Genomic DNA, 144,179 nt, shown 5'->3' with positions numbered 1-144,179 from the left:
TCGTTAACTTTAATAGTTTTCGAGTTTCGACTTGGTCCCATCTATTTTTAATTGACTTTTAACTATTTTCGGGATTACTTCGAAATCGGTTTAAGTGTGTGAAGTGGTTTTTGGATGTCTCTGTGAGTAGTTTAAATGGTTGTTCAATTGTCTTCTCCTGCTGGGGTCAGGGTCTCTTTTGTTGATCAGTGGCATGTACTGTATTATTCATGTTCTTGATGGCCCTGTAGGTTTTGGCGGGAACTGTCCTTCCGTAGGCCTATTGTCTTCATGTGGAATGACTGAGATGGTCCAGAAAATTCCCAGACAATCTGGCCTTTGCCAATACTCAAACTGTTTGTCCTACAGTGCCCATCCCAACTCCTTTGTCACAGCCTTCCACAGGCCTGGACATGCCTTTTTAAAATAGCCAAAATCCTGGGGTTTTGACTTTAAGCCCCTTTTGCCCCCATATTCTTTTAAACAGTCCAAAATCTCTCCTTTTCTTGGTTTGGGGGAATCTGTAGAATTTTGCGAGCCTTACAACAGCCAGCTGGTGGCGCCGTCCAAGGAGTATAAATACTCGGGCATGGGCCCAGCTTTCCAGGGACATTTTGTAAGACAGGAGCTAGTGAAGTACAACTAGACCTCCATGTTTTGAAACAAGTTGATTAAAGCCTTGCTTTCTGCTCAAACCAAGTGCGTAGTGAGTTTTATTACGTCACCCATGCTGATGGAGTAGATAGCAGGTGAGGTTGAGATGACAGAAGCAATCTGCCAATGGTGAGAGAGGTTGCTGCAATGAGATGACACTGGCTGGAGAGTTTTCTCCAAACACTTGCAGCCTGCAGAGAGCGCAATCTGTGTTCCAAAGGGAGAAATCAACAGCCTCTGTGCTTGGAAAGTGAACAGGTGTGAAGTGGGAGCTTTTATACAACATTTCAAGCTGTCACTCATCAGCTGATTCAATGGCCACTCAGCTTCCACCTCAGATTAACAGACGGGATCCAGGAGCAATGTAGAAGCCATGGGTGAGCTGTTAAAGTCAAAAGGTAAGGTTAAATTCACTCTTAAGGACTTGTCAACAAGCCAACAATTGTTTAAATTAGGTCCCCCGCCACTGCCAGTCAGGTCTGCTCAGCACTGGCAGACCCGATATTGGGAAAGCAAGTGTGCGATTTGACAGCGGGTTCCCAACCCGCCGCCAATCAAATCAAATTTCACTGCCAACCCTCCACCAATCCCATCTGCTGAGCACCAGCAACATTCTGGCCAGTGTTTCTTTAATGTATTAGAGTTTTTTTCCATTACTTGACTGAGATGATCTTCTACATCATTACACTCTCTGGGTTTATATTTTATATATTTCCCCCTTCCCTTTTTCTGATTGTATTGATAACACAGAGGGGAGATGAGGAGAATTATTTTTATGTACCGAGTAGTTATGATCTGAAATGCACTGCTTAAAAGGTTGATGGAAGAAGATTCAATAGTAACTTTCAAAAGGGAATTGAATATGTACATGGAAAAAGAAAATGTGCAGGGTTATGGGGAAAGAGCAGGGGAATAGGACTAATGGGATAGCTCTTTCAAAGAGCCAGCACAGGCACGATGGGCCAAATGGCCTCCTTCTATGCTGTGAGATTCTATGAGGTAGATTTTGATTTTGTGCAATAGTGTAAAAGAGGTGATAGCAAATAGGCAGCCTGTTTTACATCTCTTCCGATTTTTATTTCCATTGAAGTCAACGGGTTGCCTACTCGCTATCACTTGTTATACATTATTGCACAAAGTTAAAATCTACCCCTATGATTCTATGACTGTGCTGTCTCTCTGTAGCAATTTATGTTAGTTTTCCAGTTAATTCAGGGGTTTGAGTAAGTTGGGTCGATTCCCATGGTGTGCTGCCACCTAGTGGCTATTTGGTACCTAGCAACTGCAGTAAAAGTGCAGTAAAGTGCCGTAAAGCACAGTAAGTGCAGTAAAGTAAACTACAGATCAACGCAGCAACTCTTCACCCTCGGTTGTGTTCACGCCGTAGCACTATGGCGGTACCACTGGTTGTCCCTAACATTGAGACACACAATTCCCTCTAACTTAACCCTACTGTATGTACTCAACTTACTTGTATATGTATAACTTACCTGTTGGGGCCGTTGCCCCTTTAACTTACCTGTTCGGCCATTGCCCCTTTAAGAGGCGACCTAACGCGCTGATGTCACGCATCACGTGACGCACGCGCGCCGGCCGCCGGCCCGACTCGGTCTTCCAAGACGGCCGCCGGCACAGCCCGGCCTACCGCGACTTCGGCTGCATCGGCCAGCTGACGGGAGCGACGCGATCTTCCACCCCCGCGGCAAGCACCGGCACAGCCCGGCCTCGCAACCTCGGCCTCAACGGCCAGCCTCCGTACCGGGAGACGCACTGACGCAACGACGCGGTCACATGACGCCCAAAGCACGGGAACACACAGCAGAGCGTGATGACGTCATCACGCTCCCCACAGGACTGCGAACCCAGTCCTCGTGGAGTCCCCGCTGGAACAAGACCTATACCACGGTGCTCCTACAGCAGCACATGCTCCGGGAAGTTGTATTGTTCCCATGCCTGAGTCCTGGATATTATTTGTTTGTAAGTACTTGAGAATGTTATAGATGATTAGTGTACACTGTATGTTGCAGAAAATGTTTAGTTTGTAACTTTTCTCTGTAAGCAATCTTACACAGCTAGCCGTGAAGTGCTCGCTCTCTGTCTAGCTGGTTAACTAGTAGCTGTATTTTGATGTACTGTCTCCAGGGCTAATTTAAAGAGAATGCCTTCCAGTTTGCTAAATGTATATTCACAGTAAGCTGTGTTTCCACGTGTTTGGTAATTTACATGCCAAATGTACTGTGTTGCTCAGGCGTACCTAAATTTGTGTATGCATATCAGTTATGCGCTCGTATACTAATGTGTGCTTCCATTTCTGTGTTATATTTCAGTTTTACAATAAGAATCTCTCAGTAAAGCGTTACAAGAAAAGTCAAGCCTTGTGATTTTTATGGGAAGATATCAAGTTGTTAGCTATCTGTCTAGCTCTGCATAGGAAAGCGCTGCGAGGGCAGAAAAATGAGTGTCCACCTCTTATTGGAAGATAGGTGGCAGTTCAGAGAAGGTTCACTCGGTTGATTCCGGAGATGAGGGGGTTGGCTTATGAGGAAAGGTTGAGTAGGTTGGGCCTCTACTCATTGGAGTTCAGAAGAATGAGAGGCGATCTTATCGAAACATACAAGATTGTGAGGGGGCTTGATCGGGTGGATTCGGTGAGGATGTTTCCACTGATGGGTGAGACTAGAACTAGGGGGCATAATCTTAGAATAAGGGGCTGCCCTTTCAAAACTGAGATGAGGAGAAACTTCTTCACTCAGAGGGTAGTAAATCTATGGAATTTGCTACCCCAGAGAGCTGTGGAAGCTGCAACATTAAATAGATTTAAAACGGAGATAGACAGTTTCCTAGCAGATAAGGGAATTAGGGGTTTCGGGGAGCGGGCAGGGAAGTGGACGTGAGTCTAGGTTCGGATCAGCCATGATCCTATTGAAAGGTGGAGCAGGCCCGAGGGGCCATATGGCCTACTCCTGCTCCTACTTCTTATGTTCTTATGTCCACATCTAAAATGTTACCTGGCCAGTTCTCTCCGCAGATGCTGCCTGACCTGCTGTGTTTCTCCAGCATTTTCGCTGCGTAACCTGTTGTGTTTCAGATTTCCAGCATTTGCAGTTGTTTGCTTTTTGTTGGATCAGTCCATTACCCATAGCAATATTTGATGCCTGCTCTTATAGCAACATATCACCTTTTATATTACAGCAATCGCCTGCCCTCGCACTACCCCCTGCTGTGATGAAAAGCCTGTGTTTTAAAAACTTATATATTACAATCTTAATAATTCTTTAAGCTCAATATCTCTCCACCTACCTTTTTATGTGCCTATCTTTACAGTACAATGTCCTTGGTCCTGAAATCAGCATCATTGAGGGGAAAAGCTGGCTTTTCGAGAACACAATTTAAACTAATGCTGTCTACATTACTTTCTGTCTTTGTTAGAAATAAAAGTAGTGTAAAAACATACTGATATTCTTACACTTTACACTAGAATTGACAATAGGCTGGTATGACCAATGCTGAAACCAACCTGTTATGTTAGGTGCTTAATGATCCAGGTATAAAGTTACGGATCATTTTTGCTTCACCATCTCCCTACAATTTTCTCAACTCCTCTACTGAGCTCAGGGGTCAAGCAAAACATGTTGTTGTTGTACTTACACGTCACAAGCCCTTCATGTGGCCTCCGAGCCTTTGCAATATATACATAAATTTAGCTATCTATAAAATGCAGCAATGCAACTCCAAACGTTTTCTACTTTGAAAGGTGTCATCAGGCAATTTTTGACGGCAAGGCAGATATTCCTGACAACAATGTCCCTGTGGTCCCCTGGATTGTGACGTTGAGTTAGACGGCCGTGTGTTGTTGCTTTCAGCAAACTGTTTTGAGGCTGGAACCACTTCGATCGCTGCTTCAGCTCTAACATCGGAACATAGAAGATAGGAGCAGGAGTAGGCCATTCGGCCCCTCGTGCCTGTTCCGCCATTTAATGAGATCTTGGCTGATCATCCAAATTCAGTACCCTGTCCGTGCTTTCTCCCTATAGCCCTTGATCCCTTTAGCCTTAAGAAATATATCTAACTCCTTCTTGAATATATTTAATGAATTGGCCTCAACTGCCTTCTGTGGTAGAGAATTCTACAGGTTCACCACTCTCTGGGTGAAGAAATTCCTCCTCATCTCAGTCCTAAATGACTTACCCCTTATCTTTAGACTGTGACCCCTGGTTCTGGACTCCCCCGCCATCGGGAACATCCTTCCTGCATCTAGTCTGTCTAGTCCTGTTAGAATTTTATAAGTTTCAATGAGATCCCCTCTCATTCTTCTAAACTCTAGTGAATACAAGCCCAATCAACCCAATCTCTCTTCATACGTCATTCCTGCCATCACAGGTATCAGTCTGGTGAATCTTCGCTGCACTGCCTCCATGGCAAGAACATCCTTCCTCAGATAAGGCGACCAAAACTGCACACAATACTCAAGGTGTGGTCTCACCAAGGCCCTGTACAACTAACATTCAGCTCCTGTCGTTTTGAAGCATGCTTATTATTTAATTTCAAACTATTTACAGTGTGTGGCCCAATCTTGTGATGGAGTGATTATAACTGTACTAATTGATAGCTTGCAGGCACATGTCATGAATTACCCTCATGATCACAATGCTGCTTAACTGAACTCTAAGAAAAGGGAGGCGGGTTCGGAGAGTTTTCACTCTCTGCGATGGTTTCAACTCTCAACTGAGGATCAGTCATTCACGGAATTGTATATTATTGATCTGAAGGTAGAAATCTTAGCAATTTGAGCATCGACCATTTCTCTGGTTTTAAGGCTCACTTAAACTGGGCCTGAGCGAATCCTTCATATCACTGAATTAAGAGAAATCCAGAAAGTGGCAACGCGCCACTGAATGACCAAGGCTGTTCAGATTGTTTGTGGTCAGCAACTAGAGATTTGTGTGCCTGTAATAAACCAGACTGCTTCCAAGGAGTCAGGGTGGAGCCACAGTAAAACACCTTGCCTAGAAATTGGCCTGCGCAGCGGTGATTTTTTGGCTGGTAAGCAGTCCACTAAGTCCCCAATATGGCGGACAGAAAGCGCACGCGCACTTCCGGCCAAAAGTGCATCACGCGTCAAATTGGTAGAGGAGGTCGCGCTGCCAGCACACACCGACAACGTTCTAAGTGGAAATTAATATATGTAAATCTGGGTCCTGCGCGTCTTGCCCTGGCCTCCCGCTATGTCCCCCAACCCTTCTCATAGCGTGCACAATCATTCCAATCAACTGGCTACACATATATTGCGTGCTGCCCATATTGGTGGTAACTGGCACAGGTAGTCCACGCTCTGACCCCTACACACCCGCTCTTGGGCGCAATCAGATTTATAATGGCCCTGAACCTCTAACTCGAACCTTAGCATGGGCTAATATTCAGACACATCGGGCTGGATTTTGATACTGGGGCGGGCTGGGGTCGTGTAATCCGCATTTCGTGTTATCCACCCGATTCTAAATCGATGTGGGAAAATGATGTGATTTTAACTTAAGTGGGCAATTGAGTTCCAACATGTGGGAACCCATGGCCAATGAGTTTTTCCAATCTGAAAGTCGCCTCCGATGACGTCATCATTGCTGCTGCATTTAAAGTCTGCAACAAGCCTTGCTTCTTCTGCAGGCTGCCAACCTTTTGGCCTTTGCAGCGAGAGGCACCTGCAGGAAGAATGGCCAGCCAGACATCTAGGCCTGCACCCCACTTCGATGACGTTGCCCTGCAGGCTTTAGTTGAGGGAGCAAGAACACGTAAAGAGGTGCTCTTCCCTTCTTCAGGGAGGAAGAAGCCTCCCCAGCAAACCAAGGCTGTGTGGATCCAGGTGGCAGAGGAGGTCAACTCATTGTCAGTAACCCGCTTCAGTGCAGGAAAAGATTTCATGACCTTCTACGCACTGGAAAAGTGAGTATGAATTTCCCATCACCCTCAATCTGATCCCCATTGCCTCTCCTCACCAGCACTCAGCTTTAGCAATCTCTTCCTCCACATGCCACTTGACAATGACATCCATGCACCCTTACCCATTCCCTCTCTCTCTATGGTCACATTCACCTAACTATTCGACTATGCAGCCCTCACACTCCCTATCACTGTGATGCTATGAAAACAACTGACAACACACAGGGAGGGCCCTTGGTCTTGCCACCTCGCTCCATCTTTGTCTCCTTCTAAGCATCTATGCTATGGATTCTCTACACTCACTCCTTCATTCCCACTCAACCTCCACTTGTCTCCCTCATTGCAGGAAAAGAGAGCTCATAATAAAAGACAAAGAGCGAGGACTGGAGGAGGGCCACCCTCAGTAGTCCAGCTCACCCCCTGAGAGGATGCGGTCCTGGAGATTGTGGGAGTGGAGGACAATGCGCAAGTGGGGGACGGACAGACGGGTGCATCACAGCAAGCTGGTGACAGAATAGTTTTCCATCTCTCTCATTGACATTGCATGAGTCACTGATAATGATTCTGAAGCTCTAACAGATGGACTTATGATCATCTGCAATATGCAATGTGCATGTAACCTTGGCATCACAACTTTCCTTTACTCCCCCACAGGACCATTGCATTAAGCGCATCCTGCGCCAGCGCAGACACTCACACCTCGGTGGGACCTTCGGGACATAGTGCAGTGTTGTCACCTGGTGTATCACAGCTCACAAGTGAGCATCAGCAGATGGTGGAGAAACGGTCAGCAGTGGAGAGTCTTAGTCGGAGGGCGCAGGACTCTCCCAGCTCGGCTGAGCTGCATGTCGACCCTTTGCCTCTGGGTCCATCCACAAGATCAGCGGTGCTGGAACTCCAGGAACAGATGCAGGAGTCTCTGGCAGGTTTTGGCTCCAGGGTCGCTGCAAGTGTGGAGCGAATGGAGGAGTCCATAGCGAACATCAGCAGAGCCTTTGTGGAGTCATTGGCACATGAACGCATCACCATGGAAAGGATGGCAACCTCCATGGAGGTGATAAGTCGCCAGAGTGCAGAAAACATGGTGAGTGTTCTGAATAGAATGACATCTCTGGAGGAGCGATGGCCATCTATTGAACAGAGAAACCAAACCTTCATGGATGTCCTTCTGAGTAGGACTGCCAGTGCAGATAAGGGTCCCCATGGCACCCCTGATGTGCAGCAAGGTGCTCTCAAGCCACTTGCAAGCGCTGAGGGGGACCTGACCCATGAGAGGGAAGTTGGTGGCAGACATCAAGGAAGTGGGGGCTCCTCTCCAAGCGCTCACACTTCCATGCCACTGCAGAGCCCTTGGTCAGAACCCCACCAGAGTCCACACCCAACTGAGATCGGCGTCTCAACCGCTGCACAGCCGCAGGAGCAGCAGACTGTTGGCGAGCCCTCACAGGCTCGCAACCCCAGAGGATGCCCACCAAAGGTGTCGAGACAGGAACAGCAAGAAAGTGAGCAAGGGGCCGCCACATCTGCTGAAGCCACAGGGGAAGCACCACGTAGGAGCATGCGTAAGAGAACGATACTGCACAAATAGTCACAAGGGTAGTCACTTGGGTGAAATTTGATGTTTTATGTTAAAAAGCCATCAGATGATCACTGTAAATAAAAAATCTGATGGCTACTGCTGTAGTTGTGGCGTGTGTCATTTCGCGAATGAGAATTCCACATTGAGGGCTTAGGATTACTTGCAATTGTCAGTATGGTGGTCAAATCGCTAGGAATTCGCTGGTTCTTGGCCATTGTCAATGCTCAGGTAAGAAGCTGCGAGGCAAAAATGCTTGATTAGCTAGGCTAAGCAAATCTGGCCAAGATGAGTGCGTCCCTTGCATCCCGGGCAGCAATGTGGGCGCGCGCTGGTGCCTTCTGACCTGTGCAGCTTCAGGTGGGTGAGCAGCAGCTTGGTGCTCCTGTTGTTGCTGCTGATGTTGGTGCTGCTGTTGTTCATGGTTCTGCTGGTGCCACGGCTGGTCTTTGTCCTCATCTGATGTCCAGAAGGGAAGGAAATAAATGGCTCCCATGCTTCTGGTAGATGCCTCAGTTGAGGAAGCGCTGAGTGAAGGTGGCGAGAGGGGTTTCCCAGGAGGTCACACTGGAGATGGGTGTCAGGCTCCAAACTTCCACAGCTGTGGTTATGCCTTCTAAAAGTTTCCCCAGACCTGATACAACAAAGTCCTGCCACCTGCAAATGATGGCTGATCAAATATCCTCTTTAATGGTGGAGCTGCAGCTAAAAGTCACCTATCCAATTGTGCTACCGCCGGGTTTCACTGTTGTGTTTCAGAAAAGGTGTGCTTCACGTGGGAAAAGGGTTAACATCGCAAACGTTTTTCAAAATGGCATTATAGAGGCAATTTAGTGCTTGTTAAGGGCCTTAACGGCTAATCCCGCCTCTTGGAGGCGGGACGGAGACGGGATTTAATGAAAATTGCTTGGAGGTGGGATGGAGGCGGGGTTGGGCCCGCCCGCCAGTTTTTGCAATTTTAACACCCCACACGCCTCCAATCCCGCCTCAACGGCCCAATGAAAATCGAGCCCATCGAGTCTCACAAGTGACAGCATTGGCTAATCAATTATTGATTGGGGTGAGGAGGGGGAAGGAACTCTGCTCCTCAGACCATCCAATGCTTCTAGCTGAAAGAGGTCCATAAAATTAAGCCTTTTTTTCCACCGGATGGTGCAGGAGGCAACATGGGGACTTTTAAATAATTGGTGGGGGAAACCCATAACATTTTCTACATTAGTTCACCTTGCTCATGATTCACCTGTGAAGCAAATCTGCGATGGGCTGGACTCACTACTTGCTTTTTTTAAAATCCTGACATTTATTTCTCCCTGACATTGATCAAACATTTTCCATAGACTAATCAATTTTAAGGTTCTTTTGTATCAGGAGTCTTAAATTTTCTCTGCAGTTATCAAATTGAAAATATACGTATACAAAGTGCAAAACAACTAAAGGGGGAAAAATCTGTCCCGTTAGTGCCTCCCGTTAGCACCAGTAAATGGCGCTAAAGGGGCACTAGTGCATTATCGCTGGGGTGAGGTGAACCCAGCGCTACACGCCAAATCTGCCTCCCCCCGTAGCGCCGCCAGTAAGAGGTATCACCGGGAACATCAACATCATGTAGATCGTGACGTCAGTGCGTGTAGAACACACGAAATAACAACAGAAAATGCTGGAAAAACTCAGCAGGTCAGGCAACATCCGTGGAGAGAAATTTGAGTTGACGTTTTGGGTTGGACCCGCTGAGTTTTTCCAGCATTTTCTGTTGTTATTTCGGATTTCCAACATCTGCAGTATTTTGCTATCGTGTAGAACACACACTGACCGCCCAATTTGCAAAACTCATTCTCGCCACATACATCACCGCCTGGAGTAAACACTGACAGGGAGAGCTGGCATGCAGCATCAGGAAGCGGGCTCCAGGGACGTTATTTAAATGGATCATCAGTAATCACTCACGGCTGTCAGGTTAGTGCAGTTTCAGTGGTTATTTGTTAGTTTTACCCACTGCAACAGTTTTATTCAATAATTTCAAGGTTCCTTTGTATCAGGAGTCTGCTGGCAACTAAAAAGTAGCTACATTTATTCTTCAAAGATTCAAACTGCTACACTTGGTAACATTAATGGGGCAGTACTGGCACCTCACCCTCTAGGATCTATGGCGGAGGGAGCGTAGGCAGCAAGAAATATGGCAACATGTGTGCAAAGGGAGGAGAAGAGCCATCAGGCCTCTCATCAGGAGGCCTTACCCTCTGAGGGTATTCTGAGAGCACTTCTGCTACCTCCAATTAAGCGAGGAGCAGTGTATTAGAATGCTTCACTTCAGCAAGGAGGTGGTCACAGAACTCTGCCACCTCCTGCAACCAGACATCCAGCCTCAGACCAGGGCGACCATAGCTCTCCCAGTGGCAGTCAAGGTCACTGTGGCCCTCAATTTCTTTGCCAGCGTATCCTTCAGTTTGCAACAGGAGACATAGCTAACATCTCACAGTTCGCCATCCATCGCTGCATCCGGGAGGTCACTGAGGCTCTCTACAGTAGGAGAAGGGATTATATTTCCTTCCTCATCATCAGAGAGAAGCAGGATGAGTGAGCACACACAGCGAATCCTCACCGTCAGTGCCCGCTATCCTGGCAGCAGTCACAATGCCTTCATCCTGCGCCAGATAGGTGTGCCAGCACTCTTGCAGCCACCACGCTAAGCTCAAGGGTGGCTGCTCGGAGACAAGAGCTATCCGCTCTCCACCTGGCTCATGACTCCCCTCCACAACCCCAACACTCATGCCCAGCACTCATATAATGAGAGCCATGCTGCCACCAGGAACATCATCGAGCAGACCATTGACTTATTGAAGCAACGGTTCCGCTGCCTTGACCACTCAGGAGGAGCCCTCCAGTACTCGCCAGAGCGGGTGTCCCATTTCGTGGTGGTCTGCTGCCTGCTCCACAACTTGTGCATCATGAGGGTGCAGTCCTTGCCAGCAGGGATTGTGGGACCACCTCAGGAGGAGGATGAGGCAGAGGAGGATGAGGATGAGGAGGAGGATGAGGAGGAAGAGGAGGAGGAGGAGGAACTGGAGGGAGGGAGGAGGCAGCGAGACAATCGGCCTTCTGGACGGGCTGTCCATGACCAGCTCATCAGACTCTGATTCACATGAATGAAACCCCATATCCCCGTAGCTAACCACATCCCAATCATACAATCCCTGCCTCGTGGCATAGCACAGTATCCTCCTGGGCGCAAAGGTGAAATGAGAGAGACCACAAAATATTCCAAAGACCATTAATAAATTTATCTCTAAACATATCACACATATCACGTGAATTCTAATAACTAATGACCCTTGTGCCTTCCATAGTTGAATAGCTGTCATTGTGTGCAAGGTGTGAGATGTGGGTGTGAGTGTTGCCAGGTAGAGATTGTTGGTGGGTGAGTGCTGGGGATGTGGTTCTTTGGGCAGTGTGTGAAGCTTGTGTACTGATGGTGGTATGTAACATTTGTTGAAGCATTCACTCACCCTGATCACCTGATTGAGCTTGTTAGATTTCTTCCTGCACTGTGTGTGGGTCCTGGGGACCACAGTGCTGCCCAAGACATGCTGTGCTACCCCCCTCCACATGGTGTGGAAGACTTGTGGTGAGGGACTCCTGCCACCTGCCAGATAGAGCACCGCCCTCCGTCTCTCCACAGTGAACACCAATACCTCCAATGCTTGATCGCAGAATCTGCGGGCTCTCTCCCTGGGGCGTGGACCTGCCATGAGTGCAGCTGCTTCTGTCCTCCAGCTCCTTCTCCTTGTCCTGCTCCTGCTAGCTGAGGCAGCTGTGCAGCCAGCAATGCTGAGAATGAGGTGCTGCAGCATCAATGAACCTCCCCTTTAAGTTTTGAAAAAAGCCTGTGGCAATGATGAGTTGTGATTAGACTTCACCTGATATTGGTCCACCCTTTAAGTCTAACGCCAATGAGCTTGGTTTTAAGACTTGATTTCGGTCTCCAATCATTTTATTGAGCAGTGAGGACGAATTTTTCTTGCAGTCTAAAGCATTTGCGCCTGGTGCTAATTCTCAAACTTTTCTACTGACACCGCCCATTCCTTGACTATAATGAATTTCTAGCCCAAATTGTTTTACTATTTTGCCAAGTAGTATAGAAATACAGTGGGGATCAGTAACCTATATTGAGTGCCAAGTACTAAACCTGCTGGTTACATACTTATGGAGTTTGCATATATCCTGTTCATCTTTTTCCACACAACCTGTAAGGTCCCAAGTTCAATATTTCAACATATTAACGGCTTAAAATCTGTTTCTTTGACCAAGCATTTGGTCACCTGTCCTCACGTCTCCTTCTTTGGCTCAGTGTCAATTGGGTTTTACTACATTAAAGGCGCTATATAAATGCAGGTTGTTGTTGTGGGTAGCAATGGTTATGCTTCAGTTAATCTGAAGCCCGATATCCGTGACACCATTGCCCCTCTGTATAATGAATCATTCTTCCCTATGGTGCATTGCTGTGCTCTACAACCAGGCATTATTAATTTAAGTTGTGATGAACCTGACAGATAAGAATGGAGCCAAGTAGGTTCCAGCTTCAGGTCTAACATTATCCAAAATAATAATTATTTTCCTGCAAAGTATTTCCAGTGGGTAGTTCCTCCTGTCACTGGAGTGACTAAATGTGATGGTGGATGTTTCATTACTGCACGCGCTAAGTTCATAAACACAATGTGCCTTTCATTGTTTGTTCGACAATGGAAAGGGAGGGGTAGTTGGCAGGATTAGGAGTGTCAACAATTGATGAGGAGTGAAGGGTTTGATTTGGAGTCAAGTTAGAGATCATTTGTGGGAATTGACCTGCTGTCAAAATACAGCAGGAGAACACCCGTATGAATTCCAGGTACATAAATATTCAATTGACATCCCGTGGGCATCATTTATTCTTTGAGTTGGTTTGCTGGTTCAGTGGTTTTATTTGGAGCAGCGCAGCCCATAACTCCTCCAGCGGGAGTCTCTCACTGTAACTTTGGCGGAAACCCCAGGGAAATGGTGTCAACGGCCGCTGATGTCATTTTTTCGAGGTTTCCGTCGATCTTCCACCAAACTAATGGCAGGAGATCAGAGAGCCCCCGAGGAAATCCATGTTTAATAACCTGGACAAAAGCAAAATACTGCGGATGCTGGAAATCTGAAATCAAAACAGAAAATGCTGGAAATACTCAACAGGTCAGGCAGCATTTGTGGAGAGAGAAACAGAGTTAACGTTTCAGGCTGATGACCCTTCGTTAGAACTGGAAAAAGTTGGAGATGGAATAGGTTTTTAAGCAAGTGCATGGGCAGGGAAAGGGGGGAGGGGAGGAAAGAACAAAAGGGAAGGTCTGTGATAGGATGGAAGGCAGGAGTGATTAAGAGACAAAAGGGATGATGGTGCAAGGCAAAAGGAGGTGGTAATGGGACAAGTTAAGAAACAAAAGATGACTCTAGATGAAGTGTAAATGGCAATGGCAGAATGACAGCTGCCATGTGAGAGAGAGAGAGAAAAAAAATGGGGAAAAAAGATGGGGCAGAGGTTATGGTCTGAAATTGTTAAACTTGATAACCTGGTGTCCCCATTCTGGAACTGGTTTCAAATAGTTATGGACTGACAGTCTACATCAGATATAACATAGCGACTTATTTTCCGATCACTAAACTGCTGCTTTCCCAGCTGTAGCGACAATCAGCAACTAAACTTTTGATAAACTGTCATTTGAACAAAGTTCACAGGAAATCCAAATTTAGCCAGGCTGAGGCAAACCAGCTCACTCTAAAACAATGACGTGAATGCAACTTGTTTTGCAGTTTCAGTGCCAATTTCCTTCTTTATTCTCACTCCAGAGACTCGAGCACACAATCTAGGCTGGCACTTCAGTGCAGCACTGAGTGAATGCTGCACCGTCGGAGGCGCTGTCTTTCAGATTAAATGAAAAACCGAGCCTCTGTCCGTCCTTTCAGGTGGAAGTAAATAATCCCATGGCACGATTCAAGAGCAGAGGAGTTCTCCTGGTGTCTCGGCAAATATTTATCTCTCAACCATCGTCACTAAAACAGATGATCAGGTTATTACATATGATATACGGCACAGAAACAGATGCTATGGGGGTCTGTTGCCATGCTGGAGAGGTGCAGACTGGTTGGCTAATGTTCAGGATAGATAGCATTAGAACAAAAGCAAAATACTGCAGATGCTGGAAATCTGAAAGAAAAACAGAAAAAAACTGGAAATACTCAGCAGGTTAGGCAGCATCTCTGGAGAGAGAAACAGAGTCAATGTTTCAGGTCAATGACCCTTCGTCAGAACTGGAAAAAGTTAGAGATGTAATGGGTTTTAAGCAAGTGCAGAGGCAGGGAATGGGGGAGGGGAGGAAAGAACAAAAGTTACAATCTGTGATAGGGTAGAGGATGGAGTGGTTAAATGACAAAAGGGATGATGGTGCAAGGCAAAAAGGGATGGTAATAGGACAAATAAGGAAACAAAAGATGGATCTGGAGGAGCTGTAAATGGGAATATCAGAATCATTACCAACAGCTGCTGTCTGGAAAAAATGGGGGCAGTGGCGATGATCTGAAATTGTTGAACTCAATGTTGAGTCCGGAAGGCTGTAAAGTTCCTAATCAAAAAATGAGGTGCTGTTCCTTGAGCTTACGTTGAGCTTCACTGGAACATTCTAGGAGGCCGAAGACAGAGAGGTCAGAGTGAGAGTGGGGTGGAGAATTAAAGTGACAGGCGACCGGAAGCTCGGGGTCACGCTTGCGGTCTGAACGGAGGTGCTCTGCAAAGCGATCACACAATCTGCATTTGATCTCCCCAATGTAGAGGAGACCGCATCGTGAGCAGCGAATACAGTATACTAAATTGAAAGATGTACAAGTAAATCGCTGTTTCACCTGGAAGGAGTGTTTGGGTTCCTGGACAATGGGAGGGGAGGAGGTAAAAGGGCAGGTGTTGCATCTCCTGCGCTTGCACGGGTAGGTGCCGTGGGAAGGGGAGGGGGTGTTGGGGTGATTGGGAAGATGGACCAGGGTGTCGTGGAGGGAGCGGTCCCTTCGGAATGCTGAAAGGGGAGGGGAAGATGTGTTTGGTGGTGGCATCACGCTGGAGGTGGCGAAAATGGCAGGGGATGATCCATTGAATGTGGAGGCTGGTGGTGTGAAAGGTGAGGACAAGGGGAACTCTGTCGTGGTTCTGGGAGGTAGGGGCAGGGGTGAGAGAAGAAGTGCAGGAAATGAAACGGACATGGTCGAGAGCCCCGTCAACCACAGTGAAGGGGAATCTTCGGCTGAGGAAAAAAGAAGTCATATCGAAAGCATTGGTATAGAAATTGGCATTGTCAGAACAGATGCGACAGAGACGGAGAAACTGGGAGAATGGCATAGTGTTCTTACAGGAAGCGGGGTTGGAGGAAATGTAGTCAAGGTAACTGTGGGAGTCATTGGGCTTATAATGGATATTGGTCGATAGCCTAGCCCTAGAAATGGAGACAGAGAAGTCGAGCAAGGGAAGGGAAGAGTCGGAGATGTACCATGTGAAGGCGAGGGAAGGGTAAAAGTTGGAAGCAAATTTGATGAAATTTTCCAGTTTGGGGTGAGAGCTGGAAACAGCACCGATACAGTGGAAAGAGAGGTGAGGGAGGGGACCTGAGGAGGACTGGAAGAATGCTCCATATATCCCATGAAAAGGCAGGCATAGCTAGGACGCATACGGATTCCCAAAGGAACATTATATTTGAAGGAAGTGAGTGGAGTCAAAGGAGAAGTTGTTCAATGTGAGAACAATTTCAGCCAGGTGGTGAGGGTGGTGGTGGATGGGGACTGGTTGGGCCTCCGTTCAAGGAAGAAGCAGAGCGCCCTCCGGCTGTCCTGGTGGGTGATGGAGGTGTAGCGGGATTGGACACCCATGATGAAAAGTAGACCATTAGGCCAGGAAACTGGAAACTGTTAAAGTGGCTGAGGGCGACGGAAGAGTTGCAGATGTAGGTGGGCAAGGGGAGAAAAAAATAGAGTCGAGATAGGAAGAAATCAGTTCCATGGGGCTAGAAGAGGCTGAAACGATGGGTCTACCAGGGAAATCCTGTTTGTGATAGCATTAGCAAGTGTCCTTGGCCCAAACATCTTCAGCTGCTCTGTCAATGAACTTTTCTCCATCACAAGGTCAGGAATGGGGCTGATGATTCCACTATGTGCAGATCTATTCACAACTCTTGCAGTGATGGAGCAGCCCATGCCAGCTTACAGCAGGACCTACCTCATGCAGCCGCACCCCCACCTGGCCAGCCATGAAACAAACTCCATCAATAGCCCACAGTTTCCTGCCTCCCTATTTATTGTGCCAGCCACTGGGAATTGTTTTAACCCTAAATGGTCTTTGGATAATATTTTAATATATATTTAAAACATTTACAGCCTTTTTAAAGGTTAACATAATTTTTGCCCCTCCCCCCTCCTCCACCTTTAAGTGCTGCACTGTCAGAAGTGCCGTCTTTCACATGAGACGTTGAACCGAGGACCTTTCTGCTCTCTCAGGTGGACGTAAAAGATCCCAGGGCACTATTTCGAAGAAGAGCAGGGGAGACTGGGAAATTAATGGTGGGAAACATGGAGATGGCAAAAACACTGAACAATTATTTTGTATCAGTCTTTACAGTAGAGGACACTAAGAATATCCCAACACTGGACAAACAGGGGGCTCTAGGGGGGGAGGAACTAAATACAATTAAAATCACTAAGGAAGTGGTACTTAGTAAAATAATGGGACTCAAGGCGGATAAATCCCCTGGACCTGATGGCTTGCATCCTAGGGTCTTGAGGGAAGTAGCGGTAGGGATTGTGGATGCATTGGTAATAATTTTCCAAAACTCACTGGACTCAGCAAAGGTCCCGGCAGATTGGAAAACTGCTAATGTAACACCCTTATTTAAAAAGGGTAGTAGGCAGAAGGCTGGAAACTATAGACCTGTTAGCCTAACACCTGTGGTTGGTAAAATGTTAGAGTCCATTATTAAGGAGACAGTAACGGGACATTTGGATAAACATAATTTAATAGGACAAACTCAGCATGGTTTCATGAAGGGGAAGTCATGTTTAACAAATTTGCTTGAGTTTTTTGAGGAAGTAACATACAGGGTGGATAAAGGGGAACCAGTGGACGTAGTGTATTTAGACTTCCAAAAGGCATTTGACAAGGTGCCACACAAAAGATTATTGCTCAAGATAAAAAATCACGGGATTGGGGGTAATATTCTGGCGTGGGTGGAGGATTGGCTCTCTAACAGAAAGCAGAGAGTTGGGATAAATGGTTCGTTCTCAGATTGGCAACCAGTAACTAGTGGTGTTCCGCAGGGGTCAGTGCTGGGTCCCCAACTCTTTACAATCTATATTAACGATTTGGAAGAGGGGACCGAGTGTAACATATCAAAGTTTGCAGATGATACAAAGATGGGACGGAAAGTAGTGAGTGAGGAGGACATAAAAAACCTGCAAAGGGACATAGACAGGCTAAATAAGTGGGCAGAGATTTGGCAGATGGAATACAATACTGGAAAGTGTGAGGTTATGCACTTTGGCAGGAAAAATCATAGAGCAAGTTATTATCTTAATGGCAAGAAACTGGAAAGTACTGTAGTACAAAGGGATCTGGGGGTCCTGGTGCACGAAACTCAAAAAGTTAGTATGCAGGTGCAGCAAGTGATTAAGAAGGCCAATGGAATGTTGGCTTTTATTGCTAGGGGGTTGGAATATAAAAACAGGGAGGTATTGCTGCAGTTGTACAAGGTATTGGTGAGACCGCATCTGGAATACTGCATACAGTTTTGGTGTCCATACTTAAGAAAAGACATACTTGCTCTCGAGTCAGTACAAAGAAGGTTCACTCGGTTAATCCCGGGGATGAGGGGGTGGTCATATGAGGAGAGGTTGAGTAGATTGGGACTCTACTCATTGGAGTTCAGAAGAATGAGAGGCGATTTTATTGAAACATATAAGATTGTGAAGGGGCTTGATCGGGTGGATGCGGTGAGGATGTTCCCAATGATGGGTGAAATTAGAACTAGGGGGCATAATCTTAAAATAAGGGGCTGCTCATTCAAAACTGAGATGAGGAGAAACTTCTTCACTCAGAGGGTGGTAGGTTTGTGGAATTTGCTGCCCCAGAAAGCTGTGGAAGCTACATCATTAAATAAATTTAAAACAGAAATAGATAGTTTCCTAGAAGTAAAGGGAATTAAGGGTTACGGGGAGCGGGCAGGAAATTGGACATGAGTCTAGGTTCGGAATGGTCATGACCCTGTGGGTAGTGGAGTGGGCCCAGGGGCCGTGTAGCCTTGTTCTGCTCCTACTGTGTTCTAATTCTGTTAGATTTCAGGAGATGGTTTTATTCCTGTTCGTGGCTGGGGTGGAGATTGCCTTTACAGAAGGTAAGTACTGTAGAAAATATAGGGACAGAGTGATCTGCTGGAAGAATTTCGATCGCCTAGATGGGTCGGAGAGGAATTTCCCAGATTTTTTTCTCCCAAATTGGCCATTGGGTCTTTATCTGGTTTTTCGCCTCTCCCGGGAGATCACATGGGTTAGGTTGGATGCAGAGTGATAGAAGATTTGAGGTTAGGATCAGATCAGCCATGATCTTATTGAATGGTGGAGCAGGCTCGAGGGGCCGATTGGCCTACTCCTGCTCCTATTTCTTATGTTCTTATGTTCTTATGTTCTTATCTCTGGTGTCCTGGCCAATATTTATCCCTCAACCAACATAATAATGTGGCAAAGCCACCAACGGACTCCTGTACAAATGTATAACTGTCTTTAACAGAGTGCTACAGCAGCTATGTTTGTTTACTGCATGTAAATAGCCTTTCTGGATAAGTCCCAGAATCAACCCGATGACGTCATCACGTTGGTCACGTGATGCCCCGAACGGCGGGAAACGTGATGACGTCATGACGTCAGAGAGTGGATGTTCCCAGAGCAGACCTCGTGAAACCAACACCTGAAAAGACCTGTTTACTGTTGCTCCTGCATGCCTTTGTTTTGTTCTCTAGTTTTAATTAAACTTCGTTGATTTATCGAACTGACTCGACCTCAGTACTTTAGTTGGGGATCGGTCGATTCCTACAATAAAACAGATAATCTGGTCATTATCACATTGGTGACCCCGAAGCTTCGCGGATGATTTTCGTGGAGGATGCGCAGAACAAACGATGGATGTGAATGCAGCGACCTTGAAACTCCCTCAATTTTGGGAACAACAGGCAGCCTCCTGGTTCGTCCAAGCGGAGGCTCAGTTCCAGCTTCGGAACATCGTGCTGGATCAGACCCGTTATCTTTACGTGGTCTCTGCACTGGACAGCTCGATGGCTTCCCGAATCATCAGTCTGCTGGAGACCCCGCCCATGGATAACAAGTATGATACACTTAAGGCGCGACTTATGCAGGTATTCGGCCTCACGAAAGCGGAGCACGCGCGACGTTTGCTTACACTCCCCGGGTTAGGCGACGCTAAGCCGTCTGAGTTGATGAGCCAAATGCTCACACTCCTCGGGTCTGAACCGCAGTGTTTTCTGTTTCGGGAACTGTTCCTGAGCCAGCTCCCCAAGCAGGTGCAAGCAGCCCTCGCCAGGTCGGAGGCTACGGATGGTGTAGCGCTCGCGACCGAAGCCGACACCATTTATGCGGTGATGCAGTAGTACTGTGCCACCTCGAAGCGTTCCGCCCCGAAGAACCCCGCCTCGGCGTCTCCACCGACCGGCCTCTGCTACTACCATGCCCGTTTCGGTCCGAAAGCCAGGTGCTGCCGACCCCCATGTAGTTTCGTGCCAACTGCACCGAGAAAGCAGCAACACCGATTGCGAGAACGGAAGAACGACCCCGAGGTCGGTTTCGCATCTACGATGGCAGTTGGCGATTCCGGGAAATTGTTGTATATCACCGACTCCATTTCGGGCCGGCGGTTCCTGTGCGACACGGGCGCTCAGTGCAGCATCCTCCCCGCTTCGCTCCTCGACATCAGGTCAGGGAGGCGAGGTTCTCCACTCCAGGCCGCCAATGGCAGCGCTATTTGTACGTTCGGGAAGCGGCGGATCCAGGTGTGTTTCGGCGGGCAACTTTTCCACTGGGAGTTTATAACCGGCAAAATCGCACAGGCAATCCTTGGCGCTGATTTCTTCTGTACCAATGGCCTATTGGTTGATTTATGTAATCGTCGTCTGATTCACGCCACCATGTTTGCCTCCATCCCCTGTTTTCGGGGCTCAGGCGCACCCTACGCGGGTTCCTGCACCGAGCCGGCGCCCGACGACTTCACCCGCCTGCTTGGGGAATTTCCGGATCTCACTCGACCCACCTTCTCGGCAGCGATCGCTAAACATGGTGTTGAACACCACATCGCGACGACCGGCCCCCCGGTTTACGCCCGGGCTCGTCGACTGGAGGCCAGTAAACTCGAGGCCGTGAAGGCGGAGTTCGCCACCATGGAGCGGCTGGGAATCGTTCGCCAGTCAGATAGTCCCTGGTCGTCGCCGCTGCATATCGTACCAAAGCCCGGCGGTGGTTGGCGGCCCTGCGGCGCTTATCGGCACCTCAATGAGGTCACCGTACATCCAAGATTTCTCCGCTCATTTAGCAGGCAATTCGTTCTTCTCCAAAATCGACCTCGTCCGGGGGTACCATCAAGTGCCCGTCCACCCCCAAGATGTCCAGAAGACGGCGGTCATTACCCCGTTTGGACTTTTCGAATTCCTCCGAATGCCTTTCGGTCTCAAAAATGCGGCGCAGGCGTTCCAGCGCCTTATGGATTCGGTGCTGCAAGATCTCAAGTTTCTCATTGTGTATCTCGATGACATCCTCGTCGCCAGTGCTTCGAAAGAGGAACATCTACAACACCTGCGCCTCCTTTTTCGCCGCCTCCATCAGCATGGCCTTATTAATTAACCCGAATAAATGTCAATTCGGACTGAGGCTGATCGACTTTTTGGGCCATCGCATCACTGCAGCAGGGGCAGTGCCGCTCCGGTCGAAGGTGGCGGCCATCGCTGCTTTCCTGCGCCCACAATCCGTTAAAGCGCTCCAGGAGTTCCTCGGAATGGTAAACTTTTACCATCGGTTTGTCCCCCGAGCCGCGCAGCTAATGCGGCCGCTCTACGAGGCACTCCGAGGGAAGCCGGGGAAGGAACCTGTGGTTTGGACGCCGGAGAGGGATTGCGCTTTTGTGGACATGAAGGAGGCCCTCGCTAATGCGACGATGTTGGCGCACCCGCTGCCTGGCGCCACCATCGCGCTCACGACGTACGCTTCGGACTACGCCGTCGGCGCCGTGTAGGAGTAATGGGTCGACGGGACGTGGCAGCCACTGGTGTTTTTTAGTCGCCAGTTGCGTCGTAACGAGCGTAGCTACAGCACGTTCGACAGGGAGCTGTTGTCATTGTTTCTGGCCATCCGCCATTTTCGCTTTCTATTGGAAGGACGCCAATTCACCGCGTTCGTGGATCACAAGCCCCTGACGTTTGCCATGGCCAAGGCGACTGAGCCGTGGTCGGCTTGGCAGCAACGACAACTCACCTTTATTTCCGAGTTTACCACCGACATCCGGCACATGGCCAGCAAGGACAACGTGGTCGCCGATTGCCTCTCGCGTGCGACCGTCCAGGCCATCCAGCTGGGACTCGATTATTCGCTCATGGCTGCTGACCCAGTGGCTGATCCGGAAACGCAGGCTTTCCGCTCCGACTCGTCCTGCCTGCAGCCAGCGGATGTGCTTTTCCACTCGGCTGGCACCTCCTTGCTCTGCGATGTCTCCTTGGGGGACCCGCGCCTGATCATTCTGCTGTCCTGGCGCAGGAACGTGTTCGATACCATTCACGGGCTTGCGCACCCGGGCGTGTGGGCTTCACAAAAATTGCTAGCGTCCAAGTTCGTCTGGAGGGGAATGAGAAAAGATGTGCGCGACTGGGCCAACACCTGCGTCGTGTGCCAGAGGGCTAAGGTGCAGCGCCACGTCAAAGCTCCCGTCGCCGTATTCGAGGTACCGGAGCGGTGGTTCGATCATGTTCATGTCGACCTCGTGGGTCCACTGCCACCGTCACAAGGTTTCACACATCTTCTGACAATAGTCGACCGTACCACCAGGTGGCCGGAGGCCATTCCTTTGACGTCCACCACCTCCGCAGATGTCGCCCGGGCTTTTCTTTCATCCTGGGTTGCACGTTTCGGCGTTACGTCTGATATTTCGTCAGATCGCGGGCCGCAATTCTCGTCTGCTTTGTGGAATGCCGTGGCTTCGGGTTAGGGCACCAAGCTCCATCGGACCACGGCTTACCATCCGCAGGCCAACGGATTATGTGAACGATTTCATCGATCCTTGAAGGCGTCGCTGCGGGCCACCCTCCAAGGGACCGCATGGATGGACAAGCTGCCGTGGGTGATGCTCGGGTTACGCACAGCGCCTAAAGAGGACCTGCAGGCATCGGCCACGGAACTGGTTTATGGCCAGCCGCTCAGGGTGCCCGGCGAGTTTCTTCCGTCACCGACGCGTCCGTGGTCAGCGGCTGAACAGCTGGAGGCTCACCGGGCTGCAGCACACTCTTTCTGGCCCATTCCGACGTTGCAGCACGGGTTGCCCGCGTCACACGTTCCGCCGGAGCTTATGCGGGCTAAATTCGTTTTCGTCCGGCATGACGCCCACCGTAGTCCTCTCACGCCTCCATATACAGGCCCTTTCCAAGTACTGCAGGCGGGCGCCAAGAGTTTGTTAGTGGACGTCGGGGGTAAACCTGACCACGTTTCCGTGGAGCGCCTCAAAGCCGCACACCTGGACCTCGAGCAGCCGGTCGAGGCAGCGCAGCCGGCGCATCGTGGGCGGCCGCCCGTGGCTGCCGCACCTGACCCGACTGTTCCGCAGACCAGCTCATCGACTGCACAACCCATTCTTCTCTGGGAATATCGGAGTCGTTCGGACAGGCTTGTCCGACCTCCTCTGCGATTGACTTTTGAGATTAAAGACACTTCTGGGGGGGCGCACGTGGCAAAGCCACCAACGGGCTCCTGTACAAATGTATAACTGTCTTTAACAGAGTGCTACAGCACCTATGCTTGTTTACTGCATGTAAGTAGCCTTTCTGGATAAGTCCCAGAATCAACGCGATGACGTCATCATGTTGGTCACATGATGCCCCGAACGGTGGGAAACGTGATGACACCATGACGTCAGAGAGGGGAGGTTCCCAGAGCAGACCTCGTGAAACCAGCGCCTGAAAAGACCTGTTTACTGTTGCTCCTGCATGCCTTTGTTTTGTTCTCTAGTTTTAATTAAACTTCGTTGATTTATCGAACTGACTCGACCTCAGTACTTTAGTTGGGGATCGGTCGATTCCTACAATAAAACAGATAATCTGGTCATTATCACATTGCTGTTTGTGGGAGCTTGCTGTGCGCAAATTGGCTGCCGCATTTCCCACATTATAACAGTGACTGCACTCCAAAAAGTACTTCATTGGCTGTAACGTGCTTTGAGACGTCCGGTGGTTGTGAAAGGCGCGAAAGAAATGCAAGTCTTTCTTTCTTTCCAGCACCATGACATCATTGGCATAACCTCATCAGTGAAAATTAGTCGTGCCATATTATTATTAAAGGGCCAGAACAATCTTTCCAAAGTAAGATGCTGTCTCCAGCTGAGCTTTGCTTTTGTCATCTCCTCCTTTGTTAAAATATTTAACTAAAAGGAAAACACACCTCCTTGAATAAGTAGTCAATGTATTTGTTTACTGATGTAACTGCATCTTGTGTTAAACATGTAATTGTGGTTAAGCGGAAAAGTTGCTTCACTTTTAACTTCCTTTCTATGTAAATGACTCATTTATTTCACTCAACTGGCCAAAATGTCTGTTGGTTTGTAGACACCCTTTAATCACCTGACTAACCCTCTTTGCATATTGCTAGTTTCCCCCCCCCCACGAATGACTTGCTTTTAGGTTTGGCCTTCATAAATAAATGGGTCAAATGTGAAATAAAAACAGAAAATGCTGGAAATACTCAGCAGGTCAGGCAGCATCTGTGGAGTGAGAAACATTCAGGTCAATGACCTTTCATCAAAACTGGGTCAAATGTGAGTCTGAGGATGGGAGCAGGACTGGTAATGGAAGCCGAATTGAATTACGACAGGGGGAGAGGGAAGGACTGGGATGTAACTTTCTGAGGACTAGAATAAAGGCCTATAAGGACTGTAGTTGGCCTGCAGGCCACGTAGTGAGCATTCTAGCATGAGTGGTGTCAGACTATTTAATCATAGGTGGCATCACGTATAAAATTCTTAGAGGGCTTCACAGGGTAGATGCTGAGAGGCTGTTTCCCCTGGCTGGAGAGTCTAGAATTAGGGGTCATAGGGGGAGAAATTCATTATAGCCCAGGAATGGGCAGTAATTTTTGAAAAGTTTGAGAACTAGCGCTAGGCGCTAATGAATCATGCTGCATGCAAAATTGAGTCTCATCGCTCAAAGAAAGGATTGGAGCGCTAAATCAAGTGCTAATGGCCTAGCTCAGTGGCGCTACACTCAAAGCGCTAAGCAATATCAGGTGCAGTCTAATCACAAGTCATCATTGCCACAGGCTCTTTCCTGTTCTTAAAGGGGAGGTTCATTGATGCTGCAGAACCTCATTCTCAGCATAGCTGGCTGTGAACCTGTGTCAGCAAGCAGGAGCAGGTCAAGCCCAAGGAGCCGGATGACTCAAGCAGGTGTCATGATGGCAGATCCATGCCCAGGGAGAGAGCCCACAGATTTTCAGACAAGCATTGGAAGAGTTGGTGCCCACTGTGGAGAGACAGAGGGCAGTGCTCTACCTGACAAGTGGCAGGAGGCCCTCGCCGCAAGTCATCCGTGCCATGTGGAGGGAGGTAGCCCCACAGGTCTCAGGCAGCACTGTGGTACCCAGGACCCACACACAGTACAGGAAGAAATTTAACGACCTCAGTCGGGTGGTCAGGGTGAGTCACTGCCTCAACAAATATTACATACCACCGTCTGAACCACAGTCTGCATACACTGCCCAAAGCACCATATCCCCAGCTCTCACCCACCAACAATCTCTACCAACCAATGCACACAATGACAACTACTCAACTATGGCAGGCACTTCACCCAAACACATTGCTCCACACTCACTCACACACTTTCCTTTCTCTTGCAGGTCAAGGTGGCTCACAACAGGAGGGAGCAGGAGCGCACAGGCAGGTGACAAGCCGACACCCAACCACTGTCTGCGTTGGAAAATAGACTGCTGGAGATTATTGGGCGCCAGGTGGTAGGTGCCGTGACCACCAGCGAAGTTGACACTCTTGGGGACAACAACGGTATGCTCATCCCTACTCCTTCTTCTCACATCCCACTTCCCCCTCACCCCACAAGCCTTTTGCACTTCCCAGCTAATCATGCTGTGACGTAAGAAAACTACTAGGCACTTGGTATAAGCATTAAACAAAGCTTTAATCAACTGTTTTACAACATGGAGGTCTAGTTGTGTCCTTCAATAGTTCCTGTTAAGAATGTCATACGCAAGCTGGGCCCGTGCCCGAGTATTTATACTCTCCCTGGACAGCGCCACCCGTAGGCCGCTCAGTATTATTTCATAAGTCTTTCTTTCATGAATGACTGATTCATGTCACGCTGTGTGCATGCATTTCTCTCTTCCTGCCCCTCTCCCCTCACCTTAACCCGACTCTTGTGCCTTTTTGCTTACAGATAATGAGCAAGCACCTGAGCAGCCTGTGCCTGAGGGGGGCACCATTGAGAGCGAGGCGGGAGAAGAGGAGGAGGAAGAACACACTGCGTCACTGCATGTCTCACCTGCAGACACCAGCTCAGATACCGGCACTACGCGTACTTTCGAGGCTAGTATAGTAGTGGGATCTGCACAGGGTGATGCACCAGGAACGAGCGGGCTGCAGCAAGGCCAGGGGGAAAGGGTAGCTCGGGGGCCAGCTCCCTGGAGGGCGGGTTCGCGCGTGAGTTCTGCTGCACAGGACTCAGATGAGGCCCTTGATGGGGAGGTCTTTAGAAGAAGGGTGATGGGCATGAACACGGAGTTGATAGGTGCAATGGCAAGGATGCCTGAGAGCCTGTTGGTAATGGTAAGAAGCATGGAGGAGTCTGCCTCCAACATTGCACAAGGCTCTGCGCACACCATAGAACCCATCATTTCCAGTCTGCAAAGGATGGTTGACTCCCAGAGAGACCGTGGTGACCCAGACATGATGCCGCATGTGATGGGCGATCTGGCAGCTTCCATTGCAGCAGAGGCGGAAGTGACGCAATGTCTTAGTGCTGTAATGCAGTCTATGGTTGGTGTCATTCAATCTCAAACTGCTCTCATGCAGTCTCAGCTTGATGCCATACATGCTCTGATTGCTACCATCGTCGCTGGGCCTACCACCGTCGACCGGGGCTTTCACGGTGTCATAGAAACATAGAAGATAGGAGCAGGAGTAGGCCATTCAGCCCCTCGAGCCTGCTCCGCCATTCAATGAGATCATGGCCGATCATCCAAATTCAGTACCCTGTCCCTGTTTTCTCCCCATATCCATTGATCCCTTTAGCCTTAAGAAATATATCTAACTCCTTCTTGAATATATTTGATGAATTGGCCTCAACTGCCTTCTGTGGTAGAGAATTCCACAGGTTCACCACTCTCTGGGTGAAGAAATTCCTCCTCATCCCTGTCCTAAATGGCTTACCCCTTATTTTAGACTGTGACCCATGGTTCTGGACTCGCTGGCCATCGGGAACATCCTTCCTGCATCAAGTCTGTCTAGTCCTGTTAGAATTTTATAAGTTTCAATGAGATCCCCTCTCATTCTTCCAAACTCCAGCGAGTATAAGCCCAATCGACCCAATCTCTCATCGTTCGTCATTCCTGCCATCCCAGGTATCAGTCTGATGAATCTTTGCTGCACTCCTTCCATGGCAAGAACATCCTTCCTCAGATAAGGCGACCAAAACTGCACACAATGCCAAGGTGTGGTCTCACCAAGGCCCTGTACAACTGCAGCAAGACATCCTTGTTCCTGTACTCGAACCCTCTCGCTACGAAGGCCAACATACCATTTGCCTTCTTAACCACCTGCTGCATCTGCATGCTTACCTTCAGTGACTGGTGCACAAGGACACCCAGGTCTCGTTGCACTTCCCCTTCTCCCAATCTAATAATAATAATCTGCCTTCCTGTTTTTGCCACCAAAGTGGATAACCTCGCATTTATCCACATTATACTGCATCTGCTATGCATCTGCCCAATCCCCCAACCTGTCCAAATCATACTGGAGTTTCTCGGCATCCTCCTCATAGCACACACGCCCACCCAGCTTTGTGTCATCTGCAAATTTGGAGATATTACATCTAGTTCCCTCTTCTAGATCATTAATATATATTGTGAAATAGCTGGGGTCCGAGGACCGATCCCTGCGGTACCCCACTAGTCACTGCCCGCCACTCGGAAAAAGACCCGTTTATTCCAACTCTTTGCTTCCTGTCTGCCAACCAGTTCTCTATCCAAGTCAGTACCTTGCCCCCAATCCCATGTGCCTTAACTTTACATGCTAATCTCTTATGCGGGACCTTATCGAAAGCCTACTGAAAGTCCAAATACACCACCTCCACTGATTCTCCCTTATCTATTTTACTAGTTACATCCTCAAAAAATTCCAGTAGATAGCCAAGCACGATTTACCTTTTGTAAATCCATGTTGACTTTGTCCGATCCTGTCACTGTTTTCCAAGTGCTCTGCTGTTACATCTTTTATAATGGACTCTAGCATTTTCCCCACTACCAATGTCAGACTTACCGGTCTATAATTCCCCGTTTTCTCTCTACCACCTTTTTTGAATAGTGGGGTAACATTAGCTACCCTCCAATCCATGGGAACTGTTCCAGAGTCTATAGAATTTTGGAAGATGACCAGCAATGCATCTTTGCAGCAGGCCAGCAATCTGTGCTCCAACAGGTTGTTAGGGATGCTGAGGTGCTGCCCCGGGGGAGTGGCAGTGGGTCAGTGGAGCAGGAACCTGCTGTCCTCACTCAGGATGACAGCATTCCTGCTCCCACCACTGCCACTCCGCCATTGCCCTTGTCGCTGCCTGTTATCCAGCCAGACCAGACTGCTGCCGCCCATGCTGAGGTGGTGTAGTCTGCAGCCGGGCCTTCCAGGTCCAGAGCTGGTCAAGGGTGTCCAGCAAGTCCATCTGAAGTCTCTCGCAGGGACACTCAGCAGTCTTCCACCAGCCCTGCTACAGCCATTGGGCCAACACTTGATAGGAGCACTAGAGTAGGCAAAGGCACAATAACGAGAGGCACAAAGGGATTGCACGAGGGTGAATAGCTAATATTGCTTTTGTAAATATGTGTTAACTGATTCTTGATAAATGTTTTAATTCAGTTTGGATTATTTTGTGGTGTGTCTCATTTTAGCTTTGCGCTGAGAAATGGCCTGCGACAGGAATGGAATGATGGGGATGTGGTGAGCAACGGGGATCTGGGGTTTAATTTATTGGAACTGCAGTCTGATGAGGCGGTCACAGACTGCCATTCCAGAAGGCCAATTGAGTGGCTGCCTCCTCCTGAGGTGGTCCCGCAATCCCTGGTGACAATGGCTGGGCCCTCATGATGGCCAAATTTTAAAGCATCCAGCAGACGACGACGAAATGGGATCCCAGCTCAACCGAGTACTGGAGGGCTCTTACTGAGCGGTCAAGGCAGCGGAACTGTTGCTTGAGCACTCCGATGGTCTGCTCGATGATGTTCCTGGTGGCCACATGGCTCTCATTATATGAGTGCTGGGCAGGAGTCTTGGGGTTGCAGAGGGGAGTCATGAGCCAGGTGAAGAGCGGATAGCCCTTGTCTCTGACCAGCCAGCCGCGAGCTTGACATGGTGGCTGGAAGAATGATGGCACACCGGTTTGGCACAGGATGAAGGCATCATGGCTACTGCCAGGGTAGCAGGCATTCACATTGAGAATTTGCTGTCTGTGCTCGCACAGCAACTGCACATTAAGTGAATGGTAGCCTTTGCGGTTATGGAAGATGTCAGGATTATTATGCGGTGCCCGCAAAGCCATGTGGGTGCAGTCAATGGCGCCCTGCACCATGGGGAATCCCGCTAACCTGGCAAAGCCACATGCACGCTCGTCCTGCTTCTCTCTGGTGATGTGGAAGGAAATGTAGTCTCTTCTCCTACTCTAGGGAGCCTTTGTGACCTCCTGGATGCAGCAATGGACGGTGAACTGTGAAATGTTCGCTATGTCTCCTGTTGCAGACTTGAAGGATCTGCTGGCGAAGAAATTGAGGGCGACGGTGTCCTTGACTGCCACTGGGAGAGCCATGGTCGTCCTTGCTCTGAGGCTGAAGGTCTGGTTGCAGGAGGTGGCAGAGTTCTGTGACCACCTCCTATGTGAAACAGAACCCTCTAATACACTGCTCCTCGCTTAATTGAAGGTAGGAGAAGTGCTGTCGGAAGACCCTCGGCGGGTAAGGCCTCCTGTTGAGAGCCCTAATGGCCCTCCTCCCTCTGGGCACATGTTCCAGTCTTTCTCGCTGCCTGCGCTCCCTCCGCAATAGACCCTGGAGGGCAAGGTCAACTGCCAGTACAGCCCCCATTAATGTAATGTAACTAGCACTTTGATATGTTGTGAGAATAAATGTAACTAATTTTTATTGAATGGCAGAGCAGGCTCGATGGGCTGTCTGGCCGACTCCTGCTCCTATTTCTTATGTTCTTATCACAGGCAGGCACTCAAGTGCTGTCCTCACCTGACATGCAGTGGGGGCTGTTGGTGGGCAATCAGGAATCCTGTCTGATTTTTATTCTCCTCCCTAGCCCACGGACATTGAAACCGACTGTACGACCCCTACCACTGCTATCAGGTGATTGTTTGCACAAATCAACACCCACAGTGAAATGAGCAGTTGTGGGTAGGTAATCTAGATGTAACAGTACAAGGGAAATTAAAGGTAATGGTGTGGCGTACCGATCACAGAAAGGACACAATCCGCTTTTCGGTCCGTAGACTATAAATCAGGCGTCATGCCTTTAAGAAGGATCACACCTTTAAGAAACTCGATCTGCAACATAGTTAAGCCCAGAGCGGGGGAGGGGCAGTCGAAGCTGGGACTGATGAAAGGCAGTCGGACTTGGTGTAGTCTGACGCCATTTTTGTGTTCAACATGCAGTCTCAACAATTAAACGTTTTCTGTTGAACCTCTCCGAGTTCAGTATTTTTTGCTAGGAGTACGTAGACTCCTACATTGGTGACCCCGACGCTCAGGACGACTCCTAAGCGTAACCATGGCTGACACAAACGCAGTTTCTGTGAAGCTGCCGGAGTTCTGGGAGAACCTAGCCACTGCATGGTTCCTTCAAGCCGAATCGCAATTCCGACTCCGCGGCATCACCGCCAATGCAACGATGGACGACTACCTCCTCGCCTCCCTGGGCAGCTCCACAATCACGAAAGTCTGGACAACACTACAAAACCCTTCGGAGGAAGGCAAGTATGCACATCTCAAGGCCGCGCTCCTTAAAAAATTCACAGCCTCCCAATTCGTGCGCAACTGCCACCCCCTCGACCTTCCGGGCCTCGGTGACTCCACGCCGTCAGACTTGCTCTCACACATGCTTGCTCTGACCGACGAGAAACCGCCCGGCTCCCTCTTCCGCATGCTCTTTATCCGCCAACTACCTCCCAGCATCCGCCCGGCGATCGTGGCATCCAGTCTCACGGACCTCGAGGCCCTGGCCGACGAAGCCGATAAGCTCCTGTCCGCCGGCTCCAACCACGCCGTCACCCCCGACCTGGCCTCCGCAGCGTCGGCGCGCGCTCCACCCTCTATCGCACGGACACACAGCTCGGCCACGAGGCCCCCCAGGCCCCCACGTCCCCCAAGCCCTCCGACCCAGGGCTACTGCTACTTCCATACCCAGTTCGACGCACGGGCACGCCGCTGCAGCCATCCCTGCACGTTTCCAACCGCCCCCACACCGGCCTACATGATGGTCATGGGGCAAGCAGGCGCGCTGCTGTACGTTACGGACAGCGCCTCCAGACGCCGTTTCCTATGCGACACGGGCGCGCAGTGCAGCATCATCCCCGCGTCCGCCCTCGAGATCCAGCGAGGTGGCCACGGCCCTGCGCTGGCTGCCGCCAATGGCACCGACATCCGGACGTACGGCACCCGCACCATCACCATCGACCTCGCAGGCCGCCGCTACCACTGGGAGTTTATCACCGCCAAGGTGCTCTACCCGCTCCTCGGTGCGGATTTCCTGTGCTCCCACGGCCTGTTGGTCGACATGCCTCGGCGCCGTCTCGTGGACATGAACACCATGTCACCCATCCCGGGCGCCATGGCCCCCCCCAACCCGCCGAAATGGCGTGGCAGTGCCGCGCCCGCTCAACGGACGACTACTCAGCGCTCCTGGCTGAGTTCCCAGCCCTCACCAACCTGACCTTCTCCGTGAAAGTTGCTAAGCACGGGGTAGAACACTTCATCCCCACCACAGGCCCACCGGTGTATGCCCACGCCCGCAGGCTGGACCCGGCCAAGCTGGAGATCGCGCGGGCCGAGTTCGCCACAATGGAACAGCTCGGCATCATCCGCCGCTCCAACAGCCCCTGGGCCTCCCCACTCCACATCGTCACCAAACCCGACGGGGGATGGCACCACTGCGGGGACTACCGGCGCCTAAACGACGCCACCACGCCGGATCGGTACCCCATACCGCACATTCAAGACTTCTCGGCTAGACTGGCCGTCCGCTCAGTGTTCTCCAAAGTCGACCTGGTGCGCGGTTACCATCAGGTGCCAGATCACCCCACGGACGTTCCCAAGACGGCCATAATCACCCCTTTTGGGCTATTCGAGTTCCTCCGAATGCCCTTCGGCCTCAAAAACGCGGCCCAGGCCTTCCAGTGGCTCATGGACTCGGTCCTCCGGGACCTGAAGTTCCTCTTTGTCTACCTGGATGACATCCTGGTAGCTAGTTCCTCCAAGCAGGAACACATCGAGCACCTCTGCACCCTGTTCCAGTGGCTCAGTGAGCACGGGCTCATCAACAGCCCAGCCAAATGCCAATTCGGCCTCAGCAGGATCGAATTCCTCAGCCACCACATCACGCAGGACGGAGCCATTCCCCTGCCCGCCAAGGTGCAAGCCGTCCAGCAGTTCCCCCGGCCTACCACCATCAAAGGCCTCCAGGAGTTCTTGGGGATGATCAACTTTTACAATCGCTTCATTCCCGGAGCGGCCTCCCTATACGAAGCCCTCCGGGGTAAAAAAGACAGAATGGCGATCGAGTGGTCGGCGGACATGTTGACCGCTTTCGACTCGACCAAAAAGGCGCTCGCCGACGCCACCATGCTCGCTCACCCACAGCCCAATACCAGGGTAGCCCTCACCACGGACGCCTCCGACCACGCGGTCGGCGCCGTGTACGAACAGTGGGTCGACGGGGCCTGGCAACCGCTGGCCTTTTTCAGCCGCCAACTGCGCCCCCCGGAGGCCAAATACAGCGCCTTTGACCGCGAGCTCCTCGCACTGTACCTGGCAGTCCGCCATTTTAGATTTCTTCTGGAGGGCCGCCCCTTCACCGCGTTTGTCGACCACAAACCCCTGACATTCGCGATGGCAAAATCTGCGGACCCGTGGTCAGCCAGGCAACAACGCCAGCTCACCGCGGTGTCCGAATTCACCACGGACAACCGGCACGTCTCCGATCGAGACAATGTGGTGGCTGACTGCCTATCCCGCCCCGCCGTCCACGGCGCCCACCTGGCAGTGGACTATGCTCAACTGGCAGGGGAGCAACGCACCGACCCCGATCTGCTCTCCACGCCCACAACCCTCCCAGGGCTGTGATGTCGCCTGCGGCCCGTCCGCCATCATAGTCAAATGCGACACCTCCTTGGCGCAACCCCGCCCCGTAGTCCCGGCGTCCTGGCGAAAACGGGTGTTCGACATCGTCCACGACCTCTCACACCCCGGCACCCGCGCGTACATTAGACTAGTGGCCAACCGATTTGTCTGGCGCGGCCTGCGCAAAGATGTGCACGTCTGGTCCATATCCTGCATAGCTTGCCAGCATGCCAAAATCCACCAGCATGTCAAAGCCCCACTCGAGGAGTTCACCGTGCCAGAAAGAAGGTTTGACCACGTCCACATCGACCTCGTCGGCCCCCTGCCGCCATCACAAGGTCATACGCACCTGCTGACAATCGTGGACCGTACCACCCGCTGGCCCGAGGCCATTCCACTGATGTCCACCACCACCGCCGACATCGCGAGGGCGTTCATCGGTACCTGGGTCGCTCGGTTCGGCGTCCCCTCCGACATGACGTCAGATAGAGGCCCGCAGTTCACCTCTGATCTGTGGGGCGCCATCGCCCGAAACCTCGGGGTGGCCGTTCACCGCACCACGGCTTACCACCCCCAAGCCAACGGACTGTGCGAGCGATTCCACAGGTCCATGAAGGCGTCCCTTCGCACCAGCCTCGAGGACGAGGCTTGGATCGACCGCCTCCCGTGGGTGCTACTTGGTCAAGGAAGACCTGCAAGCCTCGGCGGCGGAACTCGTGTACGGCCAGCTGCTGCGCGTACCCGGAGAGTTCCTGCCCACCGCCACGACCCCCTGGTCGGCTGACCAGCAACGCCGCGCTTTCGCCAACCGAGCACAACAGTTCGCTCCGGTACCCACCGGTCGGCACGGCGAACCAGCAACCCGCGTACCACCTAGCGTGCACATGGCCAAATTTGTTTTCGTGCACCATGACGCCCACCGAGGACCTCTACGGCCCCCATACGACGGACCCTACAAGGTACTCCAGACGGGGAACAAGTTCTTCCTCCTCGAAGTGGGCGGCAGAACTGACAAGGTGTCGGTCGACCGGCTCAAGCTGGCGCACCTAGAGCCCGATGAACCCGTTCAAGTGGGCCAACCCCCACCGTGGGGCAGACCGCTTAAGGGCCCGACGCGTCCGACCACCCCGCTCCCGACACCAACCGCCAAGAGCCGTTCCGGCCGTGCCATCAAGCCGCCACGCCGGTTCGTACACTCCCTACTAGTGGATTCTGGGGGGAGCTGTGTGGCGGATCGATCACAGAAAGGACACAATCCGCTTTTCGGTCCGTAGACTATAAATCAGGCGTCATGCCTTTAAGAAGGATCACACCTTTAAGAAACTCAATCTGCAACATAGTTAAGCCCAGAGCGGGGGAGGGGCAGTCGAAGCTGGGACTGATGAAAGGCAGTCGGACTTGGTGTAGTCTGACGCCATTTTTGTGTTCAACATGCAGTCTCAACAATTAAACGTTTTCTGTTGAACCTCTCCGAGTTCAGTATTTTTTGCTAGGAGTACGTAGACTCCTACAATGGCACCAAATTTACTTGGGCCTTGAAACTGGTCTGCACAGCACTCGTTTTTTGGGTACTATTCGAACCACTAAGGCCCCAATATGGTGGGCAGGAAGCGATGCACATTTCCAGCCGGAACTGCGCTGCCGGCCATATTGGGTAAGGACAAAAACTATGCATCCTTTACCCACAGGGGACACATGAAGAAAGTGAGCCTAGGGATCACCTGCGAGGCCCAATCAGGAAGGGAAGTAACTTACCCGAATGTGGAGCTGGGAGGAGCAGGACTGCTCCTCCCGACCCCACATTAAAGGAACCGTACGCCACCGCTCCCTCCCTATCACCTCCACTCCCTCTATCACCACCGCTCCCTCCCTATCACCACCTCTTCCTCCCTATCACCTCGACTCCCGCCCATCACCTCGACTCCCGCCCCATCACCTCCACTCCCTCCCCATTACCACCACTCCCTCCCTATCACCTCCACTCCCGCCCCATCACCTCCACTCCCTCCCCATCACCTCCAATCCCTCCCCATCATCACCACTCCCTCCCCATCACCTCCACTCCCTCCCCATCACCTCCACTTCCGCCCCATCACCTCCACTCCCTCCCCATCACATCCACTCCCTCCCCATCACCTCTACTCCCTCCCCATCACCTCCACTCCCTCCCCATCACCTCCACTCCCTCCCCATCACCTCCACTCCCTCCCCATCACCTCCACTCCCTCCCCATCACATCCACTCCCTCCCCATCACCTCTACTCCCTCCCCATCACCTCCACTCCCTCCCCATCACCTCCACTCCTGCCCCATCACCTCCACTCTCTCCCCATCACCTACACTCCCTCCCCATCACCTCCACTCTCTCCCCATCACCTCCACACCCTCCCCATCACCTCCACTCCCTCCCCATCACCTCCACTCCCTCCCCATCACATCCACTCCCTCCCCATCACCTCCACTCCCGCCCCATCACGTCCACTTCCTCCCCATTACCACCACACCCTCCCCATCACCTCCACTCCCGCCCCATCACCTCCACTCCCTCCCCATCACCTCCACTCCCTCCCCATCACCTCCACTCACTCCCCATCACCTCCACTCCCTCCCCATCACCTCCACACCCTCCCCATCACCTCCACTCCCTCCCCATCACCTCCACTCCCTCCCCATCACCACCACACCCTCCCCATCACCTCCACTCCCTCCCCATCACCACCACACCCTCCCCATCACCTCCACTTCCTCCCCATTACCACCACACCCTCCCCATCACCTCCACTCCCTCCCCATCACCTCCACTCCCTCCCCATCACCTCCACTCCCTCCCCATCACCACCACACCCTCCCCATCACCTCCACTCCCTCCCCATCAGCTCCACTCTCTCCCCATCACCTCCACTCCCTCCCCATCACCTCCACTCCCTCCCCATCACCTCCACTCCCTCCCCATCACCACCAAACCCTCCCCATCACCTCCACTCCCTCCCCATCAGCTCCACTCCCTCCCCATCACCTCCACTCCCTCCCCATCACCTCCACTCCCGCCCCATCACCTCCACTCCCTCCCCATCACCTCCACTCCCTCCCCATCACCACCACACCCTCCCCATCACCTCCACTCCCTCCACATCAGCTCCACTCTCTCCCCATCACCTCCACTCCCTCCCCATCACCTCCACTCCCTCCCCATCACCTCCACTCCCCATCACCACCACACCCTCCCCATCACCTCCACTCCCTCCCCATCACCTCCACTCCCGCCCCATCATGTCCACTCCCTCCCCATTACCTCCACTCTACCCCCATCAACTCCACTCCCTCCCAATCACCACCGCTCCCTCCCTATCACTTCCACTCCCACCCCATAACCTCCACTCCCTCCCCATAACCTCCACTCTCTCCCCATCACCTCCACTCTCTCCCCATTATCTCCAGTCCCTCCCCATTACCACCGCTCCCTCCCCATCACCTTCACTCCCTCCCCATCACCTCCACTCTCTCCCTATCACCTCCACTCCCTCCCCATCACCTCCACTCCCTCCCCATAACCTCCACTCTCTCCCCATCACCTCCACTCTCTCCCCATCTTCTCCAGTCCCTCCCCATTACCACCGCTCCCTCCCCATCACCTCCACTCCCTCCCCATCACTTCCACTCGCTCCCCATCACCTCCAACCCCTCCCCATCACCTCCACTCCCTCCCCATCACCACCACACCCTCCCCATCACCTCTAATCCCGCCCCATCACCTCCACACCCACCCCATCACCTCCACTCCCTCCCCATCAGCTCCACTCCCTCCCCATCACCTCCACTCCCTCCCCATCACCTCCACTCCCGCCCCTTCACCTCCACTCCTGCCCCATCACGTCCACTCCCTCCCCATTACCTCCACTCTACCCCCATCACCTCCACTCCCTCCCAATCACCACCGCTCCCTCCCTATCACCTCCACTCCCACCCCATCACCTCCACTCCCGCCCCATCACCTCCACTCCCTCCCCATTACCTCCACTCTACCCCCATCACCTCCACTTCCTCCCAATCACCACCGCTCCCTCCCTATCACCTCCACTCCCTCCCCATCACCTCCACTCCCTCCCCATCACCACCACACCCTCCCCATCACCTCCACTCCCTCCCCATCAGCTCCACTCTCTCCCCATCACCTCCACTCCCTCCCCATCACCTCCACTCCCTCCCCATCACCTCCACTCCCTCCACATCACCACCACACCCTCCCCATCACCTCCACTCCCTCCCCATCAGCTCCACTCCCTCCCCATCACCTCCACTCCCTCCCCATCACCTCCACTCCCGCCCCATCACCTCCACTCCGTCCCCATCACCTCCACTCCCTCCCCATCACCACCACACCCTCCCCATCACCTCCACTCCCTCCCCATCAGCTCCACTCTCTCCCCATCACCTCCACTCCCTCCCCATCACCTCCACTCCCTCCCCATCACCTCCACTCCCTCCCCATCACCACCACACCCTCCCCATCACCTCCACTCCCTCCCCATCACCTCCACTCCCGCCCCATCATGTCCACTCCCTCCCCATTACCTCCACTCTACCCCATCACCTCCACTCCCTCCCAATCACCACCGCTCCCTCCCTATCACTTCCACTCCCACCTCATAAACTCCACTCCCTCCCCATAACCTCCACTCTCTCCCCATCACCTCCACTCTCTCCCCATTATCTCCAGTCCCTCCCCATTACCACCGCTCCCTCCCCATCACCTCCACTCCCTCCCCATCACCTCCACTCTCTCCCTATCACCTCCACTCCCTCCCCATCACCTCCACTCCCTCCCCATAACCTCCACTCTCTCCCCATCACCTCCACTCTCTCCCCACCTTCTCCAGTCCCTCCCCATTACCACCGCTCCCTCCCCATCACCTCCACTCCCTCCCCATCACTTCCACTCGCTCCCCATCACCTCCACCCCCTCCCCATCAACTCCACTCCCTCCCCATCACCACCACACCCTCCCCATCACATCTACTCCCGCCCCATCACCTCCACACCCTCCCCATCACCTCCACTCCCTCCCCATCAGCTCCACTCCCTCCCCATCACCTCCACTCCCTCCCCATCACCTCCACTCTACCCCCATCACCTCCACTCCCTCCCAATCACCACCGCTCCCTCCCTATCACCTCCACTCCCACCCCATCACCTCCACTCCCGCCCCATCACCTCCACTCCCTCCCCATTACCTCCACTCTACCCCCATCACCTCCACTCCCTCCCAATCACCACCGCTCCCTCCCTATCACCTCCACTCCCACCCCATCACCTCCACTCCCACCCCATCACATCCACTCCCTCCCCATTATCACCACTCTCTCCCCATCACCTCCACTCCCTCCCCATCACCTCCACTCCCTCCCCATCATCTCCACTCCTTCCCCATTACCACCGCTCCCTCCCCATCACCTCCACTCCATCCCCATCACCTCCACTCTCTCCCCATCACCTCCACTCTCTCCCCATCACCTCCACTCCCTCCCCATCACCTCCACTCCGTCCCCATCACCTCCACTCCCTCCCCATCACCTCCACTCCCACCTCATCACCTCCACTCCCTCCCCATCACCTCCACTCTCTCCCCATCACCTCCACTCCCTCCCAATCACCCCCACTCCCTCTGCAGCACCTCCACTCCCTCCTCATTACCACCACTCCCTCCCCATCACCTCCACTCTCTCCCCATCACCTCCACTCCCTCCCCATTATCACCACTCTCTGCCCATTACCAGCACTCATGCCCCATCACCTCCACTCCCTCCCCATCACCTCCACTCCCTCCCCATTATCACCACTCCCTCCACATCACCTCCACTCCCTCCCCATCACCTCCACTCCCTCCCCATCACCTCCACTCCCGCCCCTTCACCTCCACTCCCGCCCCATCATGTCCACTCCCTCCCCATTACCTCCACTCTACCCCATCACCTCCACTCCCTCCCAATCACCACCGCTCCCTCCCTATCACTTCCACTCCCACCCCATAACCTCCACTCGCGCCCCATCACCTCCACTCCCACCCCATCACCTCCACTCCCGCCCCATCACGTCCACTCCCTCCCCATTATCACCACTCCCTCCCCATTACCTCCACTCTACCCCCATCACCTCCACTCCCTCCCAATCACCACCGCTCCCTCCCTATCACTTCCACTCCCACCCCATAACCTCCACTCGCGCCCCATCACCTCCACTCCCTCCCCATCACCTCCACTCCCTCCCCATAACCTCCACTCTATCCCCATCACCTCCACTCTCTCCCCATTATCTCCAGTCCCTCCCCATTACCACCGCTCACTCCCCATCACCTCCACTCCCTCCCCATCACCTCCACACTCTCCCTATCACCTCCACTCCCTCCCCATCACCACCACTCCCTCCCCATAACCTCCACTCTCTCCCCATCACCTCCACTCTCTCCCCATCTTCTCCAGTCCCTCCCCATTACCACCGCCCCCTCCCCATCACCTCCAGTCCCTCCCCATCACCTCCACTCCCTCCCCATTATCACCACTCCCTCCACATCACCTCCACTCCCTCCCCATCACCTCCACTCCCTCCCCATCACCTCCACTCCCGCCCCTTCACCTCCACTCCCTCCCCATCATGTCCACTCCCTCCCCATTACCTCCACTCTACCCCCATCACCTCCACTCCCTCCCAATCACCACCGCTCCCTCCCTATCACTTCCACTCCCACCCCATAACCTCCACACGCGCCCATCACCTCCACTCCCACCCCATCACCTCCACTCCCGCCCCATCACGTCCACTCCCTCCCCATTATTACCACACTCTCCCCATTACCACCACTCTACCCCCATCACCTCCACTCCCTCCCCATCACCTCCACTCCCTCCCCATCACCTCCACTCCCTCCCCATCATCTCCACTCCTTCCCCATTACCATTGCTCCCTCCCCATCACCTCCACTCCCGCCCCATCACCTCCACTCCCTCCCCATCACCTCCACTCCCTCCCCATCACCTGCACTCCCTCCCCATCACCTCCACTCCCACCTCAGCCCCCCACTCCCTCCCCATCACCTCCACTCCCTCCCAATCACCTCCACTCCCTCCCATCACCTCCACTCCCACCTCATCAACCCCACTCTCTCCCCATCACATCCACTCTCTCCCCATCACCTCCACTCCCTCCCAATCACCCCCACTCCCTCCGCAGCACCTCCACTCCCTCCTCATTACCACCACTCCCTCCGCAGCACCTCCACTCCCTCCTCATTACCACCACTCCCTCCTCATTACCACCACTCCCTCCCCATCACCTCCACTCCCTCCCAATCACCTCCACTCCCTCCCCATTATCACCACTCCATCCACATCACCTCCACTCTCTCCCCATCACCTCCACTCTCTCCCCATCACCTCCACTCCCTCCCCATTACCACCACTCCCTCCCCATCACCTCCACTCCCTCCCCATCATCTCCACTCCCTCCCCATTACCACCGCTCCCTCCCCATCACCTCATCTCCCTCCCCATCACCTCCACTCCCTCCCCATCACCTCCACTCTCGCCCCATCACCTCCACTCTCTCCCCATCACCTCCACTCCCTCCCCATCACCTCCACTCCCTCCCTATCACCTCCACTCCCTCCCCATCACCTCCACTCCCTCCTCATCACCTCCACTCACGCCCCATCACCTCCACTCTCTCTCCATCACCTCCACTCTCTCCCTATCACCTCCACTCCCTCCCCATCACCTCCACTCCCTCCCCAGCACCTCCACTCCCTCCTCATTACCACCACTCCCTCCCCATCACCTCCACACCCTCCCCATTACCTCCACTCTCTCCCTATCACCTCCACTCCCTCCCCATCACCTCCACTCCCTCCCCATAACCTCCACTCTCTCCCCATCACCTCCACTCTCTCCCCATTATCTCCAGTCCCTCCCCATTACCACCGCTCCCTCCCCATCACCTCCACTCCCTCCCCATCACCTCCACTCTCTCCCTATCACCTCCACTCCCTCCCCATCACCTCCACTCCCTCCCCATAACCTCCACTCTCTCCCCATCACCTCCACTCTCTCCCCATCTTCTCCAGTCCCTCCCCATTACCACCGCCCCCTCCCCATCACCTCCAGTCCCTCCCCATCACGCCCACTCCCTCCCCATCACTTCCACTCGCTCCCCATCACCTCCACCCCCTCCCCATCACCTCCACTCCCTCCTTATCACCACCACACCCTCCCCATCACCTGTACTCCCGCCCCATCACCTCCACACCCTCCCCATCACCTCCACTCCCTCCCCATCAGCTCCACTCCCTCCCCATCACCTCCACTCCCTCCCCATCACCTCCACTCCCGCCCCTTCACCTCCACTCCTGCTCCATCACGTCCACTCCCTCCCCATTACCTCCACTCTACCCCATCACCTCCACTCCCTCCCAATCACCACCGCTCCCTCCCTATCACCTCCACTCCCACCCCATCACCTCCACACCCTCCCCATCACCACCACTCCCTCCCCATCAGCTCCACTCCCTCCCCATCACCTCCGCTCCCTCCCCATTACCACCACTCTCTCCCCATCACCTCCACTCCCTCCCCATCACCTCCACTCCCTCCTCATCACCTCCACTCCCTCCCCATCATCTCCACTCCTTCCCCATTACCACCGCTCCCTCCCCATCACCTCCACTCCCGCCCCATCACCTCCACTCCCTCCCCATCACCTCCACTCTCTCCCCATCACCTCCACTCTCTCCCCATCACCTCCACTCCCTCCCCATCACCTCCACTCCGTCCCCATCACCTCCACTCCCTCCCCATCACCTCCACTCCCACCTCATCACCTCCACCCCTTCCCCATCACCTCCACTCTCTCCCCATCACCTCCACTCCCTCCCAATCACCCCCACTCCCTCCGCAGCACCTCCACTCCCTCCTCATTACCACCACTCCCTCCACATCACCTCCACTCCCTCCCCATCACCTCCACTCCCTCCCCATTATCACCATTCTCTGCCTATTACCAGCACTCATGCCCCATCACCTCCACTCCCTCCCCATCACCTCCACTCCCTCCCCATTATCACCACTCCCTCCACATCACCTCCACTCTCTCCCCATCACCTCCACTCTCTCCCCATCACCTCCACTCACTCCCCATTACCACCACTCCCTCCACATCACCTCCACTCCCTCCCCATCATCTCCACTCCCTCCCCATTACCACCGCTCCCTCCCCATCACCTCATCTCCCTCCCCATCACCTCCACTCCCTCCCCATCACCTCCACTCTCGCCCGATCACCTCCACTCTCTCCCCATCACCTTCACTCCCTCCCCATCACCTCCACTCCCTCCCTATCACCTCCACTCCCTCCCCATCACCTCCACTCTCTCCCTATCACCTCCACTCCCTCCCCATCACCTCCGCTCCCTCCCCAGCACCTCCACTCCCTCCTCATTACCACCACTCCCTCCCCATCACCTCCACTCCCTCCCCATCACCTCCACTCTCTCCCTATCACCTCCACTCCCTCCCCATCACCTCCACTCCCTCCCCATAACCTCCACTCTCTCCCCATCACCTCCACTCTCTCCCCATCATCTCCAGTCCCTCCCCATTACCACTGCTCCCTCCCCATCACCTCCACTCCCTCCCCATCACCTCCACTCTCTCCCTATCACCTCCACTCCCTCCCCATCACCTCCACTCCCTCCCCATAACCTCCACTCTCTCCCCATCACCTCCACTCTCTCCCCATCTTCTCCAGTCCCGCCCCATTACAACCGCTCCCTCCCCATCACCACCGCTCCCTCCCCATCACCTCCAGTCCCTCCCCATCACCTCCACTCCCTCCCCATCACCTCCACTCTCTCCCCATCACCTCCACTCTCTCCCCATCACCTCCACCCCCTCCCCATTACCTCCACTCCCTCCCCATCACCTCCACTCCCGCCCCTTCACCTCCACTCCCGCCCTATCATGTCCAGTCCCTCCCCATTACCTCCACTCTACCCCATCACCTCCACTCCCTCCCAACCACCACCGCTCCCTCCCTATCACCTCCACTCCCACCCCATCACCTCCACTCCCACCCCATCACCTCCACTCCCTCCCCATTACCTCCACTCTACCCCCATCACCTCCGCTCCCTCGCCATCACCTCCACTCCCACCCCATCACCTCCACTCCCTCCCCATCAACTCCACTCCCTCCCCATTATCACCACTCCCTCCACATCACCTCCACTCTCTCCCCATCACCTCCACTCTCTCCCCCTCACCTCCACTCCCTCCCCATTACCACCACTCCCTCCCCATCACCTCCCCTCCCTCCCCATCATCTCCACTCCCTCCCCATTACCACCGCTCCCTCCCCATCACCTCATCTCCCTCCCCATCACCTCAACTCCCTCCCCATCACCTCCCCTCTCACCCCATCACCTCCACTCTCTCCCCATCACCTCCACTCCCTCCCCATCACCTCCACTCCCTCCCTATCACCTCCACTCCCTCCCCATCACCTCCACTCCCTCCTCATCACCTCCACTCACGCCCCATCACCTCTACTCTCTCCCCATCACCTCCACTCTCTCCCTATCACCTCCACTCCCTCCCCATCACCTCCACTCCCTCCCCATAACCTCCACTCTCTCCCCATCACCTCCACTCTCTCCCCATCATCTCCAGTCCCTCCCCATTACCACCGCTCCCTCCCCATCACCTCCACTCCCTCCCCATCACCTCCACTCTCTCCCTATCACCTCCACTCCCTCCCCATCACCTCCACTCCTTCCCCATAACCTCCACTCTCTCCCCATCACCTCCACTCTCTCCCCATCTTCTCCAGTCCCTCCCCATTACCGCCGCTCCCTCCCCATCACCTCCAGTCCCTCCCCATCACCTCCACTCCCTCCCCATCACCTCCACTCTCTCCCCATCACCTCCACTCTCTCCCCATCACCTCCACCCCCTCCCCATCACCTCCACTCCCTCCCTATCACCTCCACTCCCTCCCCATCACCTCCACTCCCCCCTCACCTCCACTCCCGCCCCAGCACCTCCACTCCCTCCCCATTACCACCAGTCTCTCTCCATCACCTCCACTCCCTCCCCAGCACTCTACTCCCTCCCCATCACCTCCACTCCCTCCCCATTACCTCCACTCTCTCCCCATCACCTCAACTCCCTCCCTATCACCTCCACTCCCTCACCATCACCTCCACTCCCTCCCCATCACCTCTGCTCCCTCCCCATTATGTCCACTCTGTCCCCATCACCTCCACTCCCTCCCCATCACCTCCACTCTCTCCCCATCACCTCCACTTCCTCCCTATCACCTCCACTCCCTCCCCATCCCTTCCACTCTCTCCCCATCACCTCCACTCCCTCCCCATCACCTCCACTCCCTCCCCATCACCTCCACTCCCTCCCCATCACCTCCACTCTCTCCCCATTACCTCCGCTCTCTCCCCATCACCTCCACTCTCTCCCCATCACTGCTGCGCCCGGCCCCAACACACTATCTTCCCCACTCCCAACCCCCGATCTCCCTCATTCTCGACCCCGGCCCTGATCCTCTCTGCTCCCCAAATATCTGGACCTCGATGTCTGGAGCGCAATGGGAGCAGGAGGTGGGTGGGGGTGGTAAAGTGAGTGCAAGAGATCTGGTGGGGGAACAAAATCAGGTGGGACCCAAAAATGTCAGGTCTCCACCCATGCGAGATTTGCAGAGAGTTTACGAGAGGCCCTGGCGGGGGGCAGAACAGCTGTCTGCTCCATAGAAGACCCCTGATGTCACAAGGAGGTGGGTCAGTAGGATGGCTTGCCCCACTGGAATTACAGCAGTCCCCGCCTCCACTCTGCCCAGCAATCTGGATGTTGGGAACAAGCCGGTTGTCTTTTGGGGCAGAAGTGTTACCCACTGGAGTCTCCAGGCCAGGGTCGTTGACCTGGAAGACCCCACAATTGCTTGTATTACAGTTTTGTGATTGCCCCTCTCACAAGGCAGCGTGTGGAATAGATTGCTTGCAGAGTGGTGCTGGTTGGGGTTTGCCAGTGACATCCTCATCCGGCAAAGCATCCTCGGTGCCCCCACCCCCGCCATCCATTCCCCGCTCCTCTGGTGAATGCCTCTGATGCTCATCACAAATACTTAAAGGCTGTGACCCCAGATACTCCGGTGGGTGGGGGGGTGGGTCGGGGTGAAGGTCAGCGGTGGAGCGGAATCGATGACAGTGCAACACGAAGGGATATTTTTGCGGCGTAACATCAGGAATAGTGCCGGCACACACATGGGCACTGTTAGAACTAATTTCTTCAGTTGAACCCATTGCACTCTAAGTTGATTGTTAATGACATCTTTGTGGTGATGTTCATGCTGCACTGCTTCAAATTCCACAGCAGATGTGCCCGTTGTTGTAAAGTATGTCCGCCAGGGATTTCCCTGGGGTTTTCTCCCACTCCGCTGCCGTAACTTCGATGGAAGCTCGGGCGGAAATCCTGCATCGCTGCTGGGCCTGGGACTGTCTTCACTTGATCTCCGCATATGTGCACTTTGTGGAATGAATCAACAACAACAATTTGTATTTATATAGCGCCTTTAACGTAGTAAAACATCCCAAGGCGCTTCACAGGAGTATGTTAAGACAAAAAATTTGACACCGAGCCGCATAAGGAGAAATTTAGGGCAGATGACCAAAAGCTTGGTCAAAGAAGTAGGTTTTAAGGAGTGAGAAGAGAGCCCACCACGAGGCCAGGGCACGAGAACGAGAGGCAGCAGGCCAAAAGCCAAACGAAAAGGGGCCAGAGCAAGAGAGCGATCACTATCGATGGGCCTACAATTATACACGGTTCTTCACCCCTTATCTGCGCACCAAATCAGGTCAGTTCTCTGTCTAACTTTTGGCGGGCTCGTCTAAATGAGTACAGTCATTTATTATAACGACTTCTGGGGTGGTTGTCTCCATGTTTTAATGGCTTCGATATCCTGGCTGTTTGTTATTTATGAAAACTTAATCGGGTTTCCTGGCTCGGCAGCTACCTGTGAGCTGTTACCGATTATGTATGCAAACAGGTTGATTGGGTCCGTTCTAACCTGATCTGTTCCAAAATGAAAAATGCATATTCGGTGTTTACCTAGCTGTCTGGCTTTACAAAGTCTCTTCACAGCTTTGTGCTTGTTAGGTTTCGTTTCAAGGCCTGCCATTTTGCAGGACCTTGCTTTTAAAATCCTGTCCGTTTTGATCACGAGGTTTCAGGAGCCATTTTGGGTACCCTTTATTTAATAACTTGTCGATAGGGTCCCTTTATCCATAACTTTTGGGGAATGTGGGAATTTTGAGAACCCTACACTCCCCCCTGTTGATACTAAACTCGCCTTAAGTATCATCCTGACAAAGTGAGCAAAATTTCCGACCCTCCATAGTCAATCTCCCCCTGAAATTACCTATCTAATGATACCCACGACACATGCATTTCCCATTCTGTAAAAATGTAATGTACATAAGCATATATAGAATAACTACAGTCATATATACACATCCAAGCATGGAGGGGGTCCAACACCCTTGCACCACTTGGTACACATACATCTTTATTAAACCAACATATCAAAAATCTTTATTAAAAACAACAAAATAACACAAAAAACAACAATCTATAATCAGAAACACAAAACTCAAATTCAAACAGGTTTATCTCCCTCCACCAAAACATAATGTTCCTTCCAGGTGCTTTGGTTTTGGAATTCTAGTATCTGACCTTTTCCCTTGCACTGAGTGCATACTAGGTATAATACTATCCCCAGCTGGAAAACTACGAGGATGTGGGAAGCCAGTCTAATCCACGAAGGGATCTCTATGTTTTCAAAAATGTCCCACCAGGGTGGAACCACAATATCCAATATTTTGGCCCCTATCTCTACTGTCTTCTGCTCCAGAGTGTAAAAATGTTTCTGTGAGACTATTACTGCTTTGAGTATTTTGGTAAGATGTTCTGGGAGAGGGGGGATTTCATAGCCGAAATGCACTACATACTTTTGCAGGTTGGTGAAATTCTCTTTTACAGTGTGGTGAACAGTGGAGGGTTCAGGAATGGGGACAATTCATTCCTGGGCCACTTGAATTTCTGCCTTGGGTTTAAAGCAGAAACTGCTGTCACTTTCTGGACACCAGCTATGCTGTCCATGCTGGTAGTGGGGCGCACCTGTGGTGACACAATATGTCCCACCTCCTATATATGCTACCTGTGGGGGAACATGGTCTTGTGCCATTACCTCCATGGTACAGTTTATAGGTTTTGCACCAACAGCTTTAAACCCACACTGTGGTTTTGAATAGGCGTTCAAGTGCTGGGGACACAGTATTATGTGTGCTCCCTGGCTCCGGCACCCTAAGAGGTCAGTACCTGTCATAGTGTGCTCCCACTTTATGACATAAGGTGGGACCGTTGTGAAACGGATGAGTGCACCCCCTTGAATGACTCCAATGTTCTCTACCCTGTATACTGGTGCGGGTCGGGCTGCCCTACCCATGACCAGCATTCTCACTACTATTCTCATGATCGTGCGGTTGGACCGCCCACACTCTACTGGGACTGGGTAGGCCTCAGAAGCTAGCTAGAGTTGAAATGGGCTTAATGCATTCTCAAATGGATGGAGGGCTGTGAGGTGTTTGTTGCTGATCCAGGAGGGGACTAAACCCTGTTTTAAATCCTCCAGATTACTGTGGCCCTCGCCCAGCAACCATGCCCCGTACAGCACGCACACCTCGTTCTGCGCAGCCTGATCTGAAGCATTTCTGTCCTCTCTTATGAGGGCATTTATGGTCTTTGCGTGCTTCTCCAGCTCAGCTATTATTTCCTTTAAATGGACCATCATACCTAGTCCTCATGCAACTCTGAGCCTACTACCTTGTTCTCATCCATCAAGATTTTCCTCAACTGAGTTTTTAAACCGTTTATCTGGGTCTGCAATTCTATGTCATCTAAACTGTTGATGACAGAGGACCCTGTGTTAAACGCAGTAAAAACATCATTCTAAGCTCCCCTTCTTTGTCTCCCCGTATTACCCAAAAACTCACAGTGTGTGGTGTACAGCTTGGTTTTGTCTACATTCGCAAAATCGAACTCGTAAAACTTCCTAAACATCTCCTTTAACAAGGCCTGGTATAGCTGTTCCGTCTCTTTGGGGCACCACTCCGGTAAATGTACCTCGGTGAGGTTTAAAATCACGGCGGCTACCGCGTAGTGTACCCCCTGGTATAACACCTGATCTGTAGGCACTAATACCAGTCCATTCCCTGGTCCCTTGGTGGTGGCGGGGCACCCCTCTCTGTGTGTCCTTGCTGCCTGAGTTGTGGGCAGGGGCTTTCGGGGGCGGGTCACAAGTTCAGTGGCATCCACTGGGATCGGGGAGTATGGGACCGCGCACGCCTTCAGGCTGGAATCCCACTCCACCCCCTCCCCAGCATCTTGCCATTGCCAGTGGAAAATGATGGATATGCCTGTGGGGCAGACCTTCTCTGACCCCCACATACAGACATAAATCCCCTGATCCGGTTCCCACCACTTGTCCCAGCACACACTCAATCCCCCGTGAGTCCCTGTAATTGTCCAATGGGTATTGCTTCCCAATCGTTCCCACCTGACTGCGGGTTTCCCATATTCTTGCTCAGTTTCCTGAGCCACCACCACCTATCCAAAGGAATCTGTCCCTTGCATGTTAAACATACACGTTTCCCTATGGTGACACTGACCCTTGTGGCAACGACCTGTACCCTGGGGCACAGGAGGGAGGCCTCCCCATACGTGAACCCGGTCTGGCTGGAGTACTGAGTCGAATTGGACCCCAACCACCCTGGCCACCTTCCCTCGTGGAAGTAAACGGCGAGCTCCTATGCATCCCGTTCGCCACTTCCATCGGTCACTATCGGTGCTCTATCTCTTGAACACCCATAGACGTGGGAGTCTTCCACGTCACCTCGCTTTCCAATGCTCATTCCTATCAGGGCAAGTAGGAGTACGCCCCCCTTCATCCTGGAATCCTTTCCTGCAAAGAGATACAAGAACATACAGCCAGGTCCCAAGGAGATTCTCTGGCTTGGGTGAAGCATAGTCGAGTCTTGCGACCTCGACTCAAATACAAACACTCTTAACAATACTACTACTTATTTAAAACTACCAATCCTTATTTAAACTTAAACTAAACACTCAAACTTAACAATACCAAAACTTAAAATTACTTAACTATGTACATCCGCCGCCCGTCTCTGGGCGGCCAGCCTAATCCCTGTTCGGGCTGCGGCACACTGCTCCCTTCGGTGTGGCCGCACTGTCCTGCACTTTCGGTCCCTTGCAGCCTGTGTCTGCTGGCTGGGTGATGCGCTATCAATTACTCATAAAAGACTGAGAGTTAAGAGAGTAACTAAAGGCTTTTATTAACAAAAGAATGAAGGTCTGACTCGAGTGGTCGACCGGTCCAGAATACAAAGGGGGCTGGGGAGCAGTCACCTTTATACTAGGACTTGTGGGAGGAGTCAGCCGAGGCATGTCCAGGCATGTACACAGTGGAATACAAACAGTGGTTTACCACACTGGGGACCTCTGCCCTTTGACTTACCCCTAACTCGGGAGGCTGCCCCTTTAAAATGGGGAGCCAGTGACCATGGTTTCCTTGGCTGGGGCGTCCGTTGGGACCTTCTGGGGACTTTGGCGGGTGGGGTTTTCTTGGCTGGTGGGCCTTTAACCCGAACCGCTGCCCCCTCCGGTGCTGGGGATCTTCTTCCTCAGGCTTTACCCCTCCTGAACCTGGGCTAGGGGCTGTTAACTCTTCGCAGCCTGTTGCTGCCGGCTGAGGGTCTCCGCCCCCAGGTCCCAAATCTGGGTCCGGGGCGGGGCCTTCACTCTCAGGTCCCTCCTCCTCTAAACCTGGGTCAGGGGCGGGGTCTTCGCGCTCGGGTCCCTCCTCATCTGAATCCCAGAAGAGTAGGGGAGTGTCCCAATCGGTGGGCGGGGATGGCTCCTCCCCTTAAACAAGCCACAGTGCCTGCCTGTGCAGTCTGTGAACTTGTTCCCGCTGCAGGCTGAGGATCTCTATCCTCAGACCCTACCCCAACTGACTGTTCTCTCTTTTCGGGTTTAAACAGTTTACACTGATTAATATGGAACCATTTGGTGCGCCGAGGCATCTTAACGGCGTATACCATGGGGCTTGCCTTGTCTACAATGCTGTAGGGCCCCATGTATAATGGTTCCAGACTCCCTATCTGAGCAAAATTCCTCACCATGACCTGATCCCCTATTTCCCACTCGTGGTGTTTTCGGGGTTCTAACAGCAATCGGTTGCTCCGATGCTGCTTTCCCATGTTCCCAGTCACCTGCCCGTGGACCTGCTTAAGGTGCTCGAAGAGGTTTCGGGCGAACCTGTCCCAGTTCACCTCCCTGAGCTGACCTTCTGTGAGCACAGGGGCTAGTACATGGGTGGGGGTCCGCATAACCCTGCCAGTCATCAGCTCGTGCGGGGAGTACCCCGTGCTTTTTGACTGGCTGGCCCGGATCCCCATCCGGGCCAATGGTAGGACCGCTGCCCATTTTCGAGGCGAGTCCACTGTCTCGTTCCTCAACCTTTCCTTTAAGGTCCTTTTTATTCTTTCCAGAATCTCTGATGACTGTGGGTTGTGGGCAACGGGCCACTTCCCCTCGATGCCGAGCAGCATAAGGGTATTCTGCATTACCTGCCCGGTAAAGTGACTCCCTTGGTCGGACTCCACATACTGTGGTAGCCCCCATCGCGAGAACACTTCCTGGACCAGGATCCTGGCTGTACCCAGAGCTGTGGCTGTTCTGCAGGGAGAGGCTTCTACCCATTTCGTGAACATATCTACCAGGACTAGGCAGTACTTATAGCCTCCCTGGGCGGTGGGCAGGGGCCCGATGTAGTTGACCTGTATCGACTGCCATGGTCCCTCTACCCTCCTGATGTGTCCCATAGGTACCTTCCTTTTGTGGGGGTCAGGGTTATTAGCAGCGCACACCAGATAGCCGGCGCAGAACTCGCGGACATCGTCCCTGAGTCCCGGCCACCATCCCGCCTGTTCCACCCGCTGCCAGGTGGTCTCAGGCCCGGGATGGCCCGCTCCTGGACCCTCATGGGCCAGTTGAAGGAATTCCCTCCAGTGCTGCTGCGGCACTACCCACTGTTCCCTCCTGAACAGCATGCCTTCTTTCACGGAGTGGGCTGCTGTTCCGTAAGGGCCCTCTACCCTTTTTCCCTCAGTCACTGCACTGAGGACTGCCTTGAGGACGGGGTCTTGGGTTTGGACCGTCTTAAGGTCTGGGGCTAACGCTACCCCTGCACTCCGTGGTGTCCCGTCCCTACCTCTGACTGCTGCCATGGGTCTGGACCCATATGGGTCCTAGAAAATGCCTGTGCGGGCACCCTCCTTGGCTAGCATGTCAGCCTGCTGGTTACCTCGACTACGGGATTCTGCGGAGGAATGGGCTTTCACCTTGTGGATGAAAACCTCCCCTTCTTCCCCCACTGCTGCCAGGATCTTATCCAGCAGGGGTTTTACTGTGAGGGGTCTCCCGTCAGCGGAGGTGTATCCGCGGCGGGACCAGATGGCCAGGTACTCCGTACACGAATTGCACGCAAACATGCTGGCCCAGTAATTCGGGTCCAAATGCGTGAGTACGGTCTGGGTACTCACGCATCTGGCTGGATGAAATGCCGGCGTTCAGGAAACACCGTGCATGCGGGGAACGCCGGCATTTCCAGTCCTCTGAACGAAGGGGTTCAGAAGCTGAACGCATGCGCTGTATCGGGCAGCGCGTGCGCCTTGGGATTCCTGTATTTTGAGAGAGATGCGCGTGTGTAAAGGCCTCCGATATTTACACACAGAAAAACCACACGTAAGTACTTAGTTTTTCAGGTAAGTGGTCTATTAATACAATTTAGAATTTTTTTTCCATAGATTTGTTATTTTTAAAGAATTTACAGTAAGGTAAGTTTAGTTTTAGCCCCGATTTTTTATAAAATTTTTTTTTTCAAATTTTAAAATTATTGTTTAAAATAGTTTTTCATAGTTATTTATGGTTAATTTCAGTAGTGCAATGTTTTTTTTAATTTTCTTTCAGGTTTAAGTAGTGTTTTGGGGCCAGGAGTTTTCATGAGTTTGACAGCTCTCACTGTCAAACTTATGAATGAACTGCCGCTGGGTCACGCACGCACAGCGCGGCAGGACCTCAAGCTGGCCAGTCACAGGAATGTCATTGCGGGCCAGATTTCAGATGTCGGCGCGCCGGGTAAGTCCACCTTGGGGCCTTGCACACGCGGCAATCACCCGAGCCGAATTACTGCCCCGCTGTCTGAGCAAATCGTGTATGGGGTGGGGAAGATTTCGGGGTGTGTAACAACGTACACTACCGTGGACAGTTCAGCCTGCTGGGCGCTCATGGTGCTGGGGAGCTTAATTGCCAGGGCAATGTTTGCCGCTGGGTCATAGCTCCGCACCCCGCGAGTCGCTCGCCAGCAGATACCGTGCTGGAGCCGTCCACATAGGTCTCGCGGCCTGTGGGGTGTATCCCGGCCCGTAAACCTATGTCCACTTCCCAAACCCCTTCGATGGAACACCGGTGGGCTGTTCGAGGATGTTAAGTCTGTGTGTTATAGTGATAATTACTACACAGACTACAAGAGTAAATTCAACAGGCCTTTACTGGTTGGAGGTAGGGACTATACTGAATACAATATTACTACACAGTGCTTATATACCGGTGTGGTCACCACCGGTATTACGTATACAGCAGCCAGAGAAAGTAGTACATCTCTTAAGGTGGAACAGGCTTAAGTTCTCTTAAGGTGGAACAGGTTACATACACCACAGAGGATATACCAGGTTGGCTGCGAGTTTTGGCTCGCAGAGACCCTTCACCTTTAGGTCCATCTGTGAGAGAAGCAGGGTCCAGCGAGCAATGCGGGCACTGCTCACGGTCCCATCCTTGATCCTCCCATCCAGGAGCATCTGGGTGGGTGTGTGATGGGTGAGGAGGGTGATGGGAGAGGTGCCTGTGAAGATCAGCGATCTTTTCATAGCCCAATGTGTGGCCAAGAGGTGCCACTCACAATTGGAGTAGCTCCTCTCCACATCCGTGAGTATCCTGCAGGAGCAAATCATCCACATACTGTACCAACTGTCTGGGTTGACTGAAACCCTTTAAACTGTTTGCCATGCACTGATGGAAAATGCTGGGGCTGTTGTGGAAGCCCTGAGGCAAGCAGTTCCACGTGTACTGTTGCTCTTTAAACGTAAAGGCAAACTTGTACTGATCCTCCCTCCTTAAAGGGATGGACCAAAACCCGTTGGAAATATCCAGCACCATGAAAGTGGTCGCGGATGCTGGGATACTTCCTATCAGGCCGGCAACTGCTGCTACCATGGGTGCACAGGCTGGGATGTTGCTGTTGAGCACCCGATAGTCCACTGTGGCCCTCCAGGAATTGTCCAGCTTTCTAACCGGCCACAGTGGAGAGTTTACGTGGGTGGCTATCGGTCTCAGAACCCCCTGCTGTACTAAAGAGAACATGGCTGCTTCCATGTCCGGCTCCGCTTCCCTGGGGAAGTTGTACTGTTTTTGTGGTCGGGCCATGGGGTCCCCGTCTGCGCTGACCTCAAACCCGTTGACCCTCCCGCAGTCGTGTTTGTGTGTGGCAAATGTGGCTAGGTGGACTCGCACAAATGCCTGGAACTCCTTCGGGGTATTACTGACCATGAGCTCGAGGTTATAACCCTCTTTGGGCTTCATGGTGCACAGGGTCCCCTTCCCTTCTTTCCCTGGGATGACTACCACTTTGCCATCCTTTCCTGCACTTGCCCCCATAGGCAATGATTTCTTAAATCGACCAGGATCCTGTGGCCTACAATAAAGTCGGCTCCCAGGACCCCTCTTCCACCCTCCACTTCCCACTTCATTAGGACACAGGTCCACTTCGAGCGGAGTGGTCCTAAACGAATGGCGAGCGGGATGGAAAACGAGCCGGCCTGTTCTCTGCCTGTGAATCCTGACAGACTGTATGGGACCCCGTTAGATAGAGGTGAGGTGGTGGGGTTAGCTGAATGGACCACGGTGCATGATGCCCCCGTGTCCAACAGATAGGTCCCCTTCACCTTTTCTACCTCCATTTCCACGAGGGGTCTTTTCCATTCATCGTACCGAAGGGAACACAGGTAAACAGGCTGCGCTGACTCTAGTCAGGGCTGTGGGTTGGATGGGGCTGATGAGGTCAGAGCACCGGTGGCGGCTGCTGCTCTCCCGTGGCCAGTCAATAAGGACCTCATGGTGTCCAAAAATGACTCGACCGCGGCGGGAGGGATTCCTGCCTCTGCCTTTTGGGCTGGGGCTGTGGAATTCTTTCCCTTGTTATCTTTCCAAGGGTTTTTGCACTCCTTCCTCCAGTGTCCGTCCTTCCCACACCCGTAACAATTCATCTTACTGCTAGAAGGGTTATTCCCTTCCTGATGCCACTCCTTCCTACCCTGTCCGGGTTTTACCTCATGCACCTTCCCCTTAGGTGGGTGTGCATCGGCTCCCCTACCGTTCTTATAGGCTAGGGTCAACTGTCTGATCACCGTAAGTTCGGTGGTCTGGGGATTTTTGGAGTCGAACCAGACTTCCGCCTTGGCCCGGACCTGTGGCAAGCTGTTTGCCACCAGGCAACGGAGCCAATGGGCCAGCTGATCCCGGTTCAGGAATGCCCGGTTAGGTGCCCCTGTACAGGCGCTCCTATAAACCGGCCATAACCTGTCCGAGAAAGCCTGCAGAGTTTCCCCTGTGAGCTGGACTGTCTTCTCCACACGGGAGAAAGGACTTCCCTCATTCATCCCCATGGCCTCCAGAACTTCATCCCTGAGCTCCTCATACCCTCTCTGCCCCTCCTTACACTCGTCAGAGAAGGATTGGAGGAGCCTACTCTCCAGGGAGAATAGCAGCATTTTGGCCTGCTCAGCACCATCGCAGTCGTTGACACTGGCTGCCTGCTCTACTTCCCTGAAGTGGATCGAGGGGTCCCCTTTTTCAGAGAGCTTTGGGATATGGCTCACCTTAGCCCTAAGCTGTTGAGTGCTATAGGGTAATACAAACTGGTTTTGGAGGGGTCCCTCATCCTCGCTATTGACAGGTAGGCTGAACCTCCAATGCCGGGCTGGGCACATCGGGCCTGGCTCCGGCCTCTCTTGCGGGGGTTGCTCCACCTCTGCTTCTACCCCTGACTCCACCCCACCTTGCCTCCAGACCTCGCTAAAATCTGGCGCTGCGGGTGGTAGTCGTGAGACCTCTTGTTCCTCATCCGGGTCACCCCTTGGCACTACCAGTGATGCCTGAACTGTCCTCCCCTCATTCCCTGTGAAATCCGCCTGGCCTGCCTTCGGGCTTATGAGGCACACCATGCCCTTTGCCTTCCTTAGGGCCAGGCTCAGATTCTCTATCTGTTCCTTGCAGGGGCCATGATCTGCATCTTCGAACCCCTGTTCGCTCGCTAGCTTTTAAGCTGCCTTTACTTCTTTTACCTTTTCCTCCTGCTCTCTTACTTGTCTCGCTAGGCGGGCGTTCTTTTCCCGTAACCTTAGCTCATTACCCTTTGCTTCGGTGACTTGGCACTGTAGGTATTCCAACCTGGCCTTATTAACTGTACCCTTTCCTGATTCAGGGCCTGTAATGCTATCAGTAACTCCTCTCCTGCTGGAGCTTTGTCCTGGATCTCCAGGGCTGACTCCTTTATCTCGGCTGCCTGTGTTGCAATGAGCCTGTCCAAAAGCTGGACCTGCTTCTTGAAGCACATCAGCCAGACTGCCTTCTCTCGGGATTTCTTGTGCTCCTTTCCTCCTGTCCACCGGATGCCCAGCCTTTAACAGAGTGGTGATGCACTTCTTTGTGATATTCACCTTGCTAAACACATAATCAGAAATCCTTTCCTCCATCATGGTTTGCTCGTCTGAACCATTGTCTACTGTAACGCACCCCTGTTGCCGGTGTCCTGCCGCGGTCGCCATTTCTGTAGGGGGTGGCGTGTGCCCAGTCAGCTCTGCCCCTGACTGTCCCTGAGCGGTTCGAATCGCTCCCACACCCCTGGGTTCTAGACACCGGACTTAGGTACAGGCGGCGATACAGAAAATCGAGTAGACAAGTGGCTTGGTACAAGAAAACCGTAATCTTTATTAAAGACAGAATACAACACAAACTTACTGAGAATTACTGATATATGTTACAGGCATAAACAATTACACTTATATGGGAATGGGGAACACACGGCACATCGAGGGAAAACAAATACATTAAAAATCCCCTTAACCTTATCCCACCTCCAATACCTAACTAGATTAAGTTATGAGGGGCCAGGAATTCATGCTCACCAATTCGAAACCTGTTGATTTAACTGGTGATGGGTTTTGAGGTTCACTCGCGTTGTCCTTTGGGGTTCGCCGTCGTCACGTGGTCACAGGGCGCGGTGATGGAGCTGTCCGAGTAAAGCAACCCTTCTTCTTCGTCAACGCCCTTGTTGATTCACGATGGGTCTTCTTCTTCTTCCTCGGGCGGTTTGGTTGCCGAGGGGTTTCGACAGTTGGGGCTCGGTCGGCGGTTTACACTGTTAAACTGATTTTACTACCCATCCTTCGAACGCCAGTTTATTCGTCATGGATGCTGCTATCCATGCTTCGAATGCCAATTTATTGTTGACTGTCCGAATTTTCTACCCAGGCTTTAAACGCTAATTTATTCTCAAAGGCTTTGAACGCCAACTTATTCTCACAAATGCCAGCTTATAACTAGGCTGTTTGTCTTGAGTTTACTGTCCATGCATCAAACGCCAATTTATTCTCACAAACACCAGCTTATAACTAATCCGTTTGTTCCCCAATGTGTCTTTCCACTGCCCTTCTCTGCCCTTATCGGTTTTACCGTATTCTTCGTCTCGTCTCGTCTCGTCTGCCTGTTTGCAGCCTGTGTGTCCTGTGTGTTTTCGAATTCGGGTCTCGTTCTCCTCCTGCTTTTAGCCCTCAGTGTAGTAATGGGCGTCCTTGGTGTTGAGCGGTGCGGGGAGCGAGAAGAGAGCCCGCCACGAGGCCAGGGCATGAGAACGAGAGGCAGCAGGCCAAAAGCCAAATGAAAAGGGGCCAGAGCAAGAGAGCGATTACTACCGATGGGCCTACAATTATACACGGTTCTTCACCCCTTATCTGCATGCCAAATCAGGTCAGTTCTTTGTCTAACTTTTGGCGGACTCGTCTAAACGATTACAGTCATTTATTATAACGACTTCTGGGGTGGTTGTCTCCTTGTTTTAATGGCTTCGATATCCTGGCTGTTTGTTATTTATGAAAACTTAATCGGGTTTCCTGGCTCGGCAGCTACCTGTGAGCTGTTACCGATTATGTATGCAAACAGGTTGATTGGGTCCATTCTAACCTGATCTGTTCCAAGATGAAAAATGCATATTCGGTGTTTACCTAGCTGTCTGGCTTTACAAAGTCTCTTCACAGCTTTGTGCTTGTTAGGTTTCGTTTCAGGGCCTGCCATTTTGCAGGACCTTGCTTTTAAAATCCTGTCCATTTGGGTCACGAGGTTTCAGAAGCCATTTTGGGTACCCTTTTTTAAATAACTTGTCAATAGGGTCCCTTTATCCATAACTTTTGGGGAATGTGGGAATTTTGAGAACCCTACAGTACTGCATGGGGCAGTCAATGCTCTTGGCAGTAGTTTGTAACAAAAGTTTTTAATAGATCTCTGCGTAGCTGTTATCAGACAAAGGAACTCAGATTCAGCCTGGACTGTAAGGGCTCATTATTTGAAGATTATCTCCTCTGGTTCTTGTTTTGTCCTTCATCCATATTGATGGCATTAAAACACAATCCATAATTCATCACTTTCCGCCAATTTTATCTTTTTATTCTGCAGCTTTCTGTTGTGAGCTGGGTTTAGCTCTTGGCAACGGAATCTCGTGTGGATTAGTAAGTGTTAGACATTCAAAAACACTCTACATAAAAACATAAGGGTGGAGAATACTATGGGTGATGTTACAAGCTCACAACAAATCCCTCTCTCTACTAATTTAATGGCGATGTTAACCCATTTAATGCATTAATGCCTCCATTAGAATGGAAGAGAAAACAATTTTGTACCAACTTGTTAAATGTTTATACAATTGAAAAACATGGGAAAGTGCAGGACCAGAAAAGACTAATCAGTCCCTGGAGCATAAACACTGGCATGGACCTGTTGGGCCAAATGGTCTGTTTCTATGCTGTAAATACTTTGCAATACTTTGTAATGCTTTGTAGTCCCTCTGGTTGATCACAAAAATAAAAACTTCACAATCACCCACTGTCTTAAAAATCTATCCAATTTTCTCAAATGTTTTTGCACTATCTACCTCCACTGCCTATCTTGGCTGCTCATTTCACATGTTCAGCATCCTCGGTGTGAAGTTAATCGAGAAACATCTTGCATTTGCATTGCCGGCCGTGCCTTTAGCCATCTAGGCCCCAAGCACGGAAATTCCCTCCCTAAACCTCTCCGCCTCTCTACCTCTCTCTCCTCCTTTAAGATGCTCCTTAAACCTACCTCTTTAACCAAGCTTTTGGTCATCTGTTCTGATGAGCCAGGTTTTGCTGGAGCGTGCCCCGTTAGTTAGACTTACAATTGCACATTTAGGATTTTAAATTTTTTGCCCACAAGTGTTGCTGGAAGTGTGAGCTGATAGCGGTGCGGCAAGGGCAACAGGGCATCTGGGAACTTGGTGAACAACAGGACCAACAATGTATCTCCTTAACCAATGAGATTAAAGGACTGAGAAATAAACAGAGGAAGGATTGAGAAGCAGGGTGAATTGAATGTTAAATCAGGTACAGAAAGAGAAATAACGAGAGGGAAAGAAAGACTGGATTAAGATAGAGAGAAAAAAAAAGAGACAGAAAGGAAAACTGGAAGGAATGAAATTCCTCACTTATAATTATTTACTTTCTGGGCAAGACAGGTTCATTAAAATGTGCTTACGCTGTTAATTATTAGACTTAACTTTCTGTGGTGAGTTTAATGGACAATTAATGTGCAAATGCAGCAAATTCATGAAAATCACAGGGAGGTTAAGCGCGAGATGGCATTTTCGTGAAGCTAACGGCAGAACGGCGCAGATCATCCAGCAACTTGTGGCGATTCGCAATTCACAGGGTATCTCTTCCTTGCCACAAGTTGTTGGGCGCTTTGCGCATTAATAACGCCGTGCGTCATTCAGACACCGTTGTTTTTCCAGCAAAATCTGTCCCAATATTTCCTTATGTGGCTCAGTGTCAAATTTTGTCCAATAACGCACCTGTAAAAAGCCTTGGGCTGTTTTACTATATTAATGGCACTATTTAAATGCAAGTGGCACTGGCAAAGCAGTATTTATTACCTATCCCTAAGTGGCCTGAAGCCATTAAAAGTCAACCACGTAGTTTGTGATTGGCGTGACATGTAGGCCAGACTGGGTAGGTGGCAGGTTCAGTTCCCTCAAGGGCCTCAGTGAACATGTTGGGTTTTTATTACACTCTGACTGCCCTCACGGTTACTTGTCTGGTCCTGGCCCAGATTTATTGAACTCAATAAATACTTCACGCACTTACCTACTACATCAGTACCTGCACTGAACCAGCCCCTGCTCTGTGCTGTAACATCCAGCTTCTGTATCTTTACTACCTCCATCACGCTTTATATTTCCTCTTCCTGGGTCTGCTCTGTTATAACCCCCCACCCCGTCTTATTAGTTTAACAACGACAACATTCATTTCACGTTTTAGAGGGACTGTTTCTGGTTGTTTGTACCCTCGCTCCCTACCTCCTCTTATCTCCCTGCTCTCCAGAAGGTGCAAACTCATGCTGGGTTAGAAAGGTGCCAGCTGTACTGTGTACTTCAGCAAAGTAGCCATTCTTCATTCAACCACGAGAGGCATCACAGAAAAGTCCTATTCTGTTCTATCAATAGATCCACTCATGCACTTTCCAGAAGAAGTCACTAGGTAACCCCTGGGACTGGGTAACCCCTGGGACTGGGTAACCCCTGGAGACTGAGTAACCCCTGGAGACTGAGTAACCACTGGAGACTGGGCAGCCCCTGGGACTGAGTAACCACTGGGACTGAGTAACCCCTGGAGACTGAGTAACCACTGGAGACTGGGCAGCCCCTGGGACTGAGTAACCACTGGAGACTGAGTAACCACTGGAGACTGGGTAACCACTGGAGACTGAGTAATCACTGGGACTGAGCAACCCCTGGAGACTGAGTAACCACTGGAGACTGAGTAACCACTGGGACTGAGTAACCACTGGAGACTGAGTAACCACTGGAGACTGAGTAATCACTGGGACTGAGTAATCACTGGAGACTGAGTAACCACTGGAGACTGAGTAATTACTGGGACTGAGCAACCCCTGGAGACTGAGTAACCACTGGAGACTGAGTAACCACTGGAGACTGAGTAACCACTGGGACTGAGTAACCACTGGAGACTGAGTAACCACTGGAGACTGAGTAATCACTGGGACTGAGTAATCACTGGAAACTGGGTAACCACTGGAGACTGGGTAACCACTGGAGACTGGGTAACCACTGGGGACTGAGTAATCACTGGCACTGGGTAAGTTACTTATCTTCCTTGTTGCAGATCCCTCGGGCTGGTTTCCCTGAGTGAAGCCCGCAATGGCAAACCAATCTTGGCAAGGTTATACAAAGGGCTTAACGCTTGCTTCAGGCGTGGGTAAAGGATGTTTCTTGTTTGTCCTCATCCAATATGGCAGTTGAGGCATTTCTGCTCAGAGTGCGCATGCACTTCTGACCCGTCATTTTAGGATCTTATGAAGGGATAATTACTAGTCCTAGCCCCTTTAGGGCTACCCTGGATCAGGCGTATTCCCCAGACGTTCACTTTCAAATAAAGTTTGAGGTTGCCGAATCCTAAAGACGCTTAATTGGGTCTAAAGGTCTGGACTATCTCTCCCTAAAGGAAAGGAACAACCTGAAGATGTTACCGTCCTCCAGATAGCACTTTTAATAAGTTTAGCTAGACTGTAACCTTCCGGATATTATGAAGGTCCGGAAAACTCCCCCAGAATTCTGCAACTCCTCACCAAGGAGCGTACAGAGATTGAGTTCGCGAGTTTGATACAGAAGTATTATGTGAAACAATTCTAAAAATATATAGATTTATTAAAGAACCGACATGTAATTACAATAGGTGTTTCAATCGCAACATTAACAGTTCCAAATACAAAAGACTTACAATTCTATTATCAGAGATCCTTATTCTCAAAACTTAACTTCGTTACATTTTAACAGTTCTAAGTCTTTATTCCAGGATATCCACAAAAATCAAATACCTTTGATACCCGAGGTACAAAGAGGTGTAGACTTACAGAGCCTGCCTCTGAAGCCAAGAATCGTTTTGCCCCTTTACAACAAATCTATCATCCTATTTGAAAGTTCAATTTTTATACCCTTTTGCAGTGGTATTTCCTTTGACGTTTTCTGCTGATGTAAGCTAATTATCTCGAGTCATTTTTCTGCTGACCCCTGCTATTCCTACAGTCAGTTCAGCTGGTAGCATTAAGAATTGTGTCTCTACCTTTAGGTGTTCGAAGCTTATCATAAAAATGGTGTGACAGCAGATGCATCTATTTGATGTCATTCTTACCAAGGTCTTCTGTTTGTGTCTTTTTGCGACAATTAAAAACACCTTAACCGGGTGCACCATTGTCTTTTTTCCAAAGTTTCAGACTTTCAGGAGCCTCCAACCTCCTGTTTCAATAAGGCTATTGATTCAATGTCAACAACTTATCTTATCTCAATAAGTCTGTATGCGGTTTACAGCTTCTCCATTGTTAGGTTTTTAGATTTTCAAGCACAGTTTGTCATGTTACAAAGGCCAGAATTCACAGAATCACAGAATCCCCACAGTGCAGATAGAGGCCATTTCGGCCCATCGAGCCTGCACCGACACATATCCCACCCTATCCCCGTAACCCCACGTATTTAATCCCCTAACACTAAGGGTCAATTTATCATAGCCAAATCAACCTAACCCGCACTGAATACAGCTTATTCCTTCACACTTAGTTGTCTGCGCAACACCAGAAAAACAGATGCTGCGTGATGCAATATCTGGGTCCATATGTCTTAACTTAACACTGCGCTAAAAGAGAATGATTGATGTTTGGAGCAACACACCCAAATACCTTCTATTCAATGGTTACAACTAGCTGCAGGGATAATTGCAAATCTGTTAATTTCATGATATTATAACAATGTATGAGAATTTTTTTGCTTACGTTCCTGTTCACTCAACATTTCCATCCCCGCGAGTCTTCAGTCACGTTGCATTTACTGGTCTTACATTTATTTATTCACGCCATAGGCAGTAAAGTAATAATTATTCTACATATTGTCTCTTTACAATAACAGTTGTAAAGCCTTTGACCTTTTCCTGTTCCGTGAATCCCAGTCGAACAAGTTTTTGAACCCTTTACAAACTGTCGCAGTGCTTTGGGGGCATTTCTTATTTTTAGCTCTGGTTATTTTGATGTTCCTTTCTTGGAGATGACAGCCCTTGTTTGAAAAAGAGTCAGCTTTACTGAAAGTGCCAAAGTACTGTTTTTTTTTAACTTCCTGCTTTTTACAATCAGAGGATGAAGCGCTGTCTGTCAGTCTGTCTGAACTGGCTGTCAAAAGGGTAGCAGTAAGAGAGACTCGCATTTATATAGCGCCTTTCACAACCTCAGGACGCTCCAAAGCGCTTTACAACTTATGAAGAGATTCTGAGGTGTCGTCACTGCTGTAATGTCGAGGGTATGGTTTTCTAACCTCCTTCTTATGCACAATGAGCAGCGAGGACCCTAAATAGGACCTCGCAGTCATCTGAAATGCCCCCAACGTCTCGCACAGCTTCAAACATTCAACAGCAACGGGCAGGAATTTAACTCAGGAGTCGGGTTGGAGGCGGGACTACAACTTTCAGGGTTGTAGTCCCGCCTACATTGAGATGCGGCCAATCCACGCAATTTTAACTTGATTGACCTTGTTGAACCTGCCCAGTGGGCTCAGCAGGCCAATTAAGGGCCACCCAGCAACCGGTGATGTCACAGACTGAAATTTCATCTGTCAACAGCTTTTGACAGATGAAATATCAGTGTTTCACAGCTGTTTGAAGCTGTCAAACACTGACAGTCTTACTTCTAACCTGAGTCCTTCTCCACAGACTCAGTTAGAAATCTCTCCTGCACAGAAAGCTGCAGGCTGTCCCTTTTGACAGTTCGCAGCCATTCTGCTTTCTGTGCCGGTGAGATGAGGGACTCCCGGGACCTAAAGGAAGGAAGGCTGAAAAGGTAAGAAAAGCTCATTTACACTTCTTTAATCACTTTAGACACACCAAACACACTTACCTTTGCACTCATGCACACATCACTCACCTGAACACTGACATCTCGACCCCTCCAAGTCCTTCAACCCGACAGCCCACCTCCTCTAACTTGGCGTGGTTTAGAGCCGTCGGGAATCCCACACTTCAACCTTCAAAATAGGGATTAGGCTAAAAACTGCCTGTTAACTACCTGTTAACAGGCAGTTAATTGGCACTAATCCCTTCCCGCCTCGGGTAGGCGTGTCCCAGTGCGGGGCGGGTACCCACCTCCTTTGAAACTGGCATGGAGGCAGGTTTGGGTGCGGGATGGGGCCAGGACCCCTGATTTGGGGATTTTAACCCCCCCCCCACGCCTCCAGTCCCGACTCCATGGCACAATGAAAATCCTGCCCAAAGTGTCCAGACCACCTATGTACAGCTCCTAGCATTGCCTCCGCATTGCTTCAGCACTTGTCTATCACACCAGGAGATCTAGCTCCTCCTCCAACAACAGAGAAAATATAATTGGCGTGGGAGACGCTTGCGCCGAGCTATTTCTCATCTTTTGTGTTCACCAGTAGCAGGGCCACGGCGAGATGGTTGGCAAACTTCAAAATGCAGTGCTCGACGGCCGACGGAGAATCTCTGAGTACGCTTTACATGACAGTAGCTAGGGCACTATGGACACTGTAGCTAGGGTTCGCAGTTCCACTATCCCTCTCGTTACATTCAGGTCCCCTGCATAGGACGGTCATACATTGCGTGGTGGTGACCAGCCTTCCGCAAACCCGACTGTTTGCCTGACCTCTACCCTTTGGCCTTCTCTGCCTTGGGCCACCCTATTGTTAGTAGGGCCTAATGACAGTACAGATCTTCAGACAGCAGAGACATGCAAGCACCGTCAACATACCAGAAATAGCCGTCGCCAGAAGCCACCTCAGCGCTTCTTCAACTTCGCTCCTTTAACTTCGGTGGAAACTCCTTTTACGTGCGCAAACGGGACTGCCAACGACGTATTTAGAATACAAAAGCAACGAGCCAGTGTTGAATCTGTCTAAACTAGGCCTCAGTTGGAGGGCCACGTTGCAGGAAGGATACTAAAGCAATAAAAAAGATGAAGTGTAGATTGACTAGGATGTCAATAGGGATGAGGAGTTACAACAATTATGAAAGGATTTCACATGGCTTCAATGGAAATAAAAATCGAGAATTGGTGAAACGGGCTGCCGACTTGCCATCAGCCATTTTACAATATTGCACAAAGTCAAGATCTACCTCAGCCGTCCTTATTTGAGTGCGTTCCAATGCAGTGGCAGGGCTGGCTCAGTGCCAGCTACTTGTGTGCCCCACAGTTTTTCTGCAATGAGTGTGCACAAAAGGAGCACAAGGTTGTCTCCATGCTTTGCCTGCCACTTCCCTTCGGGGGCTGTCCGCCACAGGTTGGCGTTTATCCTGAGAGCCATGCTCCAGTATTAAAATAATGGGCCAGAAATTCGGGCCGGGGGCTTCCCGTGGGTGCAAGCCCCCGACCTGCACTTACCTAGCACACCGGCCGTTGTGCTGTGGGCCCCCGTGGAATTCCGATCCTGGGCCTGCTCCAGCTGCTGGCGCAGTTAGTTCAAAACGTCCCCTGGGATCACGTGGGCCATGGGGAGCCAATCGGAACAGGGAAATGCCCATTCATAATTTTGACAGGAAGAGCTGTCAAAACTTAGAAATGCTACGAGCCCCAAAACATCACTACATCTTCAAATAATTATTTTTTTAAATCACATTTTTTAAATAAACTATAAATTAAATGAAATAACTATTTTAAACAATAATTTAAATTTTTGAAAAAATAATTTTATTTTCTAACGGGGCTAAAAATAAACTTACCTTTCTTTAAAGTATTTAAAAATAATAAACCTGTGGAAAAAATGTTTTAATTTTAATTAATTCACCACCTACCTTGTAAAAAGCAGGCCTTACGCCTGCTTTTTTTAAATGTGTAACTGCTGGAGACTTACCCTCCCGGGAAAAACTGCACAAAAACCGTAAGTTCGATGCGCACGTGCTGCCTCTCCGGCGTACGCGTTTGAACTCTGAACCCCTTCTTTCAGGGGAACGGAAGTGCCGGTTTCCCGCGCATGCGCAGTGCATGCAGAAAATCGGCACTTCCATTGGGCCTACGGGTGAGTACACCGTGCGTACTCACCCGTGGAGACCTGAATTTCTGGGCCAATATTTGCAAAGGTAGCTACACTTATTTTGGCAGCATTCCTGGGAGCACAAAAGCTTTGCATTGTTCCCAGCTCCTACAGACTGGGAGATGCCAATCACCCTCCTGATGTCAAGCAGCTTTCACAAGACGACAAGATAATTATGGATGAGGCAGGCCATCTGGCCCATTTTAATTCTTCCATTCAGAAAGACGTTACACTCGCCCATTGCAGCATCTGAATGCTTCTTAAATCCTCCCCTAACCTAGCTGGAAGTCCAAGGGCTTGAATTTCCAAGCCCCGTGGAGGCGGGTTTGGAGGCTGGAGTGTTGGGAAAATTGCAGAATCGGGGGGCACGAACCCATCCCGCCCCCAACCCGCCTCCGTGCCAATGTCCCAGGAGGCGGGTATCCGACCTGTGCTGGGAGCCACCTCCCCGAGGTGGGAAGGGGATTAGTGCCAATTAACTGCCTGTTAACAGGTAGTTAACAGGCAGTTTTTTGCCTAATCCCTATTTTTAGCCCTGAAGTGTGGGCTGTTCGATGGCTCCGAACCCCGCCAAGTTAGCGAGGCGGACCGTCGGTCTGAAGGGGTTGGAGGGGTCGAGATGTCCATTGTGCAGGTGAGTGATGGGTGCATGTGTGCAGAGGTAAGTGTGTGAGGTAAGTGTAAAGTGTTTTAATAAGTTTTACTTACCTTTACTTTCTCCTGCAGTCTTCCTCCCTTCAGTTCTCGGGAGAAAGCAGAATGGCCGCTGAAATGTCAAAATATGCAGCATTCTTTCTGGTCTGGAAAGCTCTCTAACTGAGTCTGAGTAGAAGGACTCAAGTTAGAAGACAGATTGTCAGTGTTTGACGGTTTCACAGAGCTGACAAACGCTGATTTTTCATCTGTCAAAAGCTCTTGACAGATGAAATGTCAATCGCTGACGTCACCAGTAACCAGGTGTCCCTTAATTGGCCTGCTGAGCCTGCTGGGCGGACTTAACAAGGTCATTCAAGGGAAAATAGCGTGGGTTGGCCACAAGTCGATGGAACATAAGAACATAAGAACATAAGAAATAGGAGCAGGAGTAGGCCAATCGGCTCCTCGAACCTGCTCCGCCATTCAATAAGATCATGGCTGATCTGATCCTAACCGCCAATCCACTATCACAGAACCATCTCCTGAATCTAACAGAATTAGACATACGAAATAGGAGCAGGATCAGGCTACACGGCCCCTGGGCCCGCTCCGCTACCCACAGGGCCATGACCGATCCGAACCTAGACTCATGTCCAAATTCCTGCCCGCTCCCCGTAACCCTTAATTCCCTTTACTTCTAGGAAACTGTCTATTTCTGTTTTAAATTTATGTAATGATGTAGCTTCTACAGCTTTTTGGGGCAGCATATTCCATGGACCTACCACCCTCTGAGTGAAGTAGTTCCTCCTCATCTCAGTTTTGAAAGAGCAGCCCCTTATTCTAAGACTATGCCCCCTAGTTCTAGTTTCACCCATCATCGGGAACATCTTCCCCGCATCCACCCGATCCAACCCCTTCACAATCTTATATGTTTCAATAAGATCGCCTTTCATTCTGCTGAACTCCAATGAGTAGAGTCCAATGAGTCAATCTACTTGACCTCTCCTCATATGTCCATCCCCTCATCCCCGGGATTAACCGAGTGAACCTTCTTTGTACTGACTCGAGAGCAAGTATGTCCTTTCTTAAGTATGGACACCAAAACTGTACGCAGTATTCCAGGTGCGGTCTCACCAATACCTTGTACAACTGAAGCAATACCTCCCTATTTTTATATTCTATCCCCCTAGCAATGAAAGCCAACATTCCATTGGCCTTCTTAATCACTTGCTGCACCTGCATACTAACCTTTTGAGTTTCGTGCACCAGGACCCCCAGATCCCTTTGTACTTCAGTACTTTCCAGTTTCTTGCCATTAAGATAATAACTTGATCTACGATTTTTCCTGCCAAACCCAAAAAGTGGGAGTCCCGCCTCCAAAAGCTCCCCATTGACAAAATCCAGCCCCAAGTGTCAATCATTCTTTGCGTGAAGAGTAACTTCCTGATACCTGTCCTAAATTTACCAGCGGCCCTTTGTTCTACTCTCACAATTTAATTGAAAGTAATATTCCGGATTTACATAGGATTACATCGGATATACGGCACAGAAACAGGCCATTAGGCTCAACCAGTCCATGCCGGCGATTATGCTCCACTCGAGCCTCCTCCCGTCTTTCCTCATCTAAATCTATCAGCGTAACCCCCTATTCCCTTCTCCCTCATATGCTTGTCCAGCCTCCCCTTAAATGCATCGATACTATTCGCTTCAACCACTCCCTGTGGTAGCGAGTTCAACACTCTCACCACTCTTTGGGTAAAGACGTTTCTTCTGAATTCCCTATTGGATTTCTTGGTGATTATCTTATATTGATGGCCTCTAGTTATGATCTTCCGCACAAGTGGAAACACTCTCTCTGTATCCACTCTATCAACATTTTTCATAATTTTAAAGACCTCTATTAGGTCACCCCTCAGCCTTTTTTTTCAATAGAAAAGAGACCCAGCCTGTTCATCCTTTCCTGATAGGTATACCCTTGCATTTCTGGTATCATCCTTGTAAATCTTCTCTGCACCCTCTCCAGTGCCTCTATATCCTTTTTATAATATGGCGACCAGAACTGCACGCAGTACTCCAAGTGTGGTCTAACCAAGGTTCGATACCGGGTTGGCATAACTTCCCTTCCTCAACCATAACTTTACCTTTTCTATTCTTATGTACCTCTGTAAGATCACCTCTCAGACGCCTCCTTTCAGGCTGAAAAGCCCAAGGTTCTCCAGTCCTTCCTCATAACTCAGACCCCAGATAACCAACATTTTTTTACATTGAACTTTTCAACTCTGCTTGATGACTCAGTGGGTAAATGCACCTCCTAGTGCAGTATTGAAAGAAAGAAAGAAAGAATTACAGTACCTTTCACAACCTATGGACATCCCAAAGAGCTTTACAGCCAATTAAGTATTTTTGACGGTGTAGTCATGGCTGTAATATAGGGAAACACGGCAGCCAATTTGCGCACAGCAAGGTCCCACAAACAGCAATGATATAGAAACATAGAAACATAGAAGATAGGAGCAGGAGTAGGCCATTCAGCCCCTCGAGCCTGCTCCGCCATTCAATGCGATCATGGCTGATCATCCAAATTCAGTACCCTGTCCGTGCTTTCTCCTCATATCCCTTGATCCCCTTAGCCTTAAGAAATATATCTATCTAACTCCTTCTTGAATATATTTAATGAATTGGCCTCAACTGTCTTCTGTGGTAGAGAATTCCACAGGTTCACCACTCTCTGGGTGAAGAAATTCCTCCTCATCTCAGTCCTAAATGGCTTACCCCTAACCCTTAGACTGTGACCCCTGGTTCTGGACTCCCCCACCATTGGGAACATCCTTCCTGCATCTAGTCTGTCTAGTCCTGTTAGAATTTTATAAGTTTCAATGAGATCCCCTCTCATTCTTCTAAACGCTAGCGAATATAAGCCTAATCGACCCAATCTCTCCTCATACGTCATTCCTGCCATCCCAGGTATCAATCTGGTGAATCTTCGCTGCCCTCCCTCCATGGCAAGAACATCCTTCCTCAGATAAGGCGACCAAAACTGCACACAATACTCAAGGTGTGGTCTCACCAAGGCCCTGTACAACTGCAGCAAGACATCCTTGCTCCTGTACTCAAATCCTCTCACTATGAAGGCCAGCATACCATTTGCCTTCTTAACCGCCTACTGCACCTGCATGCTTACCTTCAGCGACTGGTGCACAAGGACACCCAGGTCTCGTTGCACATCCCCTTTTCCCAATCTATTGCCATTCAGATAATAATCTGACTTCCTGTTTTTGCCACCAAAGTGGATAACCTCGCATTTATCCACATTATACTGCATCTGCCATGCATCTGCCCAATTGCCCAACCTGTCCAAATCGTACTGGAGTTTCTCTGCATCCTCCTCACAGCGCACATGCCCACCCAGCTTTGTGTCATCTGCAAACTTGGAGATATTACATCTAGTTCTCTCGTCTAGATCATTAATATCTATTGTGAATAACTGGTGTCCTAGCACCGATCCCTGCGGTATCCCACTAGTCACTGCCTTCCACTCGGAAAAAGACCCATTAATTCCAACTCTTTGCTTCCTGTCTGCCAACCAGTTCTCTATCCAAGACAGTACCTTACCCCCAATCCCATGTGCTTTAACTTTGCACGCTAGTCTCTTATGCGGGACCTTATCGAAAGCCTTCTGAAAGTCCAAATACACCACATCCACTGGTTCTCCCCTATCTATTCTATCAGTAACATCCTCAAAAAATTCCAGTAGATTAGTCAAGCATGATTTACATTTTGTAAATCCATGTTGACTTTGTCCGATCCTGTCACTGTTTTCCAAGTGCTCTGCTATTACATCTTTTATAATGGACTCTAGAATTTTCCCCACTACTAATGTCAGGCTTACCAGTCTATAATTCCCTGTTTTCTCTCTACCACCTTTTTAAAATAGTGGGGTTACATTAGCTACCCTCCAATCCATGGGAACTGTTCCAGAGTCTATCGAATTTTGGAAGATGACCAGCAATGCATCTACTATTTCTAGGGCCACTTCCTTAAGTACCCTAGGATGTAGATTATCAGGCCCTGGGGATTTATCGGCCTTCAATCCCGTCAATTTCCCTAACACCATTTCCCTACAAATACTGATTTCATTCAGTTCCTCACTCTCATTATGCCCCAATGTTCCCCGGCATCGCTGGAGTTTATTTGTGTCCTCCTTTGTGAAGACAGAACCACGTATGTATTTAATTGGTCTGCCATGTCTTTGTTCCCCATTATAAATTCCCCTGATTCTGACTGCAAGGGACCTATGCCTGACTTTACCAATCTTTTTCTCTTCACATATCTATAGAAGCTTTTACAGTCAGTGTTTATGTTCCCTGAATGCTTACTCTCATACTCTATTTTCCCCCTCTTAATTAATCCCTTTGTCCTCCTTTGCTGAATCCTAAACTGCTCCCAATCCTCAGGTTTGCTGCTTTTTCTGGCCAATTTATAGGTCCTCTCCTTGGATCTTATGCTATCCCTAATTTCCCTTGTTAGCCATGGTTGAGTCACCTTTTTTGTTTTATTTTTATGCGAAACTGGGATGAACAAATTCTTTAGTTCATCCATACGATCTTTAAATATTTGCCATTGCCTATTCACCGTCAACCCTTTAAGTAACATTCCCTAATCCATCCTAGCCAACTCGTGCCTCATACCATCATAGTTTCCTTTATTTAAATTTAGTACCCAAGTCTCTGAATCAACTACTTCACTCTCCATCTTAATGAAGAATTCTATCATATTATGATCGCTCCTCCCCAAGGGGCCTCGCACAACAAGATTGCTAATTAATCCTTTCTCATTGCATAATACCCAGTCTAACATGGCCTGATCTCTAGTTGGTTCCTCGACATATTGTTCCAGGAAACCATCCCGTACACACTCTAGGAATTCCTCTTCCACAGTATTGTTACTAATTTGGTTAGACCAATCTGTATGTAGATTAAAGTCACCCATGATAACTGCTGTGCCCTTATTGCACGCATCTCTAATTTCCCATTTAATGCCATCCCCAACCTCAGCATTACTGTTTGGCGGTCTGTATACAACTCCCACTAACGTTTTCTGCCCCTTGGTATTAAAGGACCAGATAATCTGTTATATTGATGTTGGTTGAGGGGTGAATATTGGCCAAGACACTGGGAGAACGCCCCTCCTCTTCTTCGCAATAGTGCCATGGGATCTTTTACGTCCACCTCAGAGAGCAGACGTGGCCTCGGTTTAACATCTCATCCAAAAGGCAGCACCTCCGACATTGCAGCACTCCCTCAGCACTGCACTGACATTTTTTTTAATTCGCTTATGGGATCTGGGCGTTGCTGGCAAGTCCAGCATTTATTGCCCATCCCTAATTGCCCTTGAGAAGGTGGTGGTGAGCCGCCTTCTTGAACCGCTGCAATTCGTGTGGTGAAGATACTCCCACAGTGCTGTTAGGGAGGGAGTTCCAGGATTTTGACCCAGCGACGATGAAGGATCGGCGATATACAGGTAGACTACCCTTTATCTGAACTTCCGAAAACCGAAACCCTCTAAAAACCGAAGGTTTTTTCGTTCAGCGTAAGTCGTGCGCACGACCCCGACCCCCGCCGACCCCCACCGCCGACCCCCCACCCTTTCGGATAAGGGATAGTGTATCCTTTATCCGCACTTCCGAAAACCGAAATCCTCTGAAAACCGAAAGGTTTCGTTCAGCGTAAGTCGTGCGCACGACCCCGACCCCCGCCGACCCCCACCCCCGACCCCCCGCCGACCCCAACCCCCGCTGACCCCCCCGCTGACCCCGACCCCCGCGCTGACCCCCGACCCCCCGCCGACCCCCGACCCCCCCGCCGACCCCCACCCCGACAAATTTCCCAGTCTTATAAAATACCTTCTGAAATCCGAAATTTTCTGAAAACCGAAACACGGCTGGTCCCGAGGTTTTCGGATAAAGGATAGTCTACCTGTACTTCTAAGTCAGGATGGTGTGTGACTTGGAGGGGAACTTGGAGGTGGTGGTGTTCCCATGCGCCTGCTGCCCTTGTCTTTCTGGGTGGAAGGGGTCGCGGGTTTGGGAGGTGCTGCCGAAGAAGCCTTGGTGAGTTGCTGCAGTGCCAGCTAATGAGCTCTGGAATGAGACTTGAACCCGCGACCTTCTGACTCAGAGGCGAGCGCGCTACCAATTGAGCCACGGCTGACACCGATTGACCAAAGCAGTGTCGACAGGTCCAGTGTTGTCTGTGCTGAATCAACTGACCTGATTTAAGGCACTGCAATTAGCCTCAGTGCTCCAGGCCAAGGGAGGTGAAATCTTACCCAGGGTCCTGGCTGCTGATCATGATTTGGTAACTCCTGCTGGTGCACGGGTGTGGGGGAAGGATTGAAGGACAGTTCAAACTCTTGCTGACGATCACTATCCAGGCTCATATATGAAGAATGCACTACACCCAGGACAAGTCGCTGCATTGAAGAGAGAAGGGGAGAAAAGTGGGGAACAATGCTTTTGCTCAGGATCTTCCTCTGATGATTCTCATCATCACCGTGAATACCCAGACAGGCCAATTACTGGCAGTTCTTTGAGCGCCCGATTTCCCTTAATGCATTGCACCAGTCTTCCATGACCAAAAGGCCCAATCACGTACAAAAAGGGGAGGGTGGGGGTAAACATGAGGGGCAATTTCAGAATTTGTAGTAGGGGAAGAGCAGACCATAATCTGTGCAAAAAACAGCGATGAGTGGGGAGGGACAAGCCCCCTCATCCACTCCTTTCCCTGGGCCTCGTTTTGAAGGGAATAAATCCTAGAGAATTGCGAAAGGAAAATCCGCCCCCCACCCCCCACCCCGCCGTGTGACATGACCGGATTCTGTCGGCCCGCTTTCAACCCGAAAGCAGAGATCGGGCAGGCAAGGGCCTGAGGCAAGTGCCAAAGCCTCTGACCTCGGCAGCACGAGGCCCAGCCAATGTTTACATCTGGGCCTCTTCAGTTGCCCACCAGCAAATGGGTGGAAGGTGGCGGCTCGTGGGCGGGCGGGAGCAGCATGTCGGGTGCCAGGATGCTGAAGGCAAGGTTGCCGGCACTCAGGCAAGTTGCGGGGAGGGGATTCTGGAGGGGCTCGCGTTCAGAAAGTGAGTCAGTGGGGCGGTGGGGGGTGGGGTGTAGGTTAAGCCTGGGGCAGGGGAGGCCTACACCTTCTTGGTGGGGCCCAGAGCACGCATCGACTCCTCCTGGCCCGACAAGGTACATATTTTTAAAAAGGGTAACAAAAATCTTACTTCTTTGGGCCTCCTCTAGCCCCGGTTCTTCTTCCCGCTGTCTCCACCTGGCAGGAAAGCCACAACAGCTGTCTCCTCAGACCACCAGTTAAACTAGCAGCTGCGTCCCGATCACCTCATCAGACTCCAATCTGCATGTTCATAGCGGTACCCCTCAATGTTCCCTCTCATTTTTGGGGGGTGCCTGCTCCCTTTAAGTGGCTGCGCAGCCCGATCAAATTTTCGCGCATGCACGGTTTCTCCCATTTAAAAGCCGGTGAGCAGTCTGCACGGGACCTCTAGACCACTGCGTGGCTGCGTAGCTTAGGGAGAACGTTGGTACTCCTACACACTTTAGGAAGGATGTGAAGGCCCTTGAGAGGGTGCAGAGGAGATTTACCAGAATGGTTCCTGTAGTGTATGTACTTTGCAGAAGGAACTATATTCTGCAGGCCCTGTATACTGCAGTACCAGTAGTGACCACCCCTGTATATAAGCCTGTGTAGTAACTTTTGCATAGTAGTTCCAGGTTGTCTCCACTCAGTAAAGACCTGTTATAACCAACTCCTGCAGTCCATGTCTCAATTACACACGGACATAATACTGGCGACGAGCAGATCCGAACTTACCTACAGTCTGCACCACCTCATGGGGATCCATCCCTGAAGCGAAGTTGTCAGAGGTCGAGGCCAGAAGGAAGAAAGAAAAAAAAAAGAATAAAACAAACAGAAGAAACGGGCGTCGACTGTGGGCAACCGTCTCTGATTCATCAGAGTTGAAGATTTGCAGGAGAGGTTGTCGAGAGCGGGGCTTGGTTATCCTGTTGATGGTGTTCCAGCTAATCGGGCTGGTGGCAGGTAGTACACTGATCCTTCCTGGGCTGCGGCGGGCTAGAGCTCGATCGGGTGGCTGTTCAACGGGGCCGAGCAGCGTTGTCGGGAAGAGGAGAGAGAGAGAGAGGGTGGAGCACACAGGGCGCGGCCGGTGCTATGAAGCCGGGCAGTGAACAGACCCGAGAAGAGGGAGGAAAGTGTCCTGCAGGGTTGCTCCGACGACGGGGAAATAAAAGAAGTTAGAAGCGCAGAAAGCCGCGAGGAGCTGCAGTTTGCCACGGGAACCGCGGAGAGCGGCGTTAGCAGCAGCGCGGGGGGAAGTGCGCGAAGACCATAGGGCGTCGCCATCAAGGCATAAAACGCCAGCAACAGCGCTAGCAGCAGCGGAGAAGACGGAAAGCATGGGAGGCGCCATTTTGTTAAATCGGGGAAGAAGGCAAAGCGCGGGAGGCGCCATCTTAGATTTCCAAGATGCCGAAGACTGGCAATATCACTGCCTTCAATAATGCAATAGAAGACTGGATCACGTATGTGGAAAGAGTCGAAGTATATTGCGAGGCAAACGAAGTAGCCGATGAGAAAAAGGCATCGGTACTACTAAACTTAATGGGCGCAAGAACGTACGGCCTATTGCGGAACCTGATTACTCCAGCCAAACCGATGGTGAAGAGTTTTAACAAAATTGTTGATATCCTACAGGAACACCTAAATCCTACACCGCTGCTGATAGCAGAAAGATTTAAATTCCACAGGAGAAATCAGCATAAAGATGAGAGCAATGCTGATTACCTTACGGAACTATGCAAGCTATCAAAGCACTGCCAGTTCGGAGCAGGACTGACAGATACTCTACGGGACAAATTTGTCTGTGGACTCCTGAGTGATGGAACCCAGAAGAGGTTACTCTCAGAGAAAGAGCTGACGCTAAATAAGGCTTTCAGCGTGGCAGTATCGTACGAAGCAGCAGCAAGGGGAGCTGTGGAAATACAGCAAAAGCCACAGGAATACGGCACCCACGAAATGACACGGGGATTTGAAAAATGTTATCGCTGCGGCAGAACAACCCATGACCAGAAGGACTGCTGGTCCAAGGACAAAATATGCAGGCAATGCAGAAAGATGGGACACATTGCACGAGTTTGCAGGTCTGGGAAGAAGACTAACGACAACAAAAAGGCTACTAAGGAACAGTACAGGAAAGTACAAAAGATGACGGACAGTAGTTCCAAAGACCAGAAGAGCGATAGTGAATCCGGGAACAAGAGACTAAGCTGTCTCAAACTTCACAACGTAATCGCAAAAGAGGATCACCGAACCATGTGGGTCACCCTCACGATAGCAGGGTCCCAAGTCAAAATGGAATTGGATACAGGATCAGCCCTGACCATCATGAATCGACGAGACTACGAGCGGCTATTCTCGCACATACCCTTGAAAGAGACATCCATTGTCTTGAAGACGTATACGGGGCAGAAAGTATACCCCAGAGGGAAAATAAAGGTGCCTGTCGAATACAATGGCAAGGAAATACAGAAATTGTATCTGTACATACTGCAAGATGGTGGACCACCGTTATTGGGACGTGAATGGATCAGAAAGATAAGTTTAGACAGGCACTCCATTCAGGCACTGACGGTGGCTGGTAAAAAGGATGACGACGTCACACCTGGACGATTGTCAAAAGTCTTAGCTAATGCCAAAGAGGTATTTCAACAAGAACTGGGAACTCTTAAAGGCGTAACCGCCTCGATAAAAATAGAAGAGAATGCAGTTCCCAAGTTTTTCAAAGCAAGACCGGTACCATATGCAATTCGCCCAGCTGTCGAGGCAGAGCTGGAGAATCTAGAGAATGCAGGCGTGTTATCTAAGGTAGGCTGGAGCGAGTGGGCGACACCCATCGTTCCTGTCATGAAGAAAATGTTAAACAATAAGTCTGAGGAGCCAAGGAAGGTTCGCATTTGTGGGGACTTCAAGGTGACGGTGAACCCAGTCCTTCACACAGTACAATATCCTCTCCCGAGGACAGAAGATATTTTTGCCTCACTATCTGGAGGGAAGCGTTTTACAAAAATTGACCTAGCACAAGCATATTTGCAGATGGAGGTTGAAGAATCCTCTAAGAAGTATCTCACGATAAACACTCACAAAGGTCTTTACCAGTATAATCGACTGGTATTCGGAGTAGCATCAGCTACAGCGATATGGCAAAGAGCGATGGAACAAGTCCTGCAAGGGATTCCGGGGACTCAGTGTTACTTGGACGACATCCTAGTGACAGGTGAAGATGACAGTGAACACCTTGCCAACCTAGAGCAGGTGCTCACTAGACTAAGAGAACATGGGCTACGAGCCAATCGCCCCAAGTGCGAGTTTTTTAAGAAACAGATATCGTATTATGGCCACGTGATTGATGAAGAGGGTTTACATAAGTCCCCTGACAAAATTGAAGCGGTGGTTAAGGCTCCAGCACCTGAAAATGTGTTGCAACTGAGGTAATTCCTCGGATTGGTGAATTATTACCATAAGTTTTTGCCGAATTTGTCCACAATTCTGCACCCACTGAACGCCCTACTACAAACTGGAGTAGCATGGAAATGGAGCGATGAATGTAAGCGGGCCTTTCAGAAGAGTAAAGACCTAATCACTTCAAGAGAAATATTGGCTCACTACAACCCATCACTACCGATAAGACTGGCGTGTGATGCGTCTCCCTACGGCATTGGAGCGGTACTGTCACATAAATTCCTTGATAGTTCAGAGAGGCTGATAGCTTTTGCGTCACGCTCGTTAACTTCAGCCGAGCGTAACTACGCCCAGATTGACAGAGAGGCCCTCAGCCTGGTGTGGGGGGTGAAGAAGTTCAATCACTACCTGCACGGTCAAACATTTACTCTACTAACTGATCATCAACCTCTTGTCTCCATTTTCAACCCTCAGAAGGGCGTCCCGATAATGACAGCACAACGGCTACAGAGGTGGTCCCTTTTCCTAGGGGCACACCAATATGACATCGAGTACAAAGGAACTAAACAGCATGGGAATGCTGATGGATTGTCGCGCCTACCGTTGCTGATGGTGGAAGAAGCACCTGCAGTGGATCCTGTGGAGATATTCCACTCGACCATAGTCGAATGTCTACCTGCGACGAATGCAAACATAGAAAAGGAAACACGAAATGACCCAACACTCTCCTGAGTCTATGATTTAACGGTGAAGGGATGGCCAGCACATGGCGAACCACTGTTGCCAGCATTCTCGCCGAGAAGAGAACAGCTGTCAGTGTGCAGAGGAACCTTGATGTGTGGATCCAGAGTAGTAATTCCACCCAAATTGAAGGATAGAGTGCTCAATGAGCTTCATGAGGGTCATCTGGGAGGGGTAAAAATGAAGAACTTAGCCAGAGCGTTTGTGTGGTGGCCGGGAATCGATAGAGAAATCGAAGAGATGACCAAGAGCTGTACAGGATGCCAGAAGGTCCAAAACGCCCCACCACAAGCCCCTCTACATCCATGGGAGTGGCCCTCATCTCCATGGCAAAGGGTGCACATTGATTTTGCTGGTCCATTTATGGACTCGATGTTTTAATTGCGGTGGATGCACATTCAAAGTGGCCAGAGGTAATAAAAATGTCCTCAACCACCACAGAAAAAACTATCACAGTCTTACGAACCATATTCGCTAGAAATGGGCTGCCTGAACAGGTTTGCTCTGACAATGGACCACAGTTTGTGTCTGAAGAGTTCCGGAGGTTCTTAAAGGACAATGGTGTTAAGCATTACACATCCGCCCCATATCATCCAGCCACCAATGGATTGGCTGAGAGGTTCGTTCAAACATTCAAGAAGGCTATCACGGCAATGTGTAATGAAGACATACCCCTACAACACAAGGTGGATAACTTCTTGTTTGCTTACCGGAATGCGACACATGCGGTTACCAACCAAACTCCAGCCATGATGTTCTTCAATCGAAGACTACGATGCCGCTTGGATTTGGTTAAGCCAAACATCAGAAGAGATGTGGAGAACAGGCAGTTTCAGAATATGAATGAAAGGCCGACCAGGAGTTTTAAGATAGGCCAACCAGTTTTGGCCCGGGACTACCGCACAGAGAAATGGCAGCCAGGAAGGATCTGCACACGGCAAGGACCTCTAATGTACACTGTGGATGTTGGAGAGAGCATTGTAAGACACCATGCTGACCAGATTCTAGAGTCACTGGAAAACGTCAATTCCACACCACGATCCGATACACCTGGTGATGAAACCGAAGTACCAATTGCATCTACCTCAGAATCAGTGATATTGGAAGCAGATGAACCAGACAATGACGTTGATTCCGAATCAACTTTGCCAGAAGAAACTGATACCCCAAAGAGGCGTTATCCAGACAGAATCAGGAAGCCTCCTCAAAGACTGAACTTATAATTGCTTAACTTCAGCTAATGTATCTAGCAACTGTAATTGTAAATATGTTATTTAATTATTAATCGAATGTTATGTACTGTTTAGCTAAAAGGGGAGGAATTGTAGTGTATGTACTTTGCAGAAGGAACTATATTCTGCAGCCCCTGTATACTGCAGTACCAGTAGTGACCACCCCTGTATATAAGCCTGTGTAGTAACTTTTGCATAGTAGTTCCAGGTTGTCTCCGCTCAGTAAAGGCCTGTTATACCAACTCCTGCAGTCCGTGTCTCAATCACACACGGACATAATTGTTCCGGGGATGGGGGATCTTAGCTACAAGGACAGCTGGATTTGTTTTCATTGGAGTAAAGGAGGTTGAGGGGTGATTTGATAGAGGTGTACAAGATTATGACGGGTTTGGATAGGCTAGACGGGAAAAGGCTGTTCCCGCCAGTTGATGATACAAGGACTAGGGGACACAGATTTAAGGTTTTGGGGATGTGAGGAAAAACTTTTTTCCACAGCGAGTGGTGAGGACCTGGAACTCGCTGCCGACGGAAGTGGTGGAAGCGGACACACTCAATGTTTTCAAGGGGAGACTGGATAGGCATTTGAGGGAAATAAACTTGCAGGGCTACGGGGATAGAGCGGGGGAATGGGACTGACTTGATTGCTCTACAGAGAGCCGGCACAGACTCGATGGGCCGAATGGCATCCTTCTGTGCCGTTATGACTGTACAATGACTTCAGAAGAACAGGTTAAAATTCTAGAAATAACAACAGAAGACGCTGGAAAAACTCAGCAGGCCAGGCGACATCTGTGGAGAGAGAAATAGAGTCAACGTTTCAGGTCAAAACCCTTCTTCAGAACTGAGAGAAAAGGCAGGAAATGGAACAGATTAAAAGGCAGTTTGGGGGCTGGGAAATGGGGGAAGGGATGAAAGAAGAAACATTAAGAGATATTCAAGGTGAGACGAGATGGTAATAGGACAGGTAAAGAAACAAACAATGGCTCTAGATGAAGTGTGAAATACGCTGGCAGAGTGAGAGACAGCTGCCATGTGGGAGAGAGAAAAAAGGAAAAGTCACAAACCAAAAGTGTGGATAAAAAATATAAAAATATAATAGGGTCCGAGGTTATGATCTGAAGTTGTTGAACTCGATATTGCACCTGCATACTAACTTTTTGTGTTTCATGCAATGAGTGAGGATGACATAAAAAACCTGCAAAAGGACATAGACAGGCTAAGTGAGTGGGCAGAGATTTGGCAGATGCAATATCATGTTGGAAAGTGTGAGGTTATGCACTTTGGCAGAAAAAATCAAAGAGCAAGTTATTATCTAAATGGAGAGAAACTGCAAAGTGCTACAGTACAAAGGGATCTGGGGGTCGTGGTGCATGAAACACAAAAAGTTAGTATGCAGGTGCAGCAGGTGATCAGGAAGGCCAATGGAATCTTGGCTTTTATTGCAAGGGGGATGGAGTATAAAAACAGGGAAGTCTTGCTTCAGTTATACAGGGTATTGGTGAGGCCACACCTGGAATACTGTGTGCAGTTTTGGTTTCCATATTTAAGAAAAGATATACTTGCTCTCGAGGTGGTTCAGAGAAGGTTCACTCAGTTGATTCCGGAGATGAGGGGGTTGACGTATGAGGAAAGGTTGAGTAGGTTGGGACTCTACTCATTGGAGTTCAGAAGAATGAGAGGCGATCTTATCAAAACATATAAGATTGTGAGGGGGCTTGATTGGGTGGATGCGGGGAGGATGTTTCCACTGATGGGTGAGACTAGAACTAGGGGGCATAATCTAAGAATAAGGGGCTGCCCTTTCAAAACTGAGATGAGGAGAAACTTCTTCACTCAGAGGGTAGTAAATCTATGGAATTTGCTACCCCAGAGAACTGTGGAAGCTGCGACATTAAATAAATTTAAAATGGAGATAGACAGTTTCCTAGCAGATAAGGGAATTAGGGGTTACGGGGAGAGGGCAGGGAAGTGGACGTGAGTCTAGATTCGGATCAGCCATGATCCTATTGAATGGCGGAGCAGGCCCGAGGGGCCGTATGGCCTACTCCTGCTCCTACTTCTTATGTTCTTATGTTCTTATGCATTTGGTGGTGGGATCACATTGGAGGTGGCGGAAATGGCGGAGGATGATCCGTTGAATGTGGAGGCTGGTGGGGTGAAAGGTGAGGACAAGGGGAACCCTATCGTGGTTCCGGGAGGGAGGGGCAGGGGTGAGGGCAGAAGTGCGGGAGATAGAACGGACCTTAAAATTCTAGACTGCGGGAATAAAGCGGGAGGTTGGCGGGTAAGTCCCCCTGTCGATTTTAACTGCCTAACCCTAACCCTAAAATTGCCCTTCGTGTCTCTCTGAGAAAAATTATATTAACAGTTTGGAGGAGGAAGTATCTGTTAACTTGCCTTTCCTGCCACCTTGTGGCACATTTAAGCAACTGCATGCTTTGATTCCTCTGATTTTCTAATTTCAGCACACTTTCAGAGTAACTGGCTTGTGTAAAATTCCTACGTGCACTGATTTAAATAGGTTAACGACTTTGTTACAATAGAGAGCAAAGCAATTTTACACAAGAATATTCACCAGTGCACTAAAAAAAGGGCTCAGCAGAATTTCTAACCATCCTGCAGATCCAATTTGTGTGCAAGTTTTTTAGGATCTAAAGGACTATGTATTACAATCCAGCGCCTTTTTCTCTCGATTTTCATTCCACTTTCACAAAGAACTTTCCATAATTTGGTGGAAAAGTCCCAGGTTTTAAAATGATCCCCAGACCACTGCTCTTTTTGATATATATTAATGAGCTGGACTTGCGTAGACAGGGCATAATTTCAAAGTTTGCAGATGACACAAAACTCGGAAATGTAGTAAACAGTGAGGAGGACAGTAACAGACTTCAGGAGGACACAGACAGGCTGGTGAAATGGGCCGACACATGGCAGATGAAATTCAACACAGAGAAATGTGAAGTGGTGCATTTTGGTAGTGTAAGAGTCATGAAAGTTTAAGAAAGTGTAAAGAAGAAAGAAAATACTTTAAAATATTGGTTAAATATTATGGTACAGTATGTATGTACATTTGTTTGTTATTGATGCATATTCTAGTATAATATAGTTAATTTACCTGACTGACTTATTGTATTGAGAAACCCCCTCTTTTCTTGTTCCAATAGTATAGTCTGAGAGACCCCCTTTATTCTTGCTACAATGGTACAGTCCTTAAGCTTGTCACATGATATCCAGCCATTTTTACAGTTCAAGCTCCACGAGGCTAGAAAAGGTAGAAGCTTTGAGGGCTGTGGTGCAATACAGTTTTTGACCGTGTGCATGTTAAACGTGTTTTACTTTGAAATCCTGTTTGAAATGTATTACAGTAAACAGTTAAAAGACAAAGTTACGTTTTGGAACGTTTTATTTCGACACGCGTCTACTCGTTGTTAAAAGCCTCAAAGCTCAGTGGCTGCATGTTGGAAACTACAGAGCGCCACGACAGGTAGGAAGAATGAGGCGAGGCAATATAAACCAAATGGTACAATTTTAAAGGAACAGAGACCTGGGGTTTTACGTACAGAAATCTTTGAAGGCGGAAGGACAAGTGGAGAAGGCTGTTAAAAAGCGTATGGGATCCTTGGCTTTATAAACGGAGACACAGCCCCTGGTATTTATGGGAGCTGGGGAGGGTGGAGGGAGGCCGGAAACAGGGGAAGAACTCGGCAAGGCTGGGGACAAGAAGATCTGCCGAATTAATGAAAGGACCTCATTGTCATTACTTTCTTCTGTTTCCCGCCCGGCAACCGGCCACGTTGACAGCCTGGCCGGAGGCTGGTCGGGAAAATCAATGGCAGGAGGCCGCAGGTGGTGGGATGGAGGGGGGGCATTGGCCACAATCGCGGTAAGCACAGGTTCATGAGCAGAGCTTGGGGGAGGGGAAGAAGTTGTCGCGGCGGGGTGGAGAGGTCAGCGATCGGGATTGGGGGGTGGGGGGGTGGGGGGGTGGTGGGTTGGGATCCACCGTGATCGGCAGAGGGGAGGCCGAAGGCTTCCTTGAGGGGCCGGGAGGGGCGGAGGGGACACTCCTGCTCCTCCTGGTCCACAAGGAGTAGTGATGAAAAAGGCACTTAAAGTCGATCCGGCAGCTCCCGCCTCCCTTTCACTGCAGTTTCCCGACCCCAATTTAAATATGTTAGCCCAGAAATTCGGGTCGGGGGCTTCCCGCGGGTGCAAGCCCCCGACCTGCACTTACCTAGCGCGCCGGCTGTTGAGCTGTGGGCCCCCGTGGAATTCCGATCCGGGGCCTAGTCCAGCTGCCGGCGCGCAGTGCTTGCGTATCCCAGGGGCGCAGTTAGTGCGATGCGTACCCTGGGATCACGTGGGCCATGGGGAGCCAATCGGAGCAGGGAATAGAAACATAGAAACATAGAAGATAGGAGCAGGAGTAGGCCATTCGGCCCTTCGAGCCTGCTCCGCCATTCAATGAGATCATGGCTGATCATCCAAATTCAGTACCCTGTCCCTGCCTTCTCCCCATATCCCTTGATCCCTTTAGCCGTAAGAAATATATCCAGCTCTTTCTTGAATATACTTAATGAACTGGCCTCCACCGCCCTCTGTGGCAGAGAATTCCACAGGTTCACCACTCTCTGGGTGAAGAAATTCCTCCTCATTTCAGTCCTAAATGGCTTACCCCTTATCCTTAGACTATGACCCCTGGTTCTGGACTCCCCGGCCATCATAAACATCCTTCCTGCATCTAGTCTGTCCAGGCCTGACAGAATTTTATAGGTTTCGATGAGATCCCCTCTCAATCTTCTAAACTCCAGTGAGTATAAGCCCAATCGACACAATCTCTCCTCATATGTCATTCCTGCCATCCCAGGTATCAGCCTGGTGAATCTTCGCTGCACTCCTTCCATGGCAAGAACGTCCTTCCTCAGGTAAGGCGACCAAAACTGCACACAACACTCAAGGTGCGGTCTCACCAAGGCCCTGTACAACTGCAGCAAGACATCCTTGTTCTTGTACTCGAACCCTCTTGCTACGAAGGCCAACACACCATTTGCCTTCTTAACCGCCTGCTGCACCTGCATGCTTACCTTCAGCGACTGGTGCACAAGAACACCCAGGTCTCTTTGCACTTCCCCTTCTCCCAATCTATTGCCATTCAAATAATAATCTGCCTTCCTGTTTTTGCCACCAAAGTGGATAACCTCACATTTATCCACATTATAGTGCATTTGCCATGTTTCTGCCCAATCACCCAACCTGTCTAAATCGTACTGGAGTTTCACGACATCCCCCTCACAGCATACCCTCCCACCCAGCTTTGGGTCGCCTGCAAATTTGGAGATATTACATCCAATTCCCTCGTCCAGATCATTAATATGTATTGTGAACAGCTGGGGTCCTAGGACCGATCCTTGCAGTACCCCACTAGTCACTGCCTGCCACTCGGAAAATGACCCGTTTATTCCAACTCTTTGCTTTCTGTCCGCCAACCAGTTCTCTATCCAAGTCAATACCTTGCCCCCAATCCCATGTGCCTTAATTTTGCACGCTAATCTCTTATGCGGGACCTTATCGAAAGCCTTCTGAAAGTCCAAATACACCACATCCACTGGTTCTCCCTTATCTATTTTACCAGTTACATCCTCAAAAAATTCCAGTAGATTAGTCAAGCATGATTTACCTTTTGTAAATCCATGTTGACTTTGTCCGATCCAGTCACTGCTTTCCAAGTGCTCTGCTATTACATCTTTTATAATGGACTCTAGCATTTTCCCCACTACCGATGTCTATAATTCCCTGCCTTTTCTCTACCACCTTTTTTGAATAGTGGGGTAACATTAGCTACCCGCCAATCCATGGGTACCATTCCAGAGTCTATCGAGTTCTGGAAGATGACCAGCAATGCTCCATTCATAAGTCTGACAGGAAATGCTGTCAAGACTTATAAATACTACGGCCCCAAAACAACACTGAATCTTCAAATACATTTTTTTTTAAATCACATTTTTAAAATAAACTATAAATTACATGAAATAACTATTTTAAACAACAATAATTTAAATTTTTGAAAAAAATAATTTTATTTTCTAACGGGGCTAAAAATAAAATTACCTTGCTTTGAAGTATTTAAAAATAATAAACCTGTGGAAAAAATGTTTTAATTTTAATTAATTCACCACTTACCTTGTAAAAAGCAGGCCTTGCGCCTGCTTTTTACATTTCTAACTTCTGCAGGCTTACCTTCCCAGGAAAACCTGTAAAAAAAAATGAAGTTCGATGCGCACGCGCAGCCTCTCCCGCGCACGCGTTCGACCTCTGAACCTCTTCGTTCAGAGGAACGGAAGTGCCGGTTTCCCGCGCATGCGCAGTGCATGCAGGAAACCGGCACTTCCATTGGGCCTATGGGTGAGTACCCCATGCGCACTCACCCGTGGAGACCCGAATTTCTGGGCCGTTAATGAAGTGACCCGCTTCTCCACAGCAGGACACTTGGACGCCACGAAACCCGCCACGGTGAAAAGGTCGCATTCCCCGTAACTCACCCCCGACCCTCTCCTGTGGGTTTAATATTACGGCCATAGAATACTAAAGCAAGGAAGTCATGCTAAACCGTCATAAATCATTGGCCAGGCCTCAGCTGGAATATTGTGTCCAATTCTGGGCTCTGCACTTTAGGAAGGATGTCAAGCCCTTGGAGAGGGTGCAGAGGAGAGTTACTGGAATGGTACCAGGGGTGCGGGACTTCAGTTACGTGGAGAGACTGGAGAAGTTGAGATTGTTTTCCTTAGAGCAGAGAAGGTTAAGGGGAGATTTAATAGAAGTGTTCAATATCATGAGGGGTTTTGATGGAGTAAATAAGGAGAAACTGTTTCCAGTGGCAGAAGGGTCGGTAACTAAAGGACACAGATTTAAAGTAACTGGAAATAGAACCAGAGGGGAGATGAGGATAATTATTTTTACGCAGCGAATTGTGATGATCTGGAACACACTGCCTGAAAGGGTGGCGGAGGCAGATTCAATAATAACTTATTATTGGATAAACACTTGAAGGGGAGAAATTTGCAGGGCTATGGGGAAAGGGCAGGGGAGTGGGACTAATTGGATAGCTCTTTCAAAGAGTAGCTGCAGGCACGACGGGCCGAATGGCCTCCTTCTCTGCTGTATCATTCTATGATTCTACATCTAATTACACTCATTTGAAAAGAAATGGAAATACATATCTCGCCATATATTGCTGATTTATGAAACCAGAAAATGGAGAAGGTTCATGTATAATAATGGATGTGTAGACAGGGCTTTGCAATGCAGCAACACAATCAACTAAAATAAATAGTCTTAATAGCTTTTGACACCCAAATTGTATAACGACATCAGTGACTGTATATTAAAGCTAAAAGCAAATAATGTCCTTACAAGATGTTTTTTTCCCCAAATTTCCCCCCCCCTCTTTCTGTGCGGGGAACTTCTGTAAATATTGACACAGTGCCGGGGACACTTTGCAAACATTCACTAACACACAGAACCCCCAGTTAAATATTAACACACTTCCGCAGACTCTTGTAAATATTGGCGCATTCATGAGGACCTCTGTACACACTGGCACACCCCTGGGGAATCCTGCCATGGCCTGGGACCCCACCCCCTCCTCCAGTATCAGCTGCCCAATGCCAATCGCACAAAACATGTTTTCCTTAGTTTGTGGAAACAGAAGCATCTAAGTCAACAAACACAACAGGGAATACCCAAGAAATCAAAATGCTTATGGCCCAGCCTTAGACAAACAGCGACCTAATGAGTTTGTGGGCCTCTGGGATCTCTCTCTCTCTCTCGGTTTCTTGCTCTGCTGTTTTTCTCTCTGTCTCGTACTCTGAATTTCTTTCGTCGCCTCATCTCTTGTTTCTCTCATAGTTGAGATCGGCGAAGAGCCACCGACTATAAATCAGCACTGCCCCTCTCAGAGCTCGGCAATTTTAGGCTTCTCTTGCGGCTTCTTTGGGCTTGGTGTGTTTGGTGGCTTTAGGCCTGGGAGCCGATGATCCAGGCTTGCCCCGATCCCTGAATTTCCAGCTCCGGAGAGTGAGCAGGGCCACAGACTTCTGCAGCAGGACAGAAGGATGGCTGAAGGTATTCCTGAATCCCAAGTCCAGAGAGAAGTGCTCCTGATTGTAAACAATATCTGATACAGTCCACAGCACCTGTCTGGGTCCTAAGCCTTTCCCCAGTGGTTCTTTGGGCAGAAATCGGATCACCTTGCCGATCCCCTGGAATCCCTTGCTTACCCCATAGGATCTGCAGGTCCCAGTTTGAAAATGAATGGCGTCTAACACCAACGATATTCTGCCCAAGTGCCTACTCTTCACATGTGAGACTGTACAGTGAGTGTCAACTGGGTATTGGAGTGTGTCACAGCCAAGTCTTCACATGACATCCACACACCTACATTTTTAACAAGGGTCACTGGATAGTGAGCAGGAATTTGCACCGAGCTTTATATTTCCTTCCCTAGCCCAGGGACAATTTGAGCACCCTAACCTCTGCCCTGGTTGAGATAAACCAAGTCAGCACACACCAGGGGTGAAATGTTGTACCTTTGTGGTGTGTATGGTTCAGTACCCTACTGGGTTGTGCATTTACCATTAAGCTGCGGGCATATTCACTAATTGCAATTAAGAAGTCGTTATTTACTTTTCCTCTTGGTATAATTCACACACAGTGGGGGTACTTCTGACTTTGGATGACAGTGTAAAGCGGGCAATATCAGTTGTCTACCAGGCAGCTGAATTGCTATCACCCGTTTTACATTATCGCCCATAGTCAAAATTGCCCTCAGTGACAGTAGGGTGGCTGAGAGAAACAAAGGGGCCAGTTTATTCCTAACATTAATAGAATTACTCAGAAGTCACAAATGTTCTCTTTAATGAAATAGCCTCCACTCGGTAAACTTCAATTACTCCGGCTTGTCAGTGCATCGCTGTCTCCACTTAATTAATTTTCATTCTCTATTTAAGTGTGCTTTTTTCACTTTCCCATATTATCTCTGCTCCTGTTATTCTGTTATTCTCGCTGTAATATATTAAGGTGTCACTTTTATTCAGTTTGTTAATGGCACTTGATATTTGTCTGTATTACCTATTTCCATGGCTCATTTGATCCAGTCATAATGTCAAATATAATTTTCATTGTTTCCTTCTTCTATCCAGTTGTTTCTTCATTCCTTTATGGTGTTTTAATTGAGTTTCTCTAATATAATGTTGAGACTTTCAGTAGTGTTTTACCTTAATGTTCTATCTCTTTGCAGAGCGAGGAAATCTTTACTTTCTATTTTGTATCCATCAAGGTAAGTGACGTAAGAAAACTACTAGGCACTTGGTCTAAGCGTTAAACAAAGCTTTAATCAACTGTTTTACAACATGGAGGTCTAGTTGTGTCCTTCACTAATTCCTGTTAAGAATGTCCTGCGCAAGCTGGGCCCGTGCCCGAGTATTTATACTCTCCCTGGACAGCACCACCCGCAGGCCGCTCAGTATTATTTCATAAGTCTTTCTTTCATGAATGACTGATTCATGTCAGTAAGAAATGGGGAATAGATTGACTTCCATTTCAGGCAGCCCGCGTCAGCATCAAGCACTTCCAGGGCAGGCATATCACATGGTTAAATGCAGAGTATAGCTTCATCTAATCTGCTTCAACTTTGTGCCTCAACTCCCACTACACCGCCCAGCTTGTGACCTCCTTGAGTCATTAGTTCCAAATAAGGAGTCGTTTTGTGCTATGAGTCTATGCCCACTAAGAACGAGACTGAGTCCACCCTTAAAACTGGCACTCAGGAAACTTTCATGTCATGAACCCAGATACCTGGGATGGAAGGACGAGTGTCCACCTCACACTACCACCTTTGACCAATGCATCAGGAGATCCACGTATGTGTGTGTGTGTAATACATGAAATCTTACATCTGTGCCCATTCCTGTCTACACAACCTTGCTGTTGTAGGATTCGCAAAATTGGACTTTGTATTAATAAGGGTCAAATGGCAGAAGAGGCCATGATTTTAAAGACTGTTTTAAAAGAAGCCCAGAAAAAGGGGCATACAAAATGGCCACCATACCATGTGACCAGCTTATTGGGACACTTTAAAATGGTTCCTGCAAATCCTCAGACAGCTTTGTGGATTCAACCCACAGCAAGTTCTGGAAGCCGTTTCTGAGAGAACGAAACCAGACCCACACGTATACATATGGATTAGATGCAGATCCAGTCAAGATCGGCCTGGAGACAGAGGCCATCTAAATGTTGACCCAGACAAAAGGGGACAATTTCATATTCATGAGAACAGCACCCAGGACTAGATAACGAGATCAGCAGGACATTAAAAACAATGAAGGCCATTCCAGACCAGAGATGGGCCTTTACTGGCCATCAAAAACATTAAAAAATATAATAACTACCCCGCTGTGCTCCCAGCCCGCCAAAAGTTAAACAAAGACTAGCCTGATTTTGGCGGGAAGCGGAGACTGCTGAAGAAAGGTATAACTGGAGGGGTTGGAGTGGTAGGGGCACTCACTCAGAGGACGCAGAGCTCTCGCAGACTCGGGAAACTCTGAAGGAGACACCAGAGTTGTAGTTGGAGACAGCGGTGGGTTAAGAGGAGTCGCTTCGGGAGAAGATCAGCAAACTCCTCTCCACCATCGGAGGAGGAAGAAGAATCAAGCCAACATCAAGAAGGCCATTTCGAAGCCGGCGTCCCGCCCCGGGGAAACACATCGGGAGATCATCGACCATCCCCGGGCCGTTGCCGAAACGAGAGGCCATCGACCCAACTTGGGAGAAGAAACAAAAAAATAAAACCCCAAGAGAAGAAACCTTCCAGCCACCCCGGCTCGGGAGAAGAGATAAAAACAAACTGAAGAAGCGATGGGAGCCAGCCCAAGGCTCCTCTGACCAAGGTCGAGCCGATGATCCTCGACCCCGCCGACATCCAGGCCCGCCGGTGTCCAGCCGCCCTGACCCCCACCTCAGGAGAGAGGTGTGGCGCAGCTCACAGGGGTTCCACGATCCACGAGGAGACGGAGCGCCTGAAGGGATCAAAACACAGACTTGATTTCAAAACCTTGCACTTCCTAGTGGGATTGGTGAGCATGTTTCTGGCCTTTCACAATCAGATCTAGATAGGTTTAATAAGGGGGTGGAATTAAGGGTACAATTAACATGAGTTGTTGTCCCTCGATGTTCTGTGTGTTTCCTTATTTCATGGTGATCTTTGTAGAGTATAAGATGCCTGTATTTGCCTTAGTTAGCACTGTGTCGTTATGATTTGTTTGTGTGTTTTTCCCTCCCATGTACTCCCTTATCTGCTTGCATTTGATTTGATATTTTTCCTTATGCAATAAAATTTCATTTTGTTTCATCAAACTTGGTCTACAAGAGTTTTCTCTACATTGTAGTTCCTGCCCCAAAGTCCAGAGTATAGAATCTAAGGGGCGAGTGGGTCGAACCACTCAAGGTTTTACTGTGCAAGAGAGAGAGGCCTCTAGAGAGAGAAACCTCTGGGAAATCGCTCAAGGAAAACCCCTTACACTGTGGACATTAAAATATCTTACTATCCACGCATCAGAATGATTCCATGACGCCTTTTATTGCTGAAGTGTACCTTTACTGCTAAGTTACCATCCTGGGATCTGTGCCAATTGTAGAATGGAAATAGCAGTACGGAAACATTCCTTTGGAACAGAGTAGAGTCCATTGCACTTTTATCAGGCAAAGTTATTATCAAAGGTCCACAAAAGGGAACTGTACATCACTTCAACCCACTGTTTAAAAAAATAAAACCTAACAGGAGATCTTCACAGCACTGCCCAATTGGAGCCGCTCATTCCAGTAGCCAAGCGGCCCCCCCTCCTGATTTTGAGGCTCCGGCCTCACTGACATTCACCAGGTGAGCTGCAGGCCCCCAAACTGGTGTCCCGACGCAGCTCGTCAGATTCAGCGCAGGAAAACAGTCCGGAGCTGCCGCCAGCAAGATACATCGTGGGGGCAAGGGTGGGTGAAGGAAGGTCAGGATCACAAAGAGTGGAGGGGGTCCAGGGGCAGCGGTGACCCAGAATCTTTTTTGTGAGCTCCGGGGGTAAATTCCTGCTCTTTCGAGAGCCACAAATTTAATTCAAGACTTACCTCTGGTGGGCCTCTTCTCTTTCACCACCCGTGGAATGGATCAGATCGGAGGCCTGCATCCTGACCAGTTCCAACCTACAATATGAACTGGGGCAAAAAGAAAATACTGCGGTTGCTGGAAATCTGAAATAAAAACAGAAAATGCTGGAGATACTCAGCAGGTCAGGCAGCATCTGTGAAGAGAGAAACAGAGTTAACGTTTCAGGTCGATGACCTTTCGTCAGAACTGGAAAAAAGCAGGAAATGGAACAGATTTTTAAGCAAGTGTAGGGGCTGGGAAAGGCGGGAGGGGATGAAAGAACAAAAGGGAAGGTCTGTGATAGGATAGAAGGCAGGAGAGGTTAAGAGACATTAAGAGATATTCAAGGCAAAAGGAGATGGTAATGGGACAGGTTAAGAAAGAAAGGATGGCTCTAGATGAAGTGTGAATTGCGCTGGCAGAATGAAAGACAGCTGCCCTGTGGGAGAGAAGAGCAGAAGGCACAAACAAAAAGTTTGGATAAAAAATATATATATGACAGAGGCTGAGGTTATGGTCTGAAATTGTTGAACTCTCTGTTGAGTCCAGAAGGCTCATTATTGCTTAATCGAAAGATGAGGTGCTGTTCCTCGAGCTTTATCTGAGCTTCAGTGGAACAATGTAAGAGCCCGAGGACAGTGAGGTCTGAGTGGGAGTGGAGCGGAGAATTAAAGTGGCAGGCAACCAGAAGCTCGGGGTCCCCCCTTACAGACTGAACGGAGGTGTTCCGCAAAGCGGTCACCCAATCTGCGTTTGGTCTCCCCAATGTAGAGGAGACCACATCGTGAGCAGCGAATACAGTATACTACATTGCAAGAAGTACAAGTAAATCGCTGTTTCACCTGGAAGGGGTGTTTGGGGCCCTGGACAGTGAGAAGGGGGGGGGTATAGGGGCATGTGTTGCATCTCCTGCGCTTGCACAAGAACGTGCCGGGCGAACGGGATGGGGTGTTGGGGGTGATAGAGGAGTGGACTAAGGTGTCGCGGAGGGTGCGGTTCCTTTGGAATGCTGAAAGTGGAGGTGAGGGGAAGATGTGTTTGGTGGTGGGATCACTCTGGAGATGGCAGAAATAGCAGAAGATGATCCATTGAATGTGGAGGCTGGTGCGGTGAAAGGTGAGGACAAGGGGAACCCTATCGTGGTTCCGGGAGGGAGGGGCAGGGGTGAAGGCAGAAGTGCAGGAGATAGAACGGACATGGTCAAGGGCCGTGTCAACTACAGTCTGTCTGTGTGGAGTTTGCACATTCTCCCCATGTTTGCGTGGGTTTCCTCCGGGTGCTCCGGTTTCCTCCCACAGTCCAAAGATGTGCGAGTTAGGTTGATTGGCTATGATAAATTGACCCTTATTGTTAGGGGGATTAAATACGTGGGGTTACGGGGATCGGGTGGGATATGTGTCGGTGCAGGCTCGATGGGCCGAAATGGCCTCTATCTGCACTGTGGGGTTTCTGTGATTCTGTGAGTAGAGGGGAATCCTCGGTTGAGGGAAAAGGAAGACATGTCAGAAGCACTGGTATGGAAGGTGGCATCATCAGAGCAGATGCGGCGGAGACGGAGAAACTGGGAGAATGGAATAGAGTCCTTACAGGAGGCGGGGTGAGAGGAAGTGTAGTCCAGGTAGCTGTGGGAGTCAGTGGGTTTGTAGTGAATGTTGGTCAATAACCTATCCCCAGAGATGGAGACGGAGAAGTCGAGGAAGGGAAGGGAAGAGTCAGAGATGGATCATGTGAAAGTGAGGGAAGGGTGAAAATTGGAAGCAAAGTGAATGAAATTATCTAGTTCAGGGCGAGAGCAGGAAGCGGCACTGATACAGTCATCAATGTACCGGAAAAGGAGGTGAGGGAGGGGACCTGAGTAGGACTGGAACAAAGAGCGTTCCACATATCCCATGAAATGGCAGGCATAGTAGGACCCATGCGGGTTCCCATAGCAACACCTTTGATTTGGAGGAAGTGAGTGGAGTCAAAGGAGAAGTTGTTCAATGGGAGAACAAGTTCAGCCAGGCGGAGGAGGCTGGTGGTGGATGAGGACTGGTTGGGCCTCTGTTCAAGGAAGAAGCAGAGCGCCCTCAGGTCATCCTGGTGGAGGATGGAGGTGTAGAGGGATTGTACGTCCATAGTGAAAAGGAGGAGGTTGGGGCCAGGAAACTGGAAACTGTTAAAGTGGTGGAGGGCGTTGGAAGAGTCACGGATGTAGGTGTGAAGAGACTGGACAAGTGGAGACAAAGTAGAGTCGAGATAGGAAGAGATAAGTTCCGTGGGGCAAGAACAGGCTGAAATGATGGGTCTACCAGGGCAGTCCTGTTTGTGGATCTTGGGAAGGAGGTAGAAGCAGGCTGTGCGGGGTTGGAGAACTATGAGGTTGGCGGCCGTGGGGGGAAGATCTCCAGAGGAGATGAGGTCAGTGACAGTCTTGGAAACGGTGACTTGATGTTCAGTAGTGGGGCCATGGTCCAGGCGGAGGTAGGAGGAGGTGTTGGAGAGTTGGCGTTCAGCTTCAGTTAGGTAGAGGTCGGTTTGCCAAACAACAACAGCACCACCCTTGTCAGCAGGTTTAATGACAATGTTGGGGTTGGATCTGAGAGAATGGAGTGCTGCAAGGCAGGTTGGAGTGAGTGAGGGGAGCAGAGAAATGGAGACAGCTGATGTCACGCCAGCAGTTTGCAATGAAAAGATCTAGAGAGGTTAAGAGCTCAGAGGGAGGGGTCCAGGTAGAACGAGAATTCTGAAAGCGGGATAAAGGGTCAGCCGTGCGGGGGGAAGGCTCCTGGCCAAAGAAGTGGGCACGGGGACGAAGGCTCAGCATCATGCCGAGCTCGAAATTCATTGAGGTGGGGGCGTAAGGGAATGAAGCTCAGGCCTTTGCTAAGGACTGATCGTTCGGGATCAGAGAAGGGAAGGTCAGAGGGGATAGTAAAAATGCGGCAGGGGGTGAGATTGGGAGAAGGGATGGGGTCGGAGGAAAGTGAAGGGGAAGAAAGTTCCGGAGGGGCGTTGGTGTCCAGGAGTTGTTGAAGCTTGCAACCCTTGACACTTGAAAGGAAGAAAAAAGGTTTTTTGTTAAAGTGCCGGATGAGACGAAGGCTGAAATGGAACTGCGGACCAGGACAGCTTTGAGATAGAGTGAGTCGGTGCTGCTGAAGAGAGAGGTCGAGAGTGTTCATGTGGCGGCGCATGGCATTCAGCGTGGATCTGGGGTCCTATTTACGTCATAGGACCGTGATTTCCATATTAAAAGGGGCCCATCGCCAGAGACAGGCGCGTGCTTCGGACACCCAATGGCAGACCCCTTTCAAAATGGAGCCGGCCCCACTTCCAGTGTTACCGGGGTGGTAAGGCTACTGACCCCATTGTGAGCCTGTTACCGCCCCGTTAACACCGGGGCTGAAGGCAAGTGAAAATCGACACCCCGGGAGGTAAAACTTTTCTTCAGTTCTCAACTTTACATAAAGCGAATGGGGGGTGCACTGAATAATTCTGAGGATCAAAGAAAGCTGCAAGGGGATAGCGCTAAAATGGTGGAATGGACAAATAAATGGCAAATGGAATTCAATGTCAACGTGAGTTGGTCTATTTTGGTTAACAAATAAACAAACATTATACATTGACTGGGGGATGGTTGGCCTTTGTTTTTAAATAGCGTATCAGAAGTTATGGCAAAAATAAAGTGACAACATTCACATTGAAATCATTATCCTTCATCGAGATTATTCTACATGACATGTATTGTGGTCTATCAAGCACTACCCTCACTGAGGTTACCAGACCACGGCTGGGTCAGGTAGACTTCTATTATTCATTCTCCATGCATAAGCATGAATGTGCCGTTGATGGAGTCTTATCTCCTCTTTCACAAAAGTAGTCCATTTCTTATTACCGCATTACAGTACATCAGTTGAAATTTTTAAGTAGTGATGTAAGATTTATAATGGTAAAAATTCAATAGGGTGGTTATGATCAGAGATTAAAATAAGCAGTGCTCAAAGGATTTCATATCAAAGGAAGCATTTAGAGGTACGAATATTACTATTTAAGGAAACTTATGACAATGAAAAGGAGTTAAGTTACAACTATGCATGGTAATTGATGCTCCCCATTATGAAAAGGATATTAGAGACAAAGAAAGGGCACAGCTAAGATTCACTAGAATGATACCAGTAATGAGAGATTATAGTTTTGAAGAAAGGCTCAAATCTGGGGCTATTTTCAATGGAGGAGAAATTTTCAAAATGAAAGATTGTCACTGCTAGTTAGCAAATCAGTAACAAGGAAATGCAGACTCAGAATTAGCAACAGAACAATAAAGGGGGAAGTTGGATTTGTTTATCACACAGAGGGTTATTAGAACAGTCCAGGTGGAGATTTCCATGGGCCTGTTTCCCAGTTCAATGACTAGGCACAGCCATTATCGGACTATCAGGCAGGTGAGAGTACACATTCATTAAAATGGAGGGATAGTGGACAAAGTCATTGTATAGCTGTGTGCTCTGATCCATCTGATTTTCCCATACCCAGGCAACCTAATGTACCTGGGACAGACCCAGGAAAATCTCCCTTACAATGCTTTACCACAACTGACTATAGAGGCAGCGACTATAATATAATTCACAACTGGAGGAGCCATGGTCCTACAGCAGGACCTGGACAACATCCAAGCTTGGGCTTACAAGTGCAAGATAAAACTTGTGCCACATAATTGCCAGGCATTGACCATTTCAATCAATAAAAGACCCAAATGTAGTGTATGTACCTTTAAGGGGAGAACTACTATTTACAGCTCCTGTATACTGTAGTACCGGCAGTGACTACACCTGTATATAAACCCTGAGTAGGGATCTGTACTGTTAGTTTTTAGAGTAACCCTCATCCAGTAAACACCTGTTGATTGTTCCTCTGCAGTCTCCGTCTATTTATTGAAGGACACCATACATCAAGATTCACGGATTTAACATTGGCGACGAGTCGATTCGAACCTACCTGCAACTCTGCAGAAGAAGGCCAATTCCAGGGGCACGGGCATCGACCATCCGGCAGAGACTCCAGCGAGACGGGCTGGCAGCAGGTACGGCGCAGGCCCTTCCCGGACGGCGGCGGCTGGAGCCAACCGACGGCACAGGGGAAGGCCAAGCAGCGTCGACGGGGTAAGAGAGAGGGTAAAGCGCACAGGGCGCAGCCGGGGTTGAAGACCGAGCGGCGTCAACGAGAGAGGCGTGCAGGAAAACGCGCAGAGCGCGGCCGGTGTTCAAGGGCTGAGCAGCGTCGGCCGGGGAAGAAATGAAAGAGTGGGAGACGCCATTTGAGCCGCAGCGGAGAAGAAGGGAGAGCGCGGAAGACGCCATTTTTGAGCCGCAGCGGAGCAGAAGGGAGAGCGCGGGAGACGCCATTTTTGAGCCGCAGCGTAGAAGACGGGAGAGCGCGGGAGACGCCATTTTGAGCCACAGCGGAGGAGAAGGGAGAGCGCGGGAGACGCCATTTTTAGCCAGTCTAACCGCACCCAGGGATGCCGAAGAGTGGCAGTGTCACAGTGTTCGACAATGAAGTCGAAGATTGGGCGGCATATGCAGAACGCATAGAAGTGTACTGCAAGGCGAATGAAGTGCCAGATGCCAGGAAAGCACTGGTATTGTTGAATTCCATGGGTGCAAAAACGTATGGCTTACTGCAAAACCTAGTAACCCCAGAGAAGCCAGTGGAAAAGGATTTTGAAAGCATAGTGGCAATCCTACAGGACCACTTAAACCCCACACCGCTGCTGATAGCAGAAAGATTTAAGTTTCACAAAATGAACCAGCATAAAAATGAATGTAATGCTGAGTATTTAACGGAACTGCGCAAGCTATCGAAACACTGCCAGTTTGGAACTGGACTAGCAGATACTTTAAGGGACAAGTTTGTGTGTGGGCTTCAAAGTGAAGGAACCCAGAAATGGCTTCTATCAGAAAAGGATCTTACGCTGGACAAGGCTTTCAGCATGGCAGTATCACACGAAGCAGCCGCACGGGGCGCTGCAGAGATACAACGGAGACCGCAAGAATATGGCACAAATGAAATGTCATATGGAGCAGTGAAGTGTTATCGCTGCGGCAGAACAACACACGACCATAAGGATTGTTGGTTCAAGGACCAAGTGTGCAGACAGTGTGGAAAAGTAGGACACATAGCAAGAGTCTGCAGGTCGGGAAAGAAAACCAGCAGCAAGAAATCTCCACAGGAGAAGTACAAAAAGGTACATAAGGTGACGGAGAGTAGTTCAGACGAACAGGGAAGTGATACAGACTCCGGAAGCAAGGAGCTGGGTTGTCTGAAACTACATAATGTAATCAAAATGGAGGATCACCAAACTATCTGGGTCACACTCAAGATAGACGGAGTCCAAGTGAAAATGGAATTGGACACAGGATCAACCTCAACAGTCATAAACCGAAGGGACTACAAGCGACTATTCTCACATCTACCCTTGAGAGATACAGAGATTGTCTTGAAGACGTACACGGGGCAAAAAGTCTACCCCAAAGGAAAAATAAGGGTGAACGTTATATATAACAGCAAGGAAACACCAAAAATGGAACTATATGTATTGCCAGATGGAGGACCACCACTACTAGGACGTGAATGGATCCGGAAGATGCAGCTAGATTGGCATTCCATACAAGCACTGACTGTAGATGCCAAAAAGGATGACAACGTCACACCTGGACGACTGTCAAAAATGCTAACTAACGCGGATATAGAGAAGGAGACCCAAAATGACCCGACACTGTCTTGGGTATATGACTTGACGGTGAAGGGATGGCCAACACATGGCGACTCAGTGTTGCCAGCATTCTCATTCAGAAGAGAACAGCTGTCAGTATGCCAGGGGACCTTGATGTGTGGATCCCGAGTGGTAATTCCACCCAAGTTAAGGGAGAGAGTACTCAATGAGCTTCACAAAGGCCATCTGGGAGGGGTGAAAATGAAAAGCCTTGCTATGGCTTATGTGTGGTGGCCGGGGATCGATCAGCTAATCGAGGACCTGACAAAGAGCTGCTCAGGATGACAGAAGGTCCAAAATGCACCACCACATGCCCCTCTACACCCATGGGAGTGGCCCTCCTCTCCATGGCAACGGGTGCATATTGATTTTGCTGGTCCATTCATGGACTCAATGTTTTTAATAGCCGTGGATGCGCACTCGAAATGGCCTGAGGTGATCAAAATGTCCTCCATCACCACGGAGAAAACGATTGCAGTCCTACGGACCATATTTGCCAGGAACGGCTTGCCAGAGCAGATTTGCTCTGATAACAGACCACAGTTTGTGTCCGAAGAGTTTCGGAAATTTATGAAAAGCAATGGGGTAAGGCATTACACATCCGCCCCGTATCATCCAGCCACAAATGGATTGGCTGAGAGGTTCGTACAAACCTTTAAAAAGGCAGTAAGGGCCATGTGCGATGATGACATTCCACTGCAGCATAAGGTGGACAATTTCCTGTTAGCCTACAGAAATGCGACACATGCAGTCACCAACAAGACCCCGGCCATGATGTTCTTTAACCGAAGGTTGAGATCTCGTCTGGATTTGCTTAGACCAAATGTACGAAGAGATGTTGAGAATAAGCAATTCCAGCACATCAATGAGAAGCCGACAAGGAGCTTCAATGTAGGGCAACCAGCCTTGTCCCACGACTACCGAACAGAGAAATGGCAACCAGGAATGATATGCACACGGCAGGGGCCACTAATGTACACAGTGGATGTTGGGGAGAACATTGTGAGACGCCATGTTGACCAGATCCTAGAGTCACAGGAACGAGTCAACCCCATGTCTCGCGTACCTGGTGATGAACCCGACATACAGGTAGCATCTACCCCAGAAACAATAGCATCGGAAGCTGATGAACCAACCGACGACAGGGGGCCAGAATCGCATCCACACCAAGAGCAAGACACTCAGGAAAGGCGCTATCCAGAAAGGATCAGGAAGCCGCCCCAAAGACTGAATTTACAAATGGACTATTTTCAGTTACTGTTGCATGTTAAAGTGTTAATTGTTCAATGAATGTTATGGTACTGTTAATCTAAAAGGGGAGGAATTGTAATGTATGTACCTTTAAGGGGAGAACTACTTTTTACAGCTCCTGTATACTGTAGTACCGGCAGTGACCACACCTGTATATAAACCCTGAGTAGGGATCTGTACTGTTAGTTTTTAGAGTAACCCTGGATACATACTGGAGCATTCACGATGCTCAGGACATCGTGAATAGCACATTTACGGAGTTGGACACACCGCAGGTAGAGGTTGGACAGGAAGAAAGGGAACGGGTGACCAACAGGCAGAGTACTAGGCGCAGGCAGGTAGTACAGGGGTCCCGGCTTATCAGAGGAAGGCAGCAGCAGCCAACTTCCTGGCACCAGGGGTGGCTCTGCTGCACAGAATGGGAGGAAAAAGAGGGGTAGAGCTATAGTAATAGGGGATTCAATTGTAAGGGGAATAGATAGGCGTTTCTGCGGCCGCAAACGAGACTCCAGGATGGTGTGTTGCCTCCCTTGTGCAAGGGTCAAGGATGTCTCCGAGCGGCTGCAGAACATCTTGGAAGGGGAGGGTGAACAGCCAGTTGTCGTGGTGCATATAGGCACCAACGATATAGGTAAAAAGCGGGATGAGGTCCTAAAAGCGGAATATAGGGAGTTAGGAGATAAATTAAAAAACAGGACCTCAAAGGTAGTAATCTCAGGATTGCTACCAGTGCCACGTGCTAGTCAGAGTAGAAATAGAAGGATACTTCAGATGAATACGTGGCTAGAGGAATGGTGCCAGGGGGAGGGATTCAAGTTCCTGGGACATTGGAACCGGTTCTGGGGGAGGTGGGACCAGTTCAAACCGGACGGTTTGCACCTGGGCAGGGCTGGAACCGATGTCCGAGGGGGAGTGTTTGCTAGTGCTGTGGGGGAGGGTTTAAACTAAAATGGCAGGGGGTTGGGAACCTGAGCAGGGAGACAGAGGAAAGGGAAACAAGGATAAAAGCAAAAGATAGGAAGGAGAAAAACAAAAGTGGCAGTCAGAGAAATCAACGGTTTAAATCAAACATGGCCACAGTAAATAATAATTCTAATAGGTCTAAGAGCGTTAAAAAAACAAGCCTGAAGGCTTTGTGTCTTAATGCGAGGAGCATTTGTAATAAGGTGGATGAATTGGCTGCGCAAATAGAAGTAAACAAATACGATTTGGTTGGGATTGCGGAAATGTGGCTCAAGGAAGGCCAGGACTGGGAACTCAACATCCAGGGGTATTCGATATTCAGGAAAGATAGGCAAAAAGGAAAGTGAGGTGGGGTAGCATTACTAGTTAAAGAAGGGATTAACACAATTGTAATGAAGGATATTAGCTCTGATGAGGTGGAATCTGTATGGGTAGAATTGAGAAATACTAAGGGGAAAAAAACGTTAGTGGGAGTGGTTTATAGACCTCCAAACAGTAAGGCGGAGGTTGGGGATGGCATTAAAAGGGAAATTAAAGATGCGTGCAATAAGGGCACAGCAGTCATCATGGGTGACTTTAATCTACATATAGATTGGGCCAACCAAATTGGTAACAATACTGTGGAGGAGGAATTCCTGGAATGTTTACAGGATGGTTTCCTGGACCAATATGTCGAGGAACCAACCAGAGATCAGGCCATCTTAGACAGGGTATTATGTAACGAGGAAGGATTAATTAGCAATCTTGTTGTACGAGGCCCCTTGGGTCGGAGCGATCATAATATGATCGAATTCTTCATTAAGATGGAGAATGAAGTAGTTGCCTCGGAGACTAGGGTCCTCAATTTAAATAAAGGAAACTACGATGGTCTGAGGAGCGAGTTGGGTAGGATTGATTGGGGAATTGCACTCAAAGGGTTGACAGTGGATAGGCAATGGCAAACATTCAAAGACCGAATGGATGAACTACAGAATTTGTTCATCCCAGTTTGGCATAAAAATAAAACAAAAAAGGTGACCCAACCGTGGCTAACAAGGGAAATTAGGGATAGCATAAGGTCCAAGGAGAGGGCATATAAATTGGCCAGAAAAAGCAATAATCCTGAGGATTGGGAGCAGTTTAGGATTCAACAAAGGAGGACAAAGGGATTAATTAAGAAAGGGAAAATAGAATATGAGAGTAAGCTTGCCGGGAACATAAAAACTGACTGTAAAAGCTTTTATAGATATGTGAAGAGAAAAAGATTGGTGAAGTCAAGCGTAGGTCCCTTGCTGTCAGAATCGGGGGAATTTATAATGGGGAACAAAGAAATGGCAGACCAACTAAATACATATTTTGGTTCTGTCTTCACAAAGGAGAACACAAATAACCTCCCAGAGATGCCGGGGAACATAGGGTCTGATGAAAGGGTGGAACTGAAAGAAATCATTTTTGTAGGGAAATGGTGTTAGGAAAATTGATGGGACTGAAGGCCGATAAATCCCCAGGGCCTGATAATCTACATCCCAGGGTACTTAAGGAAGTGGCCCGAGAAATAGTAGATGCATTGCTGGTCATCTTCCAGAACTCGATAGACTCTGGAACGGTACCCATGGATTGGCGGGTAGCTAATTTTACCCCACTATTCAAAAAAGGTGGTAGAGAAAAGGCGGGGAATTATAGACCGGTAAGCTTGACATCGGTAGTGGGGAAAATGCTAGAGTCCATTATCAAAGATGTAATAGCAGAGCACTTGGAAAGCAGTGACTGGATCGGACAAAGTCAACATGGATTTACAAAAGGTAAATCATGCTTGACTAATCTACTGGAATTTTTTGAGGATGTAACTGGTAAAATAGATAAGGGAGAACCAGTGAATGTGGTTTATTTGGACTTTCAGAAGGCTTTCGATAAGATCCCGCATAAGAGATTAGCGTGCAAAATTAAGGCAAATGGGATTGGGGGCAAGGCATTGACTTGGATAGAGAACTGGTTGGCGGACAGAAAGCAAAGAGTTGGAATAAACGGGTCATTTTCCGAGTGGCAGGCAGTGACTAGTGGGGTACCGCAAGGATCGGTCCTAGGACCCCAGCTGTTCACAATATATATTAATGATCTGGACGAGGGAATTGGATGTAATATCTCCAAATTTGCAGACGACACAAAGCTGGGTGGGAGGGTATGCTGTGAGGAGGATGTCGTGAAACTCCAGTACGATTTAGACAGGTTGGGTGATTGGGCAGAAACATGGCAAATGCACTATAATGTGGATAAATGTGAGGTTATCCACTTTGGTGGCAAAAACAGGAAGGCAGATTATTATTTGAATGGCAATAGATTGGGAGAAGGGGAAGTGCAAAGAGACCTGGGTGTTCTTGTGCACCAGTCTCTGAAGGTAAGCATGCAGGTGCAGCAGGTGGTTAAGAATGCAAATGGTATGTTGGCCTTCGTAGCAAGAGGGTTCGAGTACAAGAACAAGGATGTCTTGCTGCAGTTGTACAGGGCCTTGGTGAGACCGCACCTTGAGTATTGTGTGCAGTTTTGGTCGCCTTACCTGAGGAAGGACGTTCTTGCCATGGAAGGAGTGCAGCGAAGATTCACCAGGCTGATACCTGGGATGGCAGGAATGACATATGAGGAGAGATTGTGTCGATTGGGCTTATACTCACTGGAGTTTAGAAGATTGAGAGGGGATCTCATCGAAACCTATAAAATTCTGTCAGGCCTGGACAGACTAGATGCAGGAAGGATGTTTCTGATGGCCGGGGAGTCCAGAACCAGGGGTCATAGTCTAAGGATAAGGGGTAAGCCATTTAGGACTGAAATGAGGAGGAATTTCTTCACCCAGAGAGTGGTGAACCTGTGGAATTCTCTGCCACAGAGGGCGGTGGAGGCCAGTTCATTAAGTATATTCAAGAAAGAGTTGGATATATTTCTTAAGGCTAAAGGGATCAAGGGATATGGGGAGAAGGCAGGGACAGGGTACTGAATTTGGATGATCAGCCATGATCTCATTGAATGGTGGAGCGGGCTCGAAGGTCCGAATGGCCTACTCCTGCTCCTATCTTCTATGTTTCTATGTTTCTATGTTTCATCCAGTAAACACCTGTTGATTGTTCCTCTGCAGTCTCCGTCTATTTATTGAAGGACACCATACATCAAGATTCACAGATTTAACACCAACCACCATCCACTGACCTTCAACAGCACCAAGTCAACCACCATCAACATCCTGGGGATCACTATTGACCAGAAACTTAACTGAACCAGCCATATTGATACCATGGTTACGAGGGCAGGGCAGACGCAGAGTACTCTGTGAAGTGTGATTCAGCTGCTGACCTCTCAGAGCCTATCAACAAGGCTCAAGTCAGGAGTGTAATAGAATACTCACCACTCACCTGGATGGGTGCAGCTCCAACAACCCTCAAGAAGCTCGAACACCAAGCAGGAAAAAGTAGTCTGATTAATTGGCGCCCCCAACAATGGAAACAACAGCCACCCCCTCCATCGGAGCACAGTGGCTACAGAATGTTGTAGCTATAACAACAACAACTTGCATTTAAATAGTGCCTATAACATAGTAAAATGTTCCAATGTGCTTCACAGGAGTGTAATCAGATTAAAATTGACACCGAGCCAGAGAAGGAGATATTAGGACAGGTGACTAAAAGCTTGGTCAAAGAGATCGGTTTTAAGGAACCTCTTAAAGGAGGAGAGAGAGGCAGAGAGGATTAGGGAGGGAATTCCAGAGCTTAGGGCCTAGATGGCCCTTCTTATTTAAGAGATTTACCCCATGACCTTAGTCTGTTGTTCATCCTCCCTCTGCGATTTTGGTCGGACCTACTAAAGAGGGCCTTTAGTCTTCTCTTTTTAGTTCTGATGAAGAGGACCCGTGACATTCACCTATCCTTTCTCTTTTCAGATGGTGGATGACCTGCTCCATATTTCCGACATTTTCTGTTGTGAATTCAGTGGTTCTTCAGCGCTGTTTGCACTCCTGGTGCTGTAGCAGTTGTCCAGCTGTTTTTTTAACTTGTGTCTATGAAGCAACCACTTCACTGGTACAGGAAACTTTGTGCTATCCGGCACCCACGGGACCGAGCTGCTGCCATTGCCTCAAAACTGCCGTACTCTCCAGAGTTAATGTTGAGAGATACGGAGATACTTATCTCCGTATTTGACAACAAACACTGTTGCTTAGCAACAGCTTCTAAACACTCGGGTGTGGCCCTAAAGCTCTGTAGCTGAAGCTGTTGCTATATCTACAGACCTTGCACAGCTTGACTGTTCAAACAAAGCAAAAGAAACAAACAAAAAGAATAAAAAACAGCTGCTGATTTTTGCCGGTGGCTCCAGATTGCCGGATAGCTCACCTCCGGATAGCACAAAGTTTCCTGTAGTTTGCAAAATCGCTGAATTACAGTTTTCAGAGAAAAATGGACAGTCACAGAATCCAATCTCCAAAATATTGGCTAAAAAATATCCCAGATTCCTATGCAATATAAGCAAAATTTGACTTATTCAGCCATTGCAAATCGGTGGTTCTGGGTCCCTTAGTGCTGAATTTACTTCCCCCTTTCTACCGTGGGGCTGATTCGGCAACATCGGAACGACCACGCATGTCAAATCAAAGTGTCAACCTGATTGGGGCATAAAGAATAAGCAGAGGTTGAAGTGTTGGGACTCTATTGTGGAACCGTGGAGACTGCCTGTGCTGTGGGACCCACCCCATTTGCAGACCTGGGGTAGATTTCAGAGCAGAGTTGGGAACACTGAAACAACTACACATGCGCAAGATTGTGCAGTCTCTCAGAAGTCGGGATTGTTACTTTAAGCCTCTGGCCTGTGCTCTCAGTTTAAACCCAACCAAGATGAACTAACCTGGGCTGCTCTGCAGCCATTTACATTGACTGGTATAGACATTGCATCTCCGATGGTCTTGGGAGGGGAGGAGGGGGTTAGTGGGGTCATCAGCTCTCGAGGTGATGATGCTCCATCCTTCCAGAGATACTAGCAGCACCTTTGTTCACATTACAGAACTGGTGTTGGTGCCAAGGATTACTCCAGTGCTATTATTGCAGAGCTATTCAGATAAGGGAAGGGGAAGGAAGGTTAGTCCGTCTGTACTGAATGTAAGCAGTTTAAGGGATTCGGGTTAATTTGAAAGGAGAGGTGTAAAGACTGAGCACCAGATATTTCTGGGGAGTCATAGGGCTCGAATTTCATCGGGCCGTTGAGGCGGGATTGGAGGCATGTGGGGGGTTAATATCGCGAAATTGGGGGGCACGAACCCATCCCACCCCCCAACCCGTCTCCATGCCCGTTTCCCAGGAGATGGGTACCTGACCTGTGTTGGGAGCCGCCTCCCCGAGGCAGGAAGGGGATTAGTGCCAATTAACTGCCTGTTAACAGGTAGTTAACAGGCAGTTTTTAGCCTAATCCCTATTTTTATCCCTGAAGTGTGGGCTTCCCGACGGCTCCAAACCACGCCAAGTTAGCGAGGCAGACCGTCGGGCTGAAGGACTTGGAGGGATCGAGATGACCGGTGTTCAGGTGAATGATGGGTGCATGAGTGCAGAGGTAAGTGTGTTTAGTGTGTGTAAAGTGTTTACATAAGTTTTACTTACCTTTTCTTACTAATGCAGCCTTCCTTCCTTCAGGTCTCGGGAGTCCCTCATCTCACCGGCACAGAAAGCAGAATGGCCGCAATCTGTCAAAACTTGCAGCCTTCTGCTTTCTGTTCTGGAGAGATCTCTAAATCAGCCTGAGAGGAAGGAATTAACTTAGAGTACAGATTGTCAGTGTTTGACAGCTTCAAAGAGCTGTGAAACGCTGATATTTCATCTGTCAAAAGCTCTTGACAGATGAAATGTCAATCTGTGACGTCACCTGTTGCCAGGTGGCCCTTGATTGGCCTGCTGAGCCCGCTGGCTGGGCTTAACAAGGTCAATCAAGTGAAAATTGAGTGGGTTGGCCACAACTCGATGGAGGCGGGACTACAACCCCAAAAGTTGTAGTCCCACCTCCTACATGCCTCCAATGATAAAATCCAGCCCATAGAGTCATAGAGTTATACAGCACAGAAAGAGGCCCTTCGGCCCATCTTGTCCGCGCCGGCCATCAAGCCCTGTCTATTCTAATCCCATTTTCCAGCACTTGGTCCGTAGTCTTGTGTGCTATGGCGTTTCAAGTGCTCATCTAAATGCTTCTTGAATCTTGTGAGGGTTCCTACCTCTACCACCCTTTCAGGCAGTGAGTTCCAGATTCCAACCACCCTCTTGGTGAAAAAGTTTTTCCTCAAATCCCCTCTAAACCTCCTGCCCCTTACCTTGAAACTATGCCCCCTGGTTATTGACCCCTCTACTGAGGGGAAAAGTTCCTTTCTATCTACCCTATCTATGCCCTCATAATTTTGGAGAGCTCCAGTCGAGATAGCCTCAGGAGGCCCTGATGCAGGAGAAGCTTTTAACAGTGACTGAGCTGATGATGAGAAGGTTAATAAAGAGAACACAGAGTTAGTGCCCAAAATTATGCAGTTAATGGAATGGCAGCTTATAGATAGATAAATCATTGTAATGGGAGATTCAGTGATGATATAAGTAGCTAATGAGTTGCTCATGGGGATAATGTGAATCGAGCTGGCAGCAGATCCACTAAGATACAGCAGGTTATAAGTCTGGCTTGTGTTAAACCGGCGCTGCGCATTTAAGGATACTTAATATTTAAATAAGTTCACCAAAGCCTGTCTGGAGTAACAGCAGCAAATGTTAGATATTGTAGCAGAGAAAGCAAGTGGTTAGCCGACAACTGTTCAAATATATAATTATAGCCAGAAGTGGCTGCTACCCAGCAGAAAGGTGATGTGGTTGTTTCCATAAATATGGTATACTATAATGTCATTGCATGCTATAATATCATTGCGTACTATAATACTGCTGTGCACTATAATATCATATGTGGCCTGGATTTTGCAGCAGCAACCATGTTGAGTCTATCAGCTCTCAGCATTATTAAGGAGTAAATCGAACAGCAACTTCCTGCGTCCGCACATGTGCAGTTAAATGTGGAAGTTGCTTCACTACAAAGGCAAAATACTGCAGATGCTGGAAATCAGAAATATAAACAGAAAATGCTGGAAATATTCAGCAGGCCAGGCGGCATCTGTGGAGAGAGAAATAGAGTTAACGGGCACGATTTTAATTGTTCTCTTGTGTCAATCTCCGTTATTCGTAGGAATTCGTTAATTCCTACATTGGTGACCCTGTTTTTTGTGAATGTTTTTGTAGTGTCTGCGTATCAATAACACACGGACTGCAGGAGAACGATAATAACAGGTGTTTACTGAACAGAGGGTATGCTGGAACTGAAAGTACAGAAGCCTGCTACGGCTTTATATACAGGGGTGGTCACTGCCGGTACTACAGTATAAAAGCAGTTCTCTCTTAAAGGTACATACACAACAATTCCTCCCCTTTTAGATAAACAGTACATAACATTCATTTAACAATTAAATAATAACTAATTACAATTACAATTTTCTCTGTACTATATACATCAACTGAAGTAAACATTTATAAATTCAGTCTTTGAGGAGGCTTCCTGATCCTGTCTGGATAGCGCCTTTCTCGAGTATCCTGTTCTTGCGGCGGAGTCGATTCTGGCTCATTGTCATTGGTTGGTTCGTCAGCTTCCAATACCACTGATTCTGAGGTAGACGCAATCTGTACTTTGGGTTCATCACCAGGTGCGCATGCTCGTGGTATGGGTTTGACTTGTTCCTGTGACTCTAGAATCTGGTCAGCATGGCGTCCCATGATGCTCTCTCCAATGTCCACTGTGTACATTAGTGATCCCTGCTGTGTGCATATCGCTCCTGGCTGCCATTTTTCTGTTCAGTAGTCGCGGGCCAAGACTGGTTGCCCTATCTTGAAGCTCCTGGTTGGCTTCTCATTGATGTGCTGGAATTGCTTATCCTCAACACCTCATCTTATGTTTGGTTTGAGCAAATCCAGGCGACATCTTAGCCTTTGGTTGAAGAACATTACGGCTGGAGCTTGGTTGGTGACTGCATGTGTCGCATTCCGGTAAGCAAACAAGAAATTATCCACCTTGTGTTGTAGTGGTATGTCGTCGTTATACATCGCCTTTATTGCTTTTTTAAAGGTCTGAACAAACCTCTCAGCCAATCCATTTGTGGCTGGATGATATGGGGCAGATGTGTAATGTTTTACCCCATTATTCCTCAAAAACCTCCGGAAATCCTCGAACACAAACTGTGGTCCATTGTCGGAGCAAATCTGTTCTGGCAAGCCATTCCTGGCGAAGATGGTCCGTAGGACTGCAATAGTTTTCTCCGTGGTGGTGGAGGACATTTTGATGACCTCTGGCCATTTCGAATGTGCATCCACGGCGATTAAAAACATTGAGTCCATAAATGGACCAGCAAAATCAATGTGTACCTGTTGCCATGGAGATGAGGGCCACTCCCATGGGTGTAGTGGGGCCTGTGGTGGAGCGTTTTGGACTTTCTGGCATCCTGTGCATCTCTTGGTCATATCCTCGATTTCTTTATCAATTCCCAGCCACCACACAAACGCCCTGGCTAGGCTCTTCATTTTCACCCCTCCCAGATGACCCTCATGAAGCTCATTGAGCACTCTATCTCTCAACTTGGGTGGAATTACCACTCTGGACCCACACATCAAGGTCCCCCAGCACACTGACAGCTGTTCTCTCCTTGGCGAGAATGCTGGCAACAGTGAGTCGCCATGTGCTGGCCATCCCTTCACCGTCAAATCATAGACCCGAGAGAGTGTCGGGTCATTTCGGGTTTCCTTCTCTATACTTGTGTTTGTAACAGGTAGACATTTGACTATGGTCGAACGGAATATCTCAACAGGGTCCACTGCAGGTGCTTCCTCCACCGTAGGCAACGGTAGGCGCGACAGCCCATCAGCGTTTCCATGCTGTTTCGTACACTTGTACTCTATGTTGTATTGATGTGCCCCTAGAAAAAGGGACCATCTTTGCAGCCGTTGCGCCGTCATCACCGGAACACCCTTCTTTGGGTTAAAAATGGAGACCAGAGGCTGATGATCAGTCAGTAGGGTGAATTTCTGCCCATGCATATAGTGATTGAACTTCTTAACCCCCCACACCAGGCTGAGGGCCTCCCTGTCAATCTGGGCGTAGTTATGCTCGGCTGAGGTTAACGAGCGCGACGCAAAGGCTATTGGCCTCTCTGAACCGTCAAGGAATTTGTGTGACAGCACCGCTCCAATGCCGTAGGGAGACGCATCACATGCCAACCGAATCGGTTGTGTTGGATTGTAGTGGGCCAATACTTCTTTTGAAGTGATTAGGCATTTACATTTCTGAAAGGCACGCTTACACTCATCACTCCATTTCCATGCTACTCCAGTTTGCAGCAGGGCGTTCAGTGGGTGCAGAATTGTAGATAAATTCGGCAAGAACTTATGGTAGTAGTTCACCAACCTGAGGAACGACCTCAGTTGCGACACATTTTCCGGTGCTGGAGCCTTGACTACTGCCTCAATCTTGTCTGGGGACTTATGTAACCCCTCCTCATCAATCATGTGGCCACAATACGAGATTTGTCTCCTGAAAAACTCGCATTTGGGGCGGTTGGCTCATAGCCCATATTCTTGTAATCTAGTGAGCACCTGCTCCAGGTTGGCAAGGTGTTCACTGTCATTTTCGCCCGTAACCAGGATGTCGTCCAAATAACACTGGGTCCCCGTGATCCCTTGCAGGACTTGTTCCATCGCCCTCTGCCAAATAGCCGGGGCTGATGCTACCCCGAATACCAGTCGGTTGTACTGGTAAAGACCTTTGTGAGTGTTTATCGTGAGATATTTTCTAGATGCTTCTTCCACCTCCATTTGTAGATACGCTTGGGCCAGATCAATCTTCGTAAAGCATTTCCCTCCAGATAGTGAGGCGAAAATATCTTCTATCCGTGGAAGTGGATATTGTACTGTGTGCAGGATTGGGTTCACAGTTACCTTAAAGTCCCCACAGATGCGAACCTTCTTCGGCTCCCCAGGTGTGTTGCTCAATGATTTCTTCATTACAGGAATGATGGGTGTGACCCACTCGCTCCAGTCCACCTTGGACAGCACACCCAAATGCTCCAGACTCTCCAGCTCTGCTTCAACGGCTGGGCGGATCGTGTACGGTACCGGTCTGGCCTTAAAAAATTTTGGGTTTGCGTTATCTTCAATTTTTATCGTTGCCGTTACTCCTTTTAGAGTCCCCAGTCCTTGTTGGAACACCTCTTTCGCGTCAGTTAGAATTTTTGACAGTCGTCCAGGTGTGATGTCGTCATCCTTTTTGTCAGCCACAGTTAGCGCCTGAATGGAATGCCAATCCAATTGTATTTTTTGGATCCATTCACGTCCCAACAATGGTGGTCCTCCATTTTGTAGTATATATAGATACAGTTTCTGTGTTTCCTTGCCGTTGTATTTAACGGGCACCCTTATTTTTCCTCTGGGGTAGACTTTTTGCCCTGTGTATGTCTTCAATACAATGGACGTGTTCTTCAAGGGTATGTGTGAGAATAGCCGCTCATAGTCTCGTTGATTCATGACAGTTAGGGCTGATCCTGTGTCCAATTCCATCTTTACTTGGGACCCTGCTATCATGAGGGTGACCCAAATGGTTCGGTGATCCTCCTTTGCGATCACGTTGTGTAACTTTGGACAACTTAGTCTCCTGCTCCCGGAGTCATTATCACTCTCCTGATCTTCTGAACTACTGTCTGTCATTTTTTTTACTTTTTTGTACTTTTCCTTAGTAGTTCTTTTCGTGTTGGTTTTCTTTCCCGACCTGCAGACTCTTGCTATGTGTCCCACTTTTCCACATTGCCTGCATACTTTGTCCTTAAACCAGCAGTCCTTCTGATCATGGGTTGTTCTGCCGCAGCGATTGCACTTTTCTGCTCCATATGCCATTTCGTTAGTGCTATAGTCTTGTGGTTTCTGTTGTATTTCCGCAGCTCCCCGTGCTGCTGCTTCGTAGGATACTGCCACGCTGAAAGCCTGTTCTAGCATCAGGTCCTTTTCCGAAAGTAGTCGTTTCTGGGTTCCTTCACTCTGGAGCCCGCAGACAAACTTATCCCGTAAGGTATCTGCCAGTCCTGCTCCGAACTGGCAGTGCTTCGATAACTTGCATAGTTCCGTAAGATAGTCAGCATTGCTCTCATCTTTGTGCTGGTTTCTTTTATGGAACTTGAATCTTTCTGCTATCAGCAGCGGTGTAGGGTTTAAATGTTCCTGTAAGATATTGACAATCTCTTCAAAGCTTTTCTCCATTGGTTTAGCTGGGGTAATTAAATTCCGCAATAGGCCGTACGTTCTCGCGCCCATCAAATTTAATAATACCGATGCCTTCTTTCCATCGGCCACCTCATTTGCCTAGCAGTACACTTCAATTCTTTCCACATACGTGGTCCATTCTTCTATTTCGTTGTCAAAAGCAGTGATACTGCCACTCTTCGGCATCTTGGGTGGTTTAAAATGGCGCCTCCCGTGCTTTTCCTTCTTCCCCAATGGATTAAAATGGTGCCTCCCGCGCTTTTCCTTCTTCCCCTTGCTGCCAATGCTGCTCCTAGCGCTCTAAATAGTAATGGCGGTGCCCCGCAGCTTCGGCGCGTCTCTCTTTTGTTAGTTAAATTCCTTAGTTCGAGCTCAAGCCCGCCGCAGTCCAGAAGGGTCAGCGCACTACCTGCTACCAGCATGATTTGCTGGAACACCTTGACTGGGGAGCCAAGCCCATCTCTCCACAGCCTCCCCTGCGATTCTCTGAACTCCGATGTATCACTGGGCGGTTGCCTGCAGTCGACGCCCGTTGCTCTGACTTCGACCTCCAAGAAGCTTCTTTTCAGGGATGGATCCCCGTGAGGTGATGCAGTACTGCAGGTGAGTTCGAACCTGCTCGTCGCCAGTGTAGTGTCCGCGTATCAATAACACACGGACTGCAGGAGAACGATAATAACAGGTGTTTACTGAACAGAGGGTATGCTGGAACTGAAAGTACAGACGCCTGCTACGGCTTTATATACAGGTGTGGTCACTGCCGGTACTACAGTATAAAAGCAGTTCTCTCTTAAAGGTAAATACACAACAGTTTTCACAAAAGAAGAGCACAGCATGGAAGCAAACGTCGTTTCGCTAAAGCTACCGCAGTTCTGGGAGCAGCAAGCGCCCTCGTGGTTTATTCAGGTCGAGGCCCAGTTCTCCCTGAGGAACATCGATGTGGATCAGACCAAATACCTTTATGTGGTCTCCGCACTCAACAGCTCTACCGCCTCTCGGATCGTCAGCCTCCTCGAAAACCCCCCAACGGAGCGCAAGTATGAAACCCTCAAAGCGCGGTTACTGCAGGTTTTCAGGCTCACAAAATCGGAGCGCGCCCGTCGATTACTCACTATGCCCAGGCTCGGGGACTCCAAGCCTTCAGAGTTGAAGAGCCAAATGCTCACACTCTGGGGTTCAGAACGGGAATGTTTCCTATTCCGCAAGATTTTCCTCAGCCAACTGCCTGAACAGGTACAAGCTGCCCTGGCCAGATCTGAAATTGAAGACTGCACAACACTCGCTGCGGAGGCTGACAAAATTTTCGCTGTAACTCGGCATTACTGCGCCACCACAAGGCACCCATCCCCCGCAGATGCCGCCCCAGCTCGTCAGCCTGCTGGGCTGTGTTTCTACCACGCACAGTTCGGCGCGAAGGCGAAGCGTTGCCGCCCTCCCTGCAGTTTTCCCCAACAAAACAAACAACAACTGACCTGCGACCACCGAGGAACGGTTCTAACGGGCACCCCGCGGCTGTGATGGCGATCGGCAACGCGGGAAAATTGCTGTTCATCACTGATACTCTCTCCGGTCGTCGTTTTCTGTGCGACACCGGAGCGCAGTGCAGCATTTTACCCGCGTCCACCCTCAATGTGCAGATGGGGAATCACGACCCCACCCTTGAAGCGGCCAATGGCGGAACAATTCGGACCTTCGGCAGACGGCGAGTGGAGGTGTGCCTTGGGGGGCAACATTTTCACTGGGAGTTTGTTACGGCCAAAGTTTCCCAGCCCCGCCTCGGCGCGGATTTCCTGTGCGCCAACAGCCTCCTGGTCGACGTTAGGAACCGACGGCTGATCAACACAGCAACTTTTAATTCTCTTCCGTGTTACCGCAGTAACACTACATCGCGCACCGTCTCCTGTGCGTTCCCGACTCCTGATGAGTTCGCTCGCCTGCTCGGCGAATTCCCCGACCTGACAAGCCCCACATTCAGGATTTCTCTACCCATTTGGCAGGGAACACCGTGTTCTCAAAAGTCGACCTCGTCCAGGGCTACCACCAGGTCCCAGTTCATCCACAAGACGTCCAGAAGACCGCAGTCATCACCCCATTCGGCCTCTTCGAGTTTTTACGAATGCCGTTTGGGTTAAAGAACGCCGCCCAGGCTTTCCAACGCCTGATGGACTCTGTGCTGCGGGACCTCAAGTTCCTCTTCGTCTACCTAGATGATATTCTAATTGCCAGTCCTACTAAGGAAGAACATACCTGTCACCTACGCACCCTTTTTCGACACCTTAACCAACACGGCCTGATTATCAACCCGGCCAAGTGTCAGTTTGGCCTGCACCAAATTGACTTCCTGGGGCATCGCATCACCTCAGAGCGAGCGGTTCCTTTACCTTCGAAAGTAGAGGCGGTGACATCCTTTCCACACCCGCAGAACGTAAAGGCCCTACAGGAATTCCTAGGCATGGTAAACTTTTACCACTGTTTCGTGCCTAAGGCGGCACTACTCATGCAGTCCCTGTACGAGGCCCTCAAGGGCAAGACTGGCAAGAACCCGGTAGACTGGACGGATGACATGGCCCGAGCGTTTGCCGACACCAAAAGCGCCTTAGCCAACGTGACTATGCTGGTGCACCCGCTGCCAGGAGCCACCATCGCCCTCACCACCAACGCATCGGACTACGCAGTCGGTGCCGTGCAACAGCAGTGGGTGAACGGGATGTGGCAGCCATTGGCATTCTTCAGCCGTCAACTATGGCAGAACGAGAGAGCATACAGCACGTTCGACCGGGAGTTGCTCGCCCTTTTTCTGGCCATCCGCCATTTTCGGTTCCTACTGGAAGGACGTCCTTTCACCGCCTTTGTGGACCATAAGCCGCTAACCTTTGCAATGGCCAAGACCGCTGAACCGTGGTCAGCCCGACAGCAGCGTCAACTGACCTACATATCCGAATTCACCACGGATATACAGCACGTGGCCAGTAAGGACAACCTGGTGGCAGACTGCCTCTCCCGCGCGATCATCAATACGGTTCATTTGGGCATCGACTATGCCCTCATGGCAGCGGACCAAGCCTCAGACCCGGAAGTCCAAGTTTACAGAACGGCCATCACTGGCCTCCAGTTGGCCGACGTCAAGTTCCATTCGGCAGGTACCATGCTGTTGTGTGACGTCTCCGTACAGGATCCTCACCCTGTCGTGCCGGTCACCTGGCGCCGCAAAGTGTTCGACGCCATACATGGGTTGTCACACCCAGGAATGAAGGCCTCTCAGAAACTGATGTCAGCGAAATCTGTATGGCATGGCATGCATAAAGGTGTCCGTGACTGGGCCAAAACCTGCGTGGTCTGCCAAACGGCCAAGGTACAGTGCCACATCAAAGCTCCGTTGGCCACCTTCACAGTTCCGGAGTGACGTTTTGACCATGTCAACGTGGACCTGGTAGGACCACTCCCACCCTCCCATGGATTTTCACACATCCTGACCATGGTTGACCGCACCACCAGATGGCCGGAGGCGGTCTCCCTGTCATCCACTACTTCGGCGGATGTGGCCAGGGCGTTCATTTCCTCCTGGATCGCCCGTCTCAGAGTGCCTGCAGATATTTCGTCAGACAGGGGACCGCAGTTTTCCTCTGAACTCTGGAATGCAGTGGCCCAAGGACTCGGTGTCAAATTGCACCGCACCACAGCCTACCACCCACAGGCGAATGGCCTCTGCGAATGCTTCCACCAGTCAATGAAAGCCACCCTGAGGGCCAGCCTCCAGGACGCTGGATGGGCAGACAAGCTACCGTGGGTCCTGTTGGGCCTTCGCACGGCCCCCAAAGAAGACCTTCACTCTTCATCAGCGGAACTTGTGCATGGTCAGCCCCTGCGAGTTCCGGGGGACTTCCTACCAACATCGACGGAGCCATGGTCCGCGTCTGCCCAGCTTGCTAGTCACCAACAGGCGGCCAGATGTTTCGCACCGGTGCCCACTTCACACCACGGGCTGCAGAGGTCACATGTTCCCACGGAGCTTCACAAGGCTGAATACGTTTTTATTCGCCATGACGCACGTAGGGATCCGCTCAAGGCCCCATATACCGGTCCCTTCTGCGTGTTGGAAGCAGGGGACAAAACCTTCACGGTAGATGTCGGTTGTAAGCCGGACCACATTTCGGTCGACCGCTTAAAGCCAGCACAGTTAGACCTCGACCGCCCCGTCGAGACAGCACAACCGCCGAGATGGGGTCGGCCACCCATCGTCGTTACAGCAGACCAAGTGCGACTGCCCGCCAGACCGCCAGCCGACCAGCAGCCTCCGCCTCGAGAGTACAGGAGTCGTTCTGACAGGCTCGTCAGACCCCCTCACCGTTTGACTTTGTCCATTAAAGCGAATTCTGGGGGGGCACATGTGGCAGAACCACTGAATGACTTTGGCTAACTGTATATAATTCTCTTTAACAATGTTCTAACACCAGCCTAAACCTGTACCATTGTGTTGGGCATTACTGTGTTTTGTATATAGAGTTTGCATGTACGGGGCGTGGCCCCTTTAAGAGCGTGGGAAAACGCAGGTAAACGCGATGACGTCACGTCGCAAACCACGGGGCTGCCAAGGCAGTCCTCGTGGCATCTCCATTGAGTAAAGGCCTGTTTAATTGTTCTCGTGTCGATCTCCGTTATTCGTAGGAATTTGTTAATTCCTACAGTACCTTGTTAATTTCATGGAGGCGCGCTGGCCGGTCCAATGAGTGGGATCGGGTCGGCTGACCGCCTCTGATGACGTCACAATAGCAGCTGCTTTTAAAGCTGCCTTCCACCCTGAACCTTCCCATTGTGGTTTCCTGCACTTCTTTTCAAAGCTATGACTTCTTCCAGAGGCAAGGCAGCTCCTCAGTTTAATGATGAGTCCCTCCATGTTCTTGTGGATGCTGTCAGAGGGCGCAGGGAGATTCTCTTCCCTCCTGATGGCTGGAGGAAGCCTCCACGAAGGCAGCCTGGCTGCGCATTGCTCAGGAGGTGCGCGCAAGGTCCATTTATGCACGCTCGTGGATCCAGTGCCGCAAAAGATTTCATGATTTTGTGAGACCATCAAAAGTGAGTATCCCATCTCATTTGCCTTCACTCTGCTTCCCTTCTCTTCTCATCACCAGCACTCTGTGTTGTAAGCATTCTCCTTCACATCCCACCTTACTCTTACTTCCCTTGCACCCTTTCTATCCATCTCTGTCTCTGCACTGAATCACTTCAGCATCCTGCCTATGCACCCCTTAGACTCGCTCTCACTGTCTTGCAGTGACAACAACTAACAACGCACAGGAGCTACCTTCCTCTTGTGAAGGAATAAGCCATATTCAGAAAAATACACCATTTTATGAAATAATTCTGGCCTTATTAAAACATGACAAACTGGGTCTGGAAATCTGGAAGCCTCAACAATTTAAAGCTGTAAACAGCATACAGGCTATTGAGATAAGATAAGTTGTTGACACTGAATCAATAACCTTATTGAAACAGGAGGTTGGAAGCTCCCAAAGTCTGAAGCTTTGGAAAGAACACAATGGTACACCCTGTTAAGGTGTCCTAAATTACACTTCGGAAAGAAACACAGAAAATTAAGAAACATATGCCTTCATAAAAATGACATCAAATGAAACACAGGAGATACGATTCTGTGTTGCTACCAACTGAACTGACTAAGAATAGCAGGGGTCAGCAGAAAAATGGCTAGAGATTATTAGCTTACATCAGCAGAAAACTTCAAAGGAAATACCGCTGAAAAAGGATGTAAATATTGAACTTTCAAATGGGATGATAGATTCGCTGTAAAGGGGCAAAGCGATTCTCAGGTTTCAGAGGCAAGCTCTGTGAAATAAAGAATAGATTTGCCTTCCAAAGTTAGGCTTTGTTAACTTTAAAATTAGCAGCATATCTTTCTACATCCAGTCCCAACTAAGGCTAGAAAAGGACTGAATTTAAGGTAGCCACAACACATCATGTGATCATCAACTACCAATGAGATTACAACACATATCCCAAGGCAGTTAACAAACAACGAATCATAATACTTTTACTAATCAAGGAATAATCACCACATTCACCCCTCCTTTTAAAATATACTCCTAATAACTTTTACAATTTACAATTAATTATTTACAACTAAACTATGCACGAGAATAAAACTATTTACATAACACAATACTAAATGAACAACAAATAATAACATTACGCATAAGTATTAAGTATCTCTCAACTAAAACAATATACTATAATATTTCAACAATTTTTAAAACATTATCAATTTAAAAGTCCATTTTCAATCGGTCGACCGGATATCTTGTTCGTGTCGACCTTCTTAACCTTGGTGAAATTCCTTGCCCTCCCACGCCAGAAGGCACAGAAGTATCTTCAACAGGAAGGCTATCCATATCCCGATTCTCAACGGTTTCCGGATTAGAAATCCCATCAGAAGATGAACTGGGACGGTCATAAACATCTACCAAAGGCTGACGAATAGAAGTATGATTATCTGCAATCGGTTTGGAAATATTCGTAGTACCTGTAACAGCATCCACCTTATCCGAATCATGACCATTATTAATATCCTCAGAAGAGGGCTGGCCCCCACAAGGAGCCAAGTCTTTAATTGAAACAATACTTTCTTTCCCATCTTGGAATCGAATATGAGCATATTGGGAATTTGCCTCCAACAGCTCCACCTCCTCCACCAAGGGGTCATATTTTGACAATCTAACATGGCGTCGAAGCAACACAGGTCCCTGCATAGTAAGCCATGAAGGTACCGAATATCCCGTAGTAGATCTCCGCGGATAGTTAAAGAGCCTTTCATGGGGGGTCACATTAGTAGCCGTTGAAAGCAGTGATCTAATGGAATGCAGGGCATCAGGCAGCACCATTTCCCACTGTGTATTCTTAAGGTTCCGGGATGTCAACGCCAACATAACTGCCTTCCAGATCACCCCATTGTATCGTTCGCACTATCCATTACCCTGGGGATTATACGGGGTAGTTCTACTAGTAGAAATTCCCCGACTCTGAAGGTATTCCTTCAACTGGGAAGACATAAAAGAACTTCCCTGATCCGAATGGATATATGGAGGCATCCCAAAGATGACAAAAAGTTGAGTCAGACATTTAATAACTGTAGCAGCTGATACATCTGCACAAGGAAAAGCAAAAGGGAACCTTGAAAACTCATCCACAACAGTAAATATATATCGGTTTTGAGTAGTTGAAGGAAGAGGTCCCTTAAAATCAACACTCAAACGTTCAAAAGGAGAAGTAGCCTTTATAAGATGAGCTCGTTGAGGCTTAAAGAAATTCGGTTTACACCGAGCACAGATAGAACATGATGAAGTCATCCGCTTGACGTCTTCAACTGAAAAAGGCAAGTTCTTACTGCGTACAAAGTGTATCATTGTGGCGACACGCCACCACTGGACATAATCCGCTCACGGCGGCACAGACAGTCTAAGCAGAAGCCCCCAGCTGGGGGCCCTTTCCTCCAGCAACTTGTTTCCCGCAGGGACAGGCTGCCGGGAGCACTTCCTGTCTGGGAAGTATTTAAGTGGATGCGCGGGCTTTTCTAGTTCCTGTTTGTCATGTGGTTGGAATAAAGCAGTTGTGTTTTCAATAGCTCTGGTCTCGACTCCCACGTTTGCCGCGGTATCTCAACACTGGTGACCCCGATGCTCAGGACGAATCCTAAGCTAGCATGGCGGATACAAACGCAGTCACGGTTAAATTACCAGACTTTTGGGAGAACCTCGCCGAAGCCTGGTTCGTTCAAGCTGAGTCCAGATTCCGGCTGAAAGGCATTACAGTCGACGCCACGAAGTACGACTACCTCGTCGCCTCGCTCACCTACGCTACAGTCCCCAAGGTTTGGGCAGCGCTGCAGAATCCACCAACAGAGGGCAAGTACGAACATCTGAAGGCTGCGCTACTTAAAAAATTTCAAACGTCCTCTTACCAGCGCCACTGCCAACTCCTGGACCTCCCCGGCCTTGGTGATGCTTCACCATCAGACCTGCTTTCCCACATGCTGTCCCTCTCAGACGACAAAAACCCCGGCGCCCTTTTTCGCACGCTTTTCATTCGGCAGCTCCCCGCCAGCATCCGCCCGCTCATTGTGGAGTCTGACTCCACGGACCTGAATGATATAGCCGAAAAGGCCGACCGGCTGCTCTCTGCACAGGCCGCTCGCGACGTCGCGCCCGACCTCACGGCAACGACCACGCGGTCTTCCCGGGCCGCTAGGCCCGACCGCCCTACCACTCCGGGTCACTGCTACTACCACACCCGTTTTGGCGCTAGGGCTCAACGCTGCACGCCACCGTGTACCTTCAAACCCCCCCCGCACCGGCCCCCGCGATGGCCGCGGGGCAGAAGGAGCCCCTACTGTACGTCACTGACGACAGAACCAACCGCCGATTTCTGTGCGACACAGGGGCCCAGCACAGCATCACCCCCGCCTCCGCCCTCGAGATCCAACGCGGCACACGGGGTATCACACTGGCTGCAGCCAACGGCTCTGAAATCCGCACATATGGCACCCGCATGGTCACGCTCGACCTCGCGGGCCGCCGCTACCGCTGGGAGTTCCTCACAGCCAAGGTCCTCTGCCCACTCATCGGCGCCGACTTCCTACGCGCCCACGGCCTCCTTGTCGACATTCCGAGGCACCGCCTCGTCGACATCAACACTATGGCCCCATCCCCGGCACCTTTACCCCGGCCCGTTCGGCCGGCCTGACGACCTACTGCCTCGCCAGAGCCACGGACGACTACTCGGCACTCCTAGCTGAGTTTCCTGCCCTCACTAACCCGACCTTTTCGGCCAAAGCCGCCAAGCACGGTGTGGAACACTATATCCCCACCACCGGCCCCCCAGTTTCTGCCCACGCCCGCAGACTCAACCCGGCCAAGCTGGAAATCGCGCGGGCCGAGTTCACCACCATGGAACAACTCGGCATCATCCGCCGCTCCAGCAGCCCTTGGGCCTCGCCCCTCCACATCGCCCCCAAGCCCGGCGGAGGCTGGCGCCCTTGCGGGGACTACCGCCGCCTCAACGACGCCACCACTCCCGATCGATACCCGGTGCCACACATCCAGGACTTCTCGGCCCGACTGGCCGGACGAACCGTCTTTTCCAAAGTCGACCTGGTGCGCGGTTACCACCAAGTCCCCGTACACCCCGCGGACATCCCCAAAACGGCCGTCATCACCCCATTCGGCCTGTTCGAGTTCCTGAGGATGCCCTTCGGCCTCAAGAATGCAGCACAGGCTTTCCAGCGCCTTATGGACTCAGTCCTCCGGGACCTGAACTTCCTATTCATCTATCTAGACGACATTCTCGTGGCCAGCTCCTCCAAACAGGAACACCTCGAACACCTTCGCATCCTGTTCGGGCGCCTAGCCCAACACGGGCTCATCCTCAGCCCGGCGAAGTGCCAATTCGGCCTAACCGAGATCGATTTTCTCGGTCACCACATCACCCCTGCTGGGGCCGTCCCCCTGCCCAACAAGGTGCAGGCCGTCCAGCAATTCCCCCGCCCCACAACCATCAAGGGCCTCCAGGAGTTCCTCGGGATGGTGAACTTCTACAACAGGTTCATCCCCAGAGCCGCAGCCCTCATGAAGCCCCTATACGACTCCCTCCGAGGAAAATCCGGCAAGATGGACGTAGCCTGGACCACTGACACGGCAGCCGCCTTCGACGCCACCAAAAACGCGCTCGCCGACGCCACTCTGCTCGAGCACCCGAGGGCCGATGCCCAGGTCGCGCTCACCACCGACGCCTCCGACCACGCGGTCGGGGCCGTGTTCGAGCAGTGGGTCAATGGCGCGTGGCAGCCACTTGCCTTCTACAGCCGCCAACTGCGCCCCCCGGAGGTCAAATACTCCACTATCGACCGCGAGCTTCTTGCACTCCACCTGTCGGTCCGCCATTTCAGGTTCCTCCTGGAAGGCCGCTCCTTCACCGCGTATGTGGACCACAAGCCACTCACATACGCGATGGCCAAGCACACCGAACCCTGGTCCGCTAGGCAGCAACGCCAGCTCGCGGCCATCTCCGAGTTTACTACGGACATTCAGCACGTCTCCGGTAGAGACAATGTGGTCGCCGACTGCCTTTCCCGTCCCGCCGTCTGTGCGAATCACCTCGTGGTCGACTACGCACAACTAGCAGCGGCCCAGCTAACGGACCCAGACCTCCTCTCGGTGGCTACCAGCCTGCCAGGGCTACGCCTAGCCAAGGTCGCGCACGGGCCCGAAGCCTCGGCAGTCACGTGCGATGTCTCACTCGGCCAACCCAGGCCGGTCGCCCCTGAGACCTGGCGCCGCCGCATTTTCGACGCGCTCCACGGGCTCTCTCACCCGGGTTCCCGCGCATCCGTCAAACTCCTCTCCAAGCGCTTCGTCTGGCGCGGCCTCAGCACAGATGTTCGGACTTGGGCAACCTCCTGCCTCGCCTGCCAACGGGCTAAGGTACAGCTGCACACCAAAGCACCCCTGGGAGACTTCGAGGTACCCAGCCGCCGCTTTGACCACGTACACGTCGACATCGTCGGTCCCCTGCCGCCATCGCAAGGCCAAACTTATCTCCTCACGATGGTCGACCGCTACACACGCTGGCCTGAGGCAGTGTCGCTGACCTCCACCACCACAGCCGACATCGCCAGGGCGTTCGTTAACACCTGGGTTGCGAGGTTCGGCGTACCGGCCGACATAACCTCCGACAGAGGCGCCCAGTTCACCTCCGAACTCTGGATGGCCACAGCACACAACCTCGGGGTGATGCTCCACTGCACCACGGCGTACCACCCGCAGGCCAACGGACTTTGTGAACGCTTCCACAGGTCACTCAAGGCCTCACTCCGCGCCGGCCTGCAGGACAGTACCTGGACTGACCGCCTACCGTGGGTGCTACTCGGCCTACGCACCACGGTCAAGGAAGACCTCCAGTCCTCGGCAGCGGAGTTAGTCTACGGACAACCGCTGCGCGTCCCAGGCGAATTCCTTCCGGAGCCTACCAAGCCTTGGTTGGCCGAACAGCAGCGGCTCGACTCTTTCTCTTCTGCTCAGCAGTTCGCCCGACTTCCGGTCAACCGACACGGCGAACTCGCACCTCACATCCCGCCAAATTTACAGCAGGCGCGCTTCGTCTTCGTGCGACACGACGCGCACCGCGGGCCCCTGCGACCCCCGTACGACGGTCTGTACGAGGTACTACAAACCGGGGGCAAGGTCTTCAAGCTGCGACTCGGCGACAGGGTCGAGGCAGTCTCCATCGACCGGCTTAAACCAGCACACACAGAACCAGGGGAACAGGTCCCCGTGGCCCAGCCTCCAACTAGAGGCCGTCCCCCTGGCAAGCCAGCACAGCCGGCGGCGAACCGCCCGACCCAACCAACCAGACCGGCGACCACTCAGAGCCGCTGCGGCAGAACCATTAGACCACCGTCACGACTCGTCCACTCCTCCTAAGCAGATTCTGGGGGGAGCTCTGTGGTGACACGCCACCACTGGACATAATCCGCTCACGGCGGCACAGACAGTCTAAGCAGAAGCCCCCAGCCGGGGGCCCTTTCCTCCAGCAACTTGTTTCCCGCAGGGACAGGCTGCCAGGAGCACTTCCTGTCTGGGAAGTATTTAAGTGGATGCGCGGGCTTTTCTAGTTCCTGTTTGTCATGTGGTTGGAATAAAGCAGTTGTGTTTTCAATAGCTCTGGTCTCGACTCCCACGTTTGCCGCGGTATCTCAACATCATCCTCGTAACCCCAGGATGACATAAGGCATTGTGAAGATTAATAAGCGTATCTCCGTGAATCACCGAACAATAAGCCCTCAACAGTGCATCAGCGGCAACATTATCCTTCCCCGGATGATAAACTATGTCAAAATGGTAACATGCCAACTCAATCCTCCATCTCATTATTTTATCATTTTTAATCTTTCCAAAATGTTTAACATCAAACATAAAGGACACAGATTTTTGGTCAGTTACCAGCGTGAAATGTCGCCCCGATAAATAATGTCTCCATTTACGCAATGCTTCTACTATTGCGTATGCCTCTTTTTCTATTGAGGAATGTCTTTTTTCACTATTATTCAAAGTACGTGAGAAAAAGGCCACAGGTCTTCCATTTTGGTTCAAAGTAGCCCCAATTGCAAAATCCGAAGCATCCGTCTCAATCACAAAGGGAACCTGCTCATCAATGGAATGCACAACTGCTCCTAAAATATCCTTTTTAAAATTCTCAAAACATGTCCTGGCCTCCCATGACAGAGGATATGTCGTAACCTGAATAAGAGGCCGGATCTTCCGTGAAAAATTTGCAATCCAATTAGAATAATAAGAAAACAGTCCAACAACTCGTTGCAAAGCCTTAGAATTAGTAGGACAAGGTAAATCGATCAATGGTCGCAGACGTTCTGGACCTGGTTTAATCTTATTTCCCAAAATAATATACCCCAATAAACTTACCTCAGTAGTCGAAAAGACACATTTCTCTTTGTTAAAAGTTAAACCAACTTTTTCCGCAGCTTGAAGGAATCTTTTTAAATTAGAATCATGCTCCACCCTTGATTTGCCACACACTGTGATGTCATCTAAGTATGAAAAGGTGTCAGAGAGGGAGTTATCACTTATAAAAGCATCCATTGCCCGTTGAAAACAAGCAACACCATTAGTAACACCAAATGGTATTCGGCAAAACTGATACAGCTTTCCACCAGCCTCAAAGGCCGTATATGGTTGATCCTTCTTAACAATAGGAATCTGATGATAAGCACTCTTTAAATCAATAGTGCTAAAAACTTGATACTGAGATACTTTATTGATAAGCTCATCAATCTTAGGCAAAGGGTACGCGTCTAATTGAGTATACCTATTAATAGTTTGGGAATAGTCTATCATCATTCGTTTCTTGTGTCTCTCATTAGTCGTGACAACTACCTGTGCTCGCCAAGGCGAACAACTAGGTTCAATGATTCCTTCCAATAAGAGACGTTGAACTTCAGAATTAATAAATTCTCTATCCTGACTACTATATCTTCTTGACTTGGTAGCAATTGGCTTACAATCCGACATCAAATTAGAAAAAAGTGATAATGGAGGAATAGATAAAGAGGTTAATCCACAAATAGATAAAGGTGGCTTAGTCCCTCCAAATGAAAGACTAAGAGACTCGTGTAACTGAAGAACATCATGTCCAATCAAAATATCCGCACAGAGATTAGGCAAAACAGATAGGCGTATATCAGTATACGTATTACCCAGAAGAACCATTTTCACAAAGCAACAACCAGCTATTTGTGAAATAAGGGTCATCTGAGCCATACACACCTGATACGTAACAGGCGAAATTTTCAAATGCTTCTCCTTCGCAAACTGAAGACTTATAAAACTCTCAGTACTGCCCGTATCTATAAGGGCCTTCACTTCCAACCCATTAACTTGAGCCGTAACTATAGCTTTGTTTAGGCCATGAGCAAATGCAGCAGAAATTGATGCAATAAATGCCCTATCTAAAGAGTGAATAGTCACAGAAGAGGTAGTGGAGGAAGACCCTCCCACACCAGAAGGAGGGAAGGTAATTGAACCTGATGATTTGCACACACGTGCATAATGACCTCTCTTGCCGCATTTACTACACACAGCCTCCCGAGCAGGACACTTCAGACGAGGGTGCCGGATATTCCCACAAAAATAACACTTCTGAATCCTAGAGGCAACGGCCGCCGAAGTAGAAACTGTTTCAAAATCTAGTAAACCACTCCCATTAAGTCCACATAGTTCCTTTTCATCCGAAACTGCCGAAACCATAGTCGCAGGCCGATTAAAAAGAGCATAAGAATCCGAACTTCTCTGAGCCACATCCAATGTAGAAGCTTGCTCAAAAGCACTTTTAAGATCCAGAGTCTTATTTTCTAACAACCGCTGATGAATTGATCTAGACAGTAATCCATTAATAAAAGCATCCCGTACCGATTCGTCCTTATGTTCTTCAGCCGTCACAGCCTTATAATTACAGTCAACACTAAGGCACCGAAGTGCTTGTAAATAAGTATCCAAAGATTCTCCCACCTGCTGCCTACGGGCAGATAAAAGATGACGTGCGAATACCTCATTCTTTGGTTTAACAAAAATCTTTTCCAATGTAGAAATAGCCTCTTCATAAGTTTTACAGTGCAAAATATATTTATATACATCCGGGTCAATGTCGTTGATCAGCATATTCAGCTTATTTAGAGCCTCTTGATCCAACACGCCCAAAAAGTTTTTAAATGTACAATACCAATGTTTCCATTTATCATCCACTCCAGCAGAATTGGGGTCAGCCTTGAATCGTTCTGGTTGAAGATATCGCTCCATTCTAACAAAAAGTTAATAAATTGAAATAAAGAATAGATTTGCCTTCCAAAGTTAGGCTTTATTAACTTTAAAATTAGCAGCATATCTTTCTACATCCAGTCCCAACTAAGGCTAGAAAAGGACTGAATTTAAGGTAGCCACAACACATCATGTGATCATCAACTACCAATGAGATTACAACACATATCCCAAGGCAGTTAACAAACAACGAATCATAATACTTTTACTAATCAAGGAATAATCACCACACTCTGTAAGTCTACAGCCCTTTGTACCTTGGGGATCAAGGTATTGTACTGTATTTTATTTTGGTGGATATCCTGGAATAAGACTAAGAACTGTAAAAATGTAATGAAGTTAAGATTTGAGAATAAGGATCTCTGATAATAGAATTGTAAGATTTCTGTTTTTGCAACTGTTAATGTTGTGATTGAAACACCAACTGTAAATTACATGTCGGTTCTTTAATAAATCTATATATTTTTAGAATTGTCTCACATAATACTTCTGTATCAAACTCGCAAATCCAATCTCTGTACGCTCTTTGGTGAGGAGTTGCAGAATTCTGGGGGAGTTATCTGGACCCTCATAATATCTGGAACGTTACATTCAACTAACCTTATTAAAAGTGCTACCTGGAGTACGGTAACATCTTCAGGTTGTTCCTTTCCTTTAGGAAGAGATAGTCTGGACCTTTAGACCCAATTAAGCGTCTATAGGATTCATCTACCTCAAACTTTAGCTGAAAGTGAACATCTGGGGAATACGCCTGATCCGGGGTAGCCCTAAAGGGGCTAGGACTAGTAATTATCCCTTCACTCTTGACACCTTACCCCATCTTCGTCTCACTCAAATTTTCTATGGTGGGGATTATTCACACCCACTCCATCACTGTGGCTGAAACACCGCTTGTGTCCCTCCTTGCAGGAAAAGATAGCCCACAATAAGAGGGAGAGAGCAATGACTGGAGGAGGAATACCTACCCCAGCAACATTGACCAGTGCTGAGGAGGCACCAAACGAGACTGTTGGAGGTGGCGAGGACCTGGAAGTGGGTGATGGAGAGGCGGGCACACTAGAGGAAGCTGGTGATGTAATAGATTTTCATCCCTCTCAGAAAGCAATGCAATATGATGTTCATAGAGAATCGCTTTGTAACATCTGCTCAAAAGGATGTGTCGGCTACATTAATATCAGATGTCTAATTCAAGCCTTTACTCTCCCACAGGACCATCGTGCGCCCCCCTCCCCACGATCCAGGATGAAGACCAGGACAAATCTTCAGAGAAACCTGAAGCCTCTGAGGGACCAGCATCACCAGGACTCAGCGCACCCTGTACCAGCACAGCAATGCACACCTCGATGGGGCCCTTGCAAGTTAGAGTCGGGTTGCCACCTGGTCTAGCACAGCGGACAAGTGAGCATCAGCAAATGGTGGAGGCAGTGACAGCAGTGGAGAGTCCTCGGAGGTTGCAGGACACTCCTTGCTCTGCTGAGCTGCATGCAGACACTGTGCCTTGGGGCCATCCAGAAAAAGAGCGGTTCCTGAAATACAGGAACAAGTGCAGGTGTCTCTGGAGGGTTTGCCTCCAGGGATAGTGCAAGTGTGGAGAGAATGGAGGAGTCCATCTCTAACTTCAGCACTGCCGTGGTGGAGGCAATGGCACATGAACGCACCACCATGGATAGGATGGCAACCTCCATGGAAAGAATGGCTACCTCAGTAGAAAGGATGGCTGTGGCCATGGAGGAAATAAGTCACCAGAGTCAGGAAAACATGGTGACTGTTCAGAATAGAATGACATCTCTGGAGGAGCGATGGGCAGCTATTGAGCAGAGAGACCAGAGCTTCATGGATGTCCTTTTGAGGAGGACTCCCAGTGCAGATACTGATCCCCATGGTTCCCCTGAAGTGCAGCAAGGTGCTCTCCTGCCACTTGCCAGCACTCAGGTGCGGCTGACCCATGAGAGGGATGTTGTTGGCAGGACAGAAGGAAGTGTGGGCTCCTCTCAAAGTGCTCACATGACCATGCCACTGCGGAGCCCTCGGTCAGAGACGTACTTTGCAGAGACAACTGAGATGGCCGTTTCAGCCCCTGCACAGCCGCAGGAAGAGCAGACTGTTGAAGAGCTCTCCCAGGCTCCCAAACCCAGAGGACGCCTGCCAAAGGCGTCTAAGCAGGCGTAGCATCCTAGTCAGTAAAGTGCCTCTACATCTGCTGAAGCCACAGGGGAAGCACCACGTAGAAGCACACATAAGAGAAAGATTTAGCACCAATAGTCACAAGGGGACTCACTTGGGTGATATTTCTTTTTTCTCTGACTGTTGTTGGTATATTTTGTCATGTGTTAAAGATAAATTATGTTAAAAAGTTGATTGTGTGGCCTATTTGTTCTGGGAAATGGCAAAAGCGCATTGAGGGCTCAGGGCGACTTACATTTGTAATGCTGATGGTAAAAGTGATAGGAAATAAGAGGGTCTAGCAGAGATGAAGTATGACATTGGACAAGTGTCACCTGCAATTACAGAGCTATATGGTAGCCACCTACTATGGTTGATGAGTAAGCTTATGCAAATGTGGCATGGCAGTGTGCATACCCTGGTTGATGGGCCGCAGTGAACTGAAGGGATGCTGCATTAGTCACAACAGGGCATGCAAGGCTCCCCTCATCCTCCTCCTGCTCCTCTTCCCAGGAAGATATGTGGTGAGCCATGCAGCTGCTACTCCCCCAATTATGAGGACCAGGATGAGAGGGCATAAATGTTTCCTATTCCCTTGCTATAGATTTCATTTGAGGCAACAATCTTGCAAACGCACAGTCGAAGTGGCCTGAAATATTTCCATTCATGCCACACTGCAGATGGGTGTCAGCTTGAACAGTCACAAGGTCAGTAGATGTGCAAAATGTTATCCCATACCTACAACAGCAAAGTTGTTGCATTTGAATGTCAGCCACATCTCAGGGGCGCTTTTAAAACACTCCACTAATGAATACAAATCATGTCCTCCAGCAACTTGTCTCCGTGAACCTGGCCTTTTTCTGACAAGATGGGAAACAGGAGCCAGAAGCAGGAAAATGGGAAACCACGATGAGAATAGGATTAGCAAGGCAGTTAACAGGCTTTTAACTGCCTTAACTACCTGTCCCACCGGTTGGAGATGGGTCAGTTTGGGAGCAGCTAAACAGACACTCAGGAAAATTGGTTGTGGGCGGGATGGAGGCAGGTTGGGTGTCTGAAGCCATTTTTCCCAATTTTCCCAACAGACCCGCCTCCAAACCCGCCTCCTCAGGGCTATTAAAATCAAGCCCCAGGTGTCTCTACCTCACCTCTCCTAACTTATTTTCTAAATCCCTGCATGGCATTTTAGGTTTCCCCACCAACCCTCCCCTGTGACACCTCCTGGGACATTTTGCTGCATTAGAGGGAGATCCAATCGGTGTAATTGGTCATTGTAAAAATTGTTTAGAACTGAATAATACCATCTATTTACCCATCGCAATGGCCAGTGGTGCAGGATTGGAACTGATGATCAAAGGCCAGAAGATCAGGTGCAGATCCTTGTGCCATGTGGGGACTCCAGGACGCTTCCAGTATCCCGGACAACCACATGTGCAGGAAGTGTCATCAGCTGGGGGAGCTCGAGCTCCAGATTTCGGAGCTTGAGCAGCAGCTGGCATCACTTCATCCATGAGGCTGAGATCTTCGTGGATAGCACGTTTCAGGAGGTGGTCACCCCGCAGCGTAAGAGTGTGCAGGTAGAGAGGGAATGGGTGACCACCAGACAGACAAGGAGAACCAGGCAGGTAGTGCAGGAGTCCCCTGAGTGCATCTCGCTCTCCAACCAGTATTCAATATAGAAAGCGATTAAAAAGCAGGACCTCAAAAGTACTGAATACTGGTGAGGGCGATATTTCCTCTGGGGAGTGCAGCCAGAGTTAAGTCCATGGCAGCACGGGTGACTGAGCTGTGCGGGGGCATGGGCGGGGTGGGGGGGGCGGTGGTGGGGGGTGGGGGGTGATGAGGAAGATCAGGAAAGCAATAGTGATAGGAGATTCGATAGTTAGGGGAACAGACAAGCATTTCTGCGGCCACAGATGTGATTCCAGGATGGTATGTTGCCTCCCTGGTGCCAGGGTCAAGGATATCATGGAGCGGCTGCAGAACATTCTGAGGGGGGAGGGTGAACAGCCAGAGGTTGTGGTCCATATTGGTATCAATGACCTAGATAGAAAGAGGGATGAGGTCCTGCAGGCAAATTTTAGGGAGCTAGGAAAGAGATTAAAAAGCAGGACCTCAAAAGTAGTAAACTCCGGATTACTCCCGGTGCCACGAGCTAGTGAGTATAGAAATAAAAGGATAGAGCAGATGAATGTGTGGCTGGAGAGGTGGTGCAGGAAGGAAGTGCTTTAGATTTAGATGGTGCTGTTGGGGAGGGTTTAAACTAATTTGGCAGGGGGGTGGGCACCAGGATGTAGCATTAGAAAGGAGAAACAAGGTGCACAAAGGATTGGGAGAGACAGATAGCACTAGAGTAAGAAATAGTACGGTATTAGGTGGGGTCAGACTAAGGGAGAATACAAGAAGGTCTGAGATATGTTTACAGTGTATGTGTGTAAACGCACAAAGTGTGGTAAATAAGTTTGTTGAGCTGCAGGCGCAAATAAACACCTGGGAATATGATGTCATGGCGATAACGGAGACCTGGCTCAAAAAAGGGCAGGATTGGGTGACATGAATCTTGTCATTCATGTGGAAATGACTTATGAAATGATACTGGGCAGCCTGCTGGTGGCGCTGTCCAGGGAGAGTATAAATACTCGGGCATGGGCCCAGCTTGCTCAGGACATTCTTTAACAGGAACTAGTGAAGGACACAACTAGATCTCCATGTTGAAAAACAGTTGATTAAAGCCTTGATTAATATTTAGACCAAGTGCCTAGTAGTTTTGTTACGGCATTGGGTACTAAATATTCCTGGATATAAGGTGTTCAGGAAAGATAGGGAAGGAAAGAAAGGAGATGGGGGTGGCAGTACTAATTAAGGAGAATATTATGGTGCTGGAGAGAAAGGATGTCCTGGAGGGGTCAAGGACAGAATCTATTTGGTTAGAGTTGAGAAACAATAGAGTTGCCATTTCATTACTAGGTGTATTCTAAAGGCCGCCAACTAGTGGGAAGGATATAAAGGAGCAAATTTGCAGGGAAATTACAGAGAGGTGCAAGAACTATAGAGTAGTGATAATGGGGGACTTCAACTATCCTAATATAGACTGGGATAGTAACAGTGTAAAGGGCAGAGAGGGGGACGAATTTCTGAAGTGTGTTCAGGAGAACTTTCTTGATCAGTATGTTTCCAGCCCAACGAGGAAGGAGGCATTGCTGGATCTGGTTCTGGGGAATGAGGTGGGTCAAGTAAAGCAAGTGTCAGTAGGGGAACATATAGGGAACAGTGATCACAACATCATAAGGTTTAGATTAGCTATAGAAAAGGACAGGGAGCAACCTAGAGTAAAAATACTTAATTGGAGGAAAGTCAATTTCAGTGGGTTGAGAAAGGATCTGGCCCGGGTAAATTTGAATCAAAGATTGGCAGACAAAACTGTAATAGAACAATGGGCTGCCTTTAAAGAGGAGATGGTTCGGGTACAGTCGAGATACATTCCCACGAGGGGGAAAGGTAGGGCAACCAAAGCCAGAGCTCCCTGGATGACGAAAGTGATAGAGAGTAAGATGAAGCAGAAAAAGGGAGATATGACAGATGTCAGGTTGAGAATGCAAGTGAGAACCAGGCTGAATATAGAAAGTTCAGAGGGGAAGTGAAAAAGGAAATAAGAGGGGCAAAGAGAGAGTATGAGAATAGATTGGCAGCTAGTGTAAAAGGGAATCCAAAAGTCTTCTATAGGCATATAAATAGTAAACGGGTAATAAGAGGAGGGGTGGGACCGATTAGGGACCAAAAATGGAGACCTACACATGGAGGCAGAGAGCATGGCTGAGGTACTAAATGAGTACAGGAACTTTGTGCTATCCGGCACCGACGGGACCAAGCTGCTGCCATTCCCTCAAAACTGCTGGACACTCCAGAGCTAATGTTGAAACATACGGAGATTTTCATCTCCGTATGAATCAACAAACCCTGTTGCTTAGCAACAGCCTCTAAACAGTCGGCAAGTGTCTCTGTAGCGTCTCTAGCTGAAGCTGTTGCTTAGCTACAGACCTTGCAGAGCTTGACTGTTCAAAAAAAGCAAAGAAAAGAAACGAAAAGAATAAAAAATGGCTCCTGATTTTTGCCGGTGGCTCAAGCTTGCCGGGCGGCTCGCCTCCGGATAACTCAAAGTTTCCTGTACTTTGCATCTGTCTTTATCAAGGAAGAAAATGCTGCCAAAGTCATAGTGAAAGAGGAGGTAGTTGAGATATTGGATGGGATAAAAATTGATAAGGAGGAGGTACTAGAAAGGCTGGCTGTACTCAAAGTAGATAAGTCATCAGGACTGGATGGGATGCATCCTCTGAGGGAAGTAAAGGTGGAAGCTGCAGGGGTCCTGGCTATGATCTTCCAACCCTCCTTGGATATGGGGCTGGTACCAGAGGACTGGAGAATTGCAAATGTTACACCCTTGTTCAAAAAATGGTGTAAGGATAAACCCAGCAACTACAGTCCAGTCCATTTAACCTCAGTAGTGGGGAAGCTTTTAGAAACGATAATCTGGGACAAAATTAACAGTCACTTGGACAAGTATGGATTAATTAAGGAAAGCCAGCACAGATTTGTTAAAGGCAAATCATGTTTAACTAACTTGATTGAGTTTTTTGATGAGGTAACAGAGGGGGTTGAGGGTAATGGGGTTGACGTGGTGTACATGGACTTTAAAAAAGTGTTTGATAAAGTGCCAAAAAATTGAAGCCCATGGAATAAAAGGGACAGTGGCAGCATGGATCCAAAATTGGCTAAGTGACAGGAAACAGAGAGTAGTGGTGAATGGTTAGTTTTTGGACTGGAGAAAGGTATACAGTGGTGTTCCCCAGGGGTCGGTACTATTGCTTTTCTTGATATATATTAATGACTTAGAATTGGGTGTACAGGGCACAATTTCAAAATTTGCAGATGACACAAAACTTGGAAGTATAGTGAACAGTGAGGAGGAGAGTGATAGACTTCAAGAAGACATAGACAGGCTGGTGGAATGGGCGGACACGTGGCAGATGAAATTTAACGCAAAAAAGTGCGAAGTGATATGTTTTGGTAGGAAGATCGAGGAGGGGCAATATAAACTAAAGGGGGTGAAATTGGGTGTCGCCCCGTTTGGGGTGCTAACTTTTGAAATGTTCAAAATTTAGTACCAGGCGCTAAGGATTCTGAACTTCTACTAAATTGGGTGTTAGCGCCCCAGGAATGAAGTGGAGCGCTAAATCAAGCGCTAATGACCTCAGTGGGGTGCTACAGGGGCGCTACCAACAGAGCACTAATGAATTTCAGGTGCAATGCATTCAGCAATGATCCTTCACACTGGTTCCTTCCAGCTCTTAAAGGGAAGGTTGCACCATTGTGCCGATGCTCATTTTTAGCATTGTTAGCTTTGAGGCGACCTGCGAGCAAGTGAATCCCCTGATGGCTGTGGCTGTTCCCACTCCCAGGGAGGGAGCTTGTTGGTTCACAGATGTGGCATTGGAGGCATTGGTGGCTGGAGTGGAGCAAAGGAGGGCAGTGCTGTTCCCAGCCACTGGAAGGAGGCCATCGCCTCAGGTGTTCAGGGCAATGTGGAGGGAAGTGGCCCAGTAGGTCTCGGCCAGTAGTGTGGTGGAACACAGCCTGACACAGTGCCGCAAGAAATTCAACGACCTCAGTCGGGTGGTCAAGGTGAGTACATGCTTCAACAGCTCCTACATACCAGCATCTGAACCTCAGTCTGTACACATTGCGCAAAGAACCACACCGCCACCACTCACCCACCAAACATCTTCACCTACTCTAAATCACATCCACATCTCACGCCTTGCCTACAATCACAGCTATTCAACTACATCAGGCATATCTCTCAAACACATAGCTGGACTCTGACTCAAACACATTTGTTTCTCTTGCAGGCCAAGACAGCCCACAATAGGAGGGAGCAGCAGAGTACAGGTGGGGGTGATGCGCAGCTCCAGCAGCTCTCAGACCTGGAGGAGCGAGTGCTGCGACTCATTGGGCAGCAGGTGGTGGGCGCCATGGCCGTCAGCGACGTCGACCCCGTTGGGGGCAAAAGCGGTCTCTTCAGCCGCTCTCCTTCTCTCATCCCACTTCTCCCTCACACCACAAACCTTTCTCACTTTCCACCTCCTGAGAATGTCTGCATTCCTTGCTCCATTCCTGCCCCCCTGCCCTCACCTTAACACGAGTGTTGTGCCTTCATGCTTTAGATAATCAGCAACCAGATGACCAGCCTATCCCTGAGCCCCCCACTGAGAGTGAGGAACAAGAAGAGGAGGAGGAGCAAAGCACTGCGTCACTGCATCTCTCACCCGCAGGCACCACCTCAGATACTGGCACTACGTGATCTTTAGAGGCAAGTTTAGGAGAGGGGCCTGCACTGGGTGATGCACCAGAGACGAGCGGGCTGCAGCAAGGCCAGGGGGAAAGAGTAGCTCGGGAGTCAGTTCCCCAGAGGGCGAGATCGTGCATGAGTTCTGCTGCCCAGGACTCAGATGAGGACCTCAATGGGGAGGTGTTCACAAGAAGGGTGATGGCCATGCACACCGAGATGATAGGTGCAATGACAAGGATGCCCGAGAGCCTCTCAGTAATGGTAAGGAGAGTGGCAGAGTCTGCCTCCAACATTGCACAGAGCCCTGCGCACATCATGGAGCCCATCATTTCCACTGTACAGAGGATGGTGGACTCCCAGAGTGACCTCATGACGCTTGTCAGGGTGATGTGGCAGCTTTCATTGCAGCACAGATGGAAGCGACACATCTTAGTGCTGTAATGCAGTCAATGGTTGCTCTCATGCTTGATGCCACGAAAGCTCTGAATGCTGCCATCGTCGCTGGGTCCACCACAGTCCACCGGGGATCTCATGGTGTCGCAGCAGGCCAGCAATCTGTGCCCCAACAGATTGCTAGGGATGCTGAGGCTGCCCTGGGGGAGTGGGAGTGGGTCAGTGGAGCAGGAACCTACTGTCCTCTCTCAGGATGGTGTGGAGATGCCAGAGTTGGACTGGGGTGGACAAATGTAAGAAGTCACACAACACCAGGTTATAGTCCAACAGCTTTATTTGAAATCACAAGCTTTCGGAGCGCTGCTCCTTCTTCAGGTGAAGTGGAGAAATGCATAAAGACACAGCTTATATAGTCAGAGAATCATGTCAGATGTTTACAGGTAACCTTTCCAACTGCCATTTATCACACCTCGGCAGAGAGATAATCACAGCAGTCAAAGGTGTGAATGGTGTCCAAACAGGTCAGTCAGGGAAACATTACATCAAAGAACAATGAGGTGGGGTCACAAGGGGTCAAATATTGCAGATGCTGGGGTCTGTATGAAAAACAAAAAAGCAGACAAAAAACATTTTTTTTGGCTAGAAATCACAGCAGGTCCGGCCGCATCTGTGTAGAGAGAACAAGCCAATGTCGACTCGAGTCTGGATGACCCTGCATCAGGTGGGGTTACATGTAGCGTGACATGAACCCAAGATCTCGGTTGAGGCCGTCCTCATGAGTGCGGAACTTGGCTATCAGTTTCTGCTCGACGATTTTGCGTTGTCGTGTGTCTCGAAGGCCACCTTGGAGAATGCTTACCCGAAGATCGGAGGCTGAATGTCCTTGACTGCTGAAGTGTTCCCCGACTGGGAGGGAACACTCCTGCCTGGTGATTGTTGCGCGGTGTCCGTTCATCCGTTGTCGCAGTGTCTGCATGGTCTCGCCGATGTACCATGCTCCGGGGCATCCTTTCCTGCAAAGTATGAGGTAGACAGCTTTGGCCGAGTCACATGAGTATGTACCATGTACCTGGTGGGTGGTGTCCTCACGTGTGATGATGGTATCTGTGTTGATGATCTGGCATGCCTTGCAGAGGTTGCTGTGGCAGGGTTGTGTGGTGTCGTGGTCGCTGTTCTCCTGAAAGCTGGGTAATTTGCTGCGAACGATGGTCTGTTTGAGGTTAGGCGGCTGTTTGAAAGCGAGTAGTGGAGGCGTGGGGATGGCCTTAGCGAGGTGTTCATCGTCATCGATGACATGTTGAAGGCTGCGAAGAACATGGCGTAGTTTCTCCGCTCCGGGGAAGTACTGGACGACGAAGGGTACTCTGTTGGTTGTGTCCCGTGTTTGTCTTCTGAGGAGGTCTATGCGATTTTTCGCTGTGGCCCATCGGAACTGTCGATCGATGAGTTGAGCGTCATATCCCGTTCTTACAAGGGCGTCTTTCAGTGTCTGTAGGTGTCCATCGCGTTCCTCCTCGTCTGAGCAGATCCTGTGTATTCGCAGGGCTTGTCCATAGGGGATGGCTTCTTTAACGTGGTTAGGGTGGAAGCTGGAGAAGTGGAGCATCGTGAGGTTGTCCGTGGGCTTGCGGTAGAGTGAAGTGCTGAGGTGTCCGTCTTTGATGGAGATTCGTGTGTCCAGGAATGAGACTGATTCTGAGGAGTAGTCCATGGTGAGTTTGATGGTGGGATGGAACTTGTTGATGTTATCGTGTAGTCTTTTCAGTGATTCTTCGCCGTGGGTCCATAGGAAGAAAATGTCGTCGATGTATCTGGTGTATAGCGTTGGTTGGAGATCCTGTGCAGCGAAGAAGTCTTGCTCGAACTTGTGCATGAAGATGTTTGCGTATTGGGGTGCGAATTTGGTCCCCATGGCTGTTCCGTGTGTTTGGGTAAAGAACTGGTTGTCGAAGATGAAGACATTGTGGTCAAGGATGAAGTGGATGAGTTGTAGGATGGCGTCTGGAGATTGGCTGTTGTTGGTGTTGAGTACTGAGGCTGTCGCAGCGATGCCGTCATCGTGGGGGATACTGGTGTAGAGTGCCGAGACGTCCATCGTGGCGAGGAGTGTTCCTGGTTCAACTGGTCCGTGGGTGCTGAGCTTCTGTAAGAAGTCTGTAGTGTCGCGACAGAAGCTGGGGGTCCCCTGTATGATGGGTTTCAGGATGCCCTCGACATATCCAGAGAGGTTCTCACACAGGGTTCCGCTGCCTGATGCGATAGGACGTCCAGGTGTGTTGGCTTTGTGTATCTTTGGGAGGTGTGATAAATGGCAGTTGGAAAGGTTACCTGTAAACATCTGACATGATTCTCTGACTATATAAGCTGTGTCTTTATGCATTTCTCCACTTCACCTGAAGAAGGAGCAGCGCTCCGAAAGCTTGTGATTTCAAATAAAGCTGTTGGACTATAACCTGGTGTTGTGTGACTTCTTACATCTCTCTCAGGATGACAGCATTCCTGATCCCACCACTGCCACTCTGCCATTGCACTTGTCACTGCCTGTCATCCAGCCAGCCCAGACTGCCGCCTGAAGTGGTGCAGCCTACAGCCGGGTCTTCCAAGCCCAGAGCTGGTCGAGGGCGTCCTGCAAGGCCATCTGTAGTCTCTGGCACTGACAATCAGCAGCCTTCCACCAGCCCTGCTGCAGCCACTGGGGACAGACTACATAGGAACACTAGATTAGGAAAGGGGACTGTAAAGAGGGGAGGCAAGGGTTTGCACAAGGGTGAGTAGTCAATATTGTTGTTGTATATATGTGGTTAATGGTTTTTGATAAATTTATTACTGGAATGTTTGAGATTTGGTGCAGTGTTTCATTTCAGTTCGGGGTGTGGTATGGAATCACAAAGTGATGGAATGATGGTGACGAGCTCAGCAACCGGAACGAGGACTCAGTCACTGGGAATGAAGTCTGATGAGGTGGTCATGGACCGACCTTGCAGAACGCCGATTGAGTGGCTGCCTCCTCCGTCGCTGCTGTTCATCCTCCCGCTCCTCTTCTTCCTCCTCCTCCTCCTCCTCTTCATCGTCCTCCTCCTGAGGTGATGCGGCTAAGCCTGGTGGCAATGGCTGCGCCCTCATAATGGCCAGGTTGTGCAGCATGCAGCAGACGATGATGAAATGGGACACCCACTCAGCCGAGTACTGGGGGGCTGCTCCCGAGCGGTCAAGGCAGCGGAACCGTTGCTTGAGCACTCCGATGGTCTGCTCAATGCTGGTTGAGCACTCCGATGGTCTGCCGCTATGGTTTTTCCTGGGTTGCTCGCAGCAGTGTCCTGAAGGTTAACTTTTAATTCCTGGAGACTCCAGGGCAATCCTGGAGGATTGGCAATCCTACCAATCTTCAGGAGCAGTGCTCATAGAGCTTCACTGGAGGGATCACATTATCGGCCCCACAGTCTCTGCTGCAAACACATTAATGTATCTGCAGTGACTGAAATTCATTTAGAAAGCTCTTTGGAAGCCGAATGTGAGGGAGATGGGGCAGTCAATGTGTCGCAGGTCCAATCCCAGTGTAACTGCATCCCAAGCAGAGAATTCCAACAGCAAATTCCCATGACATAAAAGCCCTTTTCGAGGCAGAACAGGGCAAGAATCAGGTGTATTTTCATTTTGCATCCCCTTTTGGAGGTATAAGGAGTATTACCATCTATAACTGGCTGGTGTAAGGTACTGACATCGATATTTGACTGCAAAATGATGTGCTTGATCTTGCATGAAAACAGAAGACAGCAGTGTATGTTCTGAAATAGCTGCACCCCCAAAGATTCATAAAGCGGTAATCGATTTTTCATTAGGACACAGTGTTGATTTAAATTGTTGGATTTTTGGAGGTCACATGATTGAGAGTCATTGAAGGATGTCTGATACCGAGAGTTCAGGCACGTCGATGTGCGATCCTTGATGATAAGGCACCTGGGCCGAGGAATTCGTTTGGGGCTGTGGCGCAAAACGGGCGGCATCGGATTGGCCGCCCATTATCCCCAGCGCCTGATAGTCAGCTCCATTGCAGACAACGCAACTGAATATCAGACGCTGCGTATAACGGGTGGGCGATCCGATACTGCCCCTTCTGTGCCACCGCTCGAGATGAATTTCTAGGCCCTGGTCTTCGAAGTGCGTGTTAGCTATTTCCATTTAATTGCATGTTTAGTCTAAGAGTATTGAGTGGGGAGTTCAATAGGTTGAATAATTTTTTTTTAAAAAGCCTTTGCTCTTTGTTTCCCTGTTGTTGGGTCAGGCGACGAATGAGCTCTTATTAGCTTGATTGGATTTCCTATAAACAACGGCTAAATTTTTATTATACTGTAACTAAATACATGGCTGGCAATACATCGAAGCACTTTCATAAAACTTGCAAAACTGAACATTCTCTTTAATCTAAAACAAAAGCAAAATACTGCGGTTGCTGGAAATCTGAAATCAAAAGAGAAAATGCTGGAAATACTCAGCAGGTCAGGCAGCATCTGTGGAGAGAGAAACAGAGTTAACGTTTCAGGCCGATGACCCTTCGTCAGAACTGGAAAAAGTTGGCGATGGAACAGGTTTTTAAGCAAGTGTAGGGGGGCAGGGAGAGGGGGGAGGGGAGGAAAGAACAAAAGGGAAGGTCTGTGATAGGATGGAAGGCAGGAGAGATTAAGAGACAAAAGGGATGATGGTGCAAGGCAAAAGGAGATGGTAATGGGACAAGTTAAGAAACAAAAGATGACTCTAGATGAAGTGTAAATGGCACTGGCAGAATGATCAACAGCTGCCTTGTGAGAGAGAAAAAAAAATGAAAAAAAATAGGGGCAGAGGTTATGGCCTGAAATTGTTGAACTCGATGTTGAGACCAGAAGTCTATAAAGTGCCGAATCGAAAGATGAGGTGCTGTTCCTTGAGCTTACGTTGAGCTTCATTGGAACAGTGCAAGAGGCTGAGGACGGTGAGGTCAGAGTGGGAGCGGTGTGGAGAATTAAAGTAACAGGCGACCGGAAGCTCGGCGTCAACCTTACGGACTGAAAGGAGGTGTTCCGCAAAGCGGTCACCCAATCTGCGTTTGGTATCCAGTGTAGAGGAGACCGCATTGTGGCCCTTTTACCTTCTCCCTTCCTGCTGTCTAGGGCCCCAAACACTCATTCCAGGTGAAACAGCGATTTATTTGTACTTCTTGCAATTTAGTATAATGTAATCGCTGCTCACTTTAATTCTGCACTCCACTGCCACTCAGACCTCTCCGGGATTGCCTGGCACTAGGTTAGGGATTGCCTGGCACCATGGTAGGGATTGCCTGGCGTCATGGTAGGGATTGCCTGGCTCCATGGTAGGGATTGACTGGTGTCATGGTAGGGATTGCATGGCAACATGGTAGGAATTGCCTGGCACTATGGTAGGGATTGCCTGGCTCCATGGTAGGGATTGCCTGGCTCCATGGTAGGGATGGCCTGGTGTCATGGTAGGGATTGCATGGCAACATGGTAGGAATTGCCTGGCACTATGGTAGGGATTGCCTGGCTCCATGGTAGGGATTGCCTGGCGTCATGGTAGGGATTGCATGGCAACATGGTAGGAATTGCCTGGCACTATGGTAGGGATTGCCTGATGTCGTGGTAGGGATTGCCTCGCACCATGGTAAGGAATGCTTGGCACAATGGTAGGGATTGCTTGGCACCATGGTAGGGATTGACTGGCACCATGGTAGGGATTGCCTGGCACCATGGTAGGGACTGCCTGGTGTCATGACAAGGATGGCCTGGTGTCATCATAGGGAATCCCTACCATGGTGCCAGGCAATCCCTATCATGGCGCCAGGCAATCCCTACCATTGTGCCAGGCAATCCCTACCATTGTGCCAGGCAATCCCTACCATGACAGCAAGCAAACTCTATCACGGTGCCAGGCAAATCCTAATCTGTTGCCAGGCAATCTCAACCATGACACCAGGCAATCCCTTCCATGGTGCCAGGCAATCCCTTCCATGGTGCCACGCAATCCCTAACATGTTGCCTGGCAATCCCTACCATGGCGCCAGGCAATCCCTACCATGACACCAGGCAATCCCTACCATGGTGCCAGGCAATCCGTACCATGGGTAGGGATTGCCTGGCACCAGGGTAGGGATTGCCTGGCTTCATGGTAGTGATTGCCTGGCAGCATGGTATGTTTTGCCTGCTGTCATGGTGGGGATTGCTTGGTGTCATGGTAGGGATTGCCTGGCACAATGGTAGTGATTGCCTGGCACCATGTTAGGGTTTGCTTGGTGTCCTGGTAGGGATTGCCTGGCACCATGGTACGGATTGCCTGGCACCATGGTAGGGATTGCCTGGCACCATGGTAGGGATTGCCTGGCACCATGGTAGGGATTGCCTGGTGTCATGGTAGTGATTGCCTGGCACCATGGTAGGGATTGCCTGGCACCATGCTAGGGATTGCCTGGTGTCATGGTAGGATTGCCTGGCACCATGGTAGGGATTGCCTGGTGTCATGGTAGGGATTGCCTGGCACAATGGTAGTGTATGCCTGGCACCAGTTTAGGGATTGCCTGGTGTCATATAGTGATTGCCTGGCACCATGGTAGGGTTTGCTTCGTGTCATGGTAGGGATTGCCTGGCACCATGGTAGGGATTGCCTGGTGTCCTGGTAGGGATTGCCTGGCACCATGGTAGGGATTGCCTGGCACCATCTTAGGAATTGCCTGGCACCATGGTAGGGATTGCCTGGCACCATGGTAGGGATTGCCTGTTGTCAAAGTAGGGATTGCCTGGCACCATTTTAGGGCCTGCCTGGTATCATGGTAGTGATTGCCTGGTGTCATGATAGCGATTGCCTGGCACCATGGTAAGGATTGCCTGGCACTATGGTAAGGATTGCCTGGCAGCATGCTAGGGACTGCCTGGCACCATGGTAGGGATTGCCTGGCACCATGGTAGTGATTGCCTGGTGTCATGGTAGGGATTGCCTGGCACCATGGTAGGGATTGCCTGGCACCGCTTGTAGGAATTGCCTGTTGTCATGCTAGTGATTGCCTGGCACCATGTTAGGTATTGCCTGGCAGCATGGTAGGAATTTCCTGGTATCATGGCAGGGATGGCCTGGCACCATGTTATGGATTGACTAGCACAATGGTATGGATTGCCTGGCACCAGGGTAGGGGTTGCCTGGCACCATGGTAGGAATTGTCTGGCACCATGTTAGGGATTGCCTGGTTTCATGGTAGGAATTTCCTGGTGTCATGATAGGGATTGCCTGGCACCAAGGTAGGGATTGCCTAGCACCGTGGTAGGGATTGCCTGGCACCATGGTAGGAATTGCCTAGGTGTCATGGTAGGGATTGCCTAGCACCATGGTAGGGATTGCCTGGCACCATGGTAAGGATTGCCTGTCACTATTGTAAGGATTGCCTGGCAGCATGCTAGGGACTGCCTGGCACCATGGTAGGGATTGCCTGGCACCATGGAAGTGATTGCCTGGCACCATGGTAGGGATTTCATTCTTCTGAACACCAATGAGTAGAGTCCCAATCTACTCAACCTCTCCTCATATGTCAACCCCCTCATCCCCGGAATTAACCGAGTGAACCTTCTTTGTACTGACTCGAGCGCAAGTATGTCTTTTCTTAAGTATGGACACCAAAACTGTATGCAGTATTCCAGGTGCGGTCTCACCAATACCTTGTACAACGGCAGCAATACCTCCCTGTTTTTATATTCTATCCCCCTAGCAATAAAAGCCAACATTCCATTGGCTTTCTTGATCACTTGCTGCACCTGCATACTAACTTTTTGAGTTTCGTGCACCAGGACCCCCAGATCCCTTTGTACTACAGTACTTTCCAGCTTCTTGCCATTAAGATAATAACTTGCTCTATGATTTTTCCTGCCAAAGTGCATAACCTCACACTTTCCAGTATTGTATTCCATCTGCCAAATCTCTGCCCACTTACTTAGCCTGTCTATGTCACTTTGCAGGTTTTTTATGTCCTCCTCACTCACTACTTTCCCTCCCATCTTTGTATCATCTGCAAACTTTGATATGTTACACTCAGTCCCCTCCTCCAAATTGTTAATATAGATTGTAAAGAGTTGGGGACCCAGCACTGACCCCTGCGGAACACCACTAGTTACGGATTGCCAGTCTGAGAATGAACCATTTATCCCAACTCTGCTTTCTGTTAGAGAGCCAATCCTCCACCCACGCCAGAATATTACCCCCATCCCGTGATTTTTTATTTTGAGCAATAATCTTTTGTGTGGCACCTTGTCAAATGCCTTTTGGAAGTCTAAATACACTACGTCCATTGGTTCCCCTTTATCCACCCTATATGTTACTTCCTCAAAGAACTCAAGCAAATTTGTCAAACATGACTTCCCCTTCATGAAACCATGCTGAGTTTGTCCTATTAAATTATACTTATCCAAATGTCCCGTCACTGTCTCCTTAATAATGGACTCTAAAATTTTACCAACCACAGATGTTAGGCTAACAGGTCTATAGTTTCCAGCCTTCTGCCTACTACCCTTTTTAAATAAGGGTGTTACATTAGCAGTTTTCCAATCTGCCGGGACCTTTGCTGACTCCAGGGAGTTTTGGAAAATTATTACCAATGCATCCACAATCCCTACCGCCACTTCCCTCAAGACCCTAGGATGTAAGCCATCAGGTCCAGGGGATTTATCCGCCTTGAGTCCCATTATTTTACCAAGTACCACTTCCTTAGTGATTTTAATCGTATTTAGCTCCTCCCCCTCTAGAGCCCCCTGTTTGTCCAGGTTGGGATATTCTTAGTATCCTCTACCATAAAGACTGATACAAAATATTTGTTCAGCGTTTTTGCCATCTCCATGTTTCCCACCATTAATTTCCTGGTCTCATCCTCTAAGGGACCAACATTTACTTTAGCCACACTTTTTCTTTTTATATAACTATAGAAACTTTTGCTATCTGTTTTTATATTTTTTGCTAATTTACTTTCATAATCTATCTTCCCTTTCTTAATCAATCTTTTAATTATTTTTTGCTGTCTTTTAAAGACTTCCCAATCTTCTCTCCTCCCACTAGATTTGGCTACCTTATATGCCCTTGTTTGTAGTCGGATACGATCCTTAATTACTTTACTTAGCCACGGATGGCTATCTTTTCTTTTGCACCCTTTTTTCCTCAGTGGAATATATATTTTTTGGAAGTTTTAAAATAACTCCTTAAATGTACACCACTGATCATGTACCGTCTTACCCTTTAATCCATTTTCCCAGTCCACTCTAATCAATTCCGCTCTCATACCCTCATAGTCTCCTTTATTCAAGCTCAGCACGCTTGTTTGAGATCCAACCTTTTCACCCTCTAATTGAATATGGAATTCAACCATGTTATGGTCATTCATTCCAAGGGGATCTTTTACTAGGACATTTTTAATTAATCCTGTCTCATTACACAGGACCAAATCTAAGGTTGCTTGCCCCCTGATCGGTTTAGTTACATACTGCTCAAGAAACCCATCCCTAATACACTCAATGAACTCATCCTCAAGGCTGCCCTGCCCAATTTGA

This window comes from Somniosus microcephalus, chromosome 20 (assembly GCF_052327205.1).
Source record: "Somniosus microcephalus isolate GS21.2 chromosome 20, FLI_Smic_1.0, whole genome shotgun sequence".
Classification (NCBI taxonomy): Eukaryota; Metazoa; Chordata; class Chondrichthyes; order Squaliformes; family Somniosidae; genus Somniosus; species Somniosus microcephalus.
The sequence above is the reverse complement of the archived record's forward strand: the minus strand, read 5'-3'. Positions refer to the sequence as shown.